Source organism: Eschrichtius robustus, chromosome 16 (genome assembly GCF_028021215.1).
Source record: "Eschrichtius robustus isolate mEscRob2 chromosome 16, mEscRob2.pri, whole genome shotgun sequence".
Lineage (NCBI taxonomy): Eukaryota > Metazoa > Chordata > Mammalia > Artiodactyla > Eschrichtiidae > Eschrichtius > Eschrichtius robustus.
The window spans coordinates 4,159,972-4,304,150 of record NC_090839.1 but is presented as its reverse complement, the minus strand read 5'-3'; the positions used below and the strand labels follow the sequence as shown (position 1 = coordinate 4,304,150).

General features: G+C 45.3%; 1 protein-coding gene across 1 annotated transcript; it reads left to right on the top strand.

Moving 5' to 3' along the window:
- Positions 1-53,471: 53,471 nt before the first annotated feature.
- On the top strand, positions 53,472-134,037 carry ZNF831 (zinc finger protein 831). The gene is made up of 6 exons (XM_068525099.1): positions 53,472-57,065; positions 58,295-58,434; positions 83,474-83,625; positions 110,088-110,102; positions 132,299-132,453; positions 133,192-134,037. The coding sequence occupies exons 1-6, from the start codon at positions 53,472-53,474 to the stop codon at positions 134,035-134,037; spliced, it is 4,902 nt and encodes a 1,633-aa protein (XP_068381200.1).
- The last annotated feature ends 10,142 nt before the right edge of the window (positions 134,038-144,179 follow it).

Below are 144,179 nucleotides of genomic sequence, written 5' to 3'. Positions count from 1 at the left end.
AAGATGAACATTAAAATCTCTCCAGTTCTTCCCACGGAGGGGGTAACACTGCGGCCACGTCCTCTGCAGCGTCTGATGGCACGCGGCTTGCGCACGCCCCATTGTAGGAGCAATTTCACATAAATGGGATCATCATCGTGCCCTGCTCTGTGACTTGCTATTTTTCCACTCAGTACTATAATAGAGACTTCTTTCTCAGCCAGAAAATGTAGAGTGATGCCAGGATTGTACACGACTGCGTTGCATTTCATTGTGTGCGTGTCCCACGATGGAGCTGGCTGAGCCTCTTTTGTTGGGGCTTTAACTTTTTAAAAAACCTTTTATTGGAGTATAGTTCACTTACAATGTTGTGTTAGTTTCAGGTGTACGGAAAGGTGATTCAGTTTTATATATACATATATTCATTCTTTTTTAGAGTCTTTCCCCATATAGGTTATTACAGAATATTGAGTAGAGTTCCCTGTGCTATACAGTAGGTCCTTGTTGGTTATCTATTTTATATATAGTAGTGTATGTATGTTAATCCCAAGCTCCTAATTTATCCCACCTCCCACCCCACGTTTCCCCTTTGGTAACCATAAGTTTGTTTTCGAAATCTGTGAGTCTGTTTCTGTTTTGTAAATAAGTTCATTTATACCATTAAAAAAAATTAGATTTCACATATTAGTGATATCATACGGTATTTGTCTTTCTCTGTCTGACTTACTTTACTTAGTATGATGATCTCTAGGTCCATCCCTGTTGCCGCAAATGACATTGGGGTGTTAACTTTTTGGGGCAGGGGGCATTTTCTGGCTTCAACAAACCACCTGGTATACAAACACATCGTAAATTTGTCTGATTACGTTGTTGGGAAAAAATTCCGAGATGATTAATCTCCGTGCCAACAGTGCCAAGTTGGACTCCAAAAAGTAGACCATTTTCCACGCCTGTCAACAGGGCAGGGGAAGGCCTCTCTCCCCCCATGCTCCACACCCCAAGTGTTGGCAATATTTTCCCTTGTTGCAATCTCATGTTCACATGCTTTTTTCTTGATGATCCCAGAGGTGAAGCGTCTTTTCATGTGCTTCTTAGGCGTTTGTGTGCCTTCTAGAAACACCTTTGCCCATTCTGGGCTCTTTGTTCTTTTCATACTTATTTATAAACCACTGGATTGCTGCTAAAGGTGAATTGACCTAAATCCTCTACAAACCTCAACTCTATCTCAAGCAGGCTTTGACTGGAGGGAGGTGAGCCAGTTAAGGGTGACAGCCACACGGGCCCTGCCGAGCCAGGCGAAACCCCGCGGGCTGAGGTTCTGCTCTGCTGAGGATCTCAGGACCTGACAGGGGCCCCTTGTACTGCCGACCACAGCTGAAAGCTTCTCAACTGATCTGTTAGGGCCTATTCAACCTCTGGTCCCGCGTGACTTCCGTGGGGTTGCCTTGGGCTGTTGCTCTGCTTGTTTTTCCAGTAGGAAAACACACCTCGCCCTTCAAGCTCTCCTCCAAAGTCAATGTTCGAGGTGATTTAAAGCGATGCAGGCCAGCGCAGATCCCCATCAGGCACCTCCATGCGGAACCAGACAGGCTGGCCCATGGGCGGGCCGGGTGGTCCCATGTGCGGCTCGGTTTGACAGTTGCCAAGTACGAAGAGGGAACCCAAACCATCAATGTGCAGTCATGAATGCAGGGCTGGGCGCACGGCAGGAGGGAGATCGCGGCTGGCTGAGTGAGCAAGGAGTAAGTGTGGGTCAGCGTCCAGGGCGGGGAGGGGACCCGCGAGGTCATCTCTCCTCTTTGGTCTTTCGTTCTAAAGCTTGGAAAATGGGGCTCAGAGAGGGAGGCAAATTGGTGGCACAGGTTAGCCTTGGATGGGGACTTCGCCCCTTCTCCTCCTTCTCTTTCTCTTTCTCCTTTAGGCCCTGCTCAGCATCCGTTCTGCTGATTCTCAGCATCCAGAGATAAGAGTGTCATTGCCTTGAAGTTTGGGTCACTGACGGTCAGCAGAGAAGACCAGCATCCTGATATGGGGACAAGGCAAAGCCCAGACCCTCTTTCTCGGTGCCCAGTGGACATCTTGGGCATGACCTCTTTGCCAGCTTCCCAGTGACATAGGGGCCACCCCAGATCCCTACAACATGCAAAGTGATGCCCAGAATCTTACTGAACAGTGGACAGAGGGTAGTGGCAGCAGCAGCCAACAGACCCGCCCCCCCCCCGGCCCCCCTGCAGCCCCCTACGCAGGCCCTGAAGCAGCAGGACGCAGGACTGAAGGCCTCCCTATATCCACATGATCTGATTTACTCCTTTGATTTACTTGGTTTAGTTTGATCATTTACAGCAGTCTGAGTTCCTTGATTCTTGTCCTAACCTCCTTGCAGGGACCCATGCCCATCTTGCTCACCCAGCACCAAGGACAGTGCCTGGCATCTAGAAGGAGCCCAGTGATTGCTGAATACATGGAGGAACTCTACTGGGATTTCGGTCTGCTTTTCTCTCTTTTGGCCTTTAAACAGATGGAAGTCGTAGCTTTTCTGCTCAAGCAGCCTGCTCTTGGAAGCCGAGCAGTGTGGCCCTGGGCTTCCCTGCAATCTGGGAAGGATGAACAAAAACCATCAGTTCCACTGTGGGCCATGGTCATGTGGTCGTCATCGTCTCAACCCAAGACCCACTTGGCTCACTGCGGACTCGCTGTGGGACTCCAGGGCTCCCGGGCCTCTCTTTGCTCATCTGTACAATGGGGGTGGGATGGGAGCATCTGCATTCCCTCCTCTCAGAGCTCGAAGCCACACGGCTTGGGGTGGCATCTCAGCTTTGCCTCTTATGAGCTGTAGAACCTTGGGAAAATCACTTGATGTCTTTGTGCCTCAGTTTCCTCTTTTGCAAATGGGGCTAAAATAGTTCCTGTCCCTTTGAAAAGATACATGCACCCCAGTGTTCATAGCAGCACTATTTACAATAGCCAAGAAATGGAAGCAATCTAAGTGTCCATCAACAGATGAATGGGTAAAAAAGATGTGGTATATATATACAATGGAGTATTACTCAGCCATAAAAAGGAATGAAATGTTGCCATTTTGACGTTTGATTGAATAACCAGGGGTCGAGAATCTTGTGGAGGATATCTCTTTTGAATTCTGCCTTCCACAATCATCCAGAAAGTAAGTGGTGGGGCAGGATTCAAGCTCTGGTCTGTGAACCCAGAACCCATGCTGCCTTCTGCCACGCAGCTTGTCCCTGCCCTCTTGAGTTCATGTTGAGCCTATAACTATCCTTTGCGGTAGATACTGTAGCTCCCTCTGGGTATAGGTCCCCAAACTCCCCCCTTTTCTGGGCTTCCATCCTGATAGGTGTTTGGCTCATTCTAGGATGAAATGTTGGAATTCGGCCACATGCTTTTCTTCCCCAGCAGACTCCACACTCCCGGAGGGCAACATGGCCCAGCCTGTAGGTTGTCCTATATCATGTTTCCTTTGTTTCTCATGGTAACTGATTCCCCAGTTTTTACCAGAATACCTGGTCATCCAGAATAAAAATAAAACATTTCATCTTCTCTTGCAGCTATATATGGCCCTATGGCTAAATTCTGGTCAAAGAGCTGTGCAGAGTATGAGTTATATGCTATTCAAGTCAAGCCCTTGCAGGGAAGGAGTGTGTCTGCCTCTCATCCCTTTGTCCACCCAGAAAGGAGGTGGTGCACCATCTTGGGTCACATGGACAGGGTGAATGCAAGACCAACCAGTTAGAAGAAGCCTGGCTCTTTGCCTCTGGATCTGCCATCCATCTCTGCACTGCCTGTGTCAGGACTGTTATATAGCAGAAAAATAACCATTCATGTTGCTTAAGCCACTGTTATTTTGGGTCTCTATTACAAAAGTGAAAACTTTTATCCCAAGACCGCCATATCCAGATTGTTGACATGTCGTATATTTTAAGATGCCTTTGAGATGGTCTCAATAAACACTTTTTTGGGAGTGAATCAATGAAGCATAGTTGTCAAGATACAAACATCTTGCATCTCCACGACATTTTTCTATTATGTGCGATAAATCCCTCTTCATTTCTGTCCACTGCTGAAGTTGGGATGAAGAAGTGGGAGGGCAGAGATGTTACTTGACGTCTCTGGGTCCCAAGAGATGGTCAACCCCAAACTTGGCCTTTTCAGGTTCTCTTGGTGGCTCAAACTTTATGGCGATATCAAAGCTGGGGTACTGATGTGCTCTCCAGCCACTGGAAGTTTCCGGTAGCTCCCTAGCAGTTAAGCGGATACAGGGCAGGGATCCTTGTGTTGAGAGGAGGTGTGAAGAAACAGCCCAACTGCAGTTTTCAATCTTTGTTTTTTGGCAGCATCACTAACATGGCCCCGTCCTGGCAGAATCTCCAGGTGGGGGAGCAGTGCCAAAGGAGCATTTACAGGAGCCCAGTGCTGGGTGGAGGACCGGGCCGTGCTCATAGGTTCCCTTGGCCACAGCTGAGCTATCCTCTGACCCTGCGTGGAACCCCAAGCCTTTGGTTTTAGTGCCTGCCTCATCTCTGCACCCCTCTACCTCCAAGAGCCAGGCCCCTCCCTCCCAGGTCTCCCCAGAGGAAGTCACTAACACACACTGGACTTCACCCATTGGTCACCTGCTTTCAGAAATGCATTATGTTCAAATTCCCAAGCACCACGTGTCAAATGTGTTATCAGTTACTCAATGGACTTAACTGTAGGATTAATGCTGAGACACGGTAAAGTATTTAAGGACACATGACATGTATTATTTTACAACTGTGATTAACACCGATTTTGGAGCACTTTGGAAGACTAATGAAATGATTGAAAACCACATTCTGGCACTGCAACAAAAGCATTTGTGGAAATTAGGTGTAATTCAACCACCTCATTATACAATTAGTTGCTTAATTCTGTCTACAGGCATTTGAGGTCATAGTTAGGATGAAATGGTGGTTTCTAGAGCATGGCTGGGCTTTAGAACAGGTCTCTCCGCTTTTTAGGGTGCTGTCTTCTGCCCCCTGTTCCCCGCTTCCATACTTCTCCAGTCTCACTGGCTTTCTCCCTGTCTCCCAGTCACCATGTTTCTCTGCACCCTACTGCATTTGTGCTTGCTCTTCTCCCCTGCCTGTGTGGTCACCATTACTGCCGTTCATCACGTCTTTTTGGTTCTTCTCAGAAGCACATGGTAGACTGTGCTCTTCTCCCCACCCCCTGGAAGTTAGGCAGCCCTAGTAACTTGCTTTCACAACGTGGGCAGAGAAACATGTGTCGTTTCTGGGCAGAAGCTTGCAGAACCCGCACAGAATTTACCCCTTTCCTTTCCCTTTGCCATGGCAACTGGAGATTTTCCAGACAGCACTTTCTCCATCAACCTTGGGTCTTGAAGTGAGAAAGGTATATTGCAGCCTACCTGCTTATGGACACCAAGTATAAATTAGAAACAAATCTTTTTTTTTTTTTTTTTTTTTACATCACTGAGACTTGGAGGTTGTATTATTCTTTTTTTTTTTTTAACATCTTTATTGGAGTATAATTGCTTTCCATTGTTGTGTTAGTTTCTGCTGTATAACAAAGTGAATCAGCTATACACATACATATATCCCCATATCCCCTCCCTCTTGCGTCTCCCTCCCACCCTCCCTATCCCACCCCTCTAGGTGGTCACAAAGCCCTGAGCTGATCTCCCTGTGCTATGCGGCTGCTTCCCACTAGCTATCTATTTTACATTTGGTAGTGTATATATGTCAATGCCACTCTTTTTCTGAGCATAATCTAACTTCTCCTGAAGATACAGTGGGGGAGCTTTCCCCTGATTTTCCTTTGGCCGATGCCTTCTTATTTTTCAGACTCTTCTCAAATATCCTGTTCTCAGAATGGTTTGTTTTGTCCACCTCATCCCAGACAATCTTGATCATATGTCTCTGCTTGATTTTCTTCACAACATGTATGGCCACCTGACATTAGTTTATTTGTCCACTTATTGCATTCCATTATTTGGAAGATGGACATTTTTTCACGTTTGTACTGCTGAAATCATGATGCATCTTACAGTTCATGGTGTGTTATGAAGGCCATGATATAGTTGAATTGCCCGTGTGCGTGTGAACATCAAAATGACCAGCATCCAAATCTGAAGTTCCCTTCTGTAGTGAACACATGTAACTAACATGCAACTGACCAAGGACGGCATGCTGGTAGGAGATCTTGTATCGTATAGGAAGCTTCCTTTAACCTCTATGCATGTCATGGTTGTAGGGATGGAGGAGTGGAGGACTTGAGCAAATCATACATGTTTAGCAACATTTCTGAAACAGGAACCAAAGCAGAAAAACCATATATAATTCTAAAGTCCACTTCAGAGTCCAGCACTCATGACTTTTAATCCTTTTATGGATTCTTTAAAGAAATGCCACATCATCAGTGCTATGGACTAATGCACAGAGCATGAGGGAGTGTGGAAAAAACCCCAGACATTGATGAGTCTGAGCTGAAAAGTGATTCAGAAGATTTGGACTCGGTATAAAGAAGTTTGAGGAATAACAACCAATTTATTTCACTTGTATTTTCATTTTTATGTATGCACAATAGTAATATGTGATTAAAATCTGTCTAATTAAGTATCAAAGAATTCTTTCGATAAGTAAAATTAAAAATTCTAAGTGATAACAAAGCATTGTGTCATGGTTTAATTAGCAGTGTATTTTTCTTTCATAGCAGAACAAAAAATAATGGTGCCTCTTGCAATTGTGTGTCTTAAAGTTGATGAAATGTGGTATTTCTGTGAGGCTGCTCTTATCCCAAAGACATCTTCTGTATCATTCAATTCAATGTCAACAGAGTTTAAGCAAGGTCTCTGGCTGTTTAGAAAGTTGGCTCATTTGGACTTAGAGGCACTGTGATTTTAAATTTGACCACCTCTGAACTGGAGAAGGGCTAGAGTTTTGCTTCTGTTGTCCACTGGGTGTCTAAGGCTTGGATGCCTACAGGTTCTGCCCCTGGGTAGGACTAGGACCCTCAGGACCAGAGGAACATCCATCCCTAGACCTTGGGCATGTCTTGTGTCACCATCACAATTTTTCTACTGAATTCATGAATCACCTGTACTGTTATTTAATTAAAAATTTTCTCTTTGGAAAACTTCTTTCAATAATTATAGACTCATAAATAGTAGAGAGAGGTCCTTCACCCTGTTTCATTGGTAACATCTTAATAACTATAGTAAATATCAGAAGTGGGAAACTGACATGGGTACAATACAATTAATCATGCTGCAGACCTTACTCAGATTTCACCAGTTCTTGCATGCACTCATTTGTGTGTGTGTGTGTGTGTGTGTGTGTGTGTGTGTACAGGTCTATGCAATTTTATCATGTGTGGACACTATTAAGATACAGAACTGTCAGTCACCATGAAAGAGCCCCCTGGGTGGCCCCTTTGTGGCCTCACTGCACTCTCCATCCTTAAGCCCTGGCAACCACTAATCTGTTCTCCCATCTCTATAATTTTGTCATTTTAAGTTGAATCATACGGGATGTACAATTGTTTTTTTTTCCCATTCTCAGCAAAATGCCCTTGACATTCATCCAAGTTGTTGAGTGTATTAACAGTCTTTTTTTTTTTTATTGCTTAATTGTATTCCATGGTGTAGATACACAGCAGTTTATATAAGCACTTATCTGTTGAAGGACATTTGGGTTGTTTCCAGTTATTGGCTATTACAAATAAAGCACGTATAAACATACATGTACAGGTTTGTATGTGAAAATAAAATTTCACTTCTCTGGGAGAAATGCCCCAAAGTGCAGTTGCTGAACTGCCTAATAAGTGCATGTTTAATTTCATAAGAAACTGCGAAGCCATTTATCAGAGTGACTGTCCTGTTTTTCACTCATACCAGCCACCGGTGGGTGATCTAGTTTATCCACATCTGGGCCAGGATTGATATTGTTGGTATTTTTTATCTTAGCCATTCTGACAGGTGTGCGGTGATATCTCATCATGGTTTTAGTTCTCATGCCCCAGTGGCTGATCCGTTGAGCATCTTCTCGTGTACTTCCTGGTCGTCTGGTTCTCCTATTGGTGGAGTGTCTCCTCATGTCTGCTGCTCATTTTCTAATTGGATTATTATTATTTTTTCACTGTTGAGTTTTGAGAATTCTTTATATATTCCGAATGCTAGTCTTTTGCCAGATACGTGGTTTGCAAATATTTTCTTCCCGTTTTTTAAAAATAAAGACGTCATTTGGTGGGGGGGGGCAGTTTTAGGTTCCCATCAAAAGTGTGCAGAAGGCACAGGAGAGCTCCCATATGCCCCCTGCCCCCATAGGTGCACAGGCTCCCTGCCATCAACATCCCCCGTAGATGCTACATTTGTTACAGCTGATGAACTTATGCCGACGTATCATTCATTATAACTCAAAGACTCCAGTTTTCATCAGTGGTCATTCTTGGTGCTGTACCTCCTATGAATTTGGAAAAATGTATAAAGACGTGTATCCATTATTATAATATCATACACGCCCTAAAAACCCTCTGTGTTCTGCCTATTCATCCCTCCCTCTTCCCCTTTAACTCTTTGCAACCACTAATCTTTTTTTTTTTTTACTGTCTCTATAGTTTTGCTTTTTTCCAGAATGTCACCTAGGTTTTCTCCTATGTTATCGTCTAAGAGTTTTATAACTTTGTATTTTGCACTTAGGTCTGTGATACATTTTGAGTTAATTTTTGTGAAGAGTCTAAGGTTTGTGTCTAGATTCATTTTTTTGGCATGTGGATGTCCAGTTGTTCCAGTACCAGCTGTTCAATACAGCTTGGTTTTCATCCTCTTAACAGCATCTTTTGCAGAGGAAAAGATTTAATTTTAATAAAGTCTAATTTCACTGGCTTTTTTCTCTTGTGGATTGTAATTTTGGTGCCATGTCTAAGAACTCTTTGCCTTAACTTTAGGTCCCAAAGCTTTTCTGTCATGTTTTCTTCTAAAAGTTTTACAGTTTTACATCTTACATTTAAAAATATGCAATCCATTTTCAGTTACTTTTTGTATAAAGTATGAGGTTTAGCATAGATTTTGCTTTTTTCTTTTTCTTTTTTTTGCCTGAGACATCCAATTGCTCCAACACCATTTGTTGGAAAGATTATCCTTCCTCCATTAAATTGCTTTTGCGCCTTTGTCAACATCCGTCAAGCATATATGTGTGGCTCTGTTTCTGGTTCTTTATTCAGTTTTAATGATCTATGTGTTTATCTCCATCAGTACCACACTCTCTTGACAACTGTAGCTATCGAGTAAGTCTTAAAATTAGATAATGTGATTCCTCCAAATATATTCTTCTTTTTCAAATCGTTTTAGCTCTTCTAGTTTGTTGGGATTTCCATATAAGTCTTAGAATAAAATTATTATTTTATTTAAATTGGCTATTAAAATGTATTTAAAAGGGATACACATGATTTGGATCTGTTGGCTAGAGCTGTACTAAGTTGCATTTAAATAAAAATACAACTACTACAATTACAAAAAATCATCTGTAGACCGTGTGAAATGATCTCATGAACCATCAGATTGGCCTGGACCCTTATCTCCTGGCACCTGTGTATTGGGAAAGGGGCTCTCCCTGGAAAGCTGGCAGTGCTCCTTGGGGAAACACACATGACCTTGCTTCGTCGTCTGGGGCTGGCTCCGTGGTGGCCTGACTTCACAGTAGTCATCATGGGATGGCTCGAAGCTTACAAATTGGCCCAGAGGGCAAGCTCTGCCCGACTGCAAGGCCCTATATGGACCAAGTGAACCAATTAGATCCTCGCCTGGCACATCTGAGCATCAGATGAAGAGTCAGGGGTTGGCACTGGGAACGCGGTGGAGCAGACACGGAGGGAGCGAAGCACTCAGGGCAGCCGCTCACCTGAAGAGTAGCTGATTCCCTGAGGTGGGACACACCTGAGCGGGGAGCCCTGAATCTCCTCTGGCCTGGCCTCGCCAGGAAGGTAGGGGAGCGAGACCACCAGGCACGCGAGCGCTGTCCTAGGTTCTGAACAGCGTCTTCCCTCCGAGAGACCTCAAGAACGTGCTGGGACGGTTGGGGTCCCCTTCACATTTGAGGCAGTGCTTCCAAAGTTTGGGGTTCACAGCAATTTTGGGGTCAGGTGGCACAGAACCTGGTGTTGAATAATGATGCATCGAGGAAGGGAAATCTCCTCCCTTTCCAACCATCTCAGCCTGGATAAGTAGGTCCCTAACCCTGGTCCCTCCAGCCCCTTTTAACAAAGAGAGCTGGCCTGGGCTTTAGAGCTTTTGCGGAGCCATACTCTCCAGCCAGAGTTTCATAACATTGTTCTGTTTTCACTGTGGGTTTTTTTTTTTTAATTTAAGTATAGTTGATTTACAATGTTGAGTTAATTACTGCTGTACAACAAAGTGATTCAGTTATACGTGTGTGTATATATATATATATTCTTTAAAAATATATATTCTTTTCCATTATGGTTTATCATAGGATATTGAATATAGTTCTCTGTGCTATACAGTAGGACCTTGTTGTTTATCCTTCATTGTGGTTTTTGATAGTTATTTGCTCACATTTTTTCCCTCTCTTCCAATAGTGCCTAGAATAAGTAGAGGTTCAAATTCTCATCAAATGAATGATTGAATGAATTGGATTTTTTCATGATTCTTTGATTTTTTTTGGTCTTTTTGACCTCAACTGACTATGCACCCCATGAAAGCAGAGACTATGCTTCTTGATTTTCCTTCACCGTTTGGCTCCTAGGGCCAAACAAAGCGCTGGCACAGGGAAGTTCTCAGATACGTGGCTGTTGCCTGTCCTGGTTAGTGAACGGGTATGTGGATGGGGAAGGCACAGGGGCGTCCAGACTCTTGGGCTGGCCTTACTCTGTCTTGGCCCCTGGAGGAAGCTGATGTAATTGGCGAGTGTGGGTCCTGTGCCATGTCCATATCAGAAACTTGGCTGGTTGTTTTTTCTCTGAAAGCCTCTTTGCGAAGGCGCTGGTCTCGACCCAGACTCCGCCCCCTCCCGCCTCCCCCACCCCCCATCCTCCCTTCCTTCTCTCTTGGGCCTGGCCTGACCCTCACTCCATCCACGGCAGGCCTGGCCCTACCTGCCTCTCCCAGGCTCCCACCCACCTGTACTTCTCCATCATCCAGGAGAATCTGTTTCCAGGACGCAGACTCTGAGTCCTGTCCCGGGAGTCCTACTGGAATTGGGGTGCAGAGTGAGACACGGCCAGCTTTTCTTCCTTGAGGCTGGTCAGTCAGCTGGAACATGCGTCAGAACTTGAATTTCACTTTCCCTTTTTGTTGGCCTCCAATAATTTGCTGTGTGCTGGGGATCGAATTGCAAGCCTGGCCCAAGATTTCTTTAAAAAAAAACAAAAAACCCCAGCCAGGCCAGATGCATTACTGTTGTCAGCACGACCATTACCTTCCTTCAGGGAAAGGTCAACAAATAATTTCAGCTTTGTTTAAAGCCTCTTTAATGGATTCTGTAAAATGCTCTAATTACCAAAGATTATCCGTCGAAGTGCTTGCAAGCATTTTAAAGCTTTTCTACGCCCATTTCACTTTGTTCACACAGAGTTCAAGTTCTCTGATATACTTAAGTAAGAGGAGGCATTTCTTTTCTTCCCCTTTCTTATTTATTTCTTTTTCAAATCATGTAATTTGGAGTGTTTATAAGGCAGGCGGGCTTTCTCTCTTCTTGGTCTGAAACAGAGAGCTCTTACACTACTTTCCATCTGTTTCCATCTTACCACCCAATCAGGGAAGAAATGCCACCTAAATGATAAGGAAGTCTCTTTCTTACCAAATATAACACAACTACCTTCTGGTTTATTCAGAATCCTCACGTGTACTGTCTCATTTGAGCCCCATTCAGGGGGCTGCAGGACTCGCCCAGACTGGGTCCTCCACTTCTGCTGGGCTGTTGACATTTGGTCTGGCTCATTCCCTGTCCATCGTTGTAGGCCGTTTAACAGCATCGCTGGACTCTACCCACTGGATGCCAGTAGTACCGTCTCTAGTTGTGACAACCAAAAATGTCCCCAGATATTCCCAAATGTCCCTGGGGGGCAAGATCACCCTTGGTCAAGAACAGTTTTCAGATGAGGAGGGCAAGGCTTGCCCAAGGTCCCCATCGAGAGCGAGCCGTAGAGCTGGAGTCTGTTGGCACAGATGAGCCACCGCACCCCCAATCCAGCAGAGCGCAACACATTCTCCTCCCCTACCCCCTGTTCAATTCCCCTGCCTGTCCTCCCGCCATAGTCCTTTTCGACATGAACGTCTCTATTCACAAATTTCTCTCCTGAAGTTTATGTGCCCCACGCTTCTACTCTTCTGCCTCCTAAGTCTCATGCCCTCCAGGATTAGACATGTCATCTGATCTTTACAGTGTCCAGCAGAGATCTGTGCGCAGGGCACCAGAAAACTCCTCCAGACTCTGCCCCCGTGGGGATCCAGCCGCAGGCTGCCCCTCCTCCCTGGGCTGCAGAAGTGAGGAGGGGACCCACTGGGATGGGAGAGGAGATGCACTGACAGCCCCTCACAGCCCTGAAAAGTTGTCTGCTTCCCTCACGTTCCTTGTCCAGCCAGAACGACAGTCTCTAGGTCATTGGTAACCATCCAGGGCACCCATGTTAATAACAAGCTGAGAGTAGCCTGAGATGGTGACCTCTGACCTGCCTGGTTCCCAGGCTCTCTCTTTGCCTGCCCTCTCTTGCTCTCTGGCTGAAAGAGTTGATTTGGGTCAGGCCACCACTGGGGGTGGGGGGCAGAGGGAGGCGGATATGAATGTGTGTGTGTGTGTGTGTGTGTGTGTGTGTGTGTGTCACCGGTGGTGGTGGTGTTTGGGGAGAGGGGATTCGTCTAAGGTTTACACATTTTGGAAATGTTGGATTAAACAAAGGCAAATAGGATCCTTTATTGCAGGACTTCTCAGAGCCTTTACCTTCGAACATGCTCTGTGACTATCTCAGAGCAACAGGATGCAACATTTCTCAAAGTAATTTGGCCACAGGACAATTTTTTTTTTCCTTTTCATGGAGTATCTCATGCCACCATTCACAGAGTATTCCCTGGGAAAAGTTTCACCAGATATGAAAGTGCACCTCATTCCCCTTTGTCGGCCAGTTCTAAGGTAGCTTTGAAACGAGGAGGGCTAAAGGTGGCCAGATAAGGACACCCAAATCCTCCTTGGGTGTGATGGGTCTCAGTGGCTGAATCTGGGCAAGACCCCGGAGAAGAGAAAATCCTTCTCAAAAGTCTGGGCATGCCCAGCACCCTGGGGGGTTGGTCTCGATGACCTGATGTACCTGTCCCTGCCGGCGGCCCTAGGGGTGGGCGGTGCGCCGGGAAGAGATGGGGCCGGGAGGGTCTGCAGAGAGAGACGCCCACCCTCGCCCACCTCCTCCGAAACCCGAGAAGGGAGGTGCAAGGGAGAGAGCGCAGAAAGAGAAAGGAAAGCAGAAGTTTCCATTCGTACAGGATGGTTTTGTTTTTTTATCTGTTTGCAAATGTTCAGTGTGATGGTTTGAAACCCAGCCGTGTAGCTGCCGTCGCCCACACACAGAGCTGCAGTGGCGCTGAGCACCGGCTGGCAAGCCGCATCCCCAGCATCGGCCATTAAACCCGAGCCCACACCAGGGCAGGCTGCAGCCCTACCCACCCCACCCCCCCCGCCGGGGCCCTCTGCCACCCCCATCGCCCCGGCACCCCGACACGCAGCACCCTCCACACACACAATTAACAAAAACTTCCAGCATTCGGTTTCCTCTAGAGAAGGCATAAAGAGAAGCAAAGGCAGAGATGGGACGAACAGGGAGAACACTCCTGCCTCATCGGAGCCACCGGCTTTCGGGAGAGCGCGGCGGCCTCCATCTGCCTGTGGACTGACCACTTCAAGGTGAGAGAGGTCTTTGTGATTTCTTTATGCACCTGGAGGTCTGGGAGGCAAGGCCAGATGAAGGGATCTTAATCATTGAGCCTTGTCTGTTGCCTCCTGAGTGATTCTCTCAGGCAAGCATGATGGACGCTTCCTTCCAAACACACGCAGTTTTCTCTGACACAAGCCCCCACTCAGGTCCCCGTGAGACCTTTGGAACGAGGGGGCTTCTCAGGGCCCCCCTTCACCTCTCAGCACAGCCTCCTGAGCCTGAGATGTGGACTAAGGTCTGACCCTGCCTTTGGCTTGACCTGTTGATTTCCAACTGAGGCTACTGACCTTCTTCCCTCGAGTGAGCACTGACCCCAAAGTGGGTCCTCTGGGACCCTATGGAATGGTTCTCCATCCAAGGGGCTTTGGGAAACCTGTTTCCCCAGTGGCCCCGAGCCCGGTAATCAGAAGCAATCAGACCCAGCTGTCCAGCTAATCTGTATGAAATAGGCTTCCTTCCCAGTAGAAATCAACAAAGTTTAAAATAGAACGGACTGTAATCGGAAACGAAGCTATAGAGTTCTGTGTGTGAGGCAACAGGCAGAAACATCCGCATGGAAAATATTAAGGACAAATTACATAGCTCACCACCATGTGGGCCAGGAAAAGAAATGATTTCCTTGCTTATTATGCGTGTTTGTGGGTCGGAGGGGAGCCGAGCGGGGACATCTCCTCTGGAAGGTTTAAGCCTCTCTCGACCAGAAGGAGAGAAATTAAAGAAGAACGACAAAGATGGAGGGAAAGGAAAAAGGCCATAATGTACCGTACTTGGAGAAGAGAAGCAGATAAAAAAGCTCCGAATTCTGTGCAGTCAGGGGATGAATCAGTTGGCATAGGTCTATTTTTAGTCTCCAAGATCTGCTGTTACATTTCGCCTGGCATTAATTAATGTCATAGGCGTGTTTCATCCTCAGGTTCCGAAGGTCCTCAGTATGTCATTCAAACCGGGAGGTGTCGATCCTCATGTGTGGGTGCTCTCGGGCCTCGGGGTCTGGTCTCCAACACAAACATGTGTCCAGAATGTTCCGGTCTCTGACCTTGCCCTCTCCGGGTGTATCCGTTAATCTCCTGGCTCCAGCCCTTGGATGTCTGGCCACTGGCCAAGGGAGAATTGCAATTGTTAGGCTTTGTTTTTCAAAAAGGAAAGGCTGTATGAAGCTGAAATTGGGAAAAAAAAAGATGTTGGATCATGGCTTGGAATAAAATAAATGGCTTTGGGGGCAACTCTACCACCACAAAGAAGAAGGACGGGGCTCCCTTATCTCCAAACTGGGCTGATGTTGACAAAGTGTATTTCATAAACAGGGAATATCTCCCAAAGTAGTTAAGACGAAGTGTAATATTTTAGTAGGAGCTCATTATGGAGCTGGGGTTGATCAGATGTTGGCTGAAATTGTGTGTGAGGCTAATTACCCTGAAAACGCCTGTGCATATTTCAGAGCCCAGGCTGTAAATCGGAAGAGCAGTTTAAATGCAGGAGTTGTCATGAGCAGGGCGTCTCACTCTCCGAGGTGATAACAGGATAACAGCGGCTTGAGCAAGAGGCAAGAATGAGAAACAGAGGGCCGAGCGGTAGTCGAACTGTTGAGACAACTGTCTTTGTACATTTGCAACAATTATTAGGTCAATAAGAAAGTGAGAATACATCCCGGACCCTAATTAGAGGAGACATCCCTTATGCTCTCTTAAATTATTTACAATATCCCCCCATGGTCCTACAGTCAGACTCAATTGTTGACAACTAGGTGCTCAGAGCCATGTGTTGAGGCCTATGTATGGGCCTCATTTAGTTCATGGGTTGGTCATGGTTGGTCCATCCAAGACAGGGAAATGGACAACCCATTGAGGGGGCAGGGAGAGTCCCCAGGGCATGTGGCTGGCCTCTCTGTTGAGTGGAGAAATACAAAGTGTGTAGATGATCTCCGATGGCCATTGGGAAAGTCCATTTTCAGGTCGGCAAGAAGGATTACCATCACCGAATTTGGGAAGTTCTTAAGAAGGAAGGTCAGGACCACCGAGAGGGTGTGAGCAAGCAGGACACTGACCTTGGGTGTTTTGTCCAGAGATTGGGTTCTCTCTTTCTATCCAGGCAGACGACTCAGGGATCCTGAGCCCACCCATCTGAGCTGCGTGTGTCTGGGTGAGCACACCAAGCTCCCTGAACACGGGCCCATCACATCCTCTACCGGGACCTCTTCAGCATCCACAGTGCGATTTTTCTGGGCTGGGAACACCTGTATTCAGCTGGCAGGGGCCGATGGTTGGGGAGCCAGTGGCTGGGTAATGGGAATTCCATTGGTAATGGGAATCTCTGGGATCTTCCGGGTCAGCCATGTCTGTGGCCACAAAGGTACAAGATGGGTGCCCATCTGGGTGCGTTAGACAAGGCAGGTGACCTTCAGGCTCTTGCCATCTGTTTGAGACCTGACCAGATGATGTCATTAGAAAATCAGGTGAAAGCTTCCCCCGGTGCTGAAAGCCTGGAGTCCTTTGGCTGCTTTGTAACTTCTTTATGCACAGGGAGGTCTGATATATGAGACCAGCTGAAGAGATCTCAATCCCATAATTATGATCAGAGAAGGTCTGACTATTTCTGCCCAGTGCTGTGCTCGGGAGGGAGGGCTTTGCCTGCATCTCTTTATCGAACCCTTGTAACGCCCAGGGAGGCTGCCACTGTCCCTATCACCTCCTGATGGAGGAGGACCTGGAGTCCTACATATGTTATGTTTTGCATTTATTTTCAAAACGCAAACATTTGGCATTGCCCTCCATAGCAGATCCATTAATCTTACTATAAAATAACCCTTCCCCCTAAAAGAACTCTTTTTTTTAAAAAATTAATTAATTAATTAATTTATTTTTGGCTGTGTTGGGTCTTCGTTTCTGTGCGAGGGCTTTCTCTAGTTGCGGCGAGCGGGGGCCACTCTTCATCGCGGTGTGCGGGCCTTTCACTGTCACGGCCTCTCGTTGCAGGGCACAGGCTCCAGACGCGCAGGCTCAGTAATTGTGGCTCATGGGCCTAGTTGCTCCGCGGCATGTGGTATCTTCCCAGACCAGGGCTCGAACCCGTGTTCCCTGCATTGGCAGGCAGATTCTCAACCACTGCGCCACCAGGGAAGCCCCTAAAAGAACTCTTGAAGGCGAATTCTATGCTCACTCCCTCCTGGGTGAGGCACGTGTTTACTTGTAGTGTCTACAGGGGTGGTCCCTGACCTGTTCCGGATGTACAGGTACCCCAGTGGAAGAGCCCGAGCTCAGCCCATTGCAGGGATGGACTGCAGGGTCCTGAGCGGGCAGCCTCCCTGCTGGTTTCGTGCCCATTTGCCGGTGACTCTGAGTGAAAAGTAGAGGCCCCTGAGCTCCGTTCCTTCCCCCCGGATCCCACAGCGAAGGTCAGCAATTAGGCAAGTGATCACCTCTGGTTCTGGGACGGGCCCGGTTGTCTACAGTGCGATGGGGAAGCCGGACAAAAGTCCGGGGCGGAGGCGCTTATCCCACATGGGGTGAGGGCTCTCCAGGGCCCCTCGCTCCCAAGCAGCCCTGCCCACAGGGCCTCCCTGCCGACCCTCTTCCTCTGTGACCGCCGAGGGCCTCACATCCTGGGGAGATTCCTAGAAACGGGGTCTGTTGATGCAAACACACATGTCCCTAGCCACAGGAAACGTGGCCTCACATCCACAGTGACAACCGCCGAGGTCCTCGCAGAAACCAACGAGGAACAGGTTTTCGATGTTTAACTAAATTAGGAAACACGTGTTCTCCCTCCCCTTGTCTCTCCCCTTGGCAATTCTCAGTTTACCTCACGTGGAACCTCAGCCCTCCTTCCTATCCTACATGGGGAAGCTGGACATTTAGGAAATAAAGCCTGGGCTTAGCTAAAAGCTGGGAGAAAACAGGATATTAGTGATAATAGAAGCCAGTGGGCCTGGGGTCCCAGGTGGGGCTGTCAGATAAAATACAGGACACCCAGCTGAATCTGGATTTCAGGGACAGTATGGATACTTGTCGTATAAGGATTGCACAGGACATACTTTTACTAGCGTATTATTCATTGTTTCTTCGAGACTCAAATTTAACTAGGCATCCTGCCTGTTTTTTGAAGTATAGTTCAAAAAATTGAAAAATTTTCCATTGAAGTATAGTTGATTTACAATATCATGTTGGTTTCAGGTGTACAGCACAGTTATGCAGATATATATATATATATATATATATATTCTTTATCAAGGCATCCTGCATTTTTATATATTTTCTATAAATATAGTATCCGTAACACAGGGGACCCCCTCGTGACACTCAGAAACTTGATCTGGGAAGAGTTGGGATGAGCTCTCCATCAGACTTTCTTCCCGGGCTCTGATGAGGATAAAGCAGCCTGGGTACCCTCAGTGGGTACCCAGCTCCAGGCACGTACGAACATCTCATGTGCGGGAAAGTCTCCTTGGTTCTGCCCAGGGGGAGGTGTGATGAAATTCGTTGTCCCAGGGGAGAAGCCGAGGCCCAGGGATGCTGGTGTGACTTGCCAGGCGCTCAGACTCAGCTCCCGGCCTGTCTCACTGCCTAGTACTTTCTGGCAGTGGGTGGGTAAGCAGCATGAATGCCGAGGAAAACCAGGCTTCAGAGGAGCAGTAATAACAGGTTAGCTTGGAAGCGCTCTGTGCAGAGATGGGAACGGCTGTGTCAACATATGCAGATTATATGCAAATACACTGGGCCCGCCTGGCAGTGTGTACCTGGGTGGGAGGCCACGAGCACAGTCCCCCGCCGTCCTGGGTTTCTGGTTGCGGCAGGCGTACCGGGCTGAGCGCTGCTGGGACCCCGTGAGGTCTTCGTTCACGGGGCACATGTGGCCTGGGGCAGGAGGCATGTGTGTGTGTGAACAAACGCGCACACGTGCTCTCTGGCCTGGCGGAGGATGCGAGGGGGCACACTGATGTGTGTGTGACTTGCCACCTTGATCTGTGCACGCCCAGCGAGACACACGGCTCCTGTCTCCCGGGATACCCTTTCCCGGGGCTCCTCCAGGCTCCCTCTGGAAAGGAAGAGGCAGCCTCTCTTTCTGGGATCCTCCCACCAAGATGCCCGGGACTGGACACTGCTGCTGAGAGAGTAATCACAGCAGTAATGCTACCGTTAACACTGACTGGGTTTGGAGGTCCGGCCCCCTGTGGGGAGCACCTTGGACTTAATTCTCCCAAGTGCCTGGTGTTATTATTGTCCCTGCCGGTCAGAGGAACACACAGAGGCTTTGAAAGGTAAAGTAACTTGCCCACAACTAGTGAGAACGGAGCCCGGGTACAACCCCAGGTGCTCTTAAAACCCCTACTCTGAGATTTGGCCGGGGGGATCCCTGCCAGGGGAGGATTAAAGGAGAGGATTGAAACCTGGATCCTGGGCACGGACTTTTTGGAGAGGGTGCATGCTTTTCGAAAGGTCTTTATGGAGATTTGCAACAGTTTTAACTGAGACGCTTTGGGATGTGTGCTTTTAGGGTTAACAGGGTTGGCCTCAAATGTTGGTGCCAACCGAACCCCATGTGTTGGGAGATGCTCCCCAAGAGAGGAGCTTAGCCCAGGGAACGATGACGGGGAGGGGCTGCCCCAGCCCCTCTCTCTTGTCTGCTGAAGAGAGGAGCTCGGGTTAACGGCTAAGCATGGTGGCGCGGGCATCCGCTCAGGCTTCCTGGAGGACTTGAGAGCTGAGTTTGCTGCAAGGCCATGAGGTGCAGAGGAAAGGAAGGAACACCTCAGGCCTGGGTGTAGCTCCTGCGGGGCCCCTACAGGGCAAGAGTGTTGGAGCTGAGAGGCCAGGGCGGGCTGGGCTGCAAAACAAGAAGAAGTGGGTTTTGGGAAGGGGCCACAGGGTGGGACAGAGGCCAGTGCCCTCCGGACCACGCAGGCAGCGGAGGTCACTTCATGGCGTTGAAGCCAGAGTGGGCGTGCGCGGATGGAATTCTGTGTTTGAAAACCAGCCCTCCGGTCACGGAGAGGAGCGTGGGGTTTGCGAGGGGCCTGGGGGTGAAGGTAGGTCACTGGATTTGAGCCGTTGGTGGGCGGACAGTTCAATCCAGATCCCGCTTGGCTGTCACCACCATCCCCAGCCCAGCAAGCTGAGCGGCTCCTGCGGACCCTGTTCCTGAGCTTGTCCCTGCTGGGCTCCCTGCCCCACGCCCCTCCTCCAGGGAACACGTGCACTGGCTCCAAGCCCACACTGTCTGAGTGCTTCCCCTCGGGGCCAAACAGTGCACAACTGGACCCCACGAGAACAGGAAGGGGTCAACACGACATTAGGCATGCCTGAGCCTCACCGCCTGACTTTTGAGAAGGTCAGGGCCTGATTTCTGTTTGGGCCCCCTCCCTGGGCCGGGTGCATCTTCATGGCTGGGCTTCCCACGGAGCAGGAGGCTTGAACGCATGGCTTCACCGAGATCTCTCGCTCCGAGGCCCACTAGGTGAAGTGCTTAAATGTGCGGGACGCTGCCTGGGGAAGCCTGGGGCTCCCGGCTGCCGAGACCTGACTGGGAGGCTGGACAAACATGTTTGACCATCCTAAGCACCACCCGCACCTGGTGCACCGGAGGAAGGGCAAGCCAGAGGTCGGGCATCCCTACCATGCTAAGCTCTGGAGAGACAAGGCGCGGTAGGACGTCGCTTTGGCCAGCCCAGCCTCGGAGAGGGAATTATTGCCGTGCTGCTTCGTGCTGGAGGGAAGGAACCCTTTCAACCTTGCGTTCCCAACACAGCTGAGAAGATTTGTCTCATGGTTGCTTGCCAAGTACCTACCTGGAGCTGGGCTAAGAAAGTTAAAATTTGTCTACATCTTCAAGGAGTGCATCGAGTGACAGAATCTGATGGGTAAAGCAATCATTACAATACACTGTCCGAAGTGCACGAGGACGAATGTGCGAACTGCCGTGGGACCCTGAGAATGGAGAAGTCCCCCCAGATGCTGGGACAAGTTGGGTCATGCCTCACAGAGGATGCAATACTTAGAGACGTTGGATCATTTTTTCCCGCTTCAGGGATAGGAAACATGCACCCAGCCACACACATGGGTCAATCCCGCAGAACAAATATATAACTATTTTGGAACAGGGACCCATGTGGTCCAGTCTCAGAGCGGCTTTATGAGCACCAGATTCAGTGCAGTAAACAGCGAGTGATTTATTTGATAAGCAAACAGCAAGGTTCTTTGCTTGGATTTGGGGAGGGGATTCATGATTCACGGCAAAACGTATAACATTTCTTCTTTCTTTTTCCATCCACATTCCCCTGTCCAATGTCCCTCTTCTCCAGACTCTGTGAAAAGTCCCTCCCTCTGTCCTGACCCTATTTCTCTCAATTGCTTTCCCGATCTCTGCGCCATGTCTTAGGCTGCTTAGAATAAAGTTTCTCCTGTGGCCTCAAAAGCTCTACATCACTTGTTCTCTGCATGAACTCTGGCCTCATCTCCTAGAGGTTTGCTCTTGTTCTCTTTGCTGTTGTTCTGCACACCCATTAGCCTTCCGATGCTTTTAACTTGCCAAGTGAGTACTCACCCCTGGGCCTTTTCACGTCACTCTCCCTCTGTCTGGAACGGCTTGTTCTCAGATTTCCCCATGGCTGAATCTCCCTTATATTTCAAGTCTCCTCATCACGGGTAATACCACTCCATTTTTCTTTCTTCATCACACTTATCTCTATCTGAAACGACCTCACTCATTTATGCGCATTCTTACTCATGATTGTCTCTCGCTCCAAAATGTCAGCCCCATGAGGGCAAGGACATTATCTGTCTTATTCTCCCCCGATCCTTTGACCTAGAACAGAATTTGGAACCTGATTGGTATTCAAGAAATATTTGGTGAACATGTGGGTAACTGTTGAATGCAATTTCCCTGACACCTAGGAGGGGGTCTGTTTTCTTTTTCATTGCTTTTTTGATTGGTATCTGCCTGTTTGGTTTTGGTCCTTATTTTCTCCTCAGTCATCTTGATCATGTATCACAGAAAAGATGAAGAGCAGTCTAGAGGAGACAGAACGTTCTCAGGCAGTGAGAAGTGAAGGGACAGACTGGACAAAGCACAGCTTCTCATGGATAGGAAAACAGGCCAGGCTGGACGCATGCGGACATCAAGGTTTTTGTCTGCATGCACCTGCACAGGTGCCCACATTTGCATGTATGTGCATTTAACACCGTGACAAACACAGTGGCAGCCAGAGATCGGTGTTGTGGGTAATGGCATGGGCTCTGGTGAGAGGTGGGTTCTGGTCCCACCTCTATGATCTTTAAAACGAGGGGATTTTAAGGTCAGGGGCTGAATGGCTTTAGGTCAGGGGCTGAATCTCACTGGGAATGATTTCTTGGAGGTCCAGGTAAAGAGGCATCTGCTGCCCAGCTCTGGGGTGAAGAGTGCTGTGACAAAGCAGCCATGGGTGTCAGAAGGGGAGAGGACAGGTGCCTCTGAACTTGACATTCCTGGGCTAGATGATCCCTGATGGACCTTTAGCTCTAAATCCCAGGAGCTCTAAATCCCATCTCATCCCTTTGGGAATGGGAAGAGATGGGTTGGGGGCCTTAATTAAAGGGACAAATTTTCCTACACTAGGAAACTTCATCTTTAGCATCTGCCTTCAAGAGATGTGCTGGAAAACCTCTCTGGGAGGGTATGAAGCGATGGTGACCCTAGAGAATGTATGGATGAAGTGTGTGTATCCCTGGTACTCCACCAATGACCCTGAAGCCCCTAGCACTAAAAATAAGTCCTGCAGGGAGCTGGGGATGGTGGTCCGTGTGCTGCAGGGAGAGACGTATTGAGGTCAGGCTAGCTCTTCCCTCCGGGCGCTGGTGGGATTCTGAACTCTGACTTTGGAAGGAAACTGGATGGCTTACCATTTGAGCTCTGCTTCCTTCCAAAAAGGATTTGGGGGAACTTACACTTACACAAGGACGCACCCAGAGGATGGGACAGGGGGAAAGAAAGCTAGAACCTGAGATCAGAGGCCACCAAGAAGAAGAGAGAACCAAATCTCTGGGGTCTCTCAGGTCAGGACTTGGATTCGAGGAGCAGTCATCATTTGGTTTCACGAGGACAAAAGGATTCTTGGCTTGGAGAAGCAGCTGGCAGAGGCTAATATACAAATCTGTGTTTTAATCTGTTTATTGAAATGTTTAAACATATTGTTTTTGTAAATACGTCCAAGAGACCCTGATTGACCAGTCTCCCAAGGGGTGGGGTGGAGTGGGGTCTCAGCCCCGCCATTTCGTTCCTCATCTGGACCTGTGAACCCTTCCCCTTAAAAAAAAAACAAGAAAACAAACTCCTTACATAAGAAACCTTTGAGAGTGGGTGGAAGGAGGAACCAGTTTTTCTTGCTATAGCTGAAACGTAAGGCTTTTTCTTTCTAGTCCCAAAAAATTAATCTACAGAAACAGTGGGTGATGCCAACAAAAATTACTTCAGGTGCTGAAATGATTTCATTTTTACACTCCATGATTAAAATCTGATAAGCCAAGTGCTCAAGGGCCACAGCACGTCTTCCTAAAAGGGGTACAACTTGTAGGGAAACAAAAGGGCCCACCTTCCCCTGGCTTTTTGTCTGTCACTCAGTCACTTTCATTCTCCGTGTCTCTGCGAGAGCACAGTCAGGGCGATGGTCTGGGGAAATGAACTGTGCGGCAATTACGGCGGGAGAACATCAGGAACATCGCGTGTAATGGGCCCTGGGAGGCTTCGAACCTTTCCCCGGATGCAGCACAATCAGCCCGGTGCAAGCCCGGAGCCAGTTTGATGGAGCCATCTCCATCAGTGAGATGGGAGCTGTTCCGGAAAGGGTGGGGGGGTGGCATTTATCCCAATAGCCTTCGCTGCCCAGGGAGAGGGGATGAGGACAGTTTTGGGGAAACTGTCTTGAGAGTCAGAAGGACATCATCTTGGCAAACTTCTGCTTCCTGCCCACTGAGCCACAGGTCATGGCAAGGGACATCTTTGTGCTTCCTCACTCTGCCCTCCCCAGAGTGGGTTTGGACCCGAGACACCAACCCAAACCCAGCCCATCCCTTTTGTCAGAAGAGTCTGTAGGGCTGGCACACAGTCTCACCTGACACTTCCCAAGATTGGTATGCAGACCCTGGGGGTACTGCTTTTTAAAAAAATTTTTTTAACTTCTGTAACTTTAGGTGGGACCATTAAAATTTTTTTAAATAAACTTTTAATCTTGGTATCATCTTCGGTTTACAGGAAAGTTGCAAAATTAGCACAGGGAGTTCTCATGTCCCTTTGCCCGCATTGTGAGGATCTTACGTGCACACGGGGCTTGTGTCATGATGGAGAAGGTGGAGGTGGATGCGTGACTGTAACTGAATTCCAGACGTTATTTGGATTTCCAGTCTTTCCCCGAATGCTGGGCTTCTCTTCTAGGAGCCAAGTGAGGGTCAAGGGGTATCTTCTGATGTATCTTTTAAAAAAGTGACGACCCAGGTAGTTATTTTAACGGATATTACAAAAGTATATCATGACCACATCAACTATGATTACAGCTTGCCACCAATTAAATGAGGAAAAGCAGGTCGATTTGAAGAAATATAAATATAAATGAAGATGATGCGCAGCTTGGGGATGCGGCTTCAGGCACGGGGTGGTCCAGCTCCTTCTCTTCACCGCCCCGCTGAAAGGGGGGGTATCGTGCCAGGTCCCCCAGAAAGCCGGTGGCAGAGTTCCGGCAGGAGGACCGGCCCAGCGGGAGACTCCCATCCCGGCACCCCTTCCACAATCCAACGGCGTCTCCCTCCTCAACTGGAGGAAGGCAGGAGGTGGAGGTGGAGGTGAGGGAGACTCTTGGTGGGAATAGAGTTTCCATTTCAATTATTCAGCTGAACCTTGACCCCCCATTATCATGGATAATCAAAATCCGGCTGGATGCACCACGTTTGAAATAAAAACACGGTTGAAGTGGCCCTGAGGATGTGCAGGCAGATAATTGCATGGGCTACTCGTGCGATTACACTTGGGGGTGGGGGGCACTTTTCCATCTGCACAGAAACGAGAACAACAGCTGTAGGGATATTGTCACACGCCCATGGAGTGCTCCTTTCTACAGGGACTCTACAGGTCAACCTCATTTCTCATTACACGCGGACTGTGATTACAAACCTCTTTTGACAGTGAGGACGTTAAGGGGAACTGAATCCAAAGAGGGAAGGGGCTTAAATGAAAATCCGAGTGTGCGTTCCCAAGAGCAGGCCGAGTCCCACTGCCTCCCACCCCCCCACCCCCCCCCCCGTGAAGCCCACCGTGACACACTTCGCATTTGATGAGCTTGGAGCCTTTGCGGTTTTCCAAATTGGGCAGGTCCCACCTGCCTGGTAGGTCTCTAAGTCCCTCAGTGCAAGATCTGAGTTTGGCTCAAGGCCAGAGAAATTTGATCGGGCTTGTCACTCAGCAGGTATTGACCTTGGGCTGACATTGTGCAGGGTGGCAGAGGACACAGAGGAACGCCCAAACAATCACTTAAGACCCATGGGACAGGTCACCCGAGAAGGACAAGAGAGGTGCTGTGAGGGTCCGTCCCGAGAGAGCCCAGAGGAGAAGGGTGATTGTCTGTTCTGATTGGTCTTTCGTGCTCTCCGTTCTTCACAAATTGTCCCACTGGATGTACAAGAGTTGAAACAAACAAACAAACACATCTGTTCATTTCCATTCATTTAACACAGCTTTGGGGATCCTGATGCTGTTCTAGGCCCAGTTCAAGGCTTTGCAGAGGCCCCTGGAGGTCAGGGAGAGAAGGGCAGGCAGCAGGATGTGGGGCGAGAGCCCGCGCCTGGGGACCAGCCCGGAGAGACTCGCCTTGTAGGAACTTCTGATCTGACTCACCCGAGGCCCCGAGAAGCACTTCTTAGTGCCCTGCTTGCTGGCGAGGCTGAGCCGGGTCGCCGGGCCCCAGATTTCCTGCACAGATTCATCCTTGTGCCGAGTCCTGGGTGAGCCAGGTAGATGCTCTCAGAGTTACAAGAAGGGGGCCGGGGGCAGCCGCCCCACCCCTGTGGCCTTCTGCCATGTGACTGCATATTTGGGGACTGGGGAAGGTTCTGGGGGCTGAACCCCAAAGGCAGGGGGTCATTCTGCTCCCCCGGCCCCGGCTTCTGGACAGGAATGTGTGTCGAGGGGTGCAAGGGCCATGCAGCATCGCCCCTTGTGTGCATTATTCTTCCCACCTGGTCTCCCTCAGACCCTCAGGGAGGGTCCGTCCTCCCTGTCCTGGGTTTGCTGCCTTTTCTTTTAGCTGCACCTAAGGGCCTTGCTTTAAAGAACAGTCATTACAGACTGCAATTTTGCCAAATGAGCCTTGCCCTTAACAAGAGAGTGAAATACCTTTTTTGTTTGTTTCCTTGCGGGGGGGAAAAATGGCCCAAGAAGGCAAGTTCACAATCATTTGGAAATGACTTTTTTCTGTCTTTGTTGACTCTTGTCACATGCTTAGTGGGTTGGTTATCTGCTGCCCACTCCGGAGACTTGATTTATATGACAGTGCTTAGAAAAATTGGAAGGGGAGTGATTATTTATTATCTTGAGATATAATTCACATACCATGAAGTTTTCCTTCTAAAGTCTATGAGTTAGTGATTTTTAGTGTATTCACAAAGTTGTGCACTCATCACTATGATCGAATTCCAGAACATTCCACCACCCTCCAAATAACCTCTGCACCCATTAGCAGTCACTCCCCTCCCTACCCCCAGCCCTAGAGAACTACAAATCTACCGTCTGTCTCTACAGATTTGCCTGTTCTGGACATTTTATACACATGGAATCAGACAATATGTGGTGTTTGGTGTCTGGCTTCTGTCACTCAGCATAGCAGTTCTGGGGTCCATCCGCATCTTAGCAGGTGTCAGAACTTCATTCTCTTTTTATTGCCTGATGATATCCATGGCATAGATATGTCACATTTTGTTATATAATCATCCATTGATATATTTATTTTCAATTAACTCCAAAGGATTTATTTATTTATTTTGGCTGCATTGGGTCTTCATTGCTGCGCGTGGGCTTTCTCTAGTTGTGGTGAGTGGGGGCTATTCTTCGTTGCAGTGAGCGGGCTTCTTGTTGCGGTGGCTTCTCTTGTTGTGGAGCACAGGCTCTAGGTGCACGGGCTTCAGTAGTTGTGGCACCTGGGCTCCGTAGTTGTGGCTCACGGGCTCTAGAGCGCAGGCTCAGTAGTTGTGGCGCACGGGCTTAGTTGCTCCGTGGCATGTGGAATCTTCCCGGACCAGGGCTCGAACTCGTGTGCCCTGCATTGGCAGGCGGATTCTTAACCAGGGAAGCCCTTTTTTTTTTTTAAAGTAGCTTTTGTACAGGAAAACTTTCTCATTAATTTATCTTAATGAAGTGCGTTCACACTGTAATTTGCGAGCAAAAAAGGCAAATCAAAGTCCTTTTCAGATATAGAGACAGATTCATTCCTGAGGGCTTCCTTGGTTAAGCCTGGGGAAACGTCTGTCCCAGGTCCCGGAGAGAGGTGGCCGGCCCCGCTCAGCCCTTTCTGCATTCTTTCCCATAGCTCTCTGCTCCTGGGAGTTTTACCCCACTCCAGGGGAAGGCCCAGCTCTTCAGCATGAGAGTTTGGCCCTTAGTTGGTGCCAGTTCCTATTTCCGGTCTCCTCCTCTCCATCCCCTGGTCCATGGCCGCCCTGTGGCCCTCTCTCTCCCTTTCAGGGACAGCGGAGCACTCACACGCCTTTGACCTTGGTGCATTTTCAAGCCTCCCCAGCTTGCCTCTTGCTGGGGCTTCTGCCCAGCAAATTCTTATGCATCCTGCAACAGCCAGCCCACCTATTACCTCCAGGAAGTCTCCCCAGACCCTCTTCCCCCAGACTCCCATGATGCTTTGTTTATATGTTATGACCGGGTGTGGTTCTATGATAGTTAGCAATGGGAGAGGTGTAGGTAAATAAATTGGAGCGGATGCTGGTGTCAGTGCTGGGTTCTGGGGGGTGTCGGAGGGTCCCTGGGGAGGGGAAGGGACATGGGAGGTGTGGTCATGCGACCCTGTTGAGGCGTTAGCCCCTGGCTCTGTGTCTGTCTCTTTCCCATTCTTACCTGCACGCGATCTGTGACCTCTTGCACGCCTGGTGGCTCAGACAGCCAGGGAGGTGCCTGAGCATTGATGCGGGGTGTATGGGGGGTGGAAGCCATGTGAATCCGCATGATTTGGTTCTTCCAAAGACCAGCTCGCTCAGCCAGATAAAATTCCTCCCCAGGCCCAATCTAGCTCAACAGGAGGCTTAGATACATGACCAGCTGGATGTTATTGATGGCAAAGTGGGGTAAGGAAGCATTCCTCTCCCCAGTGAAAAAAAATGGCATATTTTAAAGCAACAGGAAACTGGCCTAAACCAATTAATGCACCACCAGTCTACATGGCCAGTTTTGCATCTGGTCTGCCCTGCGTCACCTCCAAACATATTTCTTTTCATTCTCTCATATTCTGGCTTAGAGATTCCTTTTTTTTTTTTTTTGACAATACCAATAGCTGCCATATTTTATTTTATTTATTTATTTTTAAGAGCTCAGATTATCTTTTTTATTGAGATGTAATTCACATATAACATTATATTAGTTTTATAAAGATTCAATATTTGTATACATTGCCACATGTATAATGATCACCACAATAAGTAGCTGCAGTATTTTAAAATTGAAGTATAGTTGATTTACAATGTTGCATTAGTTTCAGGTATACAGCTAAGTGATTCAGTTTTTTATATTTATGTTTGTATATATGTATTCTTTTTCAAATTCTTTTCCATTATAGGTTATTACAAGATATTGAATATAGTTCCCTGTGCTATACAGTAGGTCCTTGTCATTTGTTTTATATATAGTGGTATATATCTGTTAATCCCAAACTCCTAGTTTATCCCTCCCCACCCTTTCCCCTTTGGTAACCATAAGTTTGTTTTCTATGTGGCTTAGAGATTCAGTTTGCCTCTCAACCTCCACCATTGAGAATAATTATTTTTATTTATGTATTGAATTCTGATACATTGTATTTTTACACGTTTATGGATTGTACTTATTGTACTTTTTCACGTTCCATCACTCCTGTGTTTGCTCCTTCCAAAGTCAGAGAGAGCAGGGCAGGAACTAGGGTGGGGAGACAGAGGACTTACCATGGATGCAGAATTTAGGGGCGCCCCAAACTGAGTCATCCAGACAATATTTTCGTGCAGTATCTTGAAAATAAGAATTAATGCAAACAATTCCATATTGAACAAAATATTGACATTTTAAATAAAGGCGGCATCACAGAGATCCTTGTGAAGCTTCTCACCGTCATCACCTGCAGTGGAAATGCTCGATCTGGGCCCTCGGGAACCTCCAGCGTTAATACGTGGAGAGGCTCTGCTGACGCTCCTTCCAACCGCATCTCCAGGAAAATGACCAAACTGGCTCTAATTCTTACCAGCCTGCACAGAACAACCGTATCTCTGATGCACTGGGTGCCACACCTTCATCTCCCAGCAGCACGCTCGGTGGACGGGTTGCTAGATCAATAGTCACAATTACTAAAGGCCTCAGCTGAGGCTCTATTTTCTTCCCCCTCTCTGCGTCTCTCTCTTCCTGTTTTCGAAGCGTTGCTACTGTGATATTAAGTGATGTATAGAAAAGAATTGACTTCCTATTTCTGAGCCAGCCCCAGTTTCGTCTCTGCTTGCATCTCCTCCAGGTGGTTCAAAAGGGTGCTTTTCTCAGTTAAACCCGGCGTTGACTCAAAGGCCAAGCCATGGGAGGCCATCCTCTTTTATTTTATTTTCTAAGATGCAGGAAGGATGCCTCTGTCCTCTGAGATGCTGCCTGCAGAGTAGGGACCGGAGAGGATGCCTGAGACGGCCGTCTCAGCAAAGAGAGTGGGAGGAGGGCTGGGCCAGCGCCTCTCTGCTCTGGGGCGCCTGCCCGCTTGTCTTTTCTGGGGCCATGGATGTCTCCCCAGTTTCAGGCCAGGTCACTCGTGTTTGAATTGGAGCACGACTGGCTGCAAGTACATCTCTCTTCATCAAGGTATGTAACGTATTCTACAAGATAAGTCTATAGAAGATCCTAGTTAAAAAAAACCCACTCTTTTTTACGTTGTGCTCTTAATGATATATTTATCTTCAAGCACGCAGTTAAAAAGAAAATGCTACGGAAAACTGGGCCTGACCCAGTTCAGTAATTGTCTTGTGTGCCTATCACCACTGTAATTTTTGTCGGAATAGTTACTGCAAATCATAATGGCTGTCAGAAACTGAGTCCACAATCCGTGTTCTACTGAACACAGAACAACCTATAAGGAAATTCGTTGCTTTATAAGCAGTTCTTTTTTTTTTTCAATGATGGACCTAATTAAACTGAAGGTGTGAATTGGTTAGAAACATCAGTTCTATTAGCTCAAGGGTTAGAAAAATAAAACATACAGTATAATCTAAATATCAAGGTATTTGATAGCGACACTATTTTTAGCAGTTCTACTAATCAACCACCCAAGGGTAGCATTTTTCAACGAGATTTACAAGGGACCCCGGACCCTGGACCACGTATTTATACATATATTTGGCTTCCCTTCATCCAAAATAGCTAAGAGCTGGAGGGTCTGTCAGATAAGCCCTGGAGCCCATATTCTGAGAGGTGGCTTTCTCCTCTGTTCCCGTAGCAAATCTTTCTGTGAGAATGAAAGCAGAGATGTTATCTGCCAGAATGCAAGGGGAGACAGGATGCAACTTAGAAAAACGATAACATCAGCTGACTGGGAAAAGCAGAATAAACGTCAGGGCGGGTTTAAAATAATGTGCTTGTTAACTACCCTAATTCTATTGCCCCAGCTAAGGGCAAGCTTTTAGGATCACAAGACTGATATTCATCAGAGCAAGTGTTTAGCTTCTGCAGAAGGCTTGGGGGCTGTGGGAAGGTTTTGAGAAGCCAAGAGATGAAGGGTTGCTTCCTCAGTTTTACTTTGACCAGGAAGTCGGGGGAGGGGAACCTCCCAAAACCTAAATAATCACTGCCTAGTTGCCGAGAGGAAATGAGGCCACCAGGAGGGGCAAACGGGTATCAGCCAGAGGCCTTTCTCGTGGTAGAAACCACAAGCATGTACGCAGAGAACCAAGACAGTGGAAGGAGGTGGGGAGGTCTGTGTGTGATTAAGGGGGAAAAACCCAACGTGGAATGCCTACCACCCATACATTCACTGGTTGTCTAGTCCTTTGAACAAGTGGACATGAGCCCCACCCAGAGATATGGGGACATATGTGTGTGTATAACTGATTCACTTTGTTATAAAGCGGAAACTAACACGCCATTGTAAAGCAATTATACTCCAATAAAGATGTTTAAAAAAATTTTTTTTAAATAAATAAACAAAGAAGGAAAACACGGCTTGGAGAGTCAAGGTGACTTATTCAAAGTCATAGAGTTTGGGAATTCCCTGGCGCACCAGTGGTTAGGACTCGGGGCTTTCACTGCTGTGGGCTGGGGTTCAATCCCTGTTTGGGGAACCAAGATCCTGCAAGCCACGCAGCTTGGCCAAAAAAAAAAAAAATGATGTTTTACATTGCTTTAAAGAATAATTTACAAAGTCATAGAGTTTGAAAGGAGCAGAGCACAGGTTCAAAGACAGGTCTCGTCTCCGAGGTCTGGGTATTACATCCTTCTGGGTGTGGCTCGGCAGGGATGGTTGAATGGTAGATGACGTGAATGGTTGCGTTCAGGAATCTCTGCAGGGTCCGTTGGGGGCATCCGTAGGCAGCCTTTTCCCTGCTTTGACTTGCAACCAAGTGAGAGGTCTTTGAGGGTCTTCATCGCTATTGCTGTATTTTCATTATGATTATCTGCACTCATACAGTGGCGGAGCCTCTGCACATATGGCGGTGATGTAAAATGTCCTCTGATATAAGGGTACCTGAGGACAAGTGAGTGGACCCAAAGAAAACAAAGCCAAGGAAAATGATGTGTGTTGAGTCAATGTTTCTCCAAGGGCAGCCCAGGCCTAGGGACGTGGTTTTGGGTCAACTCTAGATGCTGCAGTAAATAACATGGGCTCACACACTGTGAAGGTTGTTTCCTGTTTCAGTGCTCTCTCTTTTTTTAAATTTATTTACTATTTATTAGGCTTTTTTTGTTTTCAGATAATTGTAGATTCACATGCAGTTGTAAGAAATAATCCAGAGAGAGCCCATGTACCTTTTACCCATTCCCCCCCATGGTAACATCTTGCAAATCACAACCTGCATGTTGATAAAATCGAGATACAGACCATTTCCGTCACCACAGGGATCTCTCATGGCCACACCCACTTCCCTCCTGTTCTCTTCCTCTCAACCCCTGGTAACCTTTCATCTGTTCTCCAGTTCCATAATTTGTCATTTCAAGAATGTTATATAAATGAAAAAATAGAACTACCATATGACCCAGCCATTCTACCCCTGGGTATATATTTGAAAGAAACAAAAACACTAATTCTAAAAGATCCACACACCCCAATGTTCATAACAGCGTTATTTACAATTGCCAAGACATGGAAGCAACCTGAATGTCCATCAATGGACATTGGATGAATGGATAAAGAAGATGTGGTACATATATATACAATGGAATATTACTCAGCCATAAAAATAATGAAATTTTGCCATTTGCAGCAACATGGATGGGCTTGGAGGGCATTATGCTGAGTGAAATGTCAGACAGAGAAAGACAAATAGTGTATGCTATCATGTATATGTGGAATCTAAAAAATACAACAAACTAGTGAATAAAACAAAAAAGAAGCAGACTCACAGATACAGAGAACAAACTAGTGGTTACCAGTGGGGAGAGGGAAGGGGGAGGGGCAATATAGGGGTAGGGGATTAAGAGGTACAAACTATTAGGTATAAAATAAGCTACAAGGATATATTGTACAACACGGGGAATATAGCCAATATTTTATAATAACTAAATGAAGTATAACCTTTAAAAATTGTGAATCACTGTATTGTACACCTGTAATTTATATATAAGATTATACATCAACTACATGTCAATAAAAAAATGGAAAAAATAAAATAAAATATAGAAAAAAAAGAAGAATGTTATAGAAATGAAATGACAGTGTGTGGCCTTTGGGACTGGATTTTTTTCATGCAGCATAATTCTCTGGAGATTCACCAAAATTGTTCCATGTAACTGTTCACTCCTTTGGATTGCTGAGTATATTCTATGATATAGATGTTCCACAGCTGGTTTAACTATTTATCTGTTGAAGGACATCAGGACTGATTCCAATTTTCAGCTATTACACATAAAGCTACCGTGAACATTTGTGTACAGGCTCCTGTGTGAACCTAAGTTTTCATTTCTCTGGAATAAAAGGCCAGGAGTGTAATTCCTGGGTTGAACTGTAGTGGCATGTTTAATTTTTTTTTTTTTAAAAGAAACTGCCTAACTCTTTTCCAGAATGGCCTTTCCACTTCATATCCACACCAGCTATTCATCTCGTGTTTCCACATCCTCGCCTGCTTGTGATGTTGTCACTATTTTTCATTTCCGCCATTCTGAAGGGTGTGCAGTGACAGCTTGCTGTGGTTTTCATTTGCATTTCTCTGATGGCTAATGGTGCTGAACGTCTTTTCATGTGCTTGTTTCCATCTGTATATCTTTGGCGATGTGTCTCTTCATGTTTTTGCTCATTTTCTGATTGGATTATTGTTGAATTTTTTAAATTTAATTTTTATTTTATATTAGAGTACAGTTTGAATTTTTTTTAATGTTAAGTTTTCGTACTCTAGATCCAAGTCCCTGGTCAGATATATGGTTTACGAATATTTTCTCCTGGTCTGTAGCTGGTGTTTTCATCCTCTTCAAAGCAGGGGCTCTTGTAGAGCAAATATTTTAAATTTTGATGGGGTCCAATTTATAAATTTTTCCTCCTATGGCTCATGCTTTTGGCATCAAGTCTGAGAACTCTCTCCTGTGCCTTGGATTTTTGAAGATTTTCTCCTATTTTTTTTTCTAGAGCTTTATAGTTTTACAGTTTCCATTTAAGCTTGTTTCACATTTAGAGTTAATGTTTTTATAAGTAAGGTGTGAGGTTTAGTTGAGGTTATTCTTTCTGTCTATGTACGTCAATTACTCCAGCACCATTTGTTGAAAAGGTTACCCTCCCTCCACCAAATTGCTTTTGAACCTTTGTTAAAAATCTGTTGGGCCCATTTGTGTGAGTCTTTTTCTGTTTTTTAAAACAGTTCTGTTCAATTGATCTATGTCTCTGTTCCTCTGCTGATATGACACTGTCTTCATTACTGTAGCTCTGTAATAAGTTTTCAAATTTATTGAAAATTTAGACTGATGCCTCCCATTTTATTATGCTTTTTCAAAACTGATTTATTCTAGTTCCTTTTCCTTTCTCTATAAATTTTCAAATAATCTTGTCTATGCCCACCAAAAAAATCTTACTGGGATTTTGATAAGAATTGAGTTAAACCTGTAGATCAATTTGGGGAGAAATGACATCTTTACTATGTTCAGTCTTCCAATCCATGAACACAATCTATCTCTTATTTATTTAGATTTTCTTTGAGTTTTTCATCAGTGTTTTGTAAATAGGTCCTGGGTATGTTTTGTTAGTTTTACACTTAAGTATTTCAATTTCTTGAGTGATTATAAATGGTATTGCATTTAAAATTTGGGTTTCCAACTGTTCATTGCTAGTATATATAAGTAGGATTGATTTTTGTATCTCATGACTTTGCTGAACTTGCTTATTAGTTCCAGAAAAAAATTTTTTTTCCTTGGGATTTTCTACATAGACAATCATGTCATCTGCAATTAGGGACAGTTTTATTTCCTCCTCTCTTGTCTGTATGTCCTTTATTGCCTTTCTTGCTTTGTCGCACTGGCTGGAATTTGCATATCTATGTTACATGAAAGGGCTGGGTTGCATCTCTGTCTCATTCCTGATCTTTGGGAGGAAGTATTCAGTTTTCTGCCGTTAACGGTAACGTTTTTAGATGCACTTCATCAAGTCGAGAAGCTTTCCCTCTATTTCTATTTTCTTTTCTTTTTTAAAAAAAATTAATTTATTATTTATTTATTTAATTTATTTATTTTGGCTGTGTTGGGTCTTAGTTGTGGCATGCGGGATCTTTCATTGTGGCGCACGGGCTTCTCTCTAGTTGTGGCATGTGGGTTTTCTCTCTCTAGTTGTGGCACACGGGCTCCAGAGCGCATGCGCTCTGTAGTTTGCGGCATGCGGGCTCTCTAGTTGAGGTGCATGAGCTCAGTAGTTGTGACGTGGGTTTAGTTTCCCCGCGGCATGTGGGATCTTACTTCCCTGACCAGGGATTGAACCCGTGTCCCCTACATTGTAAGGCAGATTCTTTACCACTGGACCACCAGGCAAGTCCCTACTTCTATTTACTGAGAGATTTTATCATGAATGGGTGTTGACTTTTATCAAGAGCTTTTTCTCCAGCAATTGATATAATCATGTGATTTTTTTTTCTTTGCTCTGTAAATATTGTGGATTACACTGTTGCGGCCCTGGGGCCCTGGGTCATGATGTGTAATTCTTTCTATATTGCAGAATCTATTTGCTGATATTTTGTGAAGGATTTTGCATCTATATTCATGAAGAGATAGTGCTCTGTAGTTTTGTTTGTTTGTTTGTTTGTTTGTTTTTTTGGACTGTCTTTGTCTGGTTTGGGTGTTATGGTAATACCTAGTTTCATGAAATTAATGGGGAAATGCTCCCTCCTCTTCTGTTTCCTGGAAGAAGTTTTGTAGAACCAGTGTTAATTTTTCTTTAAACTCTAGGCAGAATTCTTCAGGTACATTAGGACCTGAAGACTGCTTTTTGGGGCGTTTTATTTATTTATTTATTTTTTAAGGCCATGTTTTAACGTCTTTATTGGTTGGGATAAAGCCATTGCAGTCTTATTCTGAAATAATTCAATGGCATTCATTTAGGAAACAATTGAGGATGAAAACATTAGAAGATCAGAAATTTTAACTGAATCAGGAAAGCTCCAGGAAGACCTAACTGTAACAGAGAAATATCACCCATCTTTCACTAGATATTTGCTTTTTCTCTTTTTTTTTTTTTTTTGTACATGGATGACCACAACAGAAGCAACAATGATTGCAATTACCAAACATGAAACACACTCATACTATGTCATAATATTGACATTCAGTCCAGTAATCCTCCACTGTAACAGCTCCTTTACTTTGCAGTGAAAATTGATTTGTATATTCTTTGCCTCTGAGTCCTTGTGGGATTTTTTTTTTTTTTTAATTCAGACAGAAAGTCACAAAAATTATACTCATCCTCATCATTGGGGCGTTTTAAAATTACAAATTTTGTCTGCTTAATAGTTACATTGCTATTCAAATGATCTGCTTCGTATCTGGTGAATTTTGCTAATTTGTGCTTTTTGAGAAGTTGGTCCATTTTATTTAAGTTATCGAATGTATATGGATAGAGTTATTCATGGTACCCCTATGCTGTCCTTTTGATACTTACAGAGTCGGTCATGATATTCTGTTTCATTCCTGATGTTGGTAATTTGTGTCGTCTCTCCTTTTTCCTTTCTAAATCTTTGTAGAGATTCTAAAGATCAGTTTTATTTATTTATTTTAAAAATTTATTTTATTGAAGTATACTTGATTTACAATGTTTTGTTAATTTCTGCTGTACAGCAGTGATTCAGTTATACATATATATATATATATATTCTTTTTCATATTCTTTTCCATTATGGTTTATTATAGGATATTGAATATAGTTCCCTGTGCTATACAGTAGGACCTTGTTTATCCATTCTCTATATAATAGGTTGCATAAAGATCAATTTTATTGGTATTATTAAAGAACACTCTTTTTTTCTTTCACTGACTTTATTATTTTTCTGTTCCAATTAAATTGATTTCTTTCCTTTTCTTAATTATTTCCTTCCTTCTGCTTACTTTGGGTTTACTATGCTTTTCTTTTACTAGGTTATGGAGGTAGGAGCTTGGATTATTGATTTGAGACTGTCTTTTCTAGAACAAGCATTTAATGCTATAAATTCCCTCTCAGCAGAGCCTTAGCTGTGTCCCACAAATTCTGAGCTGTTCCATTATCATTTTCATTCATGCTCTGTAGTTTTGGGCTCCTTGACACTTCCTCTTTGACCTGTGGGTTATTTAGTAGTTTGCTCTTTAGTTTCCAAGTGTTTGAAGAGTTTTCTGTTATTTTTCTTTCATTGATTTCCAGTTTGATTCTATTATGGTCAGAGAACACTCTCTGTATGATTTCAATTCTTTAAATTTGCTGAGGTTTGTTTTATGAGATATGAGCTATGTTGGTGTAGCGATCTGGGTCCAATCAGGAATCAGAAGCTATGTAGTAGGTTCAAGAAGAGAAATTTTAAATAAGAATTATTAACTCTAAAGAGTGACTGTAGGACATAAGAGAACTCTCCATGGTATTCTAGGATTAAGAGGAAGGGCAGACTTGGAAGACAATCAGACCTGATTGGAGAAGCTGTGATTTGGCCACCAGATAGCAGAAGAGTTGGCTGGTTTGGCCAGACTGGAGGTTGTCTGGAATTTCTGGGCAAACAACAGGGAATGTTCTGGAGTGCCTGGAGGTCAGGAGGCATGTCACTGACCACAGGAGACATGTGTGTGCATTGGGACTCTGGACAGAAGTGGGGACAAAGGCCTTTGGAATGCACGGGCTGCATGGGTGGGTTGTGGAGTGGTTCTCTGTGGACACCTGGCTACTGGTGGGCTGTGTGTAGGCTGCACGGGGTTGCAGAAGGAGCTTCACAGCCGTGTGGACCCTCTGGGCCACAGGCAGCCTCCGTGAAGTCTAGATAAGACCTTTGGTTTCTGTGGGGGGGGGGTGGCGGCAGACAGGGCAGCGCCAGGCTGAGGCCGCCACATTGCACAGGGAGTATGTTGGGGCCATTGGTAGGGGTAGGACCAGAGTATACATCCTCACACCCATCCCACTGACCATCTCCCTGGCTTCCGCTGGAAATTGCAGGAAGCCTCTCCCTCCCAAAGTGTCCTTCCCACGTCCTCTATTGGGAAAACTGAGCATTGTGCCCACGCTGAAGGTGAAAAGCTTAACTGAGTTGCATTGTTTATTATACAGCGTATGTTGAAGGGTGCATTTGGAGCTGAGAGGCAGTAAATTAATAACTGACACAGTCTATCCCTTTGGCTGCTCAGCTTCTGCATGTAGCCTTTTATACACATTGGAACTTCCTTAAAACAACAAAACAACTGTGTGTTTCCACCCAGCCAGATACATCTCTCCTTACAAATGAAGACGTTCTCACTCTTCTTCACAATGAGAAGTCCCAGTCATTGTATCCACCACGGGCTCTATTAATGGTCCCTCAAACCTAGTCTAGTCCATGACTCACCGACTATTCTGTTCTCTCAAGACTAAGTTGTAAAATTAACCCCCAATAACTCATGTAGAAGTTTAAACATACGAAGAAGGAGAGGGAAGTAGAGAATGGCTGGTACGTGTCAATGACTCATTCCTGGAACGTGCATAGCATCGCACACAAAGCCCTCTCAGTCCTTGCCTCTGGAAGTGGACACAGGTTCTAGTTCATATCTATGACTTTCTCCTTCCCTTGCCCTTAGGGCAGAACCTCAGCTGCTCTGGGTTCTTTACCTCTTGGAGTATCTAGTAATCCCTGGAAGGTTTGAGTATTTACTTTTTTTCCCAAATCACAGTCACATAGGTCCCTTTGGAGAAGGCTGTAGGAAGATTGACAGTGTGTCTTTGTGGCAATAGTACAGGGACCTTTATCAAGGGGATCTGGGCTTCCCTTCAATCAGAGGCCTCTGGGTCTGTGAACTGATTTAGGTCTGAAAACTGGATGAAGGGCTGTGATTTTTTTTTTGGTGACTCAATTTGGGTTACTAGTGGCCACGTAGAGTTTCTTGTTATGTAGAGCAAGCCATATCCTAGTGGGGTGACCTCTTATTTTACCCCTAGGGACACCATGATCAATTAGCTACTGCTAAAGATCTCTGCGACCCAAACAATTCTGACTCCTGGCACCTTCCTATTGCCCTGTGCTCGATGTGCCCACTTTCCCTTTGACAATTAAGTGTTGCCTCTTGGCCTCTGCTCTCCCAGGATTCCCACAGAAATCAGGGAGCTCATCTCAAGGCTGGCATCCCTTAGTCATACTTGGCCTGAAAAAAGAGCAACCACAGAGGTTTTCAGGGATGCGAGTGTCCCTCACTAAAGTATTTCTCAATGCCCTAGGGAGGAGAGGGCCTTCTGGGTCTTCCTGAGAATTGTAGTTGAGGAGTTGGTGGGTGGGTGGGTCTGAATGTTGCACGTGGTACCTCCAGGCCAGCCTTCCTAGTTATCTGAGCCTTTGAATTCTCACCTCTACATCAGGCCAGAGAAGCGCTGGCATGTTAACCTCATTAAATCTAGGTCACTATTGGGTCCAGGTTTCAGTTAACCAACCAAGTAAGCTGTGAAAACCACATCCCATTGCTCAACTAATACATTGAACTGAGACTGTCTAATAAGCACCCCTATTGATAAATGTGGCCCGATTGCTGGTGTTCTTTTCTGCCCTTTCTGGTATAACGCCCTTAGAAGCCATTCCCGCACATGCATTCTCTGGTGATATATCTTATTGAGGACCTACAGCTCTTGTGGTGTATAAGCTGTTCGCTCTTGAGTCATAGCCTGTACCTGTCCCCTGAATCAGGCTGACACTTGGCTCTAGTTACGGGTCTAACAGCAAAAGTGGGGGGCTTGTGGTGGGTTCTGAGAAGAGGGAGTATCCCCTTTCAAAGCATCTACCCCGAGTGAGGGTATCACGGGGTTTTTGAGCTGAGGAAGACTGGTCTTCCTGGACCCTGGAGGAACAGCCACTGCTGAGCCACTGCTGGTCAGAGAAGCTCAGAATGACTTGGAGGTCAATGCTGTCAGTTTCTCCAGATCCTATCAGATGTCCTTATTCCAAGTTTCAGGATCTCATTCTTACACGATTAATGCCCTCATTTTCACCTGAGAAACTTTGTGAGACCATGAATTCAACTGCCATTTAAATGCAGCAACTTGCACCATTAAATTTTGTGTTTGATTTTCAGCCGTGTCGGCCCTGTGGCTACAAGAAATAAGAAATTCTTTCAGGGCTGTCCTGGAAGCTGTCTGATTCTCAGATCATGACTTGAGGTGGGAGTTAATGGACCTGGGTTTGTCATTTTCTCTCTAAGTGTTCAAGGGCCCTCAAAAAAAAAAAAAATTCTTCTCACACCACATCCCTGATTGTCATCATTACTGCCATGCAGCTTGTGTTCCCAAGGCACGTGCTCCCATCGGCACTTTATCACAATAAACCACGGGCGATGGCTTGATTAATTGCAATGCCACTGCACGTCATGGGTGGCCAGTATCCTATTTCTCATTGGCAAGGATCTCAGCATCACACTCAAATCCGAGGGCATGGCTGAATCAATCCCCAGATCCCACATTCACCGATCTATCTCTTGGGACCCCTCCCATTACTAATTCTGTAGTATTTGTATCTAATCAGGAGATAGAAATCACATAGTCAGTTACACTGGGGAAGTTTAGGTTAAGACTGATTAACTGTGATAAAAGAGGAACTATAAGACATAAGAACATTCTGTACGGTCCCTAGGATTGAGAGAGACTGCCCAAGAAAGGGCAAACTCAGAAGGGGTTCAGACTTCATTGGAGAAGCGGTGGTTTAGTCACCGAATAGCAGAGAGGGTGGCTGGGTTAGCCAGACTGGAGCTGGTCTGGAATCGCTGGGCACACAATGGGCAACCCTCTGGAGTGGGGGTAGGAAGCAGGCAATGGACAGCAGGGGACATGGGTGCATTGGGAGTCCGGATGCCAGTGGGGACGGAAGCCTTCCAAGCTCATGGGCTGCGTGGAGGGAAGTTGGGCTTGCAGAGGGAGCGACCGGTCCATGTGGGCCCCCAGCCACAGACGGGATGTGCCTTGGCTGCACAGGGCCCTAGTTTCACTGTCAAGAAAGCTGAGGCCATGTCCTCTCCAACCCGAGGCTCTATGGCTGCAGAGAGATCACATCTGTGGCCTGTGGCTGGGCAGGCTCTGTAGGATATCCTCGTATTAATTATGTGGTTGTTTTATGTATTACATTAAAGATTCATAACTCATCCTAGTCTACTGGCGTCACTGCTTTACCACCAGCAGTGGTGGTAAAAACTACCTCTCTTAGCTTCTCCCACTTATAATTGTCTTAAATATTTCTCTAAATACATTAGACAGTGTTTTTGTTTTAACCATCAAACATCATTTAGAAAATTCAAAAGGAAATATTGTACTTACCTATATTTTTACTCTTTCCATCATTCTTTTTCCTTCTTGAGGTTCCAAGTGTCCTTCTGTTATTATTATTATTTTTTACAACAATGGATTACACCATTAATTTATGATGACTTCTTATTTTATTTTTTATTTAAAAAAATTTTTTGGCTGCTCCTCGTGCCTTGTGGGATCTTAGTTCCCCGACCAGGGATTGAACCTGCATCCTCGGCAGTGAAAGTGTAGAGTCCTAACCACTGGACCGCCAGGGAAATTCCCCCTTCTTTTATTATTTCCTTTCTATGTAGAGAACTTCCTTTAGCCATTCCTGCTGGTGACAAATTTTCTGTTTTATTTTATTTTTTTAATTTGAGAATGCCTTGATTTCCCCTTCATTCAAGAAGAATCTTTTTGCTGGATATAGAATTTGCAGTTGACAGGTCTTTTCTTTAAGCCCTTGAAAAATGTTATGCTACTTCTTTCTGGTCCCAAGTTTTGGATGGGAAACCTGCTGGCATTAGGATTTGTTTTTCCTACAGGAAGGGTGTCTTTTCTCTTTCACTGCTTTGAAGAATTTTTTCTTTGTCTTAAGAGTTCAGAAGTTTGACTATGATGTGTTTTGGTGAGGATTTCTTTGGGTTTATCCTGTTTGGGGTTCACTAGCATACTGATTCCATGGGTTTATGTCTTTTGCCAAATTTAAGTTCTCAGCCATATTTCGTTGAGTATTGTTTTACCCCAGTCCTTTTTCTCCTCTCCTTCCAGGACCCAGATGACATGAATGTTGTACCTTTTGTTAATCTCACAGGTCCCTGAGGCTCTGCTCATTTTTTTTCAGCCTATTTTCTCTCTGTTGTTCAGACTGGGAAATTTCTATTGTTCTATTTTCAAGTTCACGGGTTCTTTTTCCTGTCCCTTCCATTCTGCTGTTGAGTGCATCCACTGAGTTTTTAAATTTTTGGTTATAGTATTTTTCATTTCTAAAATTTCCATTTGGTTGTTCTTTTACTTTTGATTTCTTGGCTGAGACTATTTTTATTTGTTTCAAGCATATTTGTAAGTATTCATGGAGACATTTTTATGACGGCTGCTCTAGAATCTTGGTCAGATAATCCCAACACCTCTTGCATCTTGGTGTTGGTATCTATGAATTACCTTTTTTCATTCAGTTTGACATCTTCCTGGTATGAGAAGTGAGTTGTTTTTCTTTGTTTGTTTGTTTGTTTTTTGGCCGTGCTGCAAGATCTTAGCTCCCCGACCAGGGATTAAACCCACACCCCCTGCAGTGGAAGCTCGGAGTCGTAACCACTGGACCGCCAGGGAAGTCCCAAGTGAGTTTTGATTGAAACTTGAGCACTTTGGGTACTATGTTATGAGAGTCTGGATGGATTAAACCTTCTGTTTTCGTTGGCTTCCTTTGGTGCTGCTCAGCAGGAGAAGAGGGTGGATGGAAGTCCAGGTTGCCCACTCGGTCTCTGCCGACCCCAGGGGGGAGCTCCTCATTACCGCTTCATAGGGTGGTGGTTCTGGTCCCCACTCGGCCATCACTGGTGTCTCCAGGGGAAATAGGATGCCTGGCTGTTGCCCCCACGTGGCTTCCAATGACCCCTGGACAAGAGTGGCCTCATTGCTGTTGAGTGGTGGTGAACATGCTGGTGTTCCAGGCGGCCTCATCAGACACCACCCAGCACGGAGGGAAGTGAATGAACAAACTGCAGCGTGCACACACACACACACACACACACACACTGGAATACTACTCAGCAACAAAACGAATGAACTACTGAAGCATGCAACAAATTGATCACCCCCTCCCCACCCCCATGTCTTCAAGATGGCATCTGGCGGTCCACTTGGTCCTCTCCAGGGCTCTCGTTACAGAGCTGTTCCTCCTTCTAGGTGTCCCTTCCCAGCACTCTGCGAGCTCCAAGCCAGACCCCATCAGGTCACGGGAGGACCTGTCGGGGCTCAGGACAGCTCAGCCCGAGGGGGGGTCTCTCTGTGCAGGACCTGGCCTTGCTCCGGCCATCTCCTTACAGTCCTTCAAGGTGGATTTGGGGGACAGCCCTGGTGTTGCCCTGACTTACACCTTCTCCTTTCTTGGTTGAAACCTGACCTTCCTGTTTGCCTTCCTCCTCTGGCAGGTCCCCTCCTCATCATCTCTCAAGACTATGAAAATAGCAGCATTTTCTTTCATTTCCTCTATTAGTGTCATGTGGATGCTGTAACAAAGTCCCACAAACTGGGAGGCTAGCACAGCAGAAATGGACTCTCTCACATTTCTGGAGGCTCTAAGTCCAAAATCACAGCGTAGGCAGAGCTATGCTCCCTCCGAAGGCTCCAGGGAAGCACCCTTCCTGCATTTTCCAGCTTCTGGTGGCTCCAGGCGTTCTTTGGCTTGTGGCTGCATCCCTCGACTCTCCGCCTCCGTGGTCACATGGGTCTTTGCATGGCCGTCTCTCTTGTATGTCCGTGTCCTCTCTCTTCTTACAAGGACACTGGTCGTTGGATTTAAAACCCACCCTAAATCTGGTATGATCTCTTCTTGAGATCCTTAATTTAATGACCTCTGCAAAGACCTAACTGCAAATGAGGTCACATTCACAGGGAGTAGGGATTAGCACATAGACCTATGCTTTTGGGGGACACGATTCGACCCACTACACTTCCCTTACATCACAGCCTCCTTCCACCTCTAATCAGCTACTCCTGTAGCTCTGCTGTGGCCCTGTTACGAGGGGGCATCTACTCTCTTCTGCAGGAGAAGTCCCGACACACGTCTTGCCTTGGAGCCTGAAGCATTAAGCAAAGAGAGAAGGTGATTTTGAGAAACCTTTCATTCTCAACAATAATATCTGCTCTCAAGATTCCGGTCTGCCCAGAAGTCCTACTTTGCGTGCTGGCAGCTGAATCTTCCCTTGTTCTTTGTGTCTCTCTTCCTTCTTTAGGAAGGGATATACCTCCCCGAGCACTTGACCCTGAGCATATCTCTCCGGCTCTCAGCGCCTGCTTCCCCGCGTTGGAACAGTAAGAGCGCCTATGTGATGGGGTCGCCGTGTGGGTTAGATGAATTGTGTACGTCGAGCCTTCGGCACAGTGACACATGGCACGTGGTAGGCACTATGTGAGGCTCAGCCACGTCTGCTCTGAACCTGTAAAAATTCTCGGTTTCTCTCTGGGCAGATAATTGCCTCGGGCCGACCAAGGTGAAACTGATTAACTTAGGAAAGGAAAAAAGAGAAGCCTATGAATACTTTTCAGCCGACTGCCCCCATTTTGCTCCGATGCTGTGACAAGTGCATGTAGATGGTGTCCGTTTAATCCTCCTTGATCCCACCCCTCACCCCCATTTTACAAATGAGAATCTGAAGTTAAAAGAACTTGCAGAAGCCACAGGTAAGCGGTCAAACTGGAAGATGAACCTGGAGGGGGTTTCCTTCTTCAACCGAGGCGTCCCCAGCCCCAGGGACAGCGGCCCAGAGGCAGAGTCCCCCCTGCCTCCCATTTGCCAAAGCCGCCCTGACATCAGGCTCTTCCCTCCAAACATCTGAAACCTATCGACCGTCTACAGGGAAATCACGTAATTTGTGTATGAAAATTAGGCCATCGCCCGGGATGCTCTTCTGCATCCACTCGCACAAGCCTTTTGCACGGCGTGGTTTTGTTTGTAAACTCTGGCCCGTTCCCTTATCTCACTTTGTTCAAGCAAATCAAGCGGAACGAATCTGGGTGAAGTAGTGGTGGGGACCAACGTGTGTTTGGGCCTGTCAGGTCCTGGAGCTGCTTTCAGGGAGATGATGCCCCGAACTAGGTAGTCCCCCGCTCAGGGACCCTTCCAGACCCTTGAGAATCCGACAGAATTCAGAGATGCTCTCGCTTTCCGGGAAAATTCACCCATGCACGTAATTTAAGTTGTAATTTCACTTTGCAGCCTGGCAGGCCTGATGCACATTTGAGTTGGATGCACAAGTGGGGCGAGTTTAATGGGGGGGGGGGCTGGCGGGGGGGTGGCGGCGGTGTTACCCCAGGGACCAGGGACGGTGGGAACCATAACTGGGACTGGGGGATGTCGCCTGGCAGAAATGTGGCCTTGAGTAGAGGGACAGAGCAGCCTTGGAACCAGCCCTGGCCTGGCTCTCTTCCCTCCTCACTCTGACCTGCGGGTGTAGACACCACAGGACAGGAGGCTACACCCTGGGGACACAGGGTGGAGGGAGGAAGATGGGATCTGTCTGGAGGGTCTAGCCTGAAGGTATCTCAGGTCAAGATCTTAACTTAGAGGCATGTTTCCCCAAAGTATGGGACCACACTGCTCAGCTGTGCTAGATCGTATGACAGCTACACAGCTTAAAAGATTAATCATCATACGTTTATTTTCATCATTCTTAGAAAAAATAGGAATCTTCTTTTTTTTGGTAATGACATAGCCCTGCTCCCTTTTCCCCTCCAGTTATTACAAGTATTTATTTGTTGGGGTTTTTTTGTTTTTGTTTTTGTTTTTAACTCTGATAGGCAAAACATGGCATTTGGTATATACTTTGCACTTCTTGGCCAGTGAGAATAAATGTCTTTTTTTTTTTTTAAATTGTTTTGATTTTTTTTAATTTTAAAGATTAATAGACAATTTTTAGAGTGGTTTAGGTTTATAGAAAACTGAGGGCAAAGTATAGAGAGTTCCCATATGCCACTTACCTACACCCCTCATACAGTCTCCTGTGTTATTAATATCTTACATTTAGTGTGGTACTTTTTTTAAAATTGAAGTATAATTGTTTTACAATATTGTGTTAGTTTTAGGTGCACAGCAAAGTGATTCATAGATATATACATATATTATTTTCCATTATAGGTTATTACAAGATATTGAATACATTTCCCTGTGCTCTACAGTAGGTCCTTGTTGATTATCTATTTTGTATATAGTACTTTGTGTCTGTTAATCCCAAACTCCTAATTTATCCCTCCCCCACCTCCTTTCCCCTTTGGTAACCATAAGTTTGTTTTCTGTGTCTGTGAGTCTGTTTTGTGTATAGATTCATTTGTATTCTTTTTTAGATTCCACATATAAGTGATATCATATGGTATTTGTCTCTCTCTTTCTGACTTACTTCACTTAATATGATAATCTTTAGGTCCATCCATGTTGCTGCAAATGGCATTATTTCATTCCTTTTTTATGGCAGAGTAATATTCCATTGTATATATGTGCCACATCTTCCTTACCCATTCATCTGTTGGTGGACATTTAGGTTGCTTCCATGTCTTGGCTATTGTAAATAATGCTGCTATGAACATTGGGGTGTGTGTATGTTTTCGAATTAGAGCTTTTTTCTTTCCTGGATATATGCCCAGGAGTGGGATTGCTGGATCACATGGTAACTGTATTTTTAGTTTTTTAAGGAAACTCCACACTGTTTTGTGGAGTTTCCATAGTTTTGTCTTTTGTTTCCATAGTTTTGTCTTTTCCAGAATGTTATATAGCTGGAATCATACAGTATGCAGCCTTTTCAGATTGGCTTCTTTCACTTAATAATATGCATTTAAGTGTCTTCCATGTTTTTTCATGACTTGATAGCCCAAGTCTTTTAAGTCATTAAAATTAAATTTTAATTAAAGTCATTTCTTTTTAATGCTGAATAGTATTCCACTGTCTGGATGCACCATGGTTCTTTTTTAAAATTTTTTATAAATTTATTTATTCATTTATTTATTTTTGGCTGCTTTGGGTCTTTGTTGCTGAGCACAGGCTTTCTCTAGTTGCGGCGAGCGGGGGCTACTCTTCGTTACGGTGCTCAGGCTCAGTAGTTGTGGCACACGGGCTCAGTAGTTGTGGCACACGGGCCTAGAGCGCAGGCTCAGTAGTTGTGGCACATAGGCTTAGTTGCTCCGCGGCACATGGGATCTTCCCAGACCAGGTCTTGAACCCGTGTCCCCTGCACTGGCAGGTGGATTCCCAACCACTGCACCACCAGGGATGTTCACCATGGTTTATTTATTCACCCACCTACTGAAGGACATCTTGGTTGCTTCTAAGTTTTAACAATTATGAATAAAGCTGATATAAACAGGTTTGCAGGCTTTTGTATGAAAATAAGTTTTTGGATAATTGGGTAATGATATAGCCCCCCCTTTTCCTAATTTTTAAAAGTTGTAAAATATGCATAACATAAAATTGATCATTTCAACCGTTTTTAAGTGCAGTTCTGTGGTGCTAAGTACATTCACATTCTTATGCACGTAGTTCCCTTTTAACGTAATGCTGATCCAGGTACCCAGGGGTGGGGAGGAAGCAAGTGGTCCCACACACCGCATGGCGGTTGACAGGCATGCAGGACAGACTGAAGTTTGGGAAACTTGCAACTAGAACAACAGTCTCAGCACCCACGTTCTTTCTGGAAAGTTCCATCTGCTGAATAGGTTTAATCCATTCTCCATAGTCTTTTCTCTCAGGGCCCAAAACATGCGTTTTTTTTGTTTTTTGTTTTTTTAAAAAATTTATTTATCTATTTATTTTTGGCTGCATTGGGTCCTCATTGCTGCGCGCGGGCTTTCTCTAGTTGCGGTGCGTGGGCTTCTCATCGCGGTGGCCTCTCTCGTTGCAGAGCACGGGCTCCAGGCGCACGGGCCTCAGTAGCTGTGGCTCGCGGGCCCTAGAACACAGGCTCAGTAGCTGTGGCTCAAGGGCTTAGCCGCTCCACGGCATGTGCGATCCTCCCGGACCAGGGCTTGAACCCGTGTCCCCTGCACTGGCAGGTGGATTCTCAAAAAACATGAGTTTTTAAAAGCTATTTGTGGCATTCCCACGTTCTCATTTTGCCCAGGCCCCCTTGTGGCTTGCTTTGAAGAAAGGGGGCTTTGGAAATAGTCACTTTCCCTCCCCATGGGGTGGCACACTGTCTCAGAAGAACATAGATTTGGGGGGCTGTTGGGGAGTGGGGAACCCACGCATGGCAGAGGGAGGAAGCGAGGGGTCCGACGAGCTGTCTGCAGGGTGGACCCTCGGGATGGCGACGGGGCGCGGGGACAGCGCTTGGCAGTGTGTCTCGCTGAGCAGGTGGTCCTCCCAGAGGCTTCCCTGGTGCCCCTGCCCTCACTTTCCCCCCTGCCCGATGGGGACGGGACGACTTGCCACCTCCCTGGCTCAGAGTGACAATCATCAGTGGCAGCCCTTTGAGGCTTTCCCAGGAAAAGTGCCACATCCCCCAGGAAGGTGCTGGTGGGCTTGCTGCCTCCCAGTCAGCGATCAGCTGCTACTAAAAGGCATCGATTTCGCTGTGATCACAGAACAGGCTGCAGAGAGAGCAAAATAATCATCGTGGCAGGTGTGTCAGAAATGTAACGCTCTTTTTCTGGAATTTCTATTTTGAAGCCCCCGCTCCTCCCACCCCGAGGCAGTCAGTTCTGGGCTTCTTTCCTCTCTCCCCTGAGGATGGGCTTATTTCGGGGGACAGGTGGTGCTCAGCCCCCAGTTCCCCAAGCTCCACGCTGAGTCACCCCTCCTGCAGCATTACCCTTGGTCTGACCCATTTTCTCCATCACTCTCAGCCCCCTCTTGGGTGCTCTGGGATTCATCCTGAGCTGCACCGGCTCTGGGCACAGAACCCTGAGGGCTTCCTCCCTCCCTCCCGCCTGGACACGGGCTTCGGGCTATTGCTATTCTGTCCCGGGGGGTGGGGGCGCCTCTCCCGAGTGCCCCGAGGAAGGGGGTCCCAGGTCTTCTCTCCACCCAAGTCCCCTCTGAAGCCAAAGCTGGAGGGTCTCGTCGCCTCCCTCCGACTTTCTTCCCTCCCACCTCCTCCCAACCCGAGGATGGGGAAAACTGGCTGGTCTTCGTCAGATTCCCCTTAGGGTTTAGGCTTTGGAATTCACAAGTCTTTACTCTGTTTCTGCCACAGCAAGTTCAGTGGAAGCCCTGCCCATCAATCCCCCTCTGCATTTTACCGTTTTGGAACAAGCTGCAGGCAGCATTGCTGGGCATGAGACTTTCTGGGGCTACAGAGCCCGCCGGGTGTGTCCCCTTGGCCAGGTGGACATGCCAGCGCACCATTGCTCCCTCAGTCCCCTGTGGGGTAACGCGTTCTATGTGATCTCTTGGTCCCCAGCCGAGTTTAGTAAGCTCCAGCTGCCCTCAGTGGGGACTGGCTTGATGACACACTCTTTAAAGCGTCCTTCACCCCAGCTTTCCCACTCCCCTGCTAGCATTGCCTGAAATCACCTCCCAAATAGAATCCTTACAATGACCTTCTTTCTTGGGAATTGCACCTGAGAATGGCATCCCTTCCCGGAGGCACTGAAGGAAGCCAGCTGCATTGACTGATGGGGAAGAGACAAGGGGTAGGAGGGAAGGTGGGGTGGGGAGGATTCGCTAGTTAATAGTTCAAAATATTATGGCGTATCACTGGAAACTCAACTGAGCCAAGCACTTCCTCCGTGCCTGACGCCACCCTCGGTGTTTCCTCACACGTTATTTCATCTGATCCTTCCAGGAGCTGTGCCCAAGTGACCTGGGAGCTGGGTCTCAGGGGTGTCCACCAGCAAGCCCGGTGAGCAGGGACAGGAAGGCGGGTCTGATGGTTCCCCTGGGAAGCATCTCGAACTTTCTCAGCTTGAGGGAAGCCTTGTCTTCCGTTCACATCAGTGCTTAGGAATTCTAATAGCTCCTACCCATCTCCAGGGATTTCTGTCTTTAAATCTTTCCTTAAAAAATTATAAGGTCTCAAATCTGTGAGATCTCTAATGTAGACAGGTTTATGAGGAACAGAGAATGGGAATGATGGTCTTGGGATAAAAAAGAAACAAAGGACTGACTGTAGCATTTGCCAATTTCTGTACTGTAAATACTCCCACCACGGCCAATCGCAAGCTATGAACGTGACGTTACTGAACCTAAAATTGGCAAGAGGTGGAGATGTGGGGTGCCACCCCGTTACGTAGTATTTCCACCATCCCGACGCAATCCACGTGAGTAACCTCCAGAGCATTGATCATGCTGAGATGTAATAAAATAATTAGTAAGTGATGAGCTTGGTGTATTTAGTTCCTTTTCTACTACTGAGATAAAATTCACATAAAATGAAAGTCACCATTTTAGCTATTTTAAAGTGTACAGTTCTGTGGCATTTAGTACATTATAATGTTGTGCAACTACTGACTGCATGTGGTTCCAGAACATTTTCATCACTTCCTTTCATAAAGGAAGCTTGGTACCCAGTTAGGCATTCACGCCTCACTCTCCCTCTCCGCCCCTGGCAACCACTATCATCTGTTTTCTGTGTGTATGAATTTTCCTCTTCTGGGTTTTTCATGTAAAAGGAATCATACAGTGTGGCCTTTTGAGACTGGCTTCTTTCACTTAGCATCATGTTTCCAAGGCTCGTCCATGATGTAGCCTGTATAAATACGTCATTCCTTTTTATGGCTAAATAACATCTCATTGTACAGATAGACTGCAATTTGTTAATCCATTCATCAGTTGATGGACATCTGGGTCATTTCCACCTTTTGGCTCTTTTGTATTGTGCAGTTATCAACATTTACGTACACGTTTTTATTTGAATACCTATTTTCAATTCTTTTGGGTATATACATAGTTGTGGAATTTCTGGGTCATGTGGTAGTTCTGTGTTTAACTTTTTCAGGAACAGCCAAACTGTTTTCCACAGTGGCTGCATCATTTTACATTCCCACTAGCAGTGTTTAAGTGTTCAAATTTCTCCGTATCCTTACCAACATTGGTTATTTTCAGTTTATTATTATTATTAATATGCTAGTTGATATGAAGTCATACTGTGGTTTTGATTTACATTTTCTAATGACTAATAATACTGAACATCTTTACAATGTGTTTTTAGCCTTTGTATATCTGCCTTGGAGAAATGTCTATTCAAGTCCTTTGCTCATTTTTTAATTGAGTTGTTTGTCTTTTTGTTATTGAGTTAGAAGTGTTCTTTATACATTCTGGATTTATCATGTATACAATTTGCAAATATTTTCTCCCATTTTGTGAGTTGTCTTTTCACTTTCTTGATAGTGTCCTTTGATGCATGAAAGTTTTTTTTTATTTTGAAGAAGTCCAATTTATCTTTTTCTTTTAATTGCTTTTGCTTTTGGTGTCATATCTAAGAACCCAATATCAAATCCAAGGCCATGAAGATTTACTCCGATGTTTTCTTCTAAGAGTTTTGTAGTTTTAGCTCTTACATTTAGGTTTTTGATCAATCTTGAGTCAATTTTTGTATGTGGTGTGAGGTAGGGATTCAACTTCATTCTTTTGCCTGTGAATATCCAGTTGTAGTAACATTGTTTTTAATATAATTTATTGAATTGTAAGTTTATATAATTTAACTTTTAATTATGGCCACATTTAACAACTAGCTTGCAAAATTTCTGAAAAGTTAACAGTCAGCTCTTGTGAGCCAGTGTGAGCTGGTATGAGCTGCCATGATTTCTACCTTTCCCTGCTTGAACGGTCTTGCTGCTAAGGCTGGAATTTGGATTTGTTTTTCTTGAGGAGCTAAGCTGGGGATTGGCTGAAGTGGAGCTCAACCAATGGAGCCCCTGGGGGATGGGCACCTGAGGGTGAAGGGTCTGGAGGCCCCCAATTCTGTAGCCATGGGCCTGTTTACATTTTCTCATTGCATCTGGCTTTCCCTCCCACAGTTGGAAGAGCATGGCTGGGTCTCTCTTGCTCCCTTTCCTAGCATTTGCCCAGCTGTTCCCCCTGGCTGAGAGGGAACGAACTGTGTCTCTGTCGGGTTTGAAGGGGCTTTGGAAGCCCCACCTTTGAGCAGAGACCCAAGGCTGATCTTGAGGCTAAAGAAGTGCTTTTTTCCTGCTGGGGTGGCCAGATAAAATACAGGATGCTCAGTTACATTTTTTAAAAATTAATTCGTTTATTTATTTTTGGCTGCATTGGGTCTTCGTTGCTGCACGTGGGCTTTCTCTAGTTGCAGCGACTGGGGGGCTACTCTTCATTGCTTTGCGTGGGTTTCTTATTATGGTGGTTTCCCTTCTTGCAGAGCACAGGCTCTAGGTGCGTGGGCCTCAGTAGTTGTGGCATGTGGGCTCAGTAGTTATGGCTTGTGGGCTCTAGAGCACAGGCTCAGTAGTTGTGGCGCATGGGCTTAGTTGCTCTGTGCATGTGGGATCTTCCCGGACCAGGGATTGAACCTGTGTCCCCTGCATTGGCAGGTGGATTCTTAACCACTGTGCCACTAGGGAAGTCCCCTCAGTTACATTTTGATTCCAGGTAAATCATGCATAATTTTCTAGTGTAAGCAAGACCCATGTAAGAATTGGGACATACATATACTGAAGAAGTATGCATTGTTTATCTGAAATTCAAGTTTAGCTAGGAATCTTGTATTTTCATTTGCTCCATCTAGTAAGTGTCCCCTCAGGTCAGTTTTCTTCCTTACTGTCCTCATCCAATAGCGGAGACTCTGAACTCCAGAGTGGGAAGGGCCCTAGGGAGGTGCCCATTTTACAGACCTGGAAACTGAGTCCCATCTGAGGAAAGGGACTTGTCCCAGCCCATGGAATCACTGTGGACTTTGAGGACCTTGCTGAGCTACACGACTTTTCTTTTTCATGAAGTCAGCACATTTTCTGAGTGTCTCCTCTGCACAGGGCACTGCACTGGGTGTCGGGGGATGACGGTGACAAGCCTGCCATGTACCTGTGTGCAGGGGAAGAATCAAGAATTCCCTTTGAGAAGCAGCCGCATAGCACAGGGAGATCAGCTCGGTGCTTTGTGACCACCTAGAGGGGTGGGATAGGGAGGGTGGGAGGGAGGCTCAAGAGGGAGGGGTATGATGATATATGTAAACATAGAGCTGATTCACTTTGTTGTACAGCAGAAACTAACACAACATTGTAAAGCAATTATACTCCCATAAAGATGCAAAAAAAAAAAAAAAAAAAAAAAGAGAATTCCCTTTGGGTGTATTAAATGAGTTAGGATTGAGACAGACCTGGGTCTGAACCTTGCTTTGCCACATATCAGCTGCATGACAAGTCACTTCCACTCTCTGAGCCTCAGTTTCCCCTTTCCTTACTTGGGGATAAGGGTATTTTTCTTGGCGGATTGTTGTGGCTTCAGTGGAGGTGACGAAATGCCTGATGGGGGGTTGGGAAGGGTTTACTGTATGATGAGAGCAGAGAGTTACCCATAGTAAAGTTTGGTTGTTGCTCACAGGTTGCCCGGCATCCTGGGCCACCCAGACGATGTGGGATGGAGGTGCCAGAAGTCACCTGCCCTGCCTTGCCTGCCAGGGACCAGCCAGCTCCTGCTTCTGGCCCCCCAGGGGCCCCAGGTGGGCAGGCCTCGCCTCACCTGACCCTGGGCCCCATCATCCTGCCCCCAGAGCAGGGCCTGGCCCCCACCCTGTTCCTGAAGGCCCTGCCCATCCCACTGTACCACACGGTGCCTCCGGGGGGCCTCCAGCCGCGTGCCCCCCTCGTGTCAGGCAGCGTGGACGGGGGCAGCGTGCCCTTCATTCTCAGCCCCCTGCTGCAGCCTGAAGGGCCCGGTTCCACCCAGGTGGGGAAGCCAGCGGCCCCAGCGCTCACCGTGAACTTCGTGGGTGCTCTGCCCATCCTGTCACCGGGCCTGGGGCCCGTGCTGGGCAGCCCCGGCAAGGTGCGCAACGCCGGCAAGTACCTGTGCCCGCACTGTGGCCGGGACTGCCTGAAGCCCAGCGTTTTGGAGAAGCACATCCGGTCCCACACGGGGGAGAGGCCCTTCCCGTGCGCCACCTGCGGCATCGCCTTTAAGACCCAGAGCAACTTGTACAAGCACAGACGGACCCAGACACACCTCAACAACTCCAGGCTGTCCTCGGAGTCGGACGGCGGGGGAAGCAACCTCCCGGAGGAGGGGGACAAGGCCGGAGTGCCTTCCGGGGCCCACGAGGCACGATCAGAGAGACCCCTTTCTCCGGGCGCCCAGGCCGCTGGGCACTGCCTGCTGCCTACGGCGCATCTGTCCCCGGTTGCCAAGAACCTGGACCTGAAGTTGGACGCTGTTGCCTGTCTAGGGTCCACGTTCGATGTCAGGGAGGCCCCTGTAGACTCTGCCCCCGGGCTCCCGCTGGCCAGCTCGCAGCCGAGGCGGAAGCTGCCGGAGCAGCGGTCCCCGACGGCCAGCAGGCCGGGCTCCGCGCTGCAGCCGCAGCAGGTGGAGAAGCCCGGGGATGCCAAGCCCTCGGAGGGTCGGCTGCGGAAGTGCGAGAGCACCGACTCGGGCTACCTGTCCCGCTCGGACAGCGCGGAGCAGCCGCCGGCCGCCGGCAGCCCCCTGCACAGCCTGTCCGAGCACAGCGCCGAGTCCGAGGGCGAGGGAGGCCCGGGGCCCGGGCGCGCGGAGCGGGCGGCCGGCCTGGAGCTGGAAAAGAGGCGGCTGGAGGAGCGCATCGCCAGGCTCATCTCTCACAACCAGGCCGTGGTGGACGACCCCCAGCTGGCCCACGTGCGGCCCCGCAAGACGGTCCTGTCCAAGCAGGGCAGCATCGACCTGCCCATGCCCTACACCTACAAGGACTCCTTCCACTTCGACCTGCGGCCGCCGGAGCCCAGGAGGCCGCCTGCCGCCCTGCGCGCCGCGCGCTCCACCTGCGCGGCCCCGGACAGGGCGCGGCCCCTCTTCTTCCACTCGGTCCCCACGCAGCTCTCCACCGGCACCGAATGTGTGCCTGTCACCAGGAGCAACTCGCTGCCCTTCGTCGAGGGCACGGGGACGTGGCCGGAGCCGCCGGACCCCCGGGACGCCTGGTCCCAGAGGCAGAAGCCTCTGAGCCCCAGGCCTGCCCCCGCCCGACTGGCCGATGTCCCTGGCGGTCACCCCCGGGCCCTGGTCAGACAGGCTGCGGTGGAGGACCTGCCGTGTCCCCCGACGGGAGACGCCTCGGCCCCGGCGGAGGACCCGGAGGGAAAGAGACCGGCTGCGGGGGAGGGCCAGGCCGGCCAGGGCCAGGCGGCTGGTAAGCAACGCGGCCAGAGGAGGCTGAAGAGGTTCACCCAGGAGAAGTGGCAGGTGTACGGGAAGGACACGTTCAAGAGCATCTACCAGAAAACGAAAGCCGGCCACCGCGGAGGCAAGAAGGCTAGGGAGGCCACAGCGGGCGGTGGGGTCGAGCTGGACCGTCCTCTCCAGCAAGACGCAGGGGGTGGCGGGCATGCAGCCCCCTCCCAGGACGGGAGGAGGCCCCCGGGCCCCAAGGACACTGCCACGGGGGCCAGGCCAGCGCCTTGTGCAAGCCCACCGGCCCGGGAGGGCCTCTTGGTGACTGAGCCCCCCAGGCAGAGGGAGACAGTGGCCAGAGCTGGAGGCAGGGACCAGCCCCATGTGAACAGGGCTGCCTCACGCCCCACCCTCAGCTGCAGAGGACCCCTCTGCCTGGGCAGCAAGAGCCCTCTGCTTCCTCCAAACGGGAAGCTGGAGCTGGGGTGTCAGCTGCTCCCAGCACCCAGTCCCCCCAAAGGAGGTGACCTAGAGGCTCCCAGGCGGGGTCTGCCGGACCCCAAGCTGGAAGGCGGCACCCGGGGTGGCGGAGGGGACGCCAAGGAGACCTGTCAACAGGACCATGTGGTCCCGAGCCAGCCGGGCGGGAGCTCCGGGGAGCCCCAGCCCACAGAGGACAAGCTCCCCTCGGAGAGGAAGAAGCTGAAGGTGGAGGCGTTAAGCTGCCAGGAGCCCCTGGGAGCAGAAAGAGGGACCCCGGGGGGCCCCATGCAGGCTGCCTCCCCGCCCCCTCAGAACCAGGACAGTGACCCGGGGGAAAAGCCAGGTGGGCTGCCTGGAGGCGGCGACTGCACAGCGAGGGGCAGGGCTGGGGCCCTGAGGCGGGCCGGGCCTCGGGACACGGAGCCTCGGCCGCGTGCTACAGCTGCAGCCCCCGGGTGTCCCTCCCAGCTGGCCTCGCAGCCTCGGGCCCCCCGTGTCCTCGCTGGCCCAGTGGACGTGGCCTTTCCCCCACAGTACCTCCTCAGGTTACCCCAGGGAGAGACCCGTCACCCACCGCCCGTCCCCCAGAAGCCGGACCACGGCCGGGGCCTTCTCTGCAGGAGAGGGGGACCTGAGGAACAGGCATCCTCTATGGAGTCGGGGCTGGAGGCCCCCATGCTTCCCAGCCCAACCTCAGGCCAGGCCCCTGGTGGAGCAGACAGCTTCGGGGAGGACCCCAGCTGGTCCAGGCCGTGCGACAGGAGAAAGGGGGTGCAGGGAGAGGAGAAAGGAGGCTTGGACACTGGCACCCCAGCAGCTGGGGTCCCCAGGGGGGCAGCCTCCTTCCCGCCCACGCCAACGTGTGACTCTTGGAGGAGTGGGACCCATGACACCCAACAAGTCTGCAGCAGCAGCACTTGGGCGCGGGCCAGGCCCTCTGGGGGCGTCCTCCATCCCTGGGAATCCACTGGGGAGCTGGGGGGGCCTCCCGAGAGTGCCCCGCGGGGCCCTCCTTCAGGGCCGCTAGCGGGGCTCAGTGCCGGCTGCTCCCGCCAGCCCGGCTCCGTCCTCTCGGCCGTCCCGCCCCCGGGCTGGCCTGAGCTGGCCTTGTGTGCGCCCGCAGAGCCCCCCGGGAGCTGCAGGGCCCAGGGGCCTTTCCCCTCGCTGAGGGCTGAGCCCCGGCTCACGTGGTGTTGCCTGAGCCGCAGCCTCCCTCTGCCGATGGAGCAGAAAGAGAAGAACGCTTCCGTGCACCTGGCGCCGCATTTCCCTGGCGGCAGCCTCCGGGGTGAGGGTCCTGACGCCCAGCCGGTGAGCAAAGCGGTGTCTGGAGGACGGACCAGGATAAGCCCTGGAGAAGGAGGGCAGACGCACACATTGAAGGTAACACTCGGCTTTGTCCCAGGGCCCTGGGGGCTGAGGGAGGACGCTTGGCAGGCAGGACTTGTAGCGATGGAGAGAAAGTATGAAGCCATCCTGTGTGGCATCTGCTGTCCATTATAACATCTTCTCAGCCTGCTCCCAAGGGAGAGAAAAAAAGGCGCAACATGTAAAATAAAACGAAAGAAAATCATGCAAAAAGAAGTTTCAAAGGACAGAATGACTGTACCCAAGACTCCGGGTGAGATTTTTCATAACTAGACAGAAACCTTAACGCTGAGCTTCCTGGTAGCAGAGGCAAACAGTAAAAATGAAACGCTGGTCAGGGGAGCTTATAAATCAGAAACCCTTTTTGAGAGATAGACTCCAGACAAAAACTCTTAAAAGGAGATAGTTATCATACCAGGGACTCCAGAGAAAATAGTTGCTATGGTCAGATTCAGCTTACCCCTGAGTTTCCTGGGAGCAGTGGCAAATCGGGAAAGGAGCCGGGTGCTCTAGAGAGTTCTCACTGGTGATTAAATAAATTTATAGTCCCATCCTTTTTTTGGAGGGGGAGGGCCTTGCCTCGTGGCATGTGGGATCTTATTTCCCCGACCAGGGATCAAACCTGCACCCCCTGCATTGGAAGCGCTGAGTCTTAACCGCTGGACCGCCAGGGAAGTCCCTGTAGTCCCATCTGGAGAGCGACTCCATGCATCTGGATCGTATAATTGAGGGTGTTGTCCTGCTCTGGGATGTCCTGGGCCAGGGTGACTGAAGAGGATCCTGCAGCCTCAGTTGTAACTTAATCGTGTGGAACAACAGGGCCTGTGTCCCAGAGCTTGAAGGCTGTGCTCGTGGTAACACTGCCTTCATCCCGAGAGTGGGGGGTTAAGAAAGAATGTGCTGGGCCTGAGAGAGGGCGAATCCGAGGCCCAGCTTAGCCTCCTTCCTCCACAAGGCCATCAGGTACTGGGCGTGGGCGTTCCTGGAGGAGGGAAAGGAGCCGGCCACGGTGTTCCCTAGACCTCCCGTTATCACCAAAGGTCTGGGCTTTTTCTTCTGTGGATCCAGCCCAGGCAGGATTCCAGAAGGTTCCGCCCAGCAATGCGCAGACCATTTGGCAATGCAGCATTTCGATGCCCGATTTCCCCAGACAGGCATCCTGTCTGCAGAGAGAGAACCCTTCTGTGTTGTTCCCACCATGAGGGCTGTGAGCAATATGACGCCAGCGTGCCTGGTATTTTCAGCTCTCCGACCCAACAGCCCCAGGGATGCCATCCCAGGACTGGATGTCTGAGCCAGAACGGAAGAGAGGATGGCCTCGTAGGAGGGCAAAGATGCCTCGTGGGAGCAGCAAGCAGAAACAACTGAGCGTCCGCTCCAAAAGGTAGGGTGTGTGGCCACCTCTGTCATTTCCCCGTGTGCCCACAGGGTCAGGAACTGCAGACTGTGATTTCAATAAATTCCCAAGGAAAACTTCACAAGGGATTCAAAAGGCACCTCTGTGTTCCCGGGAGAGAGAGAGACAGAGTCCTGTTTAGGAACTGGGGTCGAGGGTTTCATGGTTAAAGGACTCAGTGTGTTTCTCCATCAGTCTACCGGCTGTGTGTTTTTCAGTGGTGCCTTTTTTAAGGCCAGGCATCCAGCAAATATTCGAAATAACTGAGCTGAAAACACATGCATCCAGTTTCAGTCCTGAAGAGAGAGCATGTTAATTATTTACAGCTTTTATTGCTTTTTTAATTATGCAAGTGATACGTGTCCTTTGCAGAAAAATTAGAAAAAACAGATGAGCGAGGAGAAGACAATGAAACATCCTAGTGACCTCACCGCTCAGAGACAATCACGTTTAGGTTTATGCCCTTCTAGACTTTTCTCCGTGATCTGTGCACATACATAATCTCCCGACTGCAAATGGGGGGAGGGCAGATGGATTTTAAAACCCCTCTTTCATCACATCATTCTGATTGTCTCGCTCCTTTGCTCAAAACCCTTCAGGTTGCCCACCGCGTACCCTCCTCCTTCCAACACCCCGCCCCCCCACCCCTCAAAGCTTTCCGGTCCCATTTTCCCATGGTCGCCCCCCTCCCTCTCAGTGTGATGTCATATGGTCTCAGCCCTCGCCTATTCTCTATTTGACACTCTGAACCCAGATCCCCAAGGCTCTCCTGCACCTGCAATCTCCCCTTCCTAGAATGCCTGGCCTTCTCCTACTGTCAGTGTCTGATCCAGACATAGGTATTTGTCGAGAGGCCACACAAATTCCTAATGCTTGCCTATGGCTGCTCAGACTCTCAGTGGCCAGAGATGACATACCCTCTTCTGAGGCCCCTGCACCCCCTTTCACTTGTCTGCCAGGACCACGTTTCCAGAGCTGGCATCGCTGAGGGCTTGCTGTGTGCCAGGCACAGCACGATGACTCCCCATTTTTCTCTCGAGGAAACTGAGACACATAGAGAAGTTGGGCAACTTCCCCAAGGACCCGGATCTGAACCAGCGAGCCTTACTCCAGAGCCCATGTGCCAAACAGCAGCTTGCCCCAGGGCTCCCAGCCCGTAATGGACAGGAGAGTCACCTAGGGTTTTCTGGAGGTTTCTTGTGATGCTGGGTCAAATTCAGTGGGTCTGGGATGGGGCCTGAGATTCTGTATCTCTAACATGCTCCCCGGTGGTGCTGAGAATGCTGGTCCAGTGAGCTAGCTTGGAGAGCAACGCTTTACATCACCCAAGCCACATCCCGGGAGCGCAGGGATACTGGCACGTGGCTTTGCTCCCACAAAGCACTACACTACATCTGAGTGACAGCTGGCAAGCCTGAAGTCTCCAGGCCTCAGGCAGAGTCCCGGGAGATGTGGGGAGGGGTACAAAGGTGGGGTGCCTCATTTACAGTTCCCTCCTTCCCAACACTGGGACTTGACTGTTTCAACAGACATTCATTGTGCACCTGCTAGGTGCCAGGTGTCCACACGTGGAGGCCGTTGGGGAAACATTCCCAAATAAGGCTGATGGTCCCAGGCTGGTCCTCCGAGAGGCCTGGGGACGTCTCTCCAGGATGCCTTGCAAACCCATCAGCAGCCCAGGGGCCAAACACAGCCCATGTAAGAATCTTATTTGGCCTGCAACATTGTTGAAAGTTTTGACGCTAAGTATCCAAGTAATAAATATCAAGAGATTTCACATATAAACCTGGATTTCAGCCTTTCTTAAAATATCTGAAGCTCTGAAGATATTGGGCCTGTCTTCTTGCAGGGAGGCAGCTGGCTGGGGCTGAGCCGCAGCTACGCCTGTGGGCAGTGCCTGTGCTCTGCAGCCTGCCTCAGTCCCCACTTCTCCCTAGTGTCTTTTATTCCCATTTTTTTTTTTTAGTTTTTTTTAAAAAATTGAAGTATAGTTGATTAACAATATTGTGTTAGTTTCAGGTGTACAGCACAGAGATTCATTATACACACACACATTCTTTTTCAGATTCTTTTCCCTTATAGGTTACTACAAAATATTGAGTATGGTTCCCTGTGCTCTACAGTAGGTCCTTGTTGTTTATCTATTTTATATATGGTAGTTTGTATCTACTAATCCCAAACTCCTAATTTATCCATCCCCCCACCACCCCCCTTTCCCCTTTGGTAACCATACGTTTGTTTTCTATGTGTGTGAGTCTGTTTCTGAGATAAGTTCATTTGTGTCATATTTTAGTTTCCCCCTATAAGTGGTATCATATGGTATTTGTCTTTCTCTGTCTGACTTACTTCACTTAGCATGATAATCTCTAGGTCCATCCATGTTGCTGCAAATGGCATTATTTCATTCTTTTTTATGGCTGAGTAGTATTCCGTTGTATTTATGTACCACAACTTCATCCATTCATCTGTTGATGGACGTTTAGGTTGTTTCTATGTTTTGGCCATTGTGAATAGTGCTGCTGTGAACAAAGGGGTGCATGTATCTTTTCGAATTACGGTTTTGTCTGGATATATGCCCAGGAGTGGGATTGCTGGATCATATGGCAACTCTATTTTTATTGTTTTGGGAAAACTCCATACTGTTTTCCATAGTGGCTACACCAGTGTATATTCCCATCAACAGTGTAGGAGGGTTCCCTTTCTTCCACACCCTCTCCAGCATTTATTATGTGTAGATTTTTTTTTTGATGATGGCTATTCTGACCGTTGGGAGGTGAAACCTCACTGCAGCTTTGATTTGCATTTCTCTAATAATTAGCGATGTTGAGCATCATTTCATGTGCCTTTTGGCCACCTGTATGTCTTCTTTGGAGAAGTGTCCATTTAGATCTTCTGCCCATTTTTTTGATTGGGTTGTTTGTTTTTTTGGTATTGAGCTGTATGAGCTGTTTGTATATTTTGGAGATTAATCTCTTGTTGGTTGCATCATTTGCAAATATTTTCTCGCAGTCTGTAGGTTGTTCCCTAGTGTCTTAACGTTGAGTCATGTAGTCTGCCTGGCCCTCATAGACATGCGTGTTTGCAAATCTTCATCTTTACATCCGGTTTTGTGGGAGCCAAAACTCTGCCTCCCAGTCAGTGAGCTTCTCAGCAAGAGGCTGCAGGTGAAAAAGTGAGGGGGCAGAGGGACCCCGGCATGCAAACAGGAGAGGTCAGAACCCAGGCTCGACAGCTCTGTCCTGGAGCCTCCAGCCGGGTGCACTGAGGATGATGCTGTTGAAGTCTTTACATCCACCAAACTTTGACTGGTCGACCATGATTCATTCATCATCTGTGCCTTTATTGGCTCATGATCATCCTTTGAGTCATTCCAACCTCAGGGCCTTTGCACATGCTGATCTGTTTACCTCTACCTGCACACACCACCTCTGGCTCCTCATGGGGCTGGCTCCCCCTCATCTCAGCAAAGATGTCGGCTTTGTGGTGGAGACTCACCTGACCCCTGTATCTCAGTGGTTCCCCCCTTTTTTTCTCCATCCCATCGTCTTGTTTTATTCCCTTCATAGGTTGTTGGTAGAATTCATTTTCTTGCGGCATGGAATTGATGGCAGCTTGCTTCTTAAAAGCCAGCAGTGGAGAGGGAATGTGTCTGTGCGGTCTCAAGTCTCTGACCTCTAGATCTTCTTCTACAGGCCCCTCCTGATTAGGTCAGGCCCACCCAGGATCATTTACCTGTCGATTAGGAGCTTTCATTGCATCAGCAAAATACCTTTACCTTTGCCATATTTTATTGGTTAGAAGCAAATTATAGGTTCCATCCACACTCAAGGGGAAGGGATTCCACAAAGGTTTGACTCATAGGGTCACCCTAGGGTGTGTCTGCCCAAAATGGCTTCCCCAAGTTCACCCAGTTAGTGGAATTAGGATGAGAATCTGAGTTTTCTGACCCCGTGTCTTCCATCACCCCACTCATTGTACGTGGCTGCTAAGACTTGTCCTTTTAATGAGGGGGACACATCTTTGGACAGGTGTCCATAAGGGAACGTGATGCTGGGTTTATAAGGAAAGGGTTCCCTTTACAGGCAAATTTCTTCTTAGACCACTGCTTCTATAGCATTGGCCTGCAACAATTTGATAAAGGAGACTGCCAGTTTGACCCACATGAAGTCTCAAATTTAATTACTTTCCTGCCAGTGGAGTGGCATGAGATGATAGAGCTTCTCAGAGAAACATCCTCTCCATTTCTCTTTCATATTTGGTCCATCTTCAGAAACATGGAGTCAGTGTTCAATTCTGAGCACCCATGCTTGGAAAATGATGAGAGGAGATGTCTAAAAGTGCCTCAAAAAAAAGGACGCAAGAGGGAGGAGATATGGGGGTATATGTATATGTATAGCTGATTCACTTTGTTATACAGCAGAAACTAACACACCATTGTAAAGCAATTACACTCCAATAAAGATGTTAAAAAAAAAAAAGGTGCTTCAAATTCACTGCTCAGGAGGCCATACATAGAGCTTATTTTTTCCCTTCAAAAGTTTTCAACTGTGGATTTCAAAATCCATCCATTTTTCACATAGTAACTTATGACCAGTTTATAACAGAAGTCAATAGTAACATAGGATTTGTTTCAGATATGTTTACTTAGCAGGCAATCAAACAGAAAAACTTCTGTTTGATGAAGTAAGGGATCTATCATCTATCCATCATCTATTATGTATCTGTGTGTCTATCTATCTACATTAGTTTTGTATTGCTGCTATAACAGATTACAACTTAGTATGTTGTTTTAAACAAGACACGCTTACTGTTTTATAGTTCTGTAGGTCAGAAATCCAATATGGGTCTTTCTGGGCTACAATCAAGGTGCCCCAGGCAACGCTTCTTTCTGGAGGCTCCAGGCTCCGTTTCCTGTTCCTTTGGGTTGTTGGCAAACTTCCATTCCTTGGCTCACGGCCCCCCTCCTCCACATCCCAAACCAGCAAGGAGGGGTTGGGTCCTTTTCCCACTTTTCCTTCTTGTTCAGTCTCCTCTCTCTGACCCAATCTTCTGCCTCTTCTTTCATTTTTAAGGATGCAGGTGGTTAGCTTGGGCTCACCTGGGTAATCAGGATACTGTCTTCATTTGAGAGGCCTCTCCCCTTGCTCACATCGGCAGAGTCTCTCTAGCCATGGAAGGTAACATATTTACAGGTTCTGGGGGTTAGCATGTGGACATCTCCGTGGGCAGTGGGGGTAGTGGTGGGTATAATCTGCCTACCACACTCTCTATCCATCCATCCATCCACCCAAGGGTGTATGACTGCCTGTATGATGTGTGTATCCATTTATATATCCATCTACCCACTCACATATGTATGTATGCATGCATATCCCTACCTATCTATCTATCTATCTATCTATCTATCTATCTATCTATCTATCTATCTATCTATCTGTCTATCTATCTATTTATCCATCCGTCCGTCTACCTATCTACCTTATCTATCTATCATCTATCTACCTATCTATCAACTATCAACACGTGCGTTCTCTCCTTAAGAAAGAAGCCCATTTTTAAACTCATGTCCCCGTTTTCACTTCAGCTGTCTTTACATTCTACAGAAAGTGAAATACTGTATCAGAGATGACCCTGTGGGCCTCAGCTCACAGAGAGTGGTAGAATTCTTGTATCCTAGTGTCCATTCTCTTGTCTCTCTCTCTCTCTTTTTTTTTTCTGTGCTGCGCAGCTTGTGGGATCTTAGCTCCCTGACCAGGGATTGAACCTGGGCCCTCGGCAGTGAGAGCATGGAGTCCTAACCACTGGACCACCAGGGAATTCCCATCCTTTTCTCTTTTTCTTGAAAAAGAAAATAAGAAGTACAGAAAAGTTTAGAAAATCTATAACAGATTCATGGGTGATGATCCAGGATGAACAGATGTTAACATTTTATCATATTTGCTTCTGAGCCTTAAAAAAATAAAGCAAATAAAATATTACTTTTATTTATTATCTATATTATGTAAAATAAAAGAAATAAAACAAAAATATAATTATGTAGTTTTATGGGTTTGGTACTGTTTCCATCCATGGGTTCATACCTTACAAATCAATGTATCCACTAATATATAATATTGTTTGGTGTCTTCAAAAAAAAAATATATATATATATATATTACACTGTTAAGAAAATATATATATATATATATATATATATATATATCACACTGAATTTATCCTTCAGTTTGATTTTTAAACTCCATATTGTGTTTTTGAAGATCTAGCCATGTTGGTACATACAGATAAAATTCATTCATCTTAATTGCTGTAGAGTATTCTATCCCATGGAAATAACACACTGTATTTTCCATTCCCCCATTTATGGACATTTAAATCATTTCCAGTTTTTTTGTGTGTGTGTGCTAACTTTGCAATGAACATGCTTATACGTGCCTCCTTAGACACAATGTGAGAAGTTTTCTAAGAAATATACCTAAAATGGAATTACTGGGTTATAAGATAATCACATTTTCAACTTTACAAGTTATTACCAAATCACTCTCCGGAGTGCTTGTGTCACTGTAGGTTTCCTCCAGCTAACAGTGAGAGTTTGCCCTGCTCCCATATTCTTACTGTTTGTTAGGAGCAGATTTTTCATGTTTTGCCCACCCAGAATTTGTAAGATTGTGTATATATCCTAGATTTGCATATATTCTTTGCCTGTTATATATACTGCAGATATTTTTCCAGGTCTATTATCTGACTTTTTAAGCCCGTTCATTTATATTTACCCACATAATTGCAAATATCTTGCCTCTTCATTCCTTTTGGCATGTCAGATCTTCCTTCTGGGATTGTTTTCTTCTGTCTGAAGTATATTCTTTGGAATTTCCTTTAGAGAAGAAAAATCTCAGTTTTTATTAGCCTGAAAGTGCATTTATTTCATCCTTGTTGTTGAAAAATATTTTTTCTGGGTATACAGTCTTAGGTTGACAGTTATTTCCTCTCATCCATCAAAGCTGTTATTGCATCATCACTTGGCTTCTATTTTGTGGTGAGAAGTCAGCTATAAGTCTACTCATCTGTCTTTTGAAGGTCTCTTATCTCTGGCTACTTTCAAGATCTTCTTCTTTGGTGTTCCATACTTTTACTTTGATGTATCCAGGTACACGTCACTTTAATTTATTCCCTTAGGAATCCATTGGGCTTCTATAATTTCTGGATTGACGTCTACCTGGAAAATTCTCAGCCATCTTTCTTCAGCTGTTGCCTCCATCCCAGTCTCCCTCCTCTTTGGAACATCAAAATAATGCATCTTAGATCTTTCATGTCTCTTAACCTCTATTTTCAACAACTTTGTCTCTCCCTGCTATAATCTAGATACTTTGTTCGGATGTATCTTTAAAATGTTACTAATTTTCTTAATCCACTGAGTGTTTTTTTCAAAGCTCTATTGACCTATATTGAATTTTAATATTATGCACATTTAAAGTGTGCAATTTAATAAGTTTTGACATGTTCGCACCGGTGAAACCAACAACACCATCAAGGTAGCAAATGTATCCACAATCCCCAAAGTTTCCATGTATCTCCTTGTAATTCTTTCCTCCTGCCCACCCTGCCACCCTCCCACCCCCAGGTAACCACTGATGTGCTTTCTGTCACTATAGAGTATTTCACTTTTTCTAGAATTTTATAAAAGTGGAAGCAGACAATATATACCTTCCCTTCCCCCACTCTTTTTTTTTTTGGCTGGGCTTTTTTTTCACTCCATGTGATTATTTTGAGGCTCATCCATGTTGTTGTATGTATCAGTAATTTGTTCCTTTTCATTCCTAAGTAGTAAGCCATTGTGTGGATATGGCACAATTTGTTTATACAACCACCTGTTGGTAGACATTTGGCTTGTTTCAGTCTTGAGCTGTTATAAATAAAAATTACTATAAATATTCATATACAAGTCTTTGTATGGGTATAAGCTTTAAATTCTCTTGAGTAAATACCTAAGAGTGGAATGTCTGGATCATATATGGTAGAAGCATAATTAATTTTTTAAGATGCTGCCAAGCTGTTTTCCAAAGTGGTTGTATCATTTTACATTTCCACGAGCAGTGTGTGAGAGCTTCTGCTTCTCCACCTCCTTGCCAACACTTAGTATGGCCATTCTTTTTAATTTTTGTCATTCTAATAGATGTCTAATGGTATTGTATTAGTTTGAATTTACATTTCCCTAATAAATGATGATATTGACTATCTTTTCATGCGCTTATTTGTCATTTATGTATCTTTTTTGGTGAAATATCTGTTTGCATCTTTTGCCCACTAAAAATGGGTTGTTTGTTTTCTTCTTATTGAATTTTGAGAGTTATTTATATATTCTGGCTATAAGTCCTTTTTCTGATATGCAAGTGGTAAATATTTCCTTCCAGTCTGTGCCTTGTTTTTTGTTTTTAATTCTCTTAACAGTGTCTTTTAAAGGGCAGACATTTTAAATTTTGATGAATTCCAATTATCATTCTTTCTTTGGATTGTGCTTTTGATGTCATAACTAAAAAATCTTGGCCTAAATCATAGCCACAAAGATTTTTCTCTTAAGTTTTCTTCTGTAGCTTTATTGCTTTAGGTTTAATATTCAGACCTAGGATCAAATTTTTGTATATGGTGTGATGTATAAATCAAAGTTCTTAGTTTTGCAGGTGGATACCTAATTGTTCCAGCATGATTTGTTCATCTATTTGTCTATTTTGATGCATATGCCACACTGTCTTGATGACACTGCCTGACTTGAAGGGTTACTCTAAAACTTAAATATTCAAGGCAGTGTAGTATTCACATCAAAATCGACAAATAGATCAATGAAACAGAATAAAGAATACAGAAATAGACCACACATACATGGTCAATTGATTTTTGACTAAGGTTCAAAGGAAATTCAATGGCAAAAGTATAGTCTTTTCAACAAATGGTGCTGGACCTGGAAAGTTTCCCCACCAGGAAGCCAAGGCAATCGTGAGGCTCACCTCATCTGTTCCTCTTCTCTCAGGGACCACTGCTTTCATGGCTTGGTGTCTAGTGTCCTGAAAATCATTGTTTTAGACATTTGTCCATTTTTTTATTTGGGAGGGCACATCTAGTCACTGCTACACCATCTTGGTCAGAAGAAGTCCCTGGACTAATGCAATGGCCTCTTAATTGGTCCCCTGCTTTTACATGTCTGTCGAGTTTTAAATTTAATTCCTGACAATATTATGTTTAATTTTTTTTAAAGTTCCATTTAATTACTTTTCAAATCTGCCTGGTCATTTTTATAGTCTCTTGCTCTTTACTTTTCTTTTTTTAAATTGAGGTATGATTGACAAACATAAAAGCTGTATGTATTTAATATATACATCTTGACATGTTTGAAGGTACGTGTACACCCATGAAGCCATCACCACATTCAGTGTCCTACACTTTCCTAAACTTATCCATCATCTCTAGAAGTTTCTTCCCTTCCTCTTTTTTGTTTTTTGATAAGAATATTTGACATAAAATTTACCCTCTTAAATTTTTAAGTATATAATACAGTATCGTTAACTATATGCACTGTGGTGTGCAGTAGATATCTAGTATTTATTCATTTTGTGGAAGTGAAACTTTGTACCCTTAGATCAACACCTTCTTGATTCTCCCTCCCTCCATCCCTGGTAACCACTATTCTACTCTCTGTTTTGATGACATTGACTATGTTAGGTTCCTGATTTAAGTGGGATCATGTAGTATTTGTTCTGTATCTGGCTTATTTCATTTAGCATAATATTTTCCAGTTCATCCCTGTTGTAGCAAATGGCAATATTTCTTTCCTTTTTAAGATGAGTAATGTCCCATTTTATGTATACACCACATTTTCTTTATTTAGTCATCGATGGATGTTTGGGTTGCTTCCATGTCTTGGCTATTGTAAATAATGCTGCAGTGAACATAGGTGTGCAGTTATCTCTTCAAGATCCTGATTTCAATTTGTTTGGGTATTTACCCAGAAGTGGGATTGCTGGGTCACAGAGGACTTCTATTTTTAAGGTCTTGAGGCACTTTCATACTGCTTTCCATAATGGCTGCATAAATTTACATTCCTACCAACAATGTACAAGGGTTCCCTATTCTCCACATCCTCACCAACACTTACCTTTTGCCTCTTTGATGATAGCCATTCTAAGAGGTGTGAGGTGATATCTCACTGTAGGTTTGATTTGTATTTCCCTGATGTTGAGCACCTTTTCAAATACCTGTTGGCCATTCGTATGTCTTCTTTTGGGAAATATCTATTCATGTCCTTTGCCCATTTAGTAATTGAGTTCTTGGGTTTTTTTCCTATTTGTTTTGCTATTCAGTTGTGTGAGTTCCTTATGTATTTTGGATATTGGTTCCCTATCAGATATATGGTTTGCAAATATTTTCTACCATTCCCTAGGTTACCATTTCATTCTGTTGATTGTTTCCTTTGCTGTGCAGAGGCTTTTTGGTTTGATGTTGTCCCACATGTTTATTGTTGCTTTTGTGGCCTGTGCCTTTGGCATCATATCCAAGAAATCATTATCAAGGCCAGTACAAGCAGGTTTTCTCTATGTTTCCTTCCAAGAGTTTTAGTTTCAGGTCTTATGTTTAGGTCTTTAATCCATTTGGAATGGATTTTTTGTGTATGGTGTAAGACAAGGGTCTAATTTCACTGTTTTGCATGTGGATATCCAGTTTTCCCAACACCATTTATTGAAGAGACTATCTTTTCCCCATTGTATATTCTTGTCCTCTCCCTCCCACCCCCGTTGAAGATCAGTTTACAGTAAATGTGGGGGTTTATTTCTGGTCTCTTTATTCTGTTCCATTTGTTAATACATCTGTTTTTATGCCAGTACCATACCATTTCTATTACTGTAGCTTTGTGATATATTTTAAAAACCCAGGAAGTGTGATGCCTCCTGCTTTGTTCTTCTTGCTCAAGATTGCTTCAGGTATTTGGAGTCTCCTGTAGTTCCATATGTATTTTAGGATTGTTTTTTCTATTTATGTAAACTGTACTCTTATTTTCAATCTTTTAAAAGGGCACAGTAAATATTTTGCATCTGATAATGCCAACACAGGAAGTCTTGGCATGTCTGACTCTGTTTTATATATGAGCTCTCGCTTATGGTAACTTCTTTCCTTGTTTGTTTTTGGATTTTTGATGGTAAGCTGAGGTTTTTGGAACTTTGTGGTGGGTTTCTCCAGTAATGATTTGTTTTGCTTCTGCTAGGTGCCTGGGGGCACCCAATGAGCACTACTTTAAATAAGATTCTTGGTTGTAGGTTTCTCCATGTCACAGGGTAGTGTGAATTCAGATTGCAAACCCATGAGAAGACTGTCTTATTGTTATAAAATTAACAGGAGAGACTTTTGCCCCCTCCACTCAGTGATAAGATTGGAATTAAAAAATATATATATTCTCTGGGCAGGTGGTGGGGGTAGGATGTATTATCCCTAATTAACCCATATATTGAGGGTGTAGCCTCTGAGGTCTCAGTTTTCTGCAGGAGTAGAGGTTGGGTCTTCCACCTGACTCACATAGGGTTGATTCTGGGTTTGAATCATGCACCCTGAACCCCACCAGACAATGGAAATGGAAGAGCAGGATCATGAAAACAAAAGGGCAAGCTCACCTGGTTTGGCAAACGCCCTCAAAATGAAATTGCTCTCACTTTTTTCTACTTGGTTTTTTACTTTTAAATATATCTTACCTTTTCATCAGAACACCAGTGCGTTTAAATATAAATTGTAAACATTTTTATATTTAATCTGCATTTTTCGTTGGTTTCAGTATAAGGGTAAATATGGGGGTAGTCAATCAAAGTAACTAGTTCACTGTACTGTTAGAAATGGACTTCTTATTTTTTAACCTTGCTTATGCTTCTTTGATCATCAAGAAATTGCATATTTTGATGTAGTCAGACGGAGTTACCTTTTCCTTTATGATTATTATTTTTTGTTCTTGTCTAAGAAATTTTTCCTTATCTCAATCCCCCAATGTCACAAATACAAAAAGATAGTCTCTTATGTTCTTTCTCTCTATGTATTAATGTAAAGAAGGATTTATTTTTATTTTTGTTTATATAGAAAACAGTGGACCTTGGGTCAAGTTTGGCTCTTGGCTTGTTTCTGTATGCCCTGTGTACGTCCTGTATACCTGTATGTGAGGTAGGCATGATTTTTACATTTTAAAAAGAATTTGTATATGTATACTGGGTTGGCCAAAAACTTCGTTCAGGTTTGGCTATAAGATGGTACCAAAAACCCAAACGAACTTTTGGGCCAACCCAATACATATATATACACACATATGTATATATATATGTATATGAAAAATGTGTGGCAGAGATTGTATGTGGCTTGTAAAGTCTAAAATATTTATTATCTGGACCTTTATATAAAAATGCTTATAGACCCCTGGCCCAACCCCCTTTTTTCACTTATTTGCTGTATTTTAACTTCCCGTTTGTACCTGAAGTTTATTTCAGGGCCCTCCATTCTGTATCATTCGACCCTTTGTTGCCAACTCCAAACACCACACTGTAATGAAAATGGGTGTTGTCATTAATGAAAGCACATGAGTTAAAGGAGAGGGATTAGAAAAGGCAGGGTCCATTTTCAGAGTGGAAATGGGAAAATGTAGAAAATTCATACTTGGACACCTAATTACCCTGACACTAACTAGAGGCATAGAGATTCAGAGCATTCAGAAAAAATGTCTCGGCCGTGCCCGGAGCAGGCACTGGACCATGGAATTGGATTTTATTGATTAATTTGTAACTGTGTACAGTGCTGTACGAAGCATGAAACGCTCAGAGACTTGTTCTAGGGAGCTCCTGACAAATGAACAATGAATTGTGAAGCCCCAAGTGCATCGGGATGAGTGAGGAGGAGATTGGAGGTTATATGGGCGAAGGGTGCTTTGGAAACCCTAAACTGTAGATTCATCGCAGAAGGGGAGAGCACAGGAGAACACACGGAGGATGGAAATCTCTTAATTGATGGTGTTTTTCCTTCTAAAGCAGATGTTCATATGTCTGAAGTGTGTGTCTGCTCACTTTTTACCTATTCAATGAGGTAACCCTGAAGTGAGATGGAGACGCAGACCTAGGGACGAGGTGGCTGTCGCTCCTCATGGCTGAGACCCTCTGTGGCGTGCTCCACGGCACCAGAGCTTTGACCCCGGTCCCAAGTCCGGTTTGGTGGGATGCTGAGGGTCCGCCATGCCTCCACTCCACTTCTCTTTGCTTTGTTACTCCCTGTGGGATCAAGAGAGGAAAGTGAGGGGGATGATATGACAGACCACATATTCCTTCCCCAGGATGAGCATGTGTCAGGCAGGCCACGCAAACCTGCAAGTCTGCCTCCTTGGATCTACCTTCCAAGACTTGGCTGATAAAAGGGACAGTGGGCATGGGGGTCAGGGCGGGATTGGAGTAGGCAGGGCGGTCAATGGCTGTCAACCGGCATCAAGATACATGACAAACCTCACCCTGCCTCCTTTTGTGAGCTTCCCACTGGACTCCAGTCAAAGCTGGTGTCCCCTGCGCTCTTGACCTTGGTCCATCAGTCATCAGTGCCCCGGCTGGAGCTGACCTGGGGTAAGAAAGCTTTTTTCTGATCGGTCTTCCATGAGGTCTATAAACAAAGATACTGTGCTGTTCTTATGTAAGTGCTGATAGTGTCGGCTCTTACAGGAAGATCTACAGAGAGAGACCAAGAGAGCAGAGGGTGTGTCAAGTATGAGTTGGATTTAAAGTCTGGCCCTTAAATAGCAGCTTATTAAAACAAAATGTAAAGCACTATGCAAGACAGCTAAAAGCAGAAAATTAGACATGAATACAAAAATCTAGACTGATCTTCAAAACATAGCCTTGAGTAAAAATAAAGTGAGAATAAGAATGGCTCTGTGGTACGATGTCACGCACAAAAGCGACACTACATATTTATAAGCATACGTGCATATTTAAGGAGGTTTGGCAAACCTGCCCGAGTGCCTCTGGGGGAAATAGGCGGATGGGAGTGAGAAGAAGAGAAGCAGGGGCGACACTCTGATCTTGCATCTGAGGTTGGGCTCCCTAGAAGCAGAGCCTGAGACGGGGGTTCTTGTACAAGAGATTTACGCAGGGAGGGCTCTCAGGAGACTTGTAAGGGATGACGGAAGCAGACAAGGGCGAGGGAAGAACTCAGCAAAGATGCAGGCTTGGGGGGTCCAGCCGTGCCTGGTCCCACAGGGAGCTCTGGAGTGTGAAGTGCGTCCCAGAGATGGTCCTGCTCAGAGGCAAAGGGACCGGGCTCTCACACCCTGTGACAGTCAGTCAATGGCTAAGGGCCCTTCATGGGGGGTGTGCACACTCTCCCAGGCCTTCCAGGCGAGCTGGCTCCCACTGGCCTGGGGCAGCCCTCTTGAGAAGGTGGTAAGTGTGCGTCCCAGCAGCCGGCCACAGACGAGCAGCCCGGTGAAGGCGGTGGAGACAGGCACGAACGGCATCTGCTGAACTGCGAGGGGCCTTGCAGGACGGGTGATGGCGAGCTTGCAGGACCTGCCCCACCCTGGCTGTCCATTCCCAGGGTGATGCTGCTCTAGGAGGGGCTGCACACAGAATGTTCTGGAGAATACACGAGGGAAAAAAGTAGACCCTGCCCATGACTAAACAAAAATTGCTTTGAAGACAATGCCAAGGTCCACTTGGGCTCCCCGCAAGGCCAAAAGGGTCCAAATTCCGCCTTAATGAGATCTGAATCCAGAGGCTGGAGCTCTCTCAGCGGTCTCCTAGTTCTTTTCATTGAGCGCAGTTCCTCGCTTTGGTCCGTTTTCCAAAAGCAAACCTCCCTGCAGTTCAAACTGTGCCATTCTTAACACCTGCCAGCTTGTGGCAGTCACCCACTGACCGGGGGCAAAGGTGACCCACGGCACACAGGGGAAGAATGCTCCCACACCTCCCACCTTCCTTCCTGCCTTTGTCTCTGTACTTGGAAATCACTCTCCCCCGGCCCAGCAGGAGCCCCGACTGGTTCAGGGGGTTGTGCTTAGCAGACCGGCAGCGCTGTTGCTCTCCACCCGGGCTCAGATAGCTCTTTCAGGACCCTGGGGTCTCGACAAGCAGGGATGGGCTGCTTCAAAGAGCCAGGAAGGCACCGCTGGGGAGTGACAGCTCCTGCCCAAGGCCCGGGAGGCCACAGGGCCTGTAAGTGGAGCCTCTCCCAAACATGAAAAAGATGAAGAAAGAGTCACTTTTTTCTTGTTGCTGCTATGAAAATGAGCGCCCAAGAGGATACGGAGTTCTGCAGATCTTACTTAAATTCTGCAAGCAGCCCTGATTATTAGGGGACTGCGGCTGGATGTGGGCGGCAGCTCAGGCAAATGAGAAAGAAAAATGGCCAAGCAGGTTGCCTCACCTTCCTCCCCAGCCAGGTGGCTCTAAAGAGCCTCATCGAGGGAACAGAATTCTTGTAAACTGAGGCTGGCATAGGGAAGGGAGTCCCTGTGGCTCAACCAGGCAGCTAGAAGCAGTGCAACGATCTTTTCAAAGAGCTGACCACCGATAATGGTCAAAATGGTTCAGGGACTCGAGTCAAGAGTTTAGGTCCCACCTGGCTACAGGACTTCGGGTCTTAGGGCATATTGCAGGCGTTCTGCTTCTCAGTTCTTTCACCTGCCAAGTGGGGGGCTAGATCAGCTTGCTGGTCTGCTTTTGGCTGCACATTCTTATTGGTAAAAAATTTTAAGCCTGCACCCTAAGAAATGCACAACTGTTCATTTACCAGTTATACATCTGTTCTACTCCCCTAATGTATTATGTACATTATAAAGGGCCTGCAACAAGAGATATAAGAAAGTCTAGATAAAAATAACTGTAGATAGAAGCTCAGTATTTTTTTAAAATTTATTTTATTGAAGTATAGTTGATTTACAGTGTTGTGTTAATTTCTGCTGTACAGCAGAGTGATTCAGCTATACATATATATATACATTCTTTTCCATTATGGTTTATCCCAGGATACTGAATAGTTCCCTGTGCTATACAGTAAAACCTTGCTATTTATCCATTCTATATATAATAGTTTGCATCTGCTAATCCCAAACGCCCAATCCATTTCTCTCTGCCCCCCCCCTCCAACCTTGGCAACCACACATCTGTTCTCTATGTATGTGAGCCCGTTTCTGTTTTGTAGATAAGTTCATTTGTGTCATATTTTAGATTCCACATGTAAGTGGTATCGTACGGTATTTGTCTTTCTCTTTCTGACTTACTTCATTTAGTATGATAATGTCTAGGTCTCATGTTGCTGCAAATGACATTATTTCATTATTTTTTATGGCTGAGTAGTATTCCGTTGTATATATATACCACATCTTCTTTATCCATTCATCTGTCAATGGACATTTAGGTTATTTCCATGTCTTGGCTATTGTGAATAGTGCTGCTATGAACATAGGGGTGCACGTATCTTTTTGCATTATAGTTTTGTCTGGATATATGCCCAGGAGTGGGATTGCTGGATCATATGATAACTCTATTCTTAGTTTTTAGAGGAACCTCCATACTGTTTTCCACAGTGACTGTACCAATATACATTTCCATCAACAGTGTAGGAGTGTTCCCATTTCTCCACGCCCTCTCCAGCATTTGTTATTTGTAGACTTTTTTTTTTTTAACATCTTTATTGAAGTATAATTGCTTTACAATGGTGTGTTAGTTTCTGCTTTAAAACAAAGTGAATCAGTTATACATATACATATGTTCCCATATCTCTTCTCTCTTGCATCTCCCTCCCTCCCACCCTCCCTATCCCACCCCTCTAGGTGGTCACAAAGCACCGAGCTGATCTCCCTGTGCTCTGCGGCTGCTTCCCACTAGCTATCTATTTTACATTTGGTAGTGTATATATGTCCATGACACTCTCTCACCCTGTCACATCTCACCCCTCCCCCTCCCCATATCCTCAAGTCCATTCTTTAGTAGGTCTGTGTCTTTATTCCCATCTTGCCACTAGGTTCTTCATGTCCTTTTTTTCTTTTTCTTTTTTCCCTTAGATTCCATATATATGTGTTAGCATACTGTATTTGTTTTTCTCTTTCTGACTTACTTCACTCTGTATGACAGACTCTAACTCCATCCACCTCATTACAAATACCTCCATTTCATTTCTTTTTATGGCTGAGTAATATTCCATTGTACATATGTGCCACATCTTCTTTATCCAGTCATCCGATGATGGACACTTTGGTTGCTTCCATGTCCTGGCTATTGTAAATAGAGCTGCAATGAACATTTTGGTACATGACTCTTTTTGAATTATGGTTTTCTCAGGGTATATGCCCAGTATTGGGATTGCTGGGTCGTATGGTAGTTCTATTTTTAGTTTTTTAAGGAACCTCCATACTGTTCTCCATAGTGGCGGTATCAATTTACATTCCCACCGACAGTGCAAGAGTGTTCCCTTTTCTCCACACCCTCTCCAGCATTTACTGTTTCTAGATTTTTTGATGATGGCCATTCTGACCGGTGTGAGATGATACCTCATTGTAGTTTTGATTTGCATTTCTCTAATGATTAATGATGTTGAGCATTCTTTCATGTGTCTGTTGGCCATCTGTATATCTTCTTTGGAGAAATGTCTGTTTAGGTCTTCTGCCCATTTTTGGATTGGGTTGTTCGTTTGTTTGTTATTGAGCTGCATGAGCTGCTTGTAAATCTTGGAGATTAATCCTTTGTCAGTTGCTTCATTTGCAAATATTTTCTCCCATTCTGAGGGTTGTCTTTTGGTCTTGTTTATGGTTTCCTTTGCTGTGCAAAAGCTTTTAAGTTTCATTAGGTCCCATTTGTTTATTTGTGTTTTTATTTCCATTTCTCTAGGAGCTGGGTCAAAAAGGATCTTGCTGCGATTTATGTCATAGAGTGTTCTGCCTATGTTTTCCTCTAAGAGTTTGATAGTGTCTGGCTTTACACTTAGGTCTTTAATCCATTTTGAGTTTATTTTTGCGTATGGTGTCAGGGAGTGCTCTAGTTTCATACTTTTACATGTACTTGTCCAATTTTCCCAGCACCACTTATTGAAGAGACTGTCTTTTTTCCACTGTATATGCTTGCCTCCTTTATCAAAGATAAGGTGACCATATGTGCGTGGGTTTATCTCTGGGCTTTCAATCGTGTTCCATTGATCTATATTTCTGTTTTTGTGCCAGTACCAAACTGTCTTGATTACTGTAGCTTTGTAATATAGTCTGAAGTCAGGGAGCCTGATTCCTCCAGCTCCATTTTTCGTTCTCAAGGTTGCTTTGGCTATTCGGGGTCTTTTGTGTCTCGATACAAATTGTGAAATTTTTTGTTCTAGTTCTGTGAAAAATGCCTGTGGTAGTTTGATAGGGATTGCATTGAATCTGTAGATTGCTATGGGCAGTAGAGTCATTTTCACAATGTTGATTCTTCCAATCCAAGAACATGGTATATCTCTCCATCTATTTGTATCATCTTTAATTTCTTTCATCAGTGTCCTATAATTTTCTGCATACAGGTCTTTTGTCTCCTTAGGTAGGTTTATTCCTAGATATTTTATTCTTTTTGTTGCAATGGTAAACGGGAGTGTTTTCTTAATTTCACTTTCAGATTTTTCATCATTAGTATATAGGAATGCAAGAGATTTCTGTGCATTAATTTTGTATCCTGCTACTTTACCAAATTCATTGATTAGCTCTAGTAGTTTTCTAGTGGCAGTTTGAGGATTCTCTATGTATAGTATCATGTCATCTGCAAACAGCGACAGCTTTACTTCTTCTTTTCCGATTTGGATTCCTTTTATTTCTTTGTCTTCTCTGATTGCTGTGGCTAACACTTCCAAAACTATGTTGAATAATAGTGGTGAGAGTGGGCAACCTTGTCTTGTTCCTGATCTTAGTGGAAATGGTTTCAGTTTTTCACCATTGAGGACGATGTTGGCTGTGGGTTTGTCATATATGGCCTTTATTATGTTGAGGAAAGTTCCCTCTATGCCTACTTTCTGCAGGGCTTTTATCATAAATGGGTGTTGAATTTTGTCGAAAGCTTTCTCTGCATCTATTGAGATGATCATATGGTTTTTCTCCTTCAGTTTGTTAATATGATGTATCACGTTGATTGATTTGCGTATATTGAAGAATCCTTGCATTCCTGGAATAAACCCCACTTGATCATGGCGTATAATCCTTTTAATGTGCCGTTGGATTCTGTTTGCTAGTATTTTGTTGAGGATTTTTGCATCTATGTTCATCAGTGATATTGGCCTGTAGTTTTCTTTCTTTGTGACATCTTTGTCTGGTTTTGGTATCAGGGTGATGGTGGCCTCGTAGAATGAGTTGGGGAGTCTTCCTCCCTCTGCAATATTTTGGAAGAGTTTGAGAAGGATAGGTGTTAGCTCTTCTCTAAATGTTTGATAGAATTCACCAGTGAAGCCATCTGGTCCTGGGCTTTTGTTTGTTGGAAGATTTTTAATCACAGTTTCAATTCAGTGCTTGTGATTGGTCTGTTCATATTTTCTCTTTCTTCCTGGTTCAGTCTCGGTAGGTTGTGCATTTCTAAGAATCTGTCCATTTCTTCCAAGTTGTCCATTTTATTGGCATAGAGTTGCTTGTAGTAATCTCTCATGATCGTTTGTATTTCTGCAGTGTCAGTGGTTACTTCTCCTTTTTCATTTCTAATTCTATTGATTTGAGTCTTCTCCCTTTTTCTCTTGATGAGTCTGGCTAATGGTTTGTCAATTTTGTTTATCTTCTCGAAGAACCAGCTTTTAGTTTCATTGATTTTTGCTATTGTTTCCTTCATTTCTTTTTCATTTATTTCTGATTTGATCTTTATGATTTCTTTCCTTCTGCTAGCTTTGGGTATTTTTTGCTCTTCTTTCTCTAATTGCTTTAGGTGCAAGGTTAGGTTGTTTTTTCGAGATGTTTCCTGTTTCTTGATGTAGGCTTGTATTGCTATAAACTTCCCTCTTAGAACTGCTTTTGCTGCATCCCATAGGTTTTGGGTCGTCGTGTCTCCATTGTCATTTGTTTCTAGGTATTTTTTGATTTCCCCTTTGATTTCTTCAATGATCACTTCGTTATTAAGTAGTGTATTGTGTAGCCTCCATGTGTTTGTATTTTTTACAGATCTTTTCCTGTAATTGATATCTAGTCTCATAGCGTTGTGGTCGGAAAAGATACTTGATACGATTTCAATTTTCTTAAATTTACCAAGGCTTGATTTGTGACCCAATATATGATCTATCCTGGAGAATGTTCCATGAGCACTTGAGAAAAATGTGTATTCTGTTGTTTTTGGGTGGAATGTCCTATAAATATCAATTAAGTCCATCTTGTTTAATGTATCATTTAAAGCTTGTGTTTCCTTATTTATTTTCATTTTGGATGATCTGTCCATTGGTGAAAGTGGGGTGTTAAAGTCCCCTACTATGATTGTGTTACTGTCGATTTCCCCTTTTATGGCTGTTAGTATTTGCCTTATGTATTGAGGTGCTCCTATGTTGGGTGCATAAATATTTACAATTGTTATATCTTCCTCTTGGATCGATCCCTTGATCATTATATAGTGTCCTTCTTTGTCTCTTGTAATAGTCTTTATTTTAAAGTCTATTTTGTCTGATATGAGAATTGCTACTCCAGCTTTCTTTTGATTTCCATTTGCATGGAATATCTTTTTCCATCCCCTCACTTTCAGTCTGTATGTGTCTCTAGGTCTGAAGTGGGTCTCTTGTAGACAGCATATATATGGGTCTTGTTTTTGTGTCCATTCAGCCAGTCTGTGTCTTTTGGTGGGAGCATTTAATCCATTTACATTTAAGGTAATTATTGATATGTATGTTCCTATTCCCATTTTCTTAAATGTTTTGGGTTTGTTGTTGTAGGTGTTTTCCTTCTCTTGTGTTTCTTGCCTAGAGAAGTTCCTTTAGCATTTGTTGTAAAGCTGGTTTGGTGGTGCTGAACTCTCTCAGCTTTTGCTTGTCTGTAAAGGTTTTAATTTCTCCATCAAATCTGAATGAGATCCTTGCTGGGTAGAGTAACCTTGGTTGTAGGTTTTTCTCCTTCATCACTTTAAGTATATCCTGCCACTCCCTTCTGGCTTGCAGAGTTTTTGCTGAAAGATCAGCTGTTAACCTTATGGGGATTCCCTTGTGTGTTATTTGTTGTTTTTCCCTTGCTGCTTTTAATATGTTTTCTTTATATTTAATTTTTGATAGTTTGATTAATATGTGTCTTGGCGTGTTTCTCCTTGGATTTTTCCTGTATGGGACTCTCTGTGCTTCCAGGACTTGATTAACTATTTCCTTTCCCATATTAGGGAAGTTTTCAACTATAATCTCTTCAAATATTTTCTCAGTCCCTTTCTTTTTCTCTTCTTCTTCTGGGACCCCTATAATTCGAATGTTGGTGCGTTTAATGTTGTCCCAGAGGTCTCTGAGACTGTCCTCAGTTCTTTTCATTCTTTTTTCTTTATTCTGCTCTGCAGTAGTTATTTCCACTATTTTATCTTCCAGGTCACTTATCCTTCCTTCTGCCTCAGTTATTCTGCTATTGATCCCGTCTAGAGTATTTTTAATTTCATTTATTGTGCTTTTCATCGTTGCTTGGTTCCTCTTTAGTTCTTCTACATCCTTGTTAAATGTTTCTTGCATTTTGTCTATTCTATTTCCAAGATTTTGGATCATCTTTACTATCATTATTCTGAATTCTTTTTCAGGTAGATTGCCTATTTCCTCTTCATTTGTTAGGTCTGGTGTGTTTTGACCCTGCTCCTTCACCTGCTGTGTGTTTTTTTGTCTTCTCATTTTGCTTATCTTACTGTGTTTGGGGTCTCCTTTTCACAGGCTGCAGGTTCATAGTTCCCGTTGTTTTTGGTATCTGTCCCCAGTGGCTAAGGTTGGTTCAGTGGGTTGTGTAGGCTTCCTGGTGGAGGGGACTAGTGCCTGTGTTCTGGTGGATGAGGTTGGATCTTGTCTTTCTGGTGGGCACGTCCACGTCTGGTGGTGTGTTTTGGGGTGTCTGTGGCCTTCTTATGATTTTAGGCAGCCTCTCTGCTAATGGATGGGGCTATGTTCCTGTCTTGCTAGTTGTTTGGCATAGGGTGTCCAGCACTGTAGCTTGCTGGTCGTTGAGTGAAGCTGGGTCTTGATGTTGAGATGGAGATCTCTGAGAGATTTTCACCGTTTGGTATTACGTGGAGCTGGGAGGTCTCTTGTGGACCAGTGTCCTGAAGTTGGCTCTCCCACCTCAGAGGCACAGCCCTGATGCCTGGCTGGAGCACCAAGACCCTTTCATCCACACAGCTCAGAGTATAAGGGAGAAAAAAATAGAAAGAAAGAAAGAGGATAAAATAAAATAAAATAAAGCTATTATAATAAAAAATAAGAAAATAAAATTATTAAGAGTAAATGTATTCAGAAAAAAAATTTTTTTTAATTTTTAAAGATAGATTTATTAATTTTTTATAATAAAAAATAAGAAAAAAAATTAAAAAATTTATTAAGAAAAAAATTTTTAATTTTTTAAAAATAAAAAATATGAAAAAACTTATTAAAAAATTTTTTTAATTTCTAAAAATAGAAAATAAGGAAAAAATTATTAAGAAAACATTTATTAGGAAAAAAAAATTTTTTTAAGTAAAAAAAAAAAACAAAACAAAAAAAACCGGACGGACCTAACCCTAGGACTAATGGTGAAAGCAAAGCTATACAGACAAAATCTCACCGAGAAGCATACACATATCCACTCACAAAAAAAGGAAAAGGGGAAAAATTAATATATCCTGCTCCCAAAGTCCACCTCTTGAATTTGGGATGATTCGTTGTCTATTCAGGTATTCAACAGATGCAGGCACATCAAGTTGTTTGTGGAGCTTTAATCCGCTGCTTCTGAGGCTGCTGGGAGAGATTTCCCTTTCTCTTCTTTGTTCGTACAGCTCCCGGGGTTCAGCTTTGGATTTGGACCCGCCTCTGCATGTAGGTCGCCTGAGGGCGTCTGTTCCCCGCCCAGACAGGACGGGGTTAAAGGAGCAGCTGCTTCGGGGGCTCTGGCTCACTCAGGCGGGGGGAGGGAGCGGTACGGAGGAGGCGGGGCGAGCCTGCGGCGGCAGAGGCGTCGTGACGTTGCAGCAGCCCGAGGCGCGCCGTGCGTTCTCCCGGGGAAGTTGTTCCCGGATCACGGGACCCTGGCAGTGGCGGGTTGCACAGGCTCCCGGGAGGGGCGGTGTGGAGAGTGACCTGCGCCCGCACACAGGCTTCTTGGTGGCGGCAGCAGCAGCCTTAGCGTCTCACGCCCGTCTCTGGGGTCCGCGCTGATAGCCGCGGCTCGCACCAGTCTCTGGAGTTCGTTTAGGCGGCTCTCTGAATCCCCTCTCCTTGCGCGCCGCGAAACAAAGAGGCAAGAAAAAGTCTCCTGCCTCTTCGGCAGCTGCAGACCTTTTCCCGGACTCCCTGCCGGCTAGCACCGAAGCCGGAGCCTCAGCTCCCAGCCCCACCCGCCCCAGCGGGGGAGCAGACAAGCCTCTCGGGCTGGTGAGTGCTGCTCGGCGCCGAGCCTCCGTGCGGGAATCTCTCCACTTTGCCCTCCGCACCCCTGTGGCGGCGCTCTCCTCCGTGGCTCCGAAGCTTCCCCGCTCCGTCACCCGCAGTCTCCGCCCGCGAAGGGGCTCCTAGTGTGTGAAAACCTTTCCTCCTTCACGGCTCCCTCTCACTGGCGCAGGTCCCGTTCCTATTCTTTTGTCTCTGTTATTTCTTTTTTCTTTTGCCCTACCCAAGTACGTGGGGAGTTTCTTGCCTTTTGGGAGGTCTGACGTCTTCTGCCAGCGTTCAGTGGGTGTTCTGTAGGAGCAGTTCCACGTGTAGATGTGTTTCTACTGCATCTGTGGGAAGGAAGGTGATCTCCGCGTCTTACTCTTCCGCCATCTTGCCCCTCCCACTGTAGACTTTTCAATGATGGCATTCTGATGGTGTGAGGTGGTACCTCATTGTAGTTTTGATTAGCATTTCTCTAATAGTTAGTGATGTTGAGAAGCTCACTATTTTCTTTCTCTACCCTGTCGTGCCCTCCCCCTGGGATGTGACGGCTCTGTTTCAGAGATTATTATTATTATTATTTTTGAATGTTTATTTCTCCTTTTATTGATTTATTAACATCTTTATTGGAGTATAATTGCTTTACAATGGTGTGTTAGTTTCTGCTGTATAACAAAGTGAATCAGCTACACATATACATATATCCCTATATTCCCTCCCTCTTGCATCTCCCTCTCACCCTCCCTATCCCACCTTTCTAGGTGGTCACAAAGTACCAAGCTGGTCTCCCTGTGCTATGCGGCTGCTTTCCACTAGCTATCTATTTTACATAGACCAGATGATCTGGAAGAGCTTCTCTAGGGGGGAGCATGTGTGATGCCCGTTTTTTCAGAGGAGACGCTCTGGGCCTGACCTGTCCAATAACGGGAACCACTAGCCACCAGTGGCTCTTTAAACTCATTAAAATGAAATTGAATGTAAAGCTCAGTTTCTCGGACACATGAACTACATTTCACTCACTCTAGAGCTGCCCGTGGTTAGTGGCTACCATATTGGTCCATGCAGGTTATAGAAGACGCCCATCACTGTGGAAAGTTCTACTGGACAGCCTGTTTAGTAAGTAGTCAAGACCATATAATTCAGTATTTAATTACAGCAACTGACCTTTATTAAGCGCTTGTTGTGTGCTAAGTGGTGTGGGAAGCGTTTTCTAGGCGCCACCTCATTTCATCCCTACAACGGCCGCCTGAGTTGCGTCCTGTTGTCATCCCCACGTCCTGGCGGGAGAATAAGGACTGGAGGGAAGAGCGGTTGCTGATAGCTGATGAGCTGCCTGGACCTCACGTCCCTGTGTTCTCCCAGGCTTCCCACACGGACCTGGATTTTATCCTCCGAGCATCCTGTCTTGGATTTTCGTGCCTGTGACCTCCCGGACACACTCTCAAGGCTGATCACTGCACGTGTGCTTCTCGTCCCCCAGGTACAAAGGGAATTTCTTGCAAAGCCGTTTCCAGCTGAGAGCCAGTAGACTGAGGAAGCCACACTGGGTGCTGAGAAAAGACGGCCGCTCACCCCCAGCCGAGGGGCCGGCCCCACGCAGGACCTGCGGGCAGCCTTCTTCAGAAACGGCAGGTAAGGCTCTCCTTGGGGGTGGATCCAAACCGGGTACCAGGCTGCTGGGATGTGAAACGAGCAGAGCAGCCATCCTTGCTGTCCGGAGCCTGAAGTCCAGCAGGGAGACGGGATGCATGTGGGGTGATGACAAAAGTGTCACCTCTGTGGGGCAGTCGAGACTCTAAACTAGGGGAGAGGGTCCTGGGTGAGGATATTGAGAATCCAGTATTGAGAAGACAACAAACGTCCTCAAGTACTGGCCACGGGTGCCCAGCCCTGTCCAAGTACAGATTCCCTCCTGGACCTGGAAAACCTGAATCGGAACTCTGGGTGCCTCTACTTTTCCCCATCATGAAAGAGGAAGTTCACTGGATTCTTTCCACAGGGCCATTGTGAGGCTAAAATGGGTCAGTGGATGGGCTTTCGAATGAATGTGAGATAGAAGAATAAGGAGGAGTTATGATGTGAGAGCTGCAGGGAACACGCTTCCACGGGAGGTAGTAAGAGGGGCCCTCTTCATCATTCTCGGAAACAAACAAAGGATGAACTAATGGAGGCTGCTTCCTGGAAAAGGGCTATTTTAAGGTGCAATCACTGGGCAGCGAGGGCAAATCGCGTAACTTCTCTGGACCACAATTTCCCTCCCTTCCTCCCCTCTGCCTGGCAGTCATGAGCGCAGCCTTAGCCTTGCTGGCAATGTGTTGACTGGGGAAGATGGAGACCATATTTGAGAAGGTGGCCGGTCCCATCTGGCCAGTGGTGACTGAATTACCATCCTTTTGTGGCTGATTGCTGTCTGTTTGGCTCAAGGGCTGACCCTGGGCTCTGCTTGTTGGCTGCGGTTTTGGTCCCTGGAGACAGTTGGCTGGGGCGCCTCCTCCTCTACCTCTGTGTGGCTCCAGCGCCCCCTGCGGGCAGATGGCGCTTGCATGCTGCCCCTCGACCCCCCACCTCCAACCCCGACGCCCTCTCTGGTAGGCAGGCAAGGACGAGGATTAGTCTTTTTCTCAGTGAGAGTTTAAATCAAGGTAGGTATTTGCTCAACTGGATGGCCAGTTGTGGAAGGAAAAGCACTGTCTTTTTATGGGACGTCAAGGGTTAAGACCTCGTGGGGGGAGGCTGAGCGGGTGTAGACAAAAATGCAATCGGGGCACCCGGCTTTGCCCTTTCTTCATTTTCTGTGGCTCATCACCTTGAACTCCACTGCTTTCCTTCCGGTCAAGTAGATACAGCCAATGGAACTGCCCATTGGGGTGTTCATGGGCGATTCCACCTCCACAGCAGAACCCACCAGAACCCACCAGAACTCTGTCAGTTTTCCCTAATGGCAGTGCTTTCCCACCAGCTCTCTTCCCAGCACCATAAATAGAGCTGAATCAAGCTGCTCCTGGAAACTCACATCAGCTTCCATGTTTCCATTGCTAAGCTCCATGCTAGAAACTGAAAGGGAAAAGACGACAATCCCTGCTCTGGATAAACGTGGTTCAGGGTGAAGACAGACAGACAGGCTTGCTGTCCATCCTTTGCTCAAATCACGTGGGGAATGACACTGGCGGGTCAGTGAGCTCCCTCCTGGGAATCTTCTGTCTGTACAGCGAGGCCGTTGATGGAGGTCTTGCCCACCCAGTGGCTCAGTGTGAGGATGGAGTGAGCTCGTGTGCGGCAGGGAATTTGCAGACCCCAAGGCAGGTGATAAATGTTGACTGTAATTATCTCCTGAGCATACACACACGTGCGTTAAGATCTGGCGTATGCTGAGTGCCGAGTGTGGAGCGCGTGGTGACCAGGGTGCCTGTTGTTTAGCAGAGGACAAGGTCAGGGCTGGAGGAAGAGCCCAGAGGGGGAGTTTTCTCGGGAGAGAGACAGCTTCTTCTGGAAATTCAGGTGTAGGGAGAATAGAACAGAGGCTTTCTGGACTGGGGAAGAAAATTGCCTATGGCAGCCGAAGAAATTGCCACAAACTTGGTCCAAGGTGTAAAACACCTTGGTCCAAGGTGTATTCTCTCCCAGTGCTGGAGGCCAGGAGTCTTGCTGTCTCTCCAAAGCCCCTAGGGGAGGATCCTTCCCTGCCTCTCAGCTTCCCTGGGGACTCGAGGCATCCTTGGCTTGTGGCCGCATCACTCCAATCCCTGCCTTCATCTTCACAGGGCTTCTCCCCTGTGTTTCTGTGGGTCAAATCTCCCTCTGTCTTTCTCTTATAAGGACACTTGCCATTGAATTTAGGGCTCGCCCTAAATCCAGGATGATCTTATTTTGAGATTCTTCATTTCATGTGCAAATACCTTTTTCCAAGTAAGGTCACAGTCACAGGTTCTGTGGCTTAGGACTTGGAGGGGGAGGCATGATTCAACCACTAACCACTTCAACAACTTTCCCTCTATCTGGGAACCGACAGAAGGGACCTTAAAATGTGTTTCTAAGTGAAAAAGGCAGCAGCACCCATGAACACTCAATTTACAATAATGCCCATCATCTGTGCTCTTAGGGTGTGCAAACAGTTTTGGCAGGAAAGTTCTATTATAAGCTTAAATCAGTATGTATTCATTAAAACGGGATCACCCAGCCCACCACCCAGCAGGATGTGTTCACACTTGTGGGGAGTCTTGTCCAAGTGACCACAGGCAGCTTCGATCGTGAGACGGGTGTGTTGGGTCAGGGGCCCTATTCGCTTCTCTTTGGGAAGAAGGCCTGCGGCCGGCTGGATAGGGGGCGGGCAGGGCCTCTGAGTATGGCTATGTGGATGGTGCCCATAGGGGCTGAAATCCAGCCACCACTGGTTGGTCCAGCCTTTTGCTCTGACTGTGGGGCTGTCAGCCCAAAGCAAGGAGCTCCTTCCTCCTTCTCCCAAGGGGGTGGGGGACAGCTTTCCACACATCCTTCAGTGGAAGTGGTTGCCTCTTCCTAATTTACATGTGTGCCCGTGTGCTCATGGTGCCCCTGGGGCCCCCGTGCCAGCAGAGAGGCCAGCTGGAAAGCCTCTGATCTTTCATGGTCCTCTCCACACCGTCTTTCCTTTACAAGCTTCTCTCGGCCTCAGGGAATGGCCCTGCTCCCTCCACGCTGGGAGAATCCCACTTCTGTACACTTCTGATCTCAACATCAGCCTTTCCTACCAAAATCCTGAGAGCAAACTGCGGGCTCCAGTGAATGGGGGATAAAACCAGCCCCAAACAGAAAAAAAATCAGAAACAAAATCTAAATGTGGAGCTAAGATTGAGAGGCCAAATGTAATGCAAATCCCCCTGGGAACCTAGCGCCCCTCCCCCCATGTAGGTAATAATGTTGCAGCAACAGCCCAGGGTGGTGACAAATGTCTGCACTTTCATGTTTGTTATTGGAACAGCCAGTTGAGTCAGAGGTCTGGGTCACTGGTGCCCATTTTCAAAGGGCTCCCTCCCGCCACAATGTCCACTCAGGGCAGGTGTGAGCCTGTGGGGTGTGGTCTAAGCATTGGCCCGGGGAATATTAATCACCCCGCCACCCCCATTCCTTATTGAAGTGTCAGAGAGGGAACAGGGATGGCGGGTTGGGTAAACCAGCAAGCCCGGGGTGGACGGGCTGTTATGGACACCACCGGGTTGGGGGTAGGTTGTAGACTGCATTAAAATAAATACCACCTGGAAATCAAAGGAGCTTGGGAAGTTTATTGCCACCATCTCCCAAAGCCAATGTTTCACAGCAGAGTGACAGGCACTCAGAGTGTTGGGTGTTTGAAGACAGAGTGCTGTAACTTCAAAGGAACCTAAAGATGGGCCTTGGTCGCCCACCATTTACAAACAAATTTCTTGTCTCCTTTGACCTGGCAGGTCCTGGTTGGAGAGATCAGAGCTGGCTGCTCAGTGAGGGGGCTGACCTCACGGTGTGTGTGTGTGTGTGTGTGTGTGTGTGTGCACATGAGTGCATGCAAACGTGTATATTTTTGTGGGGGGAAGACCTGGTTTCCACAGCAGGACAATGATAGGGTGATTTGTTTCGGGTGACCTGAGGGGTTGTAACTTGGGGGAACTTGATGAAACCCAACAAAGAAATTGAGAATAACCTTTGCAGGGGAATTTCCCAATTCGAAGGTAGGGAAAACCTTTGGTCCTGATCCTTGAAGGCCAATTAGAATCGGCAAAACATTTTCAAATAAATGGACAGGAATACTTGTGTCCAGGGGCCGAAATAAGATATTGTAACGGATTCTTTCTCCTCTTTATTTTTGGAGAAACTTCCTGTCAATAATTTATGAAGATTAGAGAGAAGGTGTTTTTAAAAAATATCTTTTAAAAGGATGCTTAATTTCCCTCTTCTTTCAACTAGTCCGATAGCTTGGTACTAATCATTCGAATTAACATATGGCTTGGTAGTGAAGTCACCTGCATGCAGAAGGCCAGAGGAGTTATGAAGGATGGAGAACTAATTTATAAGATTTTATGGTGATTGGGATCTTTGAGACTCTCCTTAGAACTGAACCTTTTCATTTTTTTAATTTTTATTTTCCTGACTTTCCAACACCACCGAATTTAATTTTTTTCTTTTTTAAAAATTTTTATGTTATATTGGACTATAGCTGATTTACAACGTTGTGTTAGTATCAGGTGTACAGCAAAGTGATTCAGTTTTACATATATATATATATATATATCTATATATATATATATATATATATATCTATTCTTTTTCAAATTCTTTTCCCATTTAGGTTATTACAGAATATGGCGCAGAGTTCCCTGTGTTCTACAGTAGGTCCCTGTTGGTTACCTGTGTTAAATATAGTAGTGTGTCTATGTCAATCTCAAACTCCCAGTTTATCCCTCTCCACCCACCTTTCCCATTTGGTAACCATAAGTTTGTTTTCTATGTCTGTGAGTCTGTTTCTGTTTTGTAAATAAGTTCATTGTATTTTTTTAGATTCCTCATATAAGCGATATCATATAATCCTTGCCTTTCTTTGTCTGACCTACTTCACTTACTATGATAATCTCCAGGTCCATCCATGTTGCTACAAATGGCATTATTTTATTCTTTTGTTTGTTTGTTTGTTATGAATGTCACATGCCTTTTATTTATTTTATTTTAAAAAAATTTTTTTATTGAAGTATACTTGAATTACAATGTTGTGTTAATTACTGCTGTACAGTAAAGTGACTCAGTTATACATATATATATTCTTTATATATACATACATATATATTCTTTTTCATATTCTTTTCCATTATGGTTTATCCTAGGATATTGAATATAGTTCCCTGTGCTATACAGTAGGACCTTGTTGTTTATCCATCCTATATATAATAGTTTGCATCTGCTAATCCCAAACTCTTTTTTTTTTTTTAAAGTCCCCTGGAAACCCCAACGTGATCCCCCTTTACTAAGGGTGGACAGCGCATGGGCAACCTAAGCAGCATGTCAAACACTCACAGGTTTTTTTTTTTTTAATTTTATTTATTTATTTATTTTTGGCTGTGTTGGGTCTTCGTTTCTGTGCGAGGGCTTTCTCTAGTTGCAGCGAGCGGGGGCCACTCTTCATCGCGGTGCGCGGGCCTCTCATTATCGCGGCCTCTCTTGTTGCGGAGCACAGGTTCCAGATGCGCAGGCTCAGTAGTTGTGGCTCACGGGCCCAGTTGCTCCGTGGCATGTGGGATCTTCCCAGACCAGGGCTCGAACCCGTGTCCCCTGCATTGGCAGGCAGATTCTCAACCACTGCGCCACAAGGGAAGCCCTAATCCCAAACTCTTAATCCATCCCTCCTCTACCCACTCTCCCCCTTGGCAACCACAAGTCTGTTCTCTATGTGTGTGAGTCTGTTTCTGTTTTGTAGATAAGTTCATTTGTGTCATATTTTAGATTCCACATATAAGTGATATCATATGGTATTTGTCTTTCTCTTTTTGACTTACTTCACTTAGTATGATAATGTCTAGGTCTCATGTTGCTGCAAATGACATTATTTCATTATTTTCTTATGGCTGAGTAAAAAAATAGTATTCCATTGTATATATACACCACATCTTCTTTATCCATTCATCTGTCAATGGACATTTAGGTTGCTTCCATGTCTTGGCTATTGTAAATAGTGCAGCAATGAACACTGAGGTGTATGTGTCCTTTCGAACCATGGTTTTCTCCGGATGTATGCCCAGGAGTGGGATTGCAGGATCAAATGGTAGCTCTATTTTTAGCTTTTTAAGGAACCTCCATACTGTTCTCCGTAGTGGCTGCACCAGTTTACATTCCCACCAACAGTGTAGGAGGGTTCCCTTTTCTCCACACCCTCTCCAGCATTTATTAATTGTAGACTTTTTGCTGATGGCCATTCTGACTGGTGTGAGGTGATATCTCATTGTAGTTTTGATCTGTATTTCTCTAATGATTAGTGATGTTGAGTGAACTTTTTTAAAACCTAAATTCAGTGGTTCATCCCATCCAAGTTCCCAGCAAAGGTGTGGAGGGAGCTGGAAGTTTCTTTGGAGACATCAAGTATCGTTGACTTACCAGACCCCCCAGGCTGAATGTGACTAAGAACTGCAGTGTTGTTCCTCTTGCAAAGAACGTCCTTCCTCACCCAGGGTCACTTCCAGATCAGGGCTGAGGTGTGGAGTTAGGTGGACTTAATCTCAGACACTTGAGCTGCTGGGACTGGTAAAAAATGGTTCTTAGTTATCGAGTGGTTGAATATCCCCAGGAGAGCAAACCTCCCCTTGAGGACAGTCCTCATAATCCAGACGTTCTTCACGGGATTCACCTCCCAGTCGGAGGTCGGCTGGGGAGGCAGTGACTGTCACAGGATGAGAACAGTCCCTACTAAACTGACTGCTGATACATTTAGACCCCATTCAAACACTTCTCTTTGTCTCTCTCCATCTCTCCTTACCATTACTTTCCATCCCTGCCCTTCAGATTGACTTTCACAATGTCATGTAAACTGATTGCCAAGCGAAACCCCAAATCATGCTCAAGACATCGAATTTAATGAGATTGATGGGAGTGACCATTGGGTTGATTCATTCCCATTGGCAGAATCAGGTAACAAATGAATAAGGGAAAACTGGTGAGGCTAATTCCAGAGAGTGACGGGAACATCAAAGACTTAAGAGAAGCCCTTAGAGAAATTGAGGAAAGTCTAGAATATTTTTTGGATGGGAAAAAGTCTTTCTGGATGACCTTGCTCTGAAAGTAAATGTAAAAGTGAAGAATAGCCCATTGTTCTACCCTATGGTTTGGTGTAAAAATGTACTCTGCCCCCATCAACATTCGATTAACCTTTGTTGATGTTAACAATTAGCTCATAGCTTGTCATTATAACCCACAAACTGGACGTTTGCTTTACTTTCATTTTTTTGGGTTCATCTGCTTATTTTCACAACATTAGGTTTCATGGTTTTTCAAGATAAATTCTCCAAGTCCTTAATTTTCCACTGTTTACTGTGAAATTTTGGTCCCCATTGTGAATGAATTCATTTTTCGTGGTCTTTCCTCCGTGGCAATGATCTCAGCTAATAAGGACCCTGTTTGCCCAGCTGATAAGTCATCTTCTCCTTTGCACAGGGTGCCTAGCAGATCCGTAGTGTTTGTTGAATGACCAACTGAACAGCAGAAGTGAGTCTCCTTATTTTAAGCTTCCTTTAAGCTCACCTTCAGTTGAAAGGACATTCAAAACCAGCCCCCAAATCTTTAAGAATGAAGGAAGGGGCATGCAGTCTGGAGGTTTCGTTCCTGATGGTGTTTTGGGGATGTGTCAACAATGGAAGAATCCAGTGGGTATCGAGTTTGGATGGCGGTGGGCTAAGCAGCATAAAAGCAAACTTCATCGTTCTTTTCCTCATAAAAGAAACTTCCTTATCTAAAAAAAGTTCCAGCTCCCCCTACCCCCTTGCTAGATTCAAATTTGTGGAATTGCCATCTTCACCCGTAAGGATCATCTAATGCCACCTCCGCCTTACAGGTGAGAGCTCTGGCGAGACAAAGATGGGGGCTTTGAGCTGGCAGGTGTTCGCTCTGATGTCTTTTAACCTGAGGTCCTCTCTTACACCACAGGGGGACCAAATCTTGAGTGGGGGATGTGCTTCCAAAGCCAGCAGTAGTCAAAATTGTCTTTGAAAATTCTACAAATCCATCATTAGAGTATGAACGGTGCCTACAACTCTGAGCAGAAATTCTCAGGCAAAACATGTTTGAGGACCACTGAGGGAAAGGAAGGAAAGAAAACAGGCAGTCCGTCCATCCGGGCTGCTTTGACAACAAACAGCAATTTCTGGTGAGGAATTCTCAGAGGTCCCCGCTTGGCCGTGTGGTGTATGCCATTTGGTTTCAGCATGAAGTGTCTGAAACTGTGATGACGTCTTACTGGACTGGCTTGTTGCCGGGGGATTAACTGAGATGTTGGATCTGTGTAGGAGGTAGTGAGTTTCAGAAGTCAGGGTTTAAGTTAAATGTGTGATGGGACCCTGCTGGGGCGGTTTCTCATCTTACCTGAGCACCTGTCTTCCTGGGTGCCAGTTTAAGAATTGGGGGGCCGTTCTCCACTTGGCAATTACGTCGTGTAATTGACGGTCAGAGAAAGACCATCTTTTGTAGCTTAAGGGGAAGTTCACCACTAAGCTTGTTATGAAAACGATCTCTCCGCTGTTTACTTACCAAGTTAGGGTCTTAGGGACTTAGGAAGGGCAGCTTTGCAAGTGCGTGTTGTGTGCGCGCGTGCGCATTGGTGTTCTCGCATTTGAGTGTTATTTTTCCATTAGGAAAAGCAATTGAAAAACCCACACGTCCATACAAAGTGGGTGACACCACCTGAGCGAAAGCCACTACTGATTCTCTTTTGTTGTGGTTATACAATTCCTGATGCATCTCTCCTGATGGGGTCACCGCTCTGAAATGAATACCTTTCTTTTCAGGACGTGGGGCACGGTGGGGATAGCGCAACATCATTCAACTCTGTTTGCATTTCAAGTGGGACATTCTAGTCTCTGGGAGCTTAAAACCCATCAGCAGCCAGCCCTATTACCCTTTTCCTAATATGACAGTTATTGACCCTGGGCTGCAAAAAAAAGAATCTCATAATTAGGTTTGCCCTGTTTCTGTGTTTATCTGCACATTTCTTTCTCTCCAGCCGATGACATATCAACTTTTATTTTTTTTATTATTGAAATCCTTTGTGTTAAAAGGACCTGCTCCATTAACTGAGACCTGTTCTATTTACTCCGATGCTGGGATACATTAAAACATTCCGTGATGTAAAGAGCACTCATATATTTCCTTAGAAACGCATTTTGTGGAACTGAATGGAGAACGCTGATGTAGTTGAGGTTAATCATTCGGGCTTTTGCCGGGCACATTGGAAGCTTGTGCTGCTTCTGCCGGTACACGGGCTAAAATTGGAACACTGAAGAGGAGCCCAGCGTGGCCCTGTGCCCAGATGACGCATCTGAAGTCATATTGATTGAGGGAGATGCTTTATTGAACGATAAGAACTCCACCGAGTTTCTGGGTTTGCAATTTCCTGCAGCTGGCGTGGCTTCTGGCAGTAAACGCCGTGTGATTCGGGGCTACATTTAAAAGTGAGATTTTAGAAAAATCTCCCAATAACTAAACTCAGAGGGCACTTTCAGCTTAGGAGCTGCACCCACATCTAATCCCCCCAACAGACTTGCGATGAGTGACTCATTCTCATTTTGCAGAGGGAGAAACTGAGACTCAGAGAGGCATCCAGTGACTTGCCCAGGGCCACCCAGATGATGAATCTGGGGGTCCATGGTGTTTCCTACAGTCAGAAATGTCACATCTGCATGTCACCTGTGCAATTAGTCGCTTATGTGATCCATTTAAGCTCACTGACAAAAGCCATAAATACGTTTATTTTCAAAAGAAACTGTTTATTGACACCAAAAATGGAAAGCCAATATCACATGCCATTAAGAGAACTTTACAGAAAGAAAATGCTATGAACAATATTTTCTTGGTAAACAAATTCTAGCTAGACTATTGTGGGCAGAAGACCAAGAGCCCTAGGTACACTCCCTTTGCTTAAAAAGAGATTTGGAAGCGTTAGGGAGGTGTTAGAGATATATTAGCACCCAGCTGAGACGTTCTTCTTTCCCTAATCAGAGGGATGTAGGGAGAATAGCTTTCTCACTGGGTGATTCCATTTTATTTAACACTAAGCTTGTGACTCACCACCCACTGGGGGGTCTGAGCCCCTCCCTGGGACTTTCTTGTGCTGTCATATCCGCTTTTCTCTGTCAATAAGATCCCCCTGGCTTCTACTGTCTTATCTGGGATTTCCTCAACTCTTGTAAGGCCTTCACCTGTATCAACTTAAACTCTACATTCAACAGAGTTGGCTGTAGAGGCCATGGACCAACATTCTGCAAAGACCCTGCTTGAAGACCGAACCTTTTCTGCCTCATGGGGGTGGGAGCTTGGGGGTGTCAGAGGTCTCCTAGGCAGGTTCAAACTCTGCATTTGTAAGAGTCTGAGACGCTGACCCAGAGCCTTCTGTGGCTGAAGGAGGGATGGTGGGAAATGCCCAGGGTGCAGAGAGAGGAGGCGGGAGGGACCAGGCACATCTGAGACCTTGGTGTGGGCTCATCCTTCTCCTGAGAACAGTGGGGAGCCATTGATGGATTTGGGTGCAGGAGAGGAGGGCAGAGGGAAGACCATCCAATGTAGGTGCAGGGTGGAGAGAGGCTTGGGGTAGGTAGGGTGGATACCTAGGAGACTGATGAGAAAGTTCCTGAAACAGGTTGGGCAGGTTTGCATTGAAAAAGAACTTGGAAAAAAGGGATGCTCCACCTAGAGGAATAGAAAAGTTAATTATTAGTTTTTAGTCATGCGTGTAATCATGAATCATGCTTCTTTTAACACATTAAACTATGGTAATAAGGCTCATGTTCACTTTGACCACCACCCCCATTCCCAACGCCCCTCTCAGATAAAACTACAGTTTGGAATTACGAGGGCATCTGCCAGATCGTTATTTCCGTGCACGTGTGCGTATGTGTGTGTATGTCTGTGTTTAACATGAGTGGTACCACACTGCCCATCTCATTGTGCAACTTGCTTTTGGTTAACTCAACAACATTGTGTGGTCTTCCCACACTGTTAGTACATGTAGACCTATCTCAACAGTGTAGGTAGGGACAGAGTCTCTCGGGGTGGGGCTACTGTAATTTTAGGTAGTCTTTCTCCCAGTAATGGACAGTTCATCATTGCCAGTACTTCACTATGGCATCGTGCTCTTTGGACCACTGTCCATGACCCCCTGACCCAAGCAGGGGGTTTCTCTAGGGAAGACCCAAGAGGAAGAATCACTGGGTCTTTCTTATGTTGCACATTAAAAAAAATGTTATTTTATATTGGAGTATAGTTGATTTACAATGTTGTGTTAGTTGCTGGTGTACAGCAAAGTGATTCAGTTATACATGTACATACATCTATTCTTTTTCAGAGTCTTTTCCCATATAGGTTATTACAGAGTATTGAGTAGAGTTCCCTGTGCTATACAGTAGGTCCTTGCTGATGATCTATTTTATATACGGTAGTATGTATATGTTAATCCCAAACTCCTAATTTATCCCTCCCCCACCCTCTTTCCCCTCTGGTAACCGTAAGTTTGTTTTCTATGTCTGTGAGTTTGTTTCTGTTTTGTAAATAAGTTCATCTGTATCATTTTTTTTAGATTCCACATATAAATGATGTCATATGATATTTGTCTTAATCTTACTTCACTTAATATGATAATCTCTAGGTCCATCCATGTTGCTGCCAATGGCATTATTTCATTCTTTTTTTAGGGCTGAGTAATATTCCATTGTAATATACACCACATCTTCTTTATCCATTCATCTGTCAAAGGACATTTAGGTTGCTTCCATGTCTTGGCTATCGTAAATAGTGCTGCAGTGAACATTGGGGTGCATGTATCTCTTCAAATTAGAGTTTTCTCCAGATATATGCCCAGGAGTGGGATTGCAGGATCATATGGCAGCTCTCTATTTCTAGTTTTATGAGGAACCTACATAGTGTTTTCCATAGTGACTACACCAATTTACATTCCCACCAACAGTGTAGGAGGGTTCCCTTTTCTCCACACACTCTCCAGCATTTATTATTTGTAGACTTTTTGATGATGGCCATTGTGACCGGTGTGAGGTGATATCACATTGTAGTTTTGTTACATCGCACATTTTTAATAGATATTTCCAAGTTGCTTTCTATTTCACATTCCCATAAATGGCATGTTAGAGTACTTCTTTCATTGATCTTATCAAACTTAAAAAAATCTGCAAGGTGGGTAAAAGATGCTACCTCGAATGCCCATGGCCAGGAGGGCCTTTCCACCCGTGCCTTGCATCCCACTGGGGCGTCCGTTGCCCAGACAGACCGTGAGGAAGGCTGGCATTATCCAGCGGAAAAAAACATGGAGGGATGAGTAGACTATTTTGTTTTTAAATCACAGAGAAGTGAGCTTCTCTTGACCAAACTTTAAGTCCACTGGGTACAATTTGATGTTCTCTCCAAATATTAATAGATTTGTTCCTCGGCCGAGGCACGAAGTCTTGGTCTGCTCCGAGAGAGGTCCGTCACTGCAAAGGACACAAGGCCACACAGGACTTCCTCTGTGCCGAGCCAATTCATTAGACCCGGTGAGCAATTTGCAGAAGAGATTAATTGATTTGCAGGCTGCCCAGCCCTGAGTGTTACTCAGCTACCTCCCAGAAAGCTCAGGCCGCCCGGGAGCTCGACAGAGCAAACAGTAATATGTGAGACTTTAGTCAAAGGCTGAGCGTTGTCTTCATTTCTCATTATAAACAGAAGCCAGAGCAATGAAGTTCTCAGCCCCTTCTGGTTTAGTGTGGGATTTGGGGCCACAGTCCAGGCTCCCGGAATAAAATGAGAAGGCTTGTGGAGCCGCGGCTGCCAACATGATAGCAATGTTTCTCTTCGCAAGCTGTGATTATCCCCAAACAGACACCTTGCTTATCTTGCTCTGAAAAGTTGCTATACCAGAGGTGGAAATTTCAACTCTGCATGCCTGTATCAGAAAGGACTCTTTGGGGTGTGGGGAAAAGAGACTCAATTAAAATTGACCTAGACAGAAACATTCATCATCTCATGGAACAGAGAAGGAAGGGGGCTTCAGGCATGGCTGGATCCAGAGGTACCAATGATGTCACCCGGACTCAGTTTCTCTGCATCTCTTGGCTGCTCTTCTGGGTCAGCATCACTGGCTCCTCTAGTACCTGCCCTGCCCGAACATGCTTGACTCCTTCCCGTAACCCAAGTCCCCAAACGGAATCCGGATGGCCTGGTTGGGGGTAGGTGTCTCTCCTGAACCAGTCACTGGGGATTTGAGTGGCCAGGTCTGGGTCATGCCCCTGTCCTTGTATGGAGGGACGGGTTGGGGCCACCTCCGCTACAGCCCTTAAGAGTAGAGGAGAGACAGTTTCCCAAAAGAGTCAGGGCCCAGATGTCCAAACCGCCTCTTACTCATGGTTTAATGGAATTCAGCATCTGTGTGTGAGCAGTCATGCCCCTTGAGAGGGGAGAAGCACAAGATGCCATGAGTCCTCTCCTCAAGAAGCTTGGGGACCAGTTGGTGGACCGAGACACCTTTGTGAAATAGATGAGAGTTCCTATGCAATTAGCGGGGCCCTCTCTGTGCCAGGCAGTGTGTGGGAGCAGGAAGAGAGGCAGACAAGAACACGACACTGCCCTGTCCTTAGGGAGAGCCCAGTCTGGCAGAGGGAGCCGGCACAGACTGGTAAACAAGTCATTACACATGCAATGCGGTAAGCTTGCTGATATGATTAAGCTTCCAAATGAGGGATCCTGACAAGACCGGCTGGAGCGGGGAAGGGAGAGTGGGCTAGCATAAACAGGAACAAAACAGGAGGGGGCCGTGCTTCCGACGCCCATCCCCAAGGCCCCTCCATCGGGGCACCCACCGCAGGAGGAGCGCGGCCCCCTACGGAGACCCGCAGCCTGTCACTCTTTATCATTCCTTTTCTCCTCCTTGGATCATAAAGGATTTTTGCCATCCACACTAAACTGCTGCAAATGGAGGTGCACAGCACTGAACTAGTATTTACTTATTTACCTAAAATGCTAAGTGTTTCCCTTGGCAATCGCTAACAGATTCCTAAAGAAACGGGGCGACACGCTCTGAATTCTGATTTCTGCGCCAACAGAAGGTGGGAGGGCAAAAGTGGCCAGTGCACTCATGGCCGGTTCCACTGGGGAGGTGGGAGGCCAGGGCCGTAGAGTCATTTAAAGAGGTTGAAATCTGGATATCGGAAAGATAAATGTGTATTATGTTAAAAAATGTTACAAACAAAAGAGGCACATACCTTCAATCCCAAACCTGAAATGGAGACTGCTCTGCTTTGGAAGGACTTTCTGGAAACTGTCCTCACCTTTGAGTTGGGAGAGCCCCTTCTCAGCAGAACCCACAAAAGGAGTCTTGTTCTAGAATTTTCTATGTCAAAGGCTGGTAGACAAATGGAATCAGAGGATGAGGCAAGATGAGAAGTGATGATTCCAACAGACCTACAGATGGGGGACAAAATCATGAAGGGTTCCGGGCTCACCTTGTTGGGTCTTTCCACCTCCACTTCTGACCTGATCTTCAGGAGGGGCAAGGCTGCTTTGGTTTTGGAGACAGGTGGCCTTTAGGGTTAATTCTAACTAAGGGATTAGTGGCAAGGTGAGGCAGAATGGTGTCACCAATAGTGAGCCTAGAGGGGAAATACTGTTATATAGACCAACTACGGTGGAGTCATAATGAGAAGGTCGTTCTCAATTCCCTGTTAAGCCTCTTGCTTACATCACAAAGGAAGTCTTGTTTTGATGCTAATATGTCTTTAACACCTGCCTACCTAAAAGTCTTTACTAATCTCCCTTTGAACAGACAAAGGTTGGGTTTCAACCTCTAACTAGAATTTGAGAACACAGTTCTGTTTTTATTGTTTGTATTTTGACAGGGACCTTCTCAGGCCAGATACTTCACCTCACCCAGCTTCCTCCTGCAGTAGACCTTGAAAAGCCAAATACTTCTTCCCTCTCCCTCTCTCTCGGCCTCCCTTAGGCCAAGAGTAGTGCAGGGGAAGAAACTTTGTTTTTGGAGTCAGAAGAATTCATTTGAGTCCTGACTTCTCCTCTTACCACTTCCTCGGCCAAGGTCATCCCTTCTCTTTCCCTCAGATCCTCATCTGTAAAATGGGGCCATTTCTGAGTCCACAGGTGTCAGAGACATTCACCTATGCTGACTCACTAACCTGGCCCTTGAAAAGCCTATGAGGGCAGTCTAGAAATATCCCACTCATCTGTCCAGAGGACTGTTGAGACACCCAAGCTACATGAGATGGTGAGTTGGAAAGATACTGTGTCACCTATAAAGGACTTTGTAGGTGTGCTGGTTATCCTGGCTGACAGTGGGGGACCGTGGGCTATATTTCCACCCAGGTCTGGGAAAGACATCTGCAAGTCAAAGCGATGAATCAAGGAACAGTGAATTTCAGATAGGGAGCTATGTGGTATTGAGCCGATACTTGGGGGCACATGAATTTATGCACTTGGATACAGATGGTGCTCTCCCTGCCGGGGTGAGACTGGCCCCAAAGGTAGAGGAGACAAAGGGATTTGAATAATCCTCTGCTCCTGCCCCATCCCATCTCACACCTCCCTGGCAACGATGAGCTCTTCTTAGGGACGCTGTCTTCCTCTGAATAAATGCATTCACGGTGGCCTTCACCCCAACGCTGGGTGCTGGCAGGGAGCACTGAGGAATCTGGTCCAACAGGCATCGCTTCCTGCTTGAGCATTTGGAGAGTTTCCTCCAAATGTTTTTCTTCATCTAATTTTCAATATGGCCCCATGGGGTCAGGAGGGGGATGTCGTGGCCATTCTCCATCCTAATTAGAAGTCTTGCCCAAGTTCAGACATGAAGGAAAAGAATGAAAGTTCCATTCCAAGGTTTTTCCTTTGCTAAAACTCTTTAAATTTTGGCTTGTTTACTTCTCTAACTTCCAGAGACACGAAAAAGTAATTTTCGTGCCCCCCTCCACACAGACATTAGTGATCATTTTCAGTCATTTTCAGCTCTCCCTTTTTGCTACGAGGCACCTGGCATGCCGGGAATGGACAAAAGCCATTTTTCTAAGTACTCGCGTTTGAAATTATTAAGTGTTCATTAAGCACCCCCGGGTGCAAAGCACTCTCGGAGATGTTTGTTTCTCAATTTTCTATAATTTCCTGATTTTTTTCCCTTCGCTAAAGGCAGATTGAAAAATGAACTCAGTGCATTTGAGTCTCTGAATCATAGTTAATGTGCGACGCCCCCTCCCTTAACCGCGCTGTTTCTCTTCTGCCCTCTCTTGTCTCTTTTCTTATCAAGCCGATAAAGTTCTTATTCTTTTTAACCCCTACTCAGGGGCTGGAACTTTTTGGCTTTGTTCCTGACTACCTGCCAGGAAGAAACGAGTGCAAAAGCCGTGACCAGCACTCGCCCGGGACTGCGGGTGGAGCGATGGAAAAATCGAGAAGGCGGCAAAGGCAGCCTTTGATGGGCAGCGGGGCCGCAGGCAGCTCTGCGGCATCGGAGCCGGTGCAGGATGAGCTCGGGCTCAGCTCCCGGGGGGGCCCTGCCCCCCACTGATTGGCATCAGGGACCCTAGAGAACCCCAATCTCTGAGTGGACCCTTCTGGAAAAACACAGAAGCCCGAAGACCCCCTCCTGTGCGCCCTCACACCCCGTGATGTTGAGTCTTGCATGAGCAGAGAAGCTGCTTTTCTCTTTCTTTCTCTTTTTTTTTTTTTTTGACAACAACCTCATATAACCTCAAAAGTTGCCCATGAATTTACCAAAACTTCTTTAATGAAACTATTCTAACCTCTGGTGGGGGTTAAAAAAGAAGCCCTGGGAATTTATTACCCAGGAAAAAAAAAAAAAAAAAAAAAAAAAAGCAGCACGGCTTTTTATTTGATGGGAAATCGTCTTCCAAGCTTCAAGGGCGCCCCCTAGCGCCGGCCTGCGAGGAGCAGGCAGCGCGGCTCCCTCCCGCCCGCGAGCCCGGCTGAAACCCCAGCTTTGGGGTCCCTCTCTGCGGGGGCGGGGGGGGGCCCTGATCTCGCCCAGTTGTGCGTCCGGCCTGGACCGGACCTCGATTCAAGTGCAGGGGAAGCTGTGCTCTCGGGGAGACCTGCTCTGAATACCAGGGGACCCCTTGGCACGAATTTATTTTCTATTCTTTGGAATTCAGGTGACTACAGCCCAAGGATGAGAGAGGACAGTTTTGATCCAAGAGCCCCAGTGCTGTTTGAAAGAGGTTGGACCCCCGCTGAAGAAGTGACTCTTGCCACTGTCTCAGCACACAGGCGACCCTGGCTTTTTTTCGGTCGTTTCATTGCTCTCATGTAAATGCCACCCAGATGTGCAAGAATAAAAAACTAAGAGAAGAGGCAGAAGCCCTAGCCGAGAAAGGAGGGACGGAGAGAGGAAGAAAAGAGAAGGGTGATAAGATGGGGGTAAAATAAAGGACTCAACGGGGCGGGAGGGTGGGCTGCCGGACCTTTTCGGGGCTCCCTGTCCCAAGGGATGTGATGCAGGATCCAGGATTCTGCTGCAAACGCAGGCTCCCGGCTCTTTGCACCCCAAACAGGACTTTTCGATCTTTCCGTGCCGAGTATGTGAGATGTTTCTCTCCTCCCCAACTTGGAAACACACCGGTTCTCCTTCAGAACTGGCCACGTTTTTAAGACGCACATGTTAAAAATATTAAAAAGCAAATGTTCTAAACTAGGGATGCAGGAAAGGAGAGAGCCTGCGGCAGCCTGCCTAGCAGGGGCACCAGTGGGGCAACATCAAGAGGGCGGGCTCGGAGGGGAGCTGCGGTCCTGCGTCCTCCGGAGGCGTCTCAGCTGCCCGGCACCTCAGTTTCCCCATCTGTGCCGTGAAGACGATAAATAACAGTATCCGTTTTGTTGGGCTGTTGACATGTCACTTATATATATCATTTAAAATAAGGCTTAGCATCATATTGTACAGTGAGCATGCCAGCTCCTGATTATTAATCTATCTCTAGAGAGGAGCCAGGGACCCAGCCTTTTCCATTAAGTTAAATCTCCCAATTTGTACATGATGGGAATGAATTCACATTAAAAAACAAACACATACATACACAGGGGTCTGAGCCCCAGTAGAGTCAGGTACTTTGAGACCTTCACTTGGCAGGCTGCCAGGAGGCATGGGAGGGGAGGGAGGAGGGAGGAGGGAGCTGGCTGCCACCCCTCCCTGTCACCTACTACCCGCACATCCGGGACACTAGAGCCAAATGCTGAAGCCAGTGGGGTCACAGTTCTTTTGGGGTGAATGGATTTTGGGGAAATGACCCCTTTTCCTCTCCCCCCACACCTCCCCCGAGAACGTGGGAGGAGACCCACTTTGAGTCCATGCCCACCAGGAAGCCATGATGGAAATGTGCTGGCATGTGGGCAACCACGGAGGAGTGGGGAGGGGAGACTTCCCCTCCTTGTCCCTGGAGACCCCGCTTGCCCCTCCTGGCAGCTGTGTGTTTTTCACCAGCCCAGGTGCCTTTCAACCTTGGTGTTTCAAGGCACATCTTGGCTTCTGTCTTTGGTTTGGTGACATCCTCCGCCAGTCTGGCTTCTCATAAGTTCCTGCACCAAGAGAGGAGAGCATGGGGGGGCCTCGCCTCTGCCGTGTCCCCTCCTGATTGGCATGTCCTTCTGCCCTGATGCCTGAGCACGTGACTCACTGCCCATCTACTCTTAACTGCTTTGATCGCTCTGGCTGCTCTTTTGCACATGGCCCAGCCCTGGGCGAGGTGGCTTCCTTCATTCCGCCCTCCATGCACTCAGAGGCCACTTACTGAACATCTAGTGTGCTGTGACATTGTTCCTTGACGGGCAAATCAAGCCCATTTCACTGAGCTCCCATTGTCTCCAAAAATGTTGAGAGTTTAAAGCTTCTCCAAGTGTCATAGAGAAAACAACAACAGAAATTACATGGCACAGTGATTCCAAAAAGCATTAGAGAGTACCGAGAGCCAGAGGCACGAATTCCCATTTATCTTTGTTCAGATGGAGTAAATAGAATATGTTATTGATTTTTAAAAATCCACACATTAGTGGTTCAAAAGAAATTGGTTTTGTATGTTTTAGTATGAAAGCAATTATTTTCCTTTTAAAACTGCTTCCTGGGTCTGTACGGGTTTTTTTTGGTTTCGTTTTTTTTCTTCTTTCCCTTTTCATTCTGCAGAGCAAAATACTGCATGTTGCTAAGTGGAGGGGGAAAAGCTCTTCATTTTTCACTTGTTAATCTCTATCTGCTTTACCTTTTAAATTCTATGTTCTATTGTGTTTAATTCCAATTAATTTGGATTAATTTAAGTAACATTTCGTTATAGATTCAATGCATACATATTGTTTTTTAAATTAAGAAATGGGGAACATTTTTAGTGACTTTTAAGTCATGCTGCATCAAAGCTAAGACAATCCACTTAGCCTGGTTTAGTCTGGAAGTTTCCTTGAAGAGGAAGAGGTTCTTTTTGATTGTGTTTGCTTTTGTTTACCTTCCCCCATCTCTCCTCGGATTATCTGCAGCTCGTTTAGTAAGACCTGCGTTGGTTCTGACAGCTCGAGGCTTTCAGTGCTTCTGAGGACAGAGAACATATTTCTTTGCTTCCAGTTTTGCCACTCAATAAATTTGAGGAGTCACGAAGCCGTCATCTGTGTAGTTAGATAAGGGAGAAGATGATTTCTCTATTATTTTGCTTAGAAGAATGGGAAACTAGATTAATCACTGTCCTTTGGAAGGGGCTTTTAATAGAAGAGACTGGCTCCTTTCACCGGACTCATGGTGTGTGCCCACACTGGATGGTTTTCCAGGGGCTGGGAGCAGACAATCAGGGCTCAAATTTTAAGTCTGTCACTAGGTGACGTTAGGTAAATCCTTAATCCCACATTCAACATGGTTAGGAAGGGGCTGGGGATCCTCGGGTATCCATGGCACACACCCACCTCCTTCTCTGGGACAGAAGGAAAGTAAGCAACGTCTGTTAAGAGTCAGGAGAACAGTTTGTCATGGGTTATAATTCTTGGCAGCATGGGACCGAAATCCAACTCAGAAAGATTTAAGCACGTGATTCCTCATGAAACAAAAAGCCCAGGGACTCAAACAGTATCACCAGAGTTAGGGTTAGAGGTTTATCCCTCTTCCTATCTGAGTTAGCCTTCTTCTGGGTGGCTTTCATTCCCAGGCACGTGGTGGTCCCCAGAGGCCCCAGCGTACATCCTACCCGCTTTACAATTGCGGTAGGGAGCGTTCTAATTGAAGTCCAGCACTGACTCTGACTTAGCGAGGTTTGGGTCGCGTGCCTAGCCCTGAACCTTCTGTTTGTCCAGATGAGTGGAATATGCCCACTCCTGGGGATGGGAGGGGTGGTGATTGATTATAAACCAGCCAACTCATATTGAGAAGAGATGCTCCCGGAAGGTAGAGGAAAGGCTGCTGAAATCAGAGAACAACCCACTCTTGCGTCCTAGGTAGAGGAGAACAAACAGCAGGGCAGCTGCACTCTGCGTGCCGTGGGCTACAAGGTGACAGTTGTCGTCAGTACCACTGGTGCCCTGCCCGGATCCCTTTTCAGGCCAGGCGCCCACCCATCTCCATGTCTTGACTGCTGCCCTCTCTTATCTCTACCCTTCTCCAAAGGATTGGCCCTTGGCTGATGGGAATTACTTTGCCCCCAACATACACACAGACCCTGGGGTTGGTCCACAGCCCCTGACTGATTGATGGAGGGATAGGACCACTCAGCCCTTTGGCCTCCGGGTGGGATGAGTTTTGTGATACAATTCACACTCCAGAGCTCCCTGTGGGCATCTCCAAAAATCCTTGTTATCTAACTGCGTCTGGCTTCTCTCACTCATCTCAAGTTTCTCTCAGGTGGGCCCCCTCAATAAGTCAGTTACACAAGAGCCCGAGATACCGGTTATTTATGAATCGAGCATCACAGCTATTCACCACTTACTCCCCAGTATAAGGCTGTCCCCTGTTTTCTCAACACAAAGATCCGAAGGAGTTTCTGGACCAACCTGAAATACAACATCAAGACGGAGATGAGGTAGGCAAACTTCTACTTACAGTATTTAATGTATTCAACTGGTTGCACATAGCCCTTTAAATCACACATTACATAAAATATCGGTGTAGCGACATCGTGTCTTCTACTCACATTTCACGAAGCCATTCTAGCTGCACTTGTAGCATGCATCTTTGAGATGGCTTTTGTCATCGCTAGAGCCCCTGGTTTGAGTCACCTAATAGAGATTTCCGAGCACGGCATCTTCACTTTCATCCCAGCTCTTTGAGATTTAGCACTTTTAGAATCCGAGTGCAATGCCATCATAGAAATTTATCCACGGCCATGAGCACCCATTTACATAATATAAGGACGGCCGCTTTCATTTCTCAGGTAGGTGCCTGTTCCCAATTTCCACCAAATAAACACATCCTGTTTCGCTTTTTAAAGCAGCCTACAAGGGACTTGTTTACGATAACACCCAAAGCTTATAATTGTGTCCCAAGCACCCAGGAAAAATGACTAAATGTATATGCAGGGTCCCCCACTCCCATCACTTTTTGAAACCGATGTTTTCAGACGGTATCTATGTAGGACCCAAACCAGCACAGACTGGCATTGTTTCAGGCTAATGTGTCTTCCTAAATAGTAGTTTGTCATTTACAGTGAAGTCACGGAGAGAGCTCCCTGAAAAATCGGAGACTTTGTAGGGATTTGATTAATAAAGCAATTCCTTTTCTGAGGGATAAATTGAGGGGGGGGGGGAACCTCTCTTACACTTGGACATATCATATCCTCTGAGTGATCATCAAAGGAACTGAAATGGGACCAGCTGGTCTTGCTTGACTCAGACGTGACATCTTGAAAGCAAAGTGAAATTTGGGAGGACATGGAGAAGGGATGCTTTCTTTGCTGTCTTCGTACAAACAGAGGTAGAAAAAGACCTAATATCTAAATGATGATCCAATCATATGGGGATATTTGGGCGTAGCTATGTTTCCCCATGCATTATTTTATTTTATTGTTTTCTGCTGTAGCATTACGCATTTATTTTTTTAATTTAAATTTTATTTTATACTAGAGTATAGTTGATTTACAATGTCGTGTTAGTTTCAAGTGTACAGCTAAGTAATTCAGTTATACGCATACATATATCCATTCTTTTTTGGATTCGTTTCCCTATAAGTTATTACAGAGTACTGAGTAGAGCTCCCTGTGCTCTACAGTAGGTCCTTGTTGGTTACCTAGTTTATGTACAGTACTGTGTGTACGTTAATCCCAAACTCCTGACTTAGCCCCCGCACACCCAACATTTCCCCTTTGGTAAGTTTGTTTTTGAAGCCCATGCATTATTTTAAAACATCATTCATTTCAAATTCCTTTATTATAAACATCTTTATTCTCACACTTCAGTTCTGTTCATTGCTCAGCCATATTATAATTTGTTTGCAATGACTTATATTATCTAATAAGATTCACAAGAGGAATAATCTTAGCAAATATCGATGGGTGGACACCATGGGCGAGTCACTCTTCTGAGCCCTTTCATCATCCCCTGTGAACTTCTTGACGGAAATACAAGTGCTAAAATTATACTCTCTCTTTTTTTTTTTTTTTTTTTTTTTGGCCGTACCGTGCGGCATGCAGGATCTTAGTTCCCTGGCCAGGGATCAAACCCGTGCCCCACCCCCTGCAGTGGAAGCGTGGAGTCTTAACCACTGGACCGCCAGGGAATTCCCCTATACTCATTTTAAAGCCAGGAAATGAGGAGGTTACACGAGAAGCAAGTGCTGAAAATCTAGGCAATCTGCCTCCAGACCCAGATTATGAAATGCTATGCTTCTCATTCCCAATCTCACTAATTATCAGTGAAGCCCCAAATGAAGTACATTTACGTCTATGGTTTATAAACAAATATTCTGAAAGAATTTTAATCATCCAAAATATACATATTAGTCATGATAAATATATACATATATCTTGTATCAAAGGTAATGATACATCTATTTACTGTATAGCAGTAGCTAACTTATGTCAAACATAGGTTGACCTGTGATATAAGTTAGCTACTGCCATGTAACAAAACACCCCCAAACTCAGTGGTTCATGAATCTTTATTCTTGACCGTGAGTCTTCGGGTTAGCAGGGCATTCAGGTTTGGCAGTCTTGCTGGGTTTGGTCATGCATCTGTGGGGTCAGTGGGGAAACGGCTGAGACTGGCTGGTCTAGGATGGTCTTCCACTCGCATCCTGGACGTTGGTTGACTGTCAGCAGGGAGAGTGGGGTTGCATGAAGCATATGTCTTCCAACCTCCCAGGGTTTCAGAGAGAGGGCAGATTCTCACAGACCACTTGAGACCTAGGTATGGAATTGGCATGACATCACCCTGATGCATTCTACTGGGCAAGGAGAGTCACAGACCAGCCCAGATTCAAGGGGGGGAAATTGACTCCACCTCCTGATGGGGGACTTTAAAAATCACGTTGCAAAGGGTGTGGATACAGGGAGTGGTGAAGAATGGAAGCTGTTTTTGTTTGTTTTTTTGTTCTTGTAATCAGTCAACCCTGCCTTCCATTTAGTGCATGTGGTTGCAATTTAGAACACATTTACCAGCCCTTAAAAAAAGGTGGTTCATCTTTTCACGTAATGGGTAGGCTAGGGATACGTGCTCTGGGCTAGAGCAGCTGGGCAGGGAGCCCAGCAGTGAAGGGTCCCTCCATTTTCCTGCCCTGCCCTCCCCACCCTGTGCCTTCATCCTGTGCACAGGACCATCACCGCAGCCCCTCCAGGCGTCACGATTGCATTTCAGGCAGGGAAAAGGCCTAAGATCCAAAGGGGGTGTGCCTTTTAAAAGCTGTCTAGAGTTGCCATGTGATCCTGAAATCCCACTCCTGGGCACATATCCCAAGAAAACTCTAATTTGAAAAGATACCTGCACCCCAGTGTTCATAGCAGCACTATTTACAATAGCTGAGACATGGAAGCAACCTAAGTGTCCATCAGCAGATGAATGGATAAAGAAGATGTGGTACATATATGCAATGGAATATTACTCAGCCATAAAAAAGAACAAAATAGTGCCATTTGCAGCGACATGGATGGACCTAAAGATTATCATATTAAGTGAAGTAGGTCAGACTGAGAAAGACAAATACCATATGATATCACTTATATGTGGACTCTAAAAAAACGATACAAATGAACTTATTTACAAAACAAACAGATTCACAGACACAGAAAATAAACTTACGGTTACCAAAGGGGATTGTGGGGGGTGGGTGGGTGGGAGAGATTAATCAGGAGGTTGGGATTAACAGATACACACTACTATATATAGAACAGATAAACAACAAGGACCTACTGTATAGCAGAGGGAACTACACTCAATATCTTATAATAACCTATAACAGAAAAGAAACTGAAAAAGAATATACATAGGTATAACTGAAAATAAAAAGATTGCTAAATACCATCTGTATCTACTACATGATAATATAATATAATTTAATTCCCCCAAAGGCAGGTAAATATAGAAGGAACAACTTAAGGGTTAAGAATATGCAAAAAAAAAAAAGCTGTCTGGAGGGTTTCCAACAATCCCTACTTACATCTCATTGTCTAGCACTGGGTCACAAGGCCACGCCTGGCTGTAGGGAGTCCGGGAAAGAGTGTTCTAGAGGAGCACTAAACATCTTTCGGGTTCTATTGATGAGAAAGAAGGGGAGAGTCATAGGGGGTAGGTGACTCCCAGTGTCAGCCTCAGCAAGTGATACCAGCGTTTCCATCTGAAGCAGTCTTAGAAAGTTTACTTAAAAAATAATGTTGAGCAACTAAGCCCGTGTGCCACAACTACTGAGCCCATGCACCACAACTACTGAAACCCGTATACCTAGAGCCCGTGCTCCACAACAAGAGAAGCCACTGCAATGAGAAGCCTGCACACTGCAACGAAGAGTAGCCCCTGCTCACCGCAAACTAGAGAAAGCCCGCACGCAGCAAGGAAGACCCAATGCAGCGAAAAATTAATTAATTAATTTAAAAAAATAATCTTATTTAAGTGAAAAAAGGGAGTTAAACATTTTTATGTAATTAATAGTCTCTCTCTGTAAAAGGCCAGATAGTAAATTTTTTACTTTGCCAACCATACAGTCTCTATTGCGACGACTCAACTCTGACATGGTAGGGAGAAAACTGCCACTGACAATATGTAAACGAATGGGCATGGCTGTGTTCCAATAAAACTTTATTTATAAAAATAGGTGGAGGGCCAGGTTTGGTCTTCAGGCTGTAGTTTGCTGATCCCTGGTCCAGATAATTTGTAGATATGACAAAATGGTGAAGGCTTCAGCAGACAAGCCAAATTCATCAAGGTTGTATGGGCATAAGCAAAGTTTAGGTAATAGTCTAAAGTTTATTAGACTCTTACTGCAAAATATTTCTCATCACTGTGGTATTTAGTATGATAAAGCTTTGGCTTCTCTAGTGAAGACTGAAAATAACAGTGAATTTTAAAAGATACTTGTAAAATTTTATTTCTCTCACAAATAACAATTGGGTGTAAGTAGAACAATTTAGGATGGTGGTTCGATGGTGTGGTAGGAACCCAGTTTCCTCCTGTCTTGTTGCTCTGCTCTCCTCACCATAAGTTTCCTGCTTTGTGGTCTAGGGTGGCTGCTTCAGCTCCTGCCATCACATCTGCACTCCAGCTAATAGAAAGGAGAAAAGAGGAATGAGAGGGGACCAGCCCTCCCTTTAAGGGCATGCCTTGGAAATTGTGTATATCACACCCTCTCACATCTCTTTGGCCCAAACCTAGTTACCTGGTCATACTTGGCTGCAAGAAAAACTGGGAAATGTAGTTGTTAGCAGAGTGGCAACACACCCCATCCAGAAAGTGGGTTCTCATTACTAAGAAAAAGAATTAGAGAATAGGGAGGCAACTCCCGTGCTCTGCCACTAGGGCTAGAGATATAGACGGGGTGAAAGTCCAAACTTTAAATTCAGTTAATATTCATGCCAGTAATGCCATTTTCCAGGTACTATGTACATGCTAAGATTTCCCCTCTGTGCCTTGATCATGAGTCTCTCTGGGCAGTAGTAACATCTTATTCCTTTTCCTACTCCCCATCACGAGTTAAAAAAAAATTCAGACAGAACTTTGAAATTCTAGTTAGAGAAAAACATGTTTTTGGTTGTTTATCTGCAGAAAGCAAGTGATACCACTTCAAGAATCTTGTTACTAAACACCCTTGTTCACGTCGACAAGCTCGGAGATGTGCATTTCTTCCTTAAGTTCTTCCACGTGCTTCTGCTTTTAACCCCTTTGGCATGCTCCCCCCACCCCTACCAATTGTCAAACAAGGAACCAGGTTGCCTCCTTTGTCCCCACCATTCCAGGTCCTGCACCTGATGGTGGCTGGTTTCATCTTGTCACTTCCGTTCAGTCCTTTCTGCTTTTCCTCCATCGCCCACTGAAGGAATCTCAAATTATATGGTGAGCTACGGTAATAACAGTAGTAAAAACACCTTGCTATTATTTACACAGAACAAGGTGTGAGACTGTCATAGCTGCCTGAGGGGGTCCCGTTATTCGTACATATGCTACTGTTTCTACCCAGTACGCCCGACTGATCAGTCAGGGAGAACTCATGGTTATACCTATATATCCCCTAAAAGAAAATTAATTTCAGTGAAACGGAGAGGATGGAAGCTGCATGGAGCACGGAAACGTGAGCTGGCTTGTAAATTTTGAGGCTCTGCTTCCCTTCACGGGGAAAACAGGGCTGAAAATTGTGGTCACCTTTAATCTTCTTCTTCAGATTACCTTCAGACATAGAGCCTGTTACCTTCAAAATTCAAACTGAGCCTTTGAAGAGAACTACCCCTTTAAAGAAAAAAAAAAATCCTTGATGAATGCAAATTGACATTAAATGGAGTTTAAAAAAATGATCAGGGTTTTTAAATATGATTATAATCAGTGGGAATAGTGGAGCAGAGTCAAATCATTATTGATTTCACTCGTGGGGGTGGGAAGGAAGAACTGCTATGAATTCATCAGAAAAGGAGCTTTTCTGTAAAGCCTGACCAACTGGGAATGCTCCCTAGGGTCTGCCTCTGCCCTGGGGCCCCTACCCGAGTTGCTGAGATGCTGGACACTTATTAACCCTTGACTGAACCTCCCCTGGAGGTTGTGCACCTACCGTCACATCAAAGGGGAAAAAAAAAATCTCTGTTCAGGGGTCATATTTGCCATTTTGAGAAATCAAGGGGAAAAGCAGCATCTGGCCCAAATTTTGGAGTCAGACCGATTTAGTTTCACTCCCTAAGCTCATTTCACAGGTGTTTATCGAGCACCTAATATGTGCTGTTCACTCATAGACCTTTAGGTGCTGGAAAAACGGGGACCATCAAGACAGGCCATGTCCCCTCACCCATGGGGCTGACGTTCCAGGTGGAAGGAGACGGGCCACAAACCACAAATTAATGACTAAGACAACAACACACAGCGATGATGACACAGGCCATGCCAGCAAGAATAACAGCCCCGCCGTTATCCCAGGAGCATTTATCCCAGGTCCTGAGGGTGGTGCTTATGGTATGAACCCGTATAACTCTTTCAAGCACCCCGGCAGGAAGCGCTAGTTTCCTCCCATTGCACAGATGAGGACACCGAGGCACAGAGGGGAGTGATCTGTGCCTGGAGGTGAGCATTTCTTTACAACTCCTGGCCGGCTCAGTAACCACCACCCCCCCACCCCGAAACGACTGGCTTTGTGCCTCGCGAGGCCGCCATTTTGGCCAATGGTCTCCCCCCAACATCTGCCTTTGAGCCCCTCTGGGTGCGGTGGGGGGAAAACTTGCATAGCAAGGGCACAGGTGGCCTCACCAGAATCAAGGGAAACTCAGCTGCGTCTGTTTCCACCCTAGACCATAGGACGGCGAAACACAAAACTCCAAAGCAAACAAAGAGGAGACCTCAGTCTCATCAGGAAATAGCCAAGAACTTAAATTCTACCAAAGCCAAGGGTTTCAAAACGATACCTTCAGAGGAAGAAGAGCACCCGTGCCTCCTCCCCATCCAAAGTTCCTCTACCTCCATAAACACGGGGGCTGTGGTCAGATGAAAGTTTTCTTTATCAGACCTAAAGCCCACCTCTGCTTTATCCCAAACACATGGCAGGAACTGGGGAGAGACCTTGAAGGATTCTCTCAAGGCCTTTCTAATTGTCCTGAGGATCAAAACAGACAACTGCCTTCAGCATGTGTCCAGAGTTGATGAGTTAATCCGTGTGTGTGTGTGTGTGTGTGTGTGTGTGTGTGTTAATCTGTGTGTCTGTGTCTGTGTCCGACAATCTCTGCCCCCTCCCCATCCTCTGAAAAAGAATGAAAGAGAAAAAAACCCAGATGAGCCTCTCATTCTCACTGCTTCCCCTGCCTCTGGCCGCAAGCAGCTTTTGCCACCATGGGCTTTGGGCTCCTCCCGGAGAAGAAAGGTCAGCCAGGGGTCTGGGGGTCTCGGGGTCCTTTGGGGAGTAACAGAGCACAGAGGTGTGCTCCTCATCTTCAGACACAGCCTCGCCTCGCTCCATTCTTCAGCTCGTTCTGTCCTTGAAGAATTGTTCTGTTGCTTCTTGTCATGGCTGATGTTAAGATTGGTTTCATCAGAAGAAATAAACACCTTCTGACAGAAATCCTGGTGTGCCTGTGCCCCGTGCAGCACACAGGGCCAAACCCAGAAGCCCCCAAGCTTGGTCTGCTGGGATGACTTGAAATTCTTTCTTTCCTTCCAGTTGTATTGAGATACAACTGACATACGGCACTGTATCAGTTCAAGATATACAGCATCATGATCTGACCTACATACACCATGAAACGATTATCATGATAAGTTTAGCGAACATCCCCCCTCTCATACAGATACAAAATTTAAGAAATTAAAAAAATTTTTTCTCTTGTGATGGGAGGTCTTAGGATTCACTCACTTAACAGCTTCCATATATAACATAGAGCAGTGCTCATTATATTTATCCTGTTGTACGTTACATCCCTAGCACTTTTTTATCTTATAACTGGAAGTCTGTACCTTTTGACCACCTTCATCCAATTCCCCCTCCCCTGCCCCCGCCTCTGGTAACTGCAAATCTAACCTCTTTTTCTATGAGTTTATTTTTGAAGTATAATTGACCTACAACACTATGTTAGTTCCTGTTATATAACATAGCGATTCGATATTTCTATACATTTCAAAATGTTCTCCATGATAAGTTTAGTTGCCATCTGTCACCATACAAAGGTATCACATAATTATTGACTGTATTCTCTACACTGTACATTTCCTACAGTGACTCATTTATTTTGTAGCTGGAAGTTTGAACCTCTTAATCTCCCTCACCTATTTCTTCCTCTCCTCACCCCTATCTGTTCTCTGTACCTATGACTCTGTTTCTATTTGGTTATGTTTGTTTGTTTGTTTTGGTTTTCAGATTCCACATATAAGTGAAATCATACAGTATTTGTCTTTATCTGTCTGACTTATTTCACTAAGCACAACACCCTCTAGGTCCATCCATATTGTTGCAAATGACAAGACTTCATTCTTTTTTATGGCTGAGTAATATTCCATTACATGTATATATCACATCTTTATCCTTTTGTCTATTGATGGGCACTTTATCCATTCACCTATTGATGCTTCCATATCTTGGTTATTGTATGAGTTGAAATTCTTAATCCTTTTGAATAAAGACCCCACATTTTCATGTTCACTCGGCCCTGCAAATTAGGTAGTTTGTCCTGACAGCCCGATACCCTGGGTAGTATCAGAGAAAATGGTTTGAAATGGGAGAACTGAAAAAAAAAAAATGTATATATATATATATATATACATATATATGTATATGTTTACTTCAAGACCCATCAGTGAAGGAAAAATGCTCTCATGATACATCTCAGAAGAAGAGATGCATCATGTGCCCAAGATCTAAAGAGTAAGGGAGAACGTGTGGACTTCCAGGAGGTTTTTAGGTGCCTCTTGTCTCTGACAGCGTCTCCAACTTTTCTTGTTTTTGATGCCCTTGATGGTTGGTTGGGAGGAGTCCCGCTCAGTTGTTGTGGAGAATGTCCCTCCACTGGGGTTTGTCTAATGGTTTTCTCGAGGTTAGACTAGGGGGATGGGTGTGGGAGAAAGACCCCAGAGGTGCAGTGCCCTTCTCATAACGTCCTATCAAGGACAAACCATCACCATGGCTTATCATTGCTGATGTTGACCTTGATCACCTGGCTGAGGTCTCTCAGGTTTCTCCGTTGTCAAGTGATCCCACACCTCCTCCCACCACTAGACATTTTACCCACAGGAATTCTGCTTCTCTCCACCGGCAGTGTCCAGGACTGCATCTGCGTCCCTGTTCTACTACTGGCTTCCTTCGGTTGCAAACTCTGCCCTGAAGACTCTCCCCACTCGCCCAATATCGTCTCCTGTGATGCAGGGGGTAATTATTATTTCTAGAACAAAGATAACCCAGAGCCGCTACTGGTGACCAAGTTCACCGTTGTCTCTACCTGAACCAAAACATTATTGGAAAAGTAAATTACTTTTATTTTCCTTGAAAATATTTGATAGGAAGTGCATGAGAATCCTCGCTGAGAAAATAGACCCAGAACCTATCATCAGAGGAGAGATATTACCTATGTAAAAAAAAAGAAAGAACCATCAGGTACATTTCCACACTGAAACCTATTTCAAATTTTATTATTTACCCTGTACTCTTTCATTGATTCCCATCTCCTCTCCCTGAATTTATGAGCAGGTGGGCATAGCCTCCTTCCCCTCGGAGGACCTTCGTGATAATGGAGCACACATCCGATTCTCTGCCAGCGAGGGCAAGGTAGCAGGGGAGGGCGATTTCAGTGGGAAAAAGTGGATCGCCTTGAGTCCTCATCTATGGGGGAGAAATGTTTCTGAGCTAAACAGACTAATAATTTTATTTAAAATAGACTTTTCGAAGGCTGATTTTGCATAGTGAGGTTAAAAATGTCTTGAACTGACAGGAAGTATGTGGGATTCTGATTTTTCACAGCCTGACCGTCCGTCAATGCTTTCCCTTCTGTCTATGTGTTGTGGCCTCCTGGGTCCGTCTGAAGTCCTTTTAAATTCATTCCTCCATCTGGGCCTGTCTGAGAGCCCTCCAAACTCAAGGTACTGTCATGACATGCCTGGATCTTTCCTGCTTCCATCGGACACAAAAGGAAGTGTGTGTGTTTGCCCCGCTGGCTGACTGGCCACTTGGACCAGACCTGCCATTCGTCCACTTGTTTTCTTCTCTCCCCTCTGCCAGGTGAAGAGGCGGAGATGAACACACAGTGTCTTCCTGGGTGGCTTGGTTTGTCCCTTGAGGGACCCCTGTGTTGTGGGCTGAGTCCCCTCCTTCGGATGGGTACCATTTTCTTACGAGCCCTTTGCCCTCAGGTGAATGACAAAGTCAACCCTTGCCCTTCTGTGAAGTACACACCATTGACAAGTTTCACTATAAAAGCCAAAGTCTGCACTCTTTTCCCCTCCTAGCTTAAATGGGGAAGCAAAGGAGTTTTACTCTTTTTCTCTCCCCTGCCCCCGCTTAAACATTCTAGTGGGAGGGGGCTTCCCTGGCGGTCCAGTGGTTAGGACTCCGTATTTCCACTGCCGGGGTCCCGGGTTCGATCCCTGGTCGGGGAACTAAGATCCCACAAGCCGTGCGGTGCAACCCCAAACCAAACCAAACCAAAACAAAAACAACTGTAGCGGGAGAAGTTATGAGCCTAACGAAACTCTCCTCTAGAAAATGTGTCCAGACCTGCAGTTATCGGAATGCGGCCGTTGGGCTCCGACCTCCAGAAAGCGTTTCCACATGGCGCCTCTGTTGAATGTGATTATCTCCACCGTGCCATTTCCACCGCCCCGTCCTTCCCCTCTTGTGTTTATCAGAGACTCGCCAAGCTTCCTCACCCAGAAAAACCCTTCGTAACAGTAAGCTCTCCTTGGTGGCCTCTCCTGGTGGGGCTGGGTTAGGGGACGATCGTAGATAGCCTGGGGTCCTTGGATCCATGGGGATGGGAGAAACAGCTCTGAGATTGTAGAGACTGGTAATTTCTGAAGGTTGTTGCTTCGTGGTGGTAAACATTTCTTAACCATAGTAGAAGGGCCACAGAATGCCACTCCTCTCTTTGTCTTTTGCTGGTGGGCTTGTCTTTTGTCTTTTGCTGGTGAGCTTGCTTTGTCTTTTGCTGGTGGGCTCGTCTCCCCAGGGTTTTTGGAACCCCCATAAGTCATTTCGTCACCAAGGGCTGTTGGGGCCAAGTCCCCACTCAAAACCTTTGCGAGGCGCCTCCTCACAGAGGCGACTTTATTGATAATGATGGCTCGTCGTGAGTCAATCCGTCCCTCGGTTGACGGCGGCGTGCAATGCCTGGAGCCTGCTTGGAGGCGGTGGCTGCCCGGGCAGATGCTTCTGAGCCCAGCCAGCCCCCAGCCAGCTCCCCTGCCCCACACCTCACGCCGGGGGCCAGGGTTAGCAGGTGCAAATGCAGGCACCCAGTGAAAGCCGAATTTCACGCGAACAGTCAATACGTACATATATATACACACACACGTGCATATATGTGTATAAAATATATACGCATATATATGTTAGCATAAGTATGCCCCCAAACATGGCAATAAGACACATTATGCTAAAAATGATTCATTGTGGACCTGACATTCAAATTTAACTGGGCATCCACGTTTCCTCCGGCCGCCTTTCCCTAAGGCCCTCAGACCACCCTTTCCGGCCCAGACCATCCTGGAGGGACTCCATGTGCTTGAAAATGGACCTGGATGTTCTTTCGTGTCTGATTTCACGTCTGCATTATCTGGTCAGTCTGGGGGTGCTCTGCCATCTCTTCCCCGTCTGCGTGGCGTGGGGCTCTTCTCGCAGCTGGGTTGACTCCTGGGCTGTCAGTTGTTCCAGCTCTTAACCGGTTGCCTCTTAAGAGGGGTGGGAGGCTGGTCCGGTCACCTGGGCACCCGGACCCCCCAATTTCGCCTGCAATGGGTCTATTTTGATCTCTCTCTCTCTCTCTCCACTTCCCTTTGTGTCTCCCTCTGCCCGTCTTTGCTTTCCGGGTTGCTTCCCTTGGATAAGGCATTTCCTTCTGTGGCCTGAGGCCGCTCAGCCAGACACCCAGACCCCAAGTGAGGTCGGTGAGGGAGGCATGCACCCTCCAAGTCCTGTCACTCCACCAGTGATGAAAGGCCACCTTCACTTTCTTTCTTTGCCAAGCCAAACCCTGGAAAGAAAGGGGTTAATTTTCTCTTCTCTTTGAGATGTGTGCGGGAGACAGCATCAAAGCTGCCCCATTCTGGCTCAGAAAACACACTCAGAAGCTGTAATCAGGGGTGACCTTCTAGGCAGGGTACAGTTCTACACTAAAACCTATTTTAAATTTTATCATCTCTCTCTTGCTATTTCATCTCCTCTCGCCCTCCCCCCTTGTATTTATTAGAGGCTCGGTAGGGATTTCTTTCCCTGAGAGAACTTTCATAATAATGAAGTATGCTTGGCAGACGCTCACGGTGAATATACAGGATTGGAGGGTATTCTGCAAGGGAAATGGGCAGGCTTGTTTTCCTATGTCCGAGAGAAATATTTGAGATAAGATAGACTAATTATTTCTCAAGATGGAAGTGTTGGAGGTTGCTTTTGCATAGAGAAGTTGAAAACTCCTTGAAGGGGCAGAAAGCTTCTGTGAGCATCTGTATGACTTCCCTCCCTGGCAGGCTGCCGTCATCCTGTCTCTCTGGGTACCAGCATCCTCTGGGGTTCAAGCCCATTTCCCATCTTTCTAATGCTCTCCCCACACTGACTTTTCTTCTTTTTAGATTTTCATGAGAGGTCTGACTGAGAAAGCCTACCAGAACCCCCTCTTCGGTGCTTCTAGCCCTCATTCTTTGATAGATGTTCATACTGTTTTCTCATTATTTTTCTCTCAGCTTTCACAGAAACGGTGTAAACTACTTTATTTCAAAACCATTATGTTAGTTTACTCCATGATAATTTAAGCCGTGTATTCTTTTTCTGATTTGAATTTAGTAATAACATATTTTTAAACAGAAGTCAAGATTTCCTGAATAAATTTTCCATGACAACTGCTGACGTTTCCGGGTTGTTTTTTTTTTTTTTTCGCTTCTTTAACCTTTCATTGGACCTTAGTTTTACATACGTGACTGAGTCATCCTTTCTTTCTCCAAGCATTTTATTTTATTCTTTTTTTTTTTTTAATTTTTTTATTATTTATTTATTTATTTATTTATTTATTAACATCTTTATTGGAGTATAATTGCTTTACAATGGTGTGTTAGTTTCTGCTTTATAACAAAGTGAACCAGTTATACATATACATATGTTCCCATATCTCTTCCCTCTTGCATCTCCCTCCCTCCCACCCTCCCTATCCCACCCCTCTAGGTGGTCACAAAGCACAGAGCTGATCTCTCCAGGCATTTTAAACAGACCCTGGGAATTCTATGAGGAGAAAATTTCGGAGCGGGTTGGCGAGGGCGGGGGCGGTGGGGGGGGGGGGTCGTGTTATCAACCCAGCTGTCTTTGATTCAAGAAAATAACCAGGGGCCAGCTGTGTGGTCAGGTGCAGTGATGCCCCCAGCCCGACCCTGCCCGGGACCACCCCCAGCGAGGATTCCAGAAACTGCTCGAAAGCAGGAGTTTGTAAAGATTGTCTTCTCTCCCTGGAGCAAGATTTGCATTTTTTTATTTTTTTATTTTTTTTTTAGTATTTATTTATTTTTGGCTGCGTCGGGTCTTAGTTGTGGCAGGCGGGCTTCTCTCCAGTTGTGGCATGCGGGCTTAGTAGCCCCCGCGCGCGGCATGTGGGATCTTAGTTCCCAGACCAGGGATTGAACCAGCGTCCCCTGCATTGGAAGGCAGATTCTTAACCACTGGACCACCAGGGAAGTCCCAAAATTTGCATATTTTAAATTCTGTTTTTCCCACAACCTCCTTCGCCTCTGCATATCATTTGTGCAGAATTGTATATCTACCTCGTCTCATCTTCCACTCCATTCCCTACTCCTTCCCCAGGTGGAATTTTCTGGATGCGTGGCATTATTTATACTCTTTCTGTCAGATCTGGGTCTTCCTTCCTAAAGTGCTTTTGACTTGCAAAACAGATTCCCTTTATGGGTGATGGAGTAGAAATCTTCAAGGAAAGATGTAAAGATTTCTTAAATGCCTCAAAGCGCTGACTTTCTCAACGGTCCTAATATGTCAATCGCTGTTCTTAAAAAAAAAAAAAAAAAAAAATCTAGAAATCAAATTTCTTAATGAGTTTGGTAGGGTTAACATTTATTTCTGGGACGGTATTCTTTCTTTTTTAGCCTCTCTTTTTCCTTAATGTTGCGTTGGGAGTCCTACCTGTAATTTCCAGGAAAGCTTTTGGTTGCGTAACTGAGCTTTTACATTTCCAGTGTGTTTTAAGCAGACTGATTAAATGTAGGGGGAGATAAAGGGTGTGACCCTGAGTCTAGGAGAGTTTCTGAAGTTAAAAAAAAAAAAAAAAGTCCTGAATTCAAGTTTCCCATCATAAAAGGTAGAAATTCTAAAGCTGGTGGGAGGACAAAAGAGTGACTTCATAGGATTCTGAAAGAATTGGGTCCATCTCTTCCTGCTATTACTCTTTTCCCCTTTGTCACATGCACTTCCGAGTCAAGCCTCTTCATCTCAGGGCAGAGTCAACCCTTGGTATTTTATTTCCTACTTCTGCTGAAAGAACTCATGACTGTCCCCCTTTATTTTCTGCCAGCATCCATAGAAACCACATAGAGGCTTTTGCTCAAAACACACTCATTGAGTCGCATTGCTACGGAATTGCAGTCGCAGAAGTACTCTTTCTTTTGAGGTGGAAATCTTGAGGAAAGCTGAAGCCAAGTTGAAAGTCCTTCAGTTATGGCAGAGTCCACCCAGTAGAGTTTTTTTCATTATTAAGAAAAACCCCACTTAGAAAATCAGGCTGAAAGCATACATTCTTGAGTAAATTTTGGTCTGAAAAGTTTTCAAAGAGTCTTTTGAGCTGCTTTTATTCTTTTCCCTTTCTCCCAGTCCCCTTTGCTCCTCAGTAGTATTTAAGAAATGCTGTCGAATTCTGTGTGCGTACAGGATTTCACATTATTGAAATATTTTACCCTGACTCCTTCACTAATGTTGTTTAGGAGAAATATCTGAGTGGGAGAAAGTTTTCAGCTTTCCAAACACTTGCCTTTCCTCAGAAAAGGTAGAGCTATAATGGCAGGTGCTCTGAAGAAAGAAAAGAAATGCCCAAGTACCATGTGAGATGGAGTACCTAAACATGTTACAAAACCAGAAAAGTGTTCTCTCATTCTGTTTCCTGGTTTTCTTGTCTAATTAAGTTTTACTGCAGTTTAGGTTTGAGGGAAGAGCTAGATTCTCCCCGAACATTTATCTTCTCACAGAGACTGAACTTAGAATGTTTTCTTTCCTAAGGCGATTGGAAAACCAAAATGGAGGAGGCCAACGCCAATATTTTCTTTCTTGTCTTTGTTTCTGGTTGGAAATTAGTCCGTTTTTCCCCCTTATCAGGATTAGTGAAGGAGAAGAGGGAAGCTCTTTCTTCCCAGCTATTACCATTGAAATGGATCAATTTCTTCTTTTTAAGGATGCAAATCTGGAGGACAAAAGAGCTCTCTCAAATATCTCAATCATATTTCGAGAAATGGACCATCTTTTACAGACTCATTTAGTAATGAGAAACATTGAAAACCATAATTCAAAGGGTAGATACTCTTGATTTCGATCCGGGCATTATAGATTCCAAAGGTATTTTCAGTAATTGTATTTTTTCCCCTTCACCTCATACCCAGAGTGGCTCTCTAAATTTTAGGTACATGCTTATGGTCTGGGAACAAACTTTTAACTTCAGGATTGATTTTAAACATGGCTTTCCACTCAACATCTTTCAGGGGAAAAAAAAAAATCTCTGAGAGGGAAATCTTAAACTGATTGCCTTTCATCAAAGAAGAGGAGTAAGTACCACTAAGAGTAGTTTCTGAAATAAAACATATGATTGCTTAGAAAATTGCATTAGGAGAAAGAAATACTCTGGCACGTAGTGAGATTTCGATAAATGTGTTTTTCTGTCCCTCTGGTGGGTCCTTCAACTATGTTTTCTCTGAAGAACCCAGTTGAGGTTTCATACTATTCCTCTCCAGAAAGTGGGCATAGCGGGAACCCACCTCAACAAAATAAAGGTCACACATGACAAACCCACAACTAACATCATACTCAATGGTGAAAAGCTAAAAACATTTCCTCTAAGATCAGGAAAAAGAAGAGGATGTCCACTCTTGCTACTTTTATTCAACATAGTTTTGGAAGTCCTAGCCACAGCAATCAGAGGAGAAAAAAAATAAAAGGAATCCAGATTGGAAAAGAAGTAAAACTGTCACTGTTTGCAGATGACCTGATACTGTACATAGAAAATCCTGAATATGCTACCAGAAAACTACTAGAGCTCATCAATGGATTCGGTAAAGTTGCAGGATACAAAAGTAATTCACAGAAACCTGCTGCACTTCTAGACACTAACAACAAAAGATCAGAAAGAGAAATTAAGGAAACAATCCCATTTACCATCTCATCAGAAAGAATAAAATACCTAGGAATAAACCTACCTAAGGAGGCAAAAAGACCTGTGCTCCGAACACTATGAGACACTGAAGAAAGAAATTGAAGACAACACAAACAGATGGAAAGATACACTGTGTTCTTGGATCGGAAGAAGTAATATTGTTAAAATGACTATACTACCCAAGGCAATCTGCAGATTCAGTGCAATCCTTGGATGGTTTTGTGAGGTGACATTTTCATGATTCCTCAGGCTGGTCATTTCCTCTCAAGCCAGATTAGGTGTCCTTGTGGTATGATTCATAACCCATCTCCTTTGTGGCATGTACCACAATACCAATCCTTATATAATTATGTCCTAATTTTCTTCTCTTCAGCTACGTGTGTACTACCTCAGCGAGGCAAAATTGAGCTTCTTAAATCATTAACAGTAAACCCATATTTAATTCCCGGGTGAAGGAGACATTTCTCTGCTTTCTCCTGGTCTCATTTACTTTCTTTCTCACCGGAATCTCTTCTTCTGAATTTTCTGTCCATACCTAAGCTTTTAAGGGACTGAAATATTTCAACTGGATTTTTTTTTCATTAACATAGTTTAGGAAAAATTCCTCTGAGGCAGACGTTATCAAAGCAGCTGTCTTTCATTGAAAAAATAGAAAGGTAAAGAGAACTTCTCTGACAGGTACTTCCTGAGATAAAAGGTTTACCTAATCCTGTTGAAAAGGTAGAATAGTTCAATATTATGGGAGGATGGTGATGTAATTCTCTGAAATTAAGTAGCTGTGAATTGTTTGTCTTTTTTTTTTTTTTTTTCACCCTTTCAACTTTTGTTAGTTGAGTGAACTGGGAGAGGTGGGGCTGGGGAGGTTTACTGCATGTCACTCGTGCCCTGCTCTCTTTGTCACACATCACCTCCAGACGTTTTCCTCAGAGAAACAAAATGGCAGCCTGAACTCCAGGGTTCCCTCACCCACCAGCTCCCTCTCCGCCTCTGACTAGAGCTAATGGCTCCGTACCATTATTTTTCCTGTCAGATTTAATGGGGAGATATTCTTTTCCTAAAGCCATTAGTTAAGTAATATTGCTTACAGAATTGCTGAAACAGGGATAACACCTCCTTCTCAGGGTGTAAATCTTAAGAAATGATGAGGCAATTGCCTAAACACATCAATTATATTCCAAAGCCTGAACTTTTTTTCTGCTACAATTTTCATTTATAGTTAAGAAAGTTTGAAAGTAATGATCCCTTAAAGTAGGTTCTCTTGATTCAATTTTGGCACTAAATAATTCAAATAATATTAGCTGGGTTTTTCTTTCTTCTTTCTTTCTTTTTTCTTTTCTTTTTTTTTTTTTGTTCTTCATTTCATTTTCTCTCTTCCCCACAATCTGTCCTCTCTTTATTTTAAGACATTCTCTTATTGTCTGAGGATGATTCAAGTTTCAACTTATCGAAAGATTTTAAGCATACTTTCCCACTAAATATATTTTTTTGGAGAAAACGGTAAGTGAAGTGTTCTCAAACTGATTGCCTTTCATCAGAGAAGGAGAAGAGAAATTTAAATCATAGAGAAAAGTGGTTTCTGGAAAAAAGAGATTGGAAAATGATTACTCGGAAGAGGCAAAATTTCACACAAAAAATGAGGCTAGAACAGAAATACTTCAGATTTGGTTAGAGATGGGAAAATATATTTTTCTTTTCCTTTGAGTCTCTCAACCTTTTCTCTGCCTGAGAAACTGAACTCTTGTTATGAGGGTGTGAGGGTCCACCTCCCTCTGTCAGATGTGTGTTCTGATTGAAATGACTTGCCTTGCACACTCTGGGGCTTTTCTTCATGACTTTCGGTCTGAATTTTAGAGCCAGTGTCATTATTTGCCTCTGATTTTTCTTTCAAACGAATAAAGCAATCCCATACTTGTTGCAACAAAAAAAGCAACATTGACATATGCAAGGAAAGCTTGACAATCCCCAGCCTCATGGCCCCCCGAGGTTGCCAGAGTTGGGCTGATGTGCCATCACGTACATGATGGACACTTTATTTTGTTGTTTACACAGATAGATCATACCATACATAGTCATCTACAACTCTTTTCTTCTTAGTATATCTTGTATATAACTCTAGGTATATATTACAGATTGATAGATAGATCATTTTAATAATGGCACAAAATCCCACAGTATAGCTGTACCATAATTTATTTATTCAACTCTTCCTGTATTGATGGATGTTCCTGTTGGTTCTATTGGTTTTCCTACCACAGCTATTGCTGCAGTAAATATTCTTGCCCCATTTCACAAAGAGCAGTTGCTGGATCAATGCGCATTTTATAATTATAAATTTCATTTTATAAGATACTACTAAATTACTTTTCAAAAACAGGGTTACTCTCCCATAAATATCTTTTTAACAGTATTTTTGAAAAGAAACTCTGCTTCTGCAAAAGAGCAGAGCCTGCGCGGAGACTAAAGCCTTGCCTTCATCGTGGGCGCCCTTGAACCTCTTCATGGACAAAGGGTCTCACGCTGGCCTCTCTTGGCAGCACTCAGGCCACGGATACGTTGGTTAGCACGGCGCTGTTGTTTGAAAATTAATTCATTATCAGTGTTTAAAAGGGAATCATGGAACTCAGATTTCTGGTTTCTCTTGGAAAATGGATAGTTCTGGCAAACTGGATGCTTGGTCCTCGGTGGTCTTGGTGGGTGGGAGCTGAGGGGCAACCTTGCCCTTGGAGGCTGGACCTGTCCTCCCTCTCCTTCCACAGCCCTCATCCCAGGCAGAAGCCCTTGTTTCTGTTATTGGTCTGGCCCTGTAGCTTTTGAGTTTGTGATTCTTGGTTTCAACCAGGGTTTCCCAGCCGTGGCCTTAATGACCTTCGCATCTGGGTCCATCCAGGGTGGGGCGTGGGTGCATCCTGTGTACCGCACGTCCAGGAAAGTCCCCGGACATCACCTCCGGCTGAAAACCACTGGCTCAAACAGACCCACAAATCCCATTTTCTTCGGTAGATGTTGAGATCAACTTTTCCAAGAGTGTTCCTGAGCCACTTTCATTATTTCTCTCTATCCTGTAGGCCTCTGTCTCGCTTTCTGAAGGAATATTGTTGAATTCTGTACACAACCAAGCTTTAAAGTCATGGAAATATTTCAAACCAGCCCCATTCACCGAATTGGGAGAAAATATCTGAGTGGAGAAAGTGATCAAAACACTTTCCTTTCATCTCCGGAACAGAAGTGTAGACACGGCCGTGATTCCAGGTGTTTCTCAAGTAAAAGCTTTACCTAATTACACACACGTAAAAGGTACAATTTCTGAATACTGGATGAAGAGGCTTGAATAAGTCCCTTGAAGAAAGGGAGACATTGCCTTTGTTCCCTTGGGTTTTCTGCAGTGGTTTCTTTTTGTGATTTAGGGCCTCGGGTGATTACCCTTCTCCCCTTCTGTTCTCACAAGAGTTCTCCTCAGAATGTTCCTGAGCATCAGGAAGAATCAGGAAGACTGGGGAGGGGGTCTCTCCAGGGCTTTTCTCCCCCTTTGCCTTCTCTCTCCTTCTCTGACAGGAGCAAATGACTTTCCTACATCTTTTCTCATTAGAATTAATAGAGAAGTATTAATTCTTTCCCTAAAGCTATTAGTTAAGTCACAGAGCTCCGGAATTGCTGAAACAGAGTAATTTCTCCTTCCTTCCAAGGTGTAAATCTCGGGGCAAGATGAGAAGCTTTTGTGAGTGTATCAATTAGGTCCCCGGGAAGGGACCCTCACAGACAATTTTCATTTAGCCATAGGAAACTTTTAAAACAACGATACCTAGACTAGATGGGCTGCTGCGTTCTGTCTTGGCATTTAACGTTTCAAATGGCATTTCTTTGATCATCTCTTTTCCTGACGTGATTTCATCATCCTATTTTCACTCTGTATTTTAAAGTCACTCTCTTGTTGTCTGGACAGGGTACAACTTTTAACTTAAAGCAAGATTTTAAACACCACTTTGCACTAAACATAGTTTAGGTGAAGAATTTCTGTGTGGGAAGAGTTCTTGTCCTGATTGCCTTTCATCAAAGGAATAGAAAAGAGATGAGAACCACGAAGGAAAGTGGTTTCTGAAATAAAAGATTCATTTGTGATTACTTAGAGGCGAACTTTCCGAAGACTGCATTAGGGTAGCACAGAAACACCCGAGGCTGTACTCGATAAATATATTTTCCTGGCTCTCTCTCAAGTCCCTCTCTGTCTGTGGGACTCAAGTGGGTGTCTGCCCCCCACCTCCTACAGTCCACCCACTTCTAATTGTTTTCTGATTGGAATGAATGTCCCCAGCCCCTGCCTGAGAAGAATAAAGCTTCTTCCCTCCATCATTTTCAGCCGTATTTTTTTCTTCTTCAGAGGCCTTATAAACAAAAATTGCAATAGGATTGCAGAAACAAATGAATATACTTGCAAAAAAATTTTAGTCCGATATCTGGTGTGCCATAGAGACTTAAAAACTATTGGTTGAATAATTACTCAAATGAATGATTCAGACTCGGTAGAGAGAAAACCAGCCCCAAACAGGTGGCATGTGAGAACGGTTTTACAGTATGCATGGTTTTACTCATTTCCATGGATACAGGTGGGGTCAGGGCCCCATTTTACCATCTCATTGCACCTCTGCTTTTTCCTTCCTAGCATTTGCTACATATGCTTGGTGATTTTTTTTCCGATTGGACTTTTATTTTTTATTTTTTTCATATTCTTTTCCATTATGGTTTATTACAGGATATTGAATATAGTTCCCCATGTGATACAGTAGGACCTTGTTGTTTATCCATCCTATATATAATAGTTTGCATCTGCTAACCCCAAACTCCCAGTTCATCCCTCCTCCAACCCTCCCTTCCCTTTGGCAACCACAAGTCTGTCCTCTATGTCTGTGAATCGGTTTCTGTTTTGTAGACAAGTTCATTTGTCATATTTTAGATTCCACATATAAGTGATATATGATGTTTGTCTTTGTCTGACTTACTTCACTTAGTATGATAGTCTCTAGGTCCATCCATATTGCTGCAAAAGGCATTATTTCATTCTTTTTTATGGCTGAGTAGTATTCCATTGTGCATGTGTACCACATCTTCTTTATCCATTCGTCTGTTGATGGACATTTAGGTTGTTTCCATGCCTTGGCTATTGTGAATAGTGCTGCTGTGAACATAGGGGTGCACGTGTCTTTCTGAATTAGAGTTTTGTCTGGATATAGGCCCAGGAGTGGGATTGCTGGGTCACATGGTAGCTCTAGTTTTAGTTTTCTGAGGAACCTCCATATTGTTCTCCATAGTGGCTGCACCAATTTACATTCCCACTAACAGTGTAGGAGGGTTCCCTTTTCTCCACACCCTCTCCAGCATTTGTTATTTGTAAGTGATTTTTTTTTTGGGTGTAATTATTTGCTGGCTGAATTTCTCCCCCCATTAGACTGTCGTTTCCATGAGGGTATCTGCCTCCGTCACTGAATAAATTGCCTGTGTTCAGCACAGTTCCTGGCACAGAGCGTTGACTGTGGTCAGTGCTCAATAAATATTTAGGCTTAATCATATGGGCTCAGAAATGGGCTCAAAAAATATGGACTCAAAGGGGCTCAACTAGCATTTGGAATATGAGCAAATAACTGCCCACATAGTGATTCCTCCTAGAGTCCTGCCCCGCTTTCCTTAAGTAATTGCAAATTTTAATTGCTAGCACATTTTGCATCCTTTGATGGCAGGGATGCTTGTAAACAATTTCATCTCAGATAAATTAGTAGTCTGGAAGATTACCCCTGGGATCACGTTGATGCTTATAGCTTACTTAATGAGGCCAACGTGATAGACTCATTTTTACCCCTTCCTTATAATTCAGCATCTTTGGACTCCAAATTCATGGAGGTTTGGGGTATATTGGGGCAACTGATGAAAAGGCATCAAATTACTTACATTTTCAGATAATGATATTTGAGTAATATGTCTATTAGCATTTTAACAAGGCCTCGCAATGGGACAGCCTGCAGGAGGCTTGACATTAAAGATGTCACCAGTTAAGCTGTAAGTTTCATCGTGTTGTCTCTTCACTCCATTTTCCTTCTAATTATTTTACAGTTTCCTATCGCCTTTTCAAGAGGGCTGAATTTAAATTTGCTACAATACTAAGCAGTCTCTTCCTCTCTCCACGTGGTTTGGCAATTATTTCTGAGGGAAATTATTAAAAACACAGCCTTTAATCGGGGTGGGGGGCAGAACAGCACACAGACCTGTGATGAGGAGATGGTTTCTGTAGTAAGATTCTGGTAATTGCGTAAGAGTGGTCGAATTCGCAAAGGTTGCGATAGGACGGTGGAATCTATAATTTCTGAAGATGTACAAGGTGATTCACAGAGTGATGCCGAAACGTAAAGAGGATGCCGTTCTTCGCTTTAACACTTGACTGGAGCCCTACTGACTTTTTGAAAAGGGCCATTCATCTAATAGCAAGGATGCTTTCCTTCTTCAAGAATCGCAATTTGTTTAACAAAGTTCTGTGACATTATTTGGGCATTTTCCACAATGATTAAAGATAACGCACTTTTCTCTAGACTGTTAGGTCATAAGCAAATTAAATCAATGTATTTTCTTCCCTTGCTTTCTCGGATGAGTCAGAAGTTATTGGTCAAAGGCGCGCATGGCCTTTTTGTTAAGCTTAAAAACCCAAACGACCTGCTGAGAAGATGCTTGGCCAATCTGATTATTTTCTCTGTACTAATTGGTTTTACTTCTTCATTGAATTGAATGAATTGCCTGGTGGTTTTGTCACTGTGGGAGCATAGCTTAATTCGCTTAGAGCGAGGCGCTTGGGCTTGGTAAACTCTGGGGCTCTAGAAACGTTTTTCATCATTGTGGTCTTTGGGTGATTTTTCATAGGTGAGAATGCAAATGGATCTCAAATCCATCCATTTTCTCCATTTCTATTTCCACTGCCCTAGCCAAGTCATCTCACCTGGCCCCCTGGACTACTTTGGGAACCTTGTAACTGGTTTTCCCATCCTATTCCCCTCTCTCCTTCTTCAGTCTCCATATAGTAGCCAAGTGCCTCTTTAGAAGATGTAGACCTCTTGCTGGAAACACTGGTTTCTTCACAATGAATGAAGAATAAAATCTAGACCCCTTCCCAGGGCTGCCTGCACCCTACAAGATCTGAGCCCTTGGTGGCTCCCTCAGCTTCATTTTGCCCCCTGCTCCCCACCATCTTTCCACCATGGCCTTCCACTGATTCCTTAATCCCCCCAGCTCCATCCCACCGCAGGGCCCCTGCCTCTGTTCCTCCTTTGTCTGGAATGGCCTTTGAGGGCTGGTTCTTTCTTATCCTGAAGGTCTCATTTCAGGTGTCACCTTCTCAGAGATGCCTTCCTCAACTAGGCAAGCCAGTTACTCTCTGTGATCTGCCCTTCAGGGACTGTTACTCTCTATAATATTCCCTGTTTATCATCACTTTCGTTATTACTCTACCCTCTCCTGTTTATTGCATCTTTGCCATAGCCTCCTGTGTATCATTCCTCTCTGGGGTACCCCCATCCTGTTTATTTCCTTCGTGACCCCCGTCACAACCTCAATTATCTTACTTGTCTCTGTTTCTCTTCCCCGTCGGAACAGAGGCTCCTGAGGGCCAGGGCACCTTGGTCTTGTCCTCCGATTCCTCAGGGTTGAACACAGTACCTGGTTCCTTGAAGGAGCCCAGGACATGTCTGTTGAGCGGATGAATGAAATACCAAAGACCCCGGTGCTGCACCTTTAGGTGATCTCAGTAACGTGGTGCTCAAGTGAAGATTGTTTGTATTAAAGTAAAAATCATTGCTTCCTTTCCCAAATTGTCGCAACGTTGATGGATTTTTAAAGTTGATTTGCTCAAGATTAGTGTGCTCGATCATCTAGTGACCTACCCTTGGGGGTATAAGAAGTAGGTCTGTTCTTTTGGGTTCAAGGTGGAGGAGAGAGCACATACACTTCCTTCACTTTCCTCCCAGACATTAGTGAAGGAATGTGTTTGGAATGCCCAGGCCCAAGGGGACAAGATGACCGGAGAAGAAATGGCGCCACAGTTGTAGGGGCTGGAATGCAGAGGCTAAGTGGTCACTGATTAGCAGACCCAAGTGAACTTAATCCTTGTTTAACAGTGGTCAAGCGCTAGACATTCAGAAATCCATGGTACCAGGTGGGGCTGAAAACAGGAGCGTTGGTTGAAAGAATCAGCAGCATTCAAACCCCCCCAGATCTCCACCCCACCCCTGCTTCTCAGAGCCTGGTCACATCCCTCGCTCTCGCCCCCAAATAATACTCTGGGCTTAGTCTCTGGGGACTCTACAAAATGCTGGGGAGCAAGGGGGCTGTACTGAAAACAGAGGGTTTAACCAAAGGTTGGCACCACACATTGAGGCGCCCCCTTTCAATCCCAATTCTGACTCCAGGATGCTGGCACCTGCCTTGCACTTTCCAGGCAGGAGATCAGAGAACTCCCTGGGCAGAAGCCGACCAGCCTGTGTGGAAGACCTAACGGGGATTACTTCAGGTCTTCCCACATCAACAGGGCGACCAGATAACCCTGCAGGGAGGTCCACGATTGACATTTTATGTTTGTAAAGTGTTTCTAACCAGTTTCTCAGTGCCTATTTCCTAAACACGAGCAGGTAGTTAAGATTGCCGGGTATCTCAGGGAAGCCTTTAGTAGGAAAGAGAGAGATAAAAACATACAGAAACAAAGGAACTTGGAAGAAAGAGAGGCAATATAGGAAGAGGCAAACTTCAGCAATAACAATGACAACAGATCATTATTAATCTTGCCTGAGACAGAAGGGAAGATGTTGGAGCCATGAAATAGTAACAGGATGCTATAAAGGAGGAATAATAATAATTAATAATAATAATGAGTGGGCTCTTGGAAATTAAAAACATGATAGCAGACACAGACACCTCTGAGTTGAAATAAAAAGTTGAAGGGATTCCCCCAAATGAAAAAGACAAAGAATTAGAAAATAGGAGAGAAAAGATAAGAAAAATAGAGGATTAGATCAAGATGTCCAATAACCTACGAAGAGCAGTTCTAGAAAAAGAGAAAAGACAAAACATAAGGAAAAAAATATATCAAAGAAGTAACATATTTTTCTAAAATGGAAAGGCGTGCTTCAGGTTGAAAGGGCCCACTGAGTGTCCAGACAATGAATGGAAATAGACCCAGGACCATGGTAACACTGGCATAAAAAGAGTTTAGGAGTTTCCAGAGAGAGAGAAACGAAAGGGTTTCCTCCAAAGGATCGGGAAACATAAATCATGTTGGCTCCAGATTTCTCAACAGCTAGAGCTCAGTGGAGCCACATCTTCAGTTCTGAAGGAAAATGAATTTTAATTCAGACAGCTATACCCAGGCAAGTAGCCAATTAAAGTCTAAACAATTTTATTTCACCCTTTCTCATGAAGCTGCTGGAAGTTTTGCATTAAGAAGGAATGCAAAGAGAGTAAACCCAGGAAAAAGAAGCGTGGGTGTCCAGGAACCGAGGAGGTGAAGAAAATTGCCAGGATGGGGGTGACACACGGGCTCAGCCCCCATCGGGCCAAGGGAGCAGTGGTCCATGGGAGCAGGTCAGAAAGTTGTGAGAGAGAGATTTCCAAGGAAATGAGATGGAACCTAATAAATGAAATAAAAGACCACTGGGAAGGAGGTGGGAGGATGATTTTAGGAATAAGTCCATACAAAAAAGTAAGCAGAAGAAAAAGACAAAATGATGATTAACTCCAGGGAAACCAGTGCTGGCAAGAAAGGCAATGTCATCACAGCATACTACCTGGCTTGGTGGTGAAGACCGTGTTCCTGAACATGGTGATGTAAACACTGGATATGCTAAACAAAATTATGACATCATAGTCATATGACTGTAGAGAGGAGAGAGGGGAGGGGCTGTGCCCACGTGTGCGGGTGATAAGGGTTGTGGATGGGGGAGCTCGTCCTAAACCCTCCTCTCCCCTCATGACGTCATAGGCTATCCTCCAAACCGGAGACAGGGAATCCAGAAGGGGTGCTACACGCTTGTTCTTAGGAGAGAAGGAGATAAATACAAAAGGAACACAAAGTGGGAAAAGATGAGTAGGTGGGCAGGTGTGGCTGTTTCTCTTAATACACGGAAATACTTGACTTTTAAAAACTCTGTGCGTGTGTAGCGTTAATCAAACTAAAAGCGGATGTAAAAGTGGGTTGAATGCTTTTCTCTGGTGACACAGCTCTTCTAGAATGTTTTTCTGATCTCCTCTCATGATGGAATCTACTTGCTGAAACTCTGTGGTCCTTCTGACTTGTATCCCAGGCCAATATGACAAAATGGAGGAGAGAGTAAGGATGAAGGACGACGGAAGGGCAGCTGTTCCCCTGAAAGGGAGATGCTGTTTTGGGGATGTTGTCAAGGCCATGTCTTTGTCACCCCTCTCCCCCCACACATCACAAACACCACCACAGAACAACAGCAACACAAAAACCAACCTCCCTCCTGCTGTCGGCGCTCTGATGGAGACTAAGGCATCCTATATGATAAGAAAATTTCTAGTCTCGACCCTCAGTTGAATGGCCAGAGAATTCAAACCGATCCAAAATTAACCAATGTGGCCAGGAAGATGACTTTGATGAAAAAAAGATCCACATGAAATATCTTTTAAAATATCTGTAATCAAGGGATTTTTCTGCCTTGGGAATTGGTTTTGCCGTTTCTTTCCTTATCAGAAGTGGAGACGTTTTATTTGACCATGTGAACTGTTTCACGGTAAATCCATTTCCCAGATACACCGTGTGAGATGAGGTTATGAGTTCGGAGCTGGTCGTGAAGACACAGATCAACTCCTAGGAAATGACTGTTGGCTGACTTTATAATTTCAGGTGTATTTCCATGTGCCTCCCCCCTTTTTAGGGCTAAATCTGTCAGGGGAGCCACCTTGTGCTGCCTCAGAATCATCTCTTTGTGTTGGGAACGGAGAGGAGGAGGAGGAGGAGAAGGAGGGCAGCAGACACAGCTCGGGAAGCTCCTGTCCTCACCCAAGTTCAAGAACTGTCAGAGAGACAGACAGATCAGCCTCGAAGGTGGGAATTGTGCTTCTGAGCGGTCTCTACCTATCTCTTTTCTAGATTTATGCCTCTTTTTTCTTGTTAGTGTCCAGTGTGGCAAAACTCGCTTGGGCCACCTAGAGGTTTCCTGGCACAGAAACCCCGTGAGGCAGACAGACGCCTCCAAACATTGCGCTGAATCAGCCGGTGACTTGGGCTGTGAACTGTTGGGATGATCTCACAGTTGATTAAAAAATCCCAAGTCCCGTATCATTTCATACCTGAATAGAGATGCCTATCACCTTGCAGAGGTCACTGCAATGCGGCATCAACGCCAGGCAGACTGGGGGGCCTTGGGTTGAGAAACATGAAAATGCTAGGCCAGACCACACCTTGAAAAACCGCTAATCTGGAAAAACTCAAATGCACGGTACCATAAAGTAGCACACCCGCTGCAGGAGCAGTGATGATTTAAAATCGGACGCTCAGAACTGGTTGGATAATTGAGTGGCTGGGTTTTCACAAGGCCAGATACAAATACAGAGCTGTCTCAGTAGCTTATTGTGTGTCAACACGGAACTTTACTGGAGTTAATGCATCAATTAGTTATTAATGAAAACTGATGAGAACATCGTATCGAAGTTCAGGCTCTGTAAAGAATCATTAAGACCTCCAGACCTTGTTCCCATTGAGGACCACGTTTCTGACCACAAGTTTTTTGGTACCAATTAACCTTTTTTCCCTCCATTTATCTTCCTTTGCACGTTGCTGCAGGAGATTTCTCCATCTGCCGGTGAGCATGGAGATCGTCGTCCTCAGAATACAGCTGTGAGGTCAGGATTATCTCTGCCATCCAACTCCTTGGTGGCAGTGGCTCATGACAGACTTCCAGCCCGTGGCAAAGGTCTGGACGTGGGATTGCTTGAGACTCACCTGCCGCCCCCCCAGGACCAAGTCTCAACAGACCCCACACCACGCATTTTCTCAGATGCTCAAGAGCCTTCTTCCCTTGAGTCCAAAGGAACCTCTCTCTGCCATGACCTTGCTACCTCTGGGGCTGCCTTTTGTCCTTCTCTGGGGGAGACAGCAGGTCACACAACCCTGGGAATTCACAGTGTGGAACCACAAGACCACAGCCAGGGTGCAAGGGAGACTCTGACACAAAGCTCCCCCGACAGAAAAACGATAGCAGAGGGTGTGTCCCCATCACTCTTGCCAGGGAAACCTTCACCTGGGCAGAGACTTTCAGGTTCAGTTCCACTGGGGTCCACTGGAAAAACTCATCTTGAAACACCAGCTTCAGGACCAGGTTCAGCTAGTTCACACCAAGAGGAAGGGAAACACAAGACATTTTTCCCTTCCGGAGGGCAATACGGGTGTGGGGAAGTGCTGGTCCCCTGCCCTCCTGTAGGAAATGACAGTGGGAAATGTCAAGGATCTGGATTCATCGCTCTAAAGGATGGTGTGGTTCCGTCTAGCCCAGGGCAGCCCACGGAGATCCCTGCAGCCCCTTCGAAAACCCTCAGGAAGAGGAGTTTGGAAGGAATGAGAAAGCAAACTCGTGTGGAGTTCAGCGACACCAGCAGCGATGATGAAGATCGGTTGGTGATAGAAATCTGAAACTTCCAGAGAAAGATGCGTCCGCGGTCAAAGACGAATGATGCCTCACGGTAAATGCCATCAAGCGGGCAGGAGAACTGAACTCTATTCATGAAGCCCCTACAGAGAGGAAAGCCATTTGGGGGTCTTTCTAAGATCTCCCCAACCAACTCTGAAACCCAAACTCAGCCTCACCCTTCCCAGGAGGCCCTGCTCACAAGGCACCAGGCTGGGCAAAGGTGGCAGTGAAGCAAGGTCTAAGAAGTCTTGACCTACACCATGACTGTGGCTTGACTCCCAGCTGTATCCTCCGCATTGGTCCTTCGCTGCCTCATCTGGGAAAATGGCATTGACCCAGAGAGCCGCGATCGACTTGCTTCCGAACAAATGTGAACCCCCCAGAGTCAAGGGGACAGGTTTCCTCCGTTAGTGAGCTGGGCGTTGGCTTCAAAGGGAGTGAGCATACTTGGGAAAACTGGGGTAGCTTGCAAAAGAGATGGGGTGTGAATTGGGCATCGAGATACTTCTGTTTATTCTGGAGACAAAATCCAGATTCATTCAAAAACTGAAGTTTGGTCCCAAAAATTTGCCTCCTTCATGGAAGTTGTAAATATACTTCAAAATGCCCATGATCTGGTGAAATACTAAGTATCTTTCAGTGTTGCACAAATGGTCAATGCTTATGTATGATTCAGTGACACAAGCATGTACAGCTCTTGTGCCCGGTGCCTTTTCTGTGGAGACCTCTGAAACCCTTGGTTTTTCCAGCTCTTGCAAAAGGAACGTTGTGTTAAAAGTTAATAGAACAGTCTCTGTAATGAGTCATTTTTGAGGGGGAAAAATTCACTTATTTTCCTCTGATTCTTTCTGTCATATTGTGCTCTGAGCAATTTCAATTAGAGGGTTACATTTTAGTAATCTCTACAGCTTAAACTGATGCCTGCTTATCGTGATGGGAGCCTTGTAGATTTCCTCCAGAAGCTTCAAGGATACAAGACTAATTGGAGTTTTGACGCTGTTTTACATCTCAGTAATTTTATTTTGGGGGTGTTACTTTGGTGTTACTTTGCTGTCAAATTAAATCAGCCTCTGTATTGTGCAAGTCAGAACAGCACAGAGAAAATTCGCCAGTGTTCCAAGCCCATGCGCCCCTGTGCAGAAGAAAATAGGTGATCTGCGTCAGACAACGCAGTGAGCAAAGCCTCCGATTTACTGCACTCTTCTCCTCCTCCTTAAATGGGAGAGGAAAAACTTCAAGAGATTTACACTGCTGCATTCCAATAAAATTTTATACTTGCTTTTGGTATGGTTTTGTACAATTTGAAATTTATAGCCGAGCTCTTTTGGCTTCACTTTGATGTAAGGATGTTCATATGACATCTTGTAGTCCAAAGGCGGGGCAGCAATGCAGAACATCTCACACGAACGAAGATGCTTTAATACGTCCTTGCCTGTGACGAAGGATGGTCCGATGTCATGTATCTTCAAGTGAATTTTCCAATTTTAGGGTAACTCTAGAAACTTCAAGGTGGGACCAGCTGCCCCGGGTGACTTAGCATATGTCTGTGGTCATTTCAGAGGCACTCATACATAGCCAAGTGATTTCAAGCCCAGCCAAGAAAAACGTAAGAAGGGAGGTAAAAGGATGCTAAGCATTCACTTCGTGTACTTTCTAAACCAAACAAAAGTAGATGTAATTATCTACCCGTTGGCTTGTCCGTGCCACTATAATGAGAGAGAGGTCTAGGAAAATGGTCTGAATCCTGGAGGGAGAGAAAGTGACCTTGTCCTGAGCTGGCTGGGGAATCTTAGTGAAGACTCACGCCCTCTCGGCGCCTGTTTCTCCGACTGGGAAGAAGAGAGTAAGACAAGATGTGTTGAATGTGACTTCAGGCCCCGATCCTCGTGAGAGTGGCTTGGAGGTGGTGCCCATGGGGAAGGGTCCTGCACTCAAGGAGTTTGGGAGGGGGCTGTGGGGAACTAAAGCCAATTATTTTTTTGAAGAATGTGAGCTCAGGGAAGCTCCTTCTAATTTTTTTTTTTTTTTTTGTCCAGAGCTCTAGATTTGGGGGTGCAATCAACCCATTTCTAAATGGTGGCTCATAATGCAAAAATTAGAAGCAAAACAGAACACTACTGTGTGAGTGGAAGACAACATATCTGTGGGCTGGATTGGTTACTTTGTGTTGGGAGGTACTGGTCATCCGGATGCTTCTCTCCTGGACGGCTGCTGAGCTGTTGGCTGGACCACTGGACTGAGGTCAGTAAGTCACGGCTCCCAGCAGCACTGACCTCAGGATAGTCAGGTCAGGTGGAAGCTTGATCCTTCTACGAGCCACGGATGCTGGCTGCCACATCCCAACCTCCATCAAACATGGCGGAACATTGATTCCATCTCTAACTCCCTGTGTCTCTCATACAAGAGTGAGCAGGTTACCAAAATTTCCTGTCTCAGCTGGTCATTTAGCTAGTTGGTGGCAATGTTTTACAAGTGTACCTTACTTTATATCAACATGAATTTGTGAAAAGCTATATTTCAGTGGGTTTAAAAAATTTTTTTAATGTATTTTGAATGACCCGAGGGGACTTGGCTATTGAAAATCATCCGGAGGTAAATATTTTTTTTTAATGAAAAACTCTTTTATAAAGCAACAAACAATCTCTGATTTTATAAATCTTAACTTTCCTAGGGTTTTTCTTAAAGTAGACTGCAACTATAGGGGTACATTTTAAAGATAATATCAGAACCTAGACCTGATATCAGTGACCTAGAACCCAGTTTGGGTTATTGAAAATAAAACTTCAGTAATGTGGATTGATCATTGCTGCAGTGACTCTACAAGTGTGTGCTGTGTAATGGTTAAGGGAAAACAAATTTATTTTAGAACAGGGCAAACTTGAGTTTAAAGATCAGGGATTCCCCTTTCTCCCCAGTACTGCTAATTTCATTGTACCTTCAGGTAAGGGTCTTAACCAATGGTGTCTCAGCTTCTCCCACAGAGAATAACTCCTGGGATGCTGGCACCGACTAAGATAAAGGGCACTTTGAATTCTTTCCTTTTCTCTCAGAGCAAGGTATAAAATGCCACTAACCATGATGCTCAAGACACTGCCAAGTTTCTCTCTCCAGCTGTACCTACAGCTGGCCAGATCTCACTTGTTGAAGGTGCACAGAGAAAAGGGCTTTCAGGTTCCCCCTTGGCAACCTATACTGTTAAGTGGCTCTTAACGTCATGTGCTTTTTGATGGACAACCTGAATCCTCCTTGTTGTAAAGCATGACGGAGACAACTCATGCCTCCTGTTGCATATGACCTTTGAGATTCTGGACGAAGCTAATACCCTTTACTTCACAGTCCAGAAGAACCTATGGTTCATTTGTCAAGAGATAAAACAAGACAGGGGATTGGTGCTTCTGGATTCGAATCAAAACCCTGTCAATAGCATGATGGGTACCTGAGGGCAAGTTAAACTTCCCTTTCCTAAAATCCCTCCTCTAAAGCTCAGATGGGAAGAGTAAAAACGCATCGTGGCCACAGTTCTTGGCATGACAGGTGAACGATTTGCAGCCTCATGCCAAAACGTATTTCCTTGCTTTTACATTCATTACTTAGAATGATCACATTATTCATTTTTTCCCAAGCATAGAAATTTGCATTTTGCGCAAAATTTGCCTGGTGCAGCAGATTTTTATAGTTATGGAAACTCATCATTATCGGGATGTACCACTGCTCAAATCCCCAGACATAATTCAATATGGTGAGGAGACAATGGTCTGCCTGGCCCTATGGTGATCATATTTCTACAACCACAACAAACAGGGCTTGTGTATTTCTTCTCACTTCAGTTGTGATTCCCATAATTCTTGTGAGGGAGACTCTTTGGCTTTTGAAACACTACATTTCTCAATATATAAGCACAATTTTTTGCCCTTCTCTTTCAGATACTCATTAAACATAGGTGTCAGGACCCAAAAAATCCAGTGCTAGATTTGTACCTAGTACAATCCTTTGCACCCATGCTTTGCTCTTATGTGGGAATACATATAATTCAATCTGAAATATAGAACATTGAGAATGTTACTTCACCACTGGAAGAAGAGAAGCCAGGGAAAATAGTCAGCCTCAGTCAGTTGGAGCCCTAGAGGATGACTCAATACCTTATATATGCAGTCAACTCTTCAGAACTTACTACTCTATTGATTGTTCAGAATTAAGAAGCTATTGGCTTCTTGGTTGTTTGTTTAAATGTATTTCCTTCTTTATATGGTTAAATTATTTTGTTTTGATAAAAATAAAACTGAAAATGAAAATGCCTTGTGTGATTTGTTCACATTTTAACCAAAACTACCACAAAAAATATCCTATATAAATTGGATGTCTGATTATTCCTAAATAGTTGACCAAGTGTCCTGGCCGCCATATTGGTATCCCATTCCACTCAACGAAAGAATTAGGTAATGGCAAATTATCACATTTTCTTGTGCTGTTTTCTTTTCCCATGTGTCTCTTCTGTCATTGTCTGCCATATTTTATGGTTCATAACTTAGAAATGTGTTTTTAAATTCCTAAATGTAACTAAAATTTGAAGCCACATGAGGGCACTATCCACAGTGCAATAATCCCAAAGTTTTCCCCTTAGAATTGATGTTGCTTAGATAATTAATATTATTCATTAGCAGAGAAAAAAACATCTGTAATTCAAAACAATGCCTCCTTCTGAAGATAAATCATGTACTCTCGGCAAGAATAAGTAGACTTATTTTACATACCAACACAATATTCTTCTATGTCTATACCTCCTGAAGCCACGTGAAGTCAATGAAGGCACAATGCATTGGGAGAAAAAGTGGGAATGGAAACATGGGAAGAACAGATATACCAAATGTTGGATCTTCATAGCTTTTTTGCTGACTTATCAAACTCTAATAGTGATAAATTAATCCATTATTTCCAAATTTCCATCATTTGAGAACCATCTTACTGCTTTTTGCCATATGTGTCCACACGTGGGTACATTATTTACTTAATACTTTTATTTAAATCATCTCTGTCTTAAAGAAGCTATTCTTTTCCTAAGTAATAATATCTGTGAAATCTCAGCCTTAATTTGGTAGTTGTGTGTATCTTCTGATATGCATTAAAATAAAAGTATTAAGATTGGTCATCCATGTAGCGGTTAAATATCATCTTTGTACTACCCGGCACACGCCCCACACTCGGAGGAAGCATGGAGCTAATCTAAAAGGTACATGTGTTGTTAGTTCTTGAGTTACTCCAGTTTTTGTTAAGCTCAGCTCTCCCTCCAGTCCAACAGAACTGGTGGCGGCAAGTTGCATTGTAGGTTTATCAGATAAGTGTCTTCAGTCAAACTTTACAGCTGATTAATTAGCATTCCAAGTCAAAGGATTCTCACTTCTTTTAGTCTCAAAGGAACAATCATATAATGTCAATATACATTTTTTCTTTTTTGGTATTTTATTGGTTGGTTGGTTGGTTAATGAGTACAGAATGATATACAGGAAAGCGTAGTTAGGGATTCATGCTGAACCACCAGTACTCCCATCAGTTCTGATGAAACACCCGCTTCCATACCCTCGAATCTGAAGCAAATGGATTTGGCTGTACTAACAGCCACGGAGAACAATTCTCCAGTCTCCTGCTTGGGGACAGCCTGTTGGTCTCTGGGCTGCAAACGCAGAAGGAATTGCTTGGTGACATCTAGGACGTTTGTCTCCAGCTGTGACAGACGTCTGCTTTCAGCCTCCCTCAGCTTCTGCCGGGGGCAAACTCAACACCCTTTACAACTGAGCATCCAGGCGATTTCTACCCAGAAGCAGGGGAATTGTTTTCTGGATAAATGCAGGCGTGAATGGATTCCTATAGGGAATTGGCGGTTTTGTATGTGCAGCATCTGGGCACGGGACCCAGCCCTGTCTCTGGCCTCAGTGGCAATCTAGTTTGTCTTCTATGTGTATGTTGTGTGAAACAGAGTAGAATACGGCAGAATTCAGCAGAAATTCAGACAGAGCCCCTTGACTCCACCGTAAATGAGAGGCCAGATATCTAGGCTTGTATTTGGTCTAAAGACCCCCACCCCGTGCGCATGCGGGCACACGTGCATGCGCACACACGCACACACGCAGACACACATGCACGTAAGCCACACCCTACTCTGAAAGTCCTCTTCTTGTTAAAATAAAGAATTGGGTGGAGTGGGCCCAATGAGGTAGGAAATGGCCACATAAACGGCCCCAAAGAGACTTCCTTGGAGGCAGGGCCCATGGTGTCTTCATCTCGGAATAGTGCCTGGCTCAGAGCAGGTATTAACGCACACTTGCTAAGTAAACGAATGGCAATAGCTCACCAGGCAGGGAGAGGAAAGAAAGATTCTAAGATGAGTAATTTGGCCCACACCTTTTCTGATGGAGACATGCCTCCTTATCAGAGATGAACAAAGGCGTCGAGAGAAGTGCCTGTCCACCAACTTCAGAATTAAGCGACACTTTTCCATTACCTATTCCATCCCGTTCATTCGCCCAATGTTTATTGAGTGCTTAAGTACATAGCAGGCACAGGAGCATATAGGAGTGGAAAAGGCATACAGGATCTGTGGAGCTTTTATTTGGGGGAGAGAATGCCAATTCATGAACCAACCAGGCAAACAAATATGTAAGCAACGTGTTATCAGACGTTGCCAATGGCTAAGAAAGCAAAGGGAATGTTAGAAAGTGTATCTTACCCTAATTCAAAACGTTTAATGCAAATACACATTTTTCTTTCGTTGTCCTCAGTAGAAAAGAAACCGTCCTACACATTAAGATCTATCTCCTTTTCTGTTTCATGCCACCACCTCAATTCTTTGCACATGAAGCAGAGAATGTTGCAGGGTGAAGTGTCACTAGTCTTGTACTTATAATTTCTCTTACTCTCCTGAAAGCTTCAGTTAGCGTCAGTAAGCATGGTAATTTGGGGCTACCTGTGCTAATGTGCTGAATTCCGCATACCTTAGCACTTAGAGAATGAACGCCTGTTGGATCCCACGGTAGCAAAGAAACCCAGGTGGGCACTATTTTGCAGCTAATTTTCTCGAGAGAAACCATCAAATATTTGATGACTTGATGTGCTCAAGTCTGGATTCTTTTTCTCAGGAAAGGTTAAGAAAGCATCCTTAAAGTCAGAGGTTCTCAAAAGGGAACAATTTTACCTCCCTGAAGACATAAGACAATGACCAAAGCCAGTTTTTTAAAAAAATTTTAATGTTTTATTTTTAAAAATTGATTTTATTGAGGTATAGTTGATTTACAATGTTATGTTAATTTCTGTTGTACAGCAAAATAATTCAGTTATACACATATACATTCTTTTTCATACTCTTTTCTATTACGGTTTATTATGGGATATTGATGTAGTCCCCTGTGCAATACAGTAGGACCTTGCTGTTTACCTATCCTATATAAAATAGTTTGCGTCTGCTAATCCCAAACTCCCAATCCATTCCTTCCCCACCTCCCCCTTGGTAACCACAAGTCTGTTCTCTATGTCTGTGAGTTTGTTTCTGTTTCCTAGATAAGTTCATTTGTGTCATATTTTAGAGTCCACATATAAGTGGTATCATATGGTATTTGTCTTTCTTTTTCTGACTTACTTCACTTAGTATGATAATATCTAGGTCCATTCAATGTTGCTGCAAATGGCATTGTTTCATTCTTTTTTATGGCTGAGTAATATTCCATTGTATACATGTACCACATCTTTTTTATCCATTCATCTGTCAATGGACATTTAGGTGTTTTCCATGTCTTGGCTATTGTGAATAGTGCTGCTATGAACATTGGGATGCATGTATCTTTTCAAATTAGAGATTTGTCCAGTTGTATGCCTAGCAGTGGGATTGCTGGATCATATGGTAGCTCTATTTTTAGTTTTGTAAGGAACCTCCATACTGTTTTCCATAGTGGCAGCACCAATTTATTATACATTCCCACCAACAGTGTAGGACGTTTCCCTTTTCTCCACACCCTCTCCAGCATTATTTGTAGACTTTTTAATGATGGCCATTCTGACCAGTGTGAGGTGGTACCTCATTGTAGTTTTGATTTGCATTTCTCTAATAATTAGCAATGTGGAGCATATTTTCATGTGCCTGTTGGCCATCTGTATGTCTTCTTTGGAGAAGCGTTGACCAAAGGAAGTTTTGATTTCACAGCTTGGGTGAGGGGTGCCACTGGCATCTGAGGTGGAGGCCAGGGGTGCTGCTCAACACCCTACGAGGCACAGGACGGTCCCCATCAAGAAGTAGCCAGTCTCACTGCCAGTAGTGCTGAGGTTTAGGAACTCTGGTCTAAGAAGGTGAGGTCACAGTCTATTAGCGACCCTAGAACAGCCCTGTCCTCAGACTGATGACGAGATTAGAACGGGGAGAAAGACTTGCCTTGACAGGACCAGCAGCAGAGTCTGGGCTCCGTATCCCAGTCCAGTATGCTTTCCGTAGCCTCACATCTGGAACTTTGCAAGTTGCGTGAGGACTTGTGTCTTGAGTCTACACACAGTAGACTGTCTATGGGTTATGGTCCAATTAACTTCATTTTTTTTTTCACCCTTCACTCCACCTTGAGGAGAAAGAACCAGGACATGGGAAGTTAAGTCAATGTGAACAGATGTGTGAATATCAACTAGACATTCAGTAAAGACAGATCAAAAGATCAGCTTTTACTGTGAGGGTAAATGCAACCCAAAGTCCCATACTACTCCATTGACCCCTACAGCCAAATGGAATGAAAGAACATGAATACTGCTGCTGGGAACCGGGGAGTTTTCAGATTTGGTTGGGGTGCACCAAATCTGAAAGGTTGCTTTGAACCTTCTTCTTTTTAGAGGAAACTGACAACCAGAGGATTTGCTCCTGGCTCGAGTCAGAGGCAAGGCTGTGACTGATACCAAAGTCCCAAAGTCCAACATGCTTGCCATGACATGACCAGATCCTGCCTCTGAAATCTTCCATTATGTCCGCTGTCCTTGCTAAGAGTGTCAAGTAGAAGAATACATTTTATAAAGGTTTTCTGCATCAGGGTTGGGAAATATCAATGGAGTTCTGGTTAACTGGAAACCATCCAGAAAATTAAATTATCCAGACTAACCCACTCCCCAAATGTTCTAGTTAATCTAGGTGTGATTCTGTTGGTTTTGCGAAAAGAAAACTTCTCTCCTAAGACATCTGGACGCAAATAGATGTGAGTGGTGCCTATGTGGTCCCCTAATTTATGTACTTGAGTACAATAAATTTGGCAGGGATCACAAGCGTAGACAAAGAAGATGTTAACAGCAAAAAAGACATCACCAAAAAGCCTTTGGAAGACAAACACTTCTCATCTTCAATTATAAGACAACCTGATGCAGAGAGAGAATAAATTAATTTTAAAACCTCCTGCACAAAGAAAATAATGGAAAAATACATCATAAGTAGTTATCCCTTTTGTGCTAAAAAACAAGTGATTTGGAGAAAATAACTACATGGGACTGAATGTGTTAGTCTTATTATCTTTTTCTGGTTTTAAATTCTTAGGGGAGAAACAGAGAACAAGAGAAAAAAAAAGAAGCTTTCATTGTTTCAACAAACATTTATTGGGTATTAGTATGTTGCCAGGCACCAGGCTACACTTTCTGTGACTTTTTCTACTTTTAAAATTACTTTCAGTCAAGAACTTCTAGATGCCTCGTTGCTGGATTCCGACAGTTTGAGAAAGGCCATTCTTCTAAGGTTTTTGCCAAAACCGTTATGGTTCAACTTTAGAGATGCAGCTGGGAATCTCACTTTGTCCCCTCGCCCCCCATGGGAAACTGAGTTTTAGGGCTTGGTCCATCTAGGCTTAGGGGACATCCATTTGCAAGGAGAGGTTTACGAGTCTCAGGATGGCTTTTCCTGGAAGCAGACTCTGAAACAGTGTTCAGTGCCGGGGTCTATCAGGGGATGCCCTTGAGGTCCACATTCCTTCCATGCATCCAACAAATATTTATTCAACACCTGCCATCTGCCAGGCATAGCCTGGTAGAGAAGCTGTCATTAAACAAAATATTACACGTTATTTACTTAAAATTTGTCAAATGATAAAAAGGGACCATACCAGGTGAGAAAAGAGAAAAGAATTGGGGGAACCGACAGACT

Bases quoted from the DNA above. Each gene is read 5' to 3' on its own strand.
- ZNF831 (XM_068525099.1), top strand. From the start codon at position 53,472: ATGGAGGTGCCAGAAGTCACCTGCCCTGCCTTGCCTGCCAGGGACCAG. The intron at 58,435-83,473 runs GTAGGGTGTGTG...CTCGTCCCCCAG, and splicing joins CTGAGCGTCCGCTCCAAAAG to GTACAAAGGGAATTTCTTGC. The intron at 132,454-133,191 runs GTGGGAATTGTG...ACGTTGCTGCAG, and splicing joins CAGACAGATCAGCCTCGAAG to GAGATTTCTCCATCTGCCGG.